This window comes from Zeus faber (genome assembly GCF_960531495.2).
Source record: "Zeus faber genome assembly, chromosome: 2".
In the NCBI taxonomy this organism is placed as follows: domain Eukaryota; kingdom Metazoa; phylum Chordata; class Actinopteri; order Zeiformes; family Zeidae; genus Zeus; species Zeus faber.
This window is the reverse complement of record NC_137189.1, coordinates 17,988,114-18,126,486: the sequence shown is the minus strand read 5'-3', so window position 1 is coordinate 18,126,486 and position 138,373 is coordinate 17,988,114. Positions and strand designations below refer to the sequence as shown.

Genomic DNA, 138,373 nt, shown 5'->3' with positions numbered 1-138,373 from the left:
ATGCGGACCTTGCGGACCTAGTTGTCGGACAGCTTGGCGGCGCCACACCCTTATTACGACGACCTGTTTAAGCAGCCAATCCGTCCTGCACCTGCTTTGCTCTCCTCCCCTGCAGCCACCTGTTGGGCTCTACTCTTCTAATCCAATGGGGGAATTGAAGCTTATCACTGCTTGATTTCTAGTTCACTTTGTCTATGTTTGCTGTACACCTCGCCAGGGGTGATGAGCAGTAGAGCCCCAGTCGCCAAACTCAACTGATGCTAAATAAATAAAGATCATTTTGGAGTAAATCTAGGAGTTGTCTGTCAGAAATGCTGGGATCTTAACTCGTTACATGATGTTCTTGGACGACAATGTATGACCTCAATTTTGACACATACACACACACACACACACACACACACACACACACACACACACACACACCTGTAATTGCCCCTCCGACCAAAGCGAATCCAAGCGACGAGGCCAGGGCAGCAGCTTGCATGGCAGCATCACCGCTGCGAGGGAGTTAAAAACAAAGTATTAGAAAGGGACAATATTTGCGTCCAAATCAATGGTCTATCTTCATGTGTGTACAGGTACTCGTCACTTCACGACAGAGGTCCATTCCTAGGACCAGGTCGTTAAGTGAATTGGTGGATAAGCGAGGACCCGTGTTATTTCACGGTAAGGGGGCGTGGCCATTGCGAACGCTAGTGTAGTGAATACTGACAGACTGTGGGAACGAGACTGAGACTGAGAACGGTGATGAGATGTGATGTATACAGTGCATATAGTATATAAAGTGAATATAGTGTATATAGTATATATAGTATAAACAGTGTATATAGTATATATAGTATATACAGTGCATATAGTATATATAGTGTATGTAGTATATATAGTGTATATAGTGTATATAATATATATAGTGTATACAGTTTTATATAGTATATATAGTATATACAGTATAAATAGTGTATATATACTGTATATAGTTTATATAGTATATACAGTGTATATAGTATATATAGCGTACATAGTATATATAGTATATATAGTGTCTAAAGGGTGATGCATGATGAGACGCTTGACGGTGAGACGCCGGTGTATTGTATGCAGCGTACAATACAGACTGGTCAGAGAGCTGGTCGTAAGTCCTAACGCTCGTTCAACAGGTAGGTTGTAGGTGGTAAAAAAGAACATGTAAAAAGACAGGCCTTACTCTTTCTTTTTCCCCAAAACCACAGCCACAATGCCAGCCAGTCCTCCCAGGATGCCGGGCATGCCGTGCAGATTGTGCACGCCACACGTGTCCTGGATGCCCAATTTCGAGGCCAGGATGGGCTGCGAGGGAGGAGGAAATTGAAGTGTCACGCTGCAGTCCCCATTTCTAATGGAACCTGTGTTCAAGTGTTCTATTTTATAACACCTAAACCTAATTGATCTTTAGAGGATCCTTTATTTCTCCTGCAGTGACTACTAAAATATATCATTCAATTGAAGTAAAAGATATGAAGTTGCACTTAAAATTTTTAATCACTGTTTCAGCTCTAACACTGACTGTCTTTCAACTCACAGTGAGGTATTTGAAGCCCAGGGTTGAGATGATGCCGGCCACTAATCCAATTAGCATCGCTCCAAATGGCCCGATGTCCATATCCGCGCAGGTTCCCACGGCAACGCCGCCAGCCAGGGTGGCGTTTTGAATGTGGACCTACAACACAGACATCAATACCATTAACATCGGAAATGCTAGACACCTTGCTTTGTCCGAGCACTGAACCGCAGAGCCGTTTCGTACCATGTCCAGCTTTCCCCTGTGCTCCACGAGGCTGGAGATGGCGTAGGCCGAGAGCACGCAGGTCGCCAGGGAGAAATAGGTGTTGATCACGGCCGTGAGCTGGGCGATACCGGGTTCGGCGATGGCCGAGTTGAAGCTCGGCCAAAACATCCAAAGGAAGACGGTTCCTGTCAGAAATTTACATTTACATTACATTTACAGTTTACATTGACGTCAAATTCATCTTTGTTTTTGGAAGACTTAGACAAGGAGCTGTATGTGACAAAGTGCCCTTGATTCTACCCCTCGGACTAATACAGCAAGGGGTAGTATTCTAGGCTGCAGGAGATGATTAATGCATTTACATTTTTAAGATTGCAGTTCCTGCTTACCAATCATTGCAAACATATCCGAGTGATAAACAGATCCATCGTTCTCATGTCCGTTCCTTAGGCCCGGACGGTAAAGCACTCGGGCCACGGCCAAGCCAAAGTAGGCTCCATAGGCGTGGATGATCATGGAGGCTCCAACATCATTAGCCTATAAAGGACAGGGAAGGAAAGGAAGGCTCACATCAATAAATAACATTTGGGGGGGGGGGGGGGGGGGGAGGGGGGCTGTATTCATTGGCATTGCAATTGTGCAATTAACACTCCTGTCTTCCAGGAGTTCCGGATGCGTGCGTCCCGTTGTGCCCGTTGTGCGTTCACCTTGAGGACGGTGGCCACCAAGTGCTCGTTGATGGAGAAGATGGAGATCTCCAGCACGGTCATGATGAGGAGCTGGAGGGGGCTGGTTTTACCCAGAACAGCTCCGAAGGAGATCAGAACCGTGGCCGTGCTGAAGTCCGCATTGATTATTCTTTTTTGGTGAGCGATGGAGAAACAGGTTGATGATGGGGGATGGAAAACAGAAGAACATATATTTTAATGTTAAATATAAGTTTACAGTTATGACAATCTTATGATAATTTCAGATGTTGTCTTTCATTGATTGCCCTAATCAATATATTTAATGTCATGACAGCTTGATTAGCTATGCTGGTATTGCTTTACTCCCTACACAAGCATCAATGACGGAAGAAGATGATATAAACCATGAACAAAAATTTGCTGTCTTTCTTGTGACAATACTCCTCAACCACTAGGTGGTAATGTTGCTACCGTTTCATTCAAAATAAGCCATTCCAGACTCATATTTGGAGGAAAAGAGTGTCACACATCAGATCGGCAAGCCAAACTGTTCAGTCCCGTCAAACTAAACCTCTTTAGATTAATTGTACTCTGTGTTAATACATGGTCACAAGACAATTAACACAGGTTGTTGACCAATAGCAGGAGACGTATTTGGGTTCTGCCTTGCAGCTCTAGCCGGCCGATGCATTGATTACATAAGGGGTTCACTCACTTAACAATGTGTTTTCTGGATATACAGCTTGATTATGAACAAAACAGCATCTTGGACATACTTGAAGATGTTGACCTTGATCTTGCCTTCCGTCAGGTGCCAAATGCCCTGCATCAACAAGCCCCACTGCAGGCCGAAGGCGGCCAGGAGCAGGTTGACGCCCACACTGCTGAAGCCGTATCTCTTCAGGAAGGTCATCAGGAACCCGAAGCCAATGAAGATCATGACGTGGACATCCTGGAACACTGGGAAGACAGAAGAGAAAGACGGATCAGGCCCAGCGCCGTTTTCATGACACTGTTGCGAGACATCCCTCTCCTCCCCCCTTTGTAAGTTCAGCTAAATTGAGCCTAATTGACTCCTTATTGGTCTACGGAACACCTAGGAGGGTGCGTATTGTAAATCCTAACTTGTCCATTATGCCCTGAATGGGGCTCTGGGAGAAATAAAAAAAACCCTGCTGATGTTTGTGTGTTTGGATTTGTGGTGCCCGCACTGAATCATTAACTCCACATGATCCCAATAAGTCTAAGTTTATTAAGTCTCGGTGGGAGGAAGCTGCCAACAGATTCTTCCCCCGTTTGTTCCAGCTGAATAGGAGAGGACAGCGGGCGTCTTTGCAGCATGGTCTAGTTTTATAAATACAGAATGGCTTCAAAGCATGGGGCAAATCTCAGTCTTCATCTGTGACACTGAAGATCGGTAATCCATGCCATAGCAAATACTACTGCAGACGTTATTCGCTTTTTTTTACACCAATTCACGTAACATGAGCTATCTTTACACTTGACCCACATACCAAAAGGAGCGCAATTATGAGAGATATAACGTTTCAACGGGGACCATGTTAACTTCTTTGCCGTTTTCGCGACAGCCTTATCAGACCACACCCGACTTGAGATCCATATTGGGCAGCAACACGCTCCTGTCATACCACACCTTAAGTGTTATTTGTTGAGGTATCCTTGTTCTCTATTGAACTGCCTCTGCAAGAAAATCTAGTCGCAGAACGTTTTTGGCAGTGGTATATGCCTTAAAAATGAAGCCGATATAGATAAACCATTCAGAACTAAAGAAAACCCGTGCACGATGTGGTTCCGACCGAATAGAACAGATGAATAACCCAACTGGGTCCAAGACGAGAAACTGGCAGAGAAGTAAAGTAAAGTTTTTTTTTCAAGCTTGTGTAACACAAGAGCACAGTGTAGTTATTGACGGGAGAGGAGGCGCTTTTTTGGACCGCGGCCTCGCTTGATTGGCGCTACGCCCGGACGTTAGGTAACGCCGCGTTCGCTCTCTCCAAAGATTTCTGGGTGAGAGACACGGAGCGGATGCCCCAGCGTCCAGAGCTTAAGTAGAAAAAAAAAAGTGAGGCGAGGTCAAGAAATCTCAGAACGATAGGGCATCAGGACGGCTTTGATGTTATTTTCTTGAGATAACATCTTCGAGGTATCTTGAGGTAAATTTCTTGGAAGTACATAAAATACCTCATGCCTTTTCAAACGTTACCCCCCACCACCCCCCACCCCCACTCCCACTAAATGATCCTTGAGGATGAAGCCATTATCCTCTCCTCCACTCATGGGAGCCACATTCCATTCCTCATTGTCCTGGCTTTGAACTGCTTATTCCAGATGGTGAGGATGGAGAGTGGTATGTTGACTGTGGAGCAGAAAGGTAGACACCTGTAAATTTATTGACAGATTTAATCAGTAAATGTGAGGATTTTTTTCACAACATATCCCGACCATCAGTCTTAATGCTGCCCACTTAGCTAATCTTAAGAGACACACCTGCCACACCCATCCACTGGAGAAGCTGCACGTCTTAATAGAAATACAATGGTGGTGTCTCGATTCAGACAGTAGCACAATATGCAATTCCTCATCGTGTCTCTATTAAATAACAATAACCTGAACAAACAGACCAAAAAAATACCACTCCCCTAATTTTGAACTTGATTTGAAAGAATTCATTGCCTTTACAGAGAGGACTTTCCCAACCATTGCAAAGTGCATTTTTACATGATTCCATTTAAAAAAATATATTTTTTTTTATCGCAGAGAAAACTGACCATGTGCAGCCTCATGACACTGGGCTCTCTGGCTCTTTTTCTAACGGATGAGAATCAACTACCACATGACTGCTCTTATCTCTCCCCAGCAGAATGCAGGTTTTTAGAACCCAGCCTTCAAAAACTATTCTTTGTGCATTGAAAATGAGAAATGTCACCCAGAACTATATCAACAACCACTGCTTGGAGCTAGAAACCAGAGAAAGCGAATTGACTTAAATGTAACATTCTTAAGGCCGGTTGCACCATCGAGGACTAAACTAGCTTGACTTTGAAGTTGATCAAGGATTAGTAGAGGTTCTACAGGGAAAAACGAGGATGCGCGGGTCAAATTTAGAAAGTAAATTGAAAATAAAAGCTTCCTAATATATAGATATTTTTTAGATAGAATTAAAAGTTTAGTGCAGAGGATTAACTGCTCCACCTTGATTTAAACCAGGTTTAGACTTCAATCCAGGTTAGTGCAGCCCACCCATAGAGCCCTGAACCATTTCATTTCGAATGTTGCTCAAATGCGAGGGAAAGTCAACCATAGCCCGCTCACAATGCCCATAGAAGTAGTCTCACAGCCTCCAATGAAGAATTGACGTCTTAATTGGCCCCGGAAGAGGTGTTAGAAGTGTCAGTGAGTGGGTGAGCGTATCCCTGCTCGACAGACTTACTGGGGTAGAGGGTCATGGGATCCTTGGGCTCGTTGTCGTGCGTGGCGTTGTGGGGCCCGTGCTCGTGCCCGTGGTCCTTGCCGTCGTCGTAGACCACGAACACGGCGAACAGGATGATGGTGATAATCTCCAGGGTCAGGGCCACGATGGGAAACTTGAGCCTCATGTTGGTGGCGTACGCAGGCATCCTCGCGAACCAGGTTGTACGTCTTTAACTCTTCGCAGTGCGTCTCTCAACACACTCGCTCTCTCTCTCTCTCTCTCTCTCTCTCTCTCTCTCCCTCTCTTTCGCTCTCTCTCTCTCTCGCTCGCTCTGTGACACACACACACACGCTTGCTCTGTCGTCCTCTCCCTCTCCCTCCCTATCTACGTATCTCTGAGGTCGTTGCACTGGTGTGATAGCAGGGAAGAGGCCGTGGACTGGTTTTAAATTGGTACAGGTTTCGTGGTGGCCAATGATAGTGCAGAGCGGCGGGGCCCCGGGCGGTTAACACCCCCCCTCGCTCACCAGGATGGGTTTCCTCTTCTGGGGGACGCTGCACTAACTCTGTTTTAAAAAAGGGAGGTGGATAGCATAGCGGCGGGGGCCAAAACAAAGACTCATATCCTTAATGAGCCTTTTCCAGCTCATTTCTCTCTGTCAAATTGTGGTTTTTTGATTTGTTCGATAGCCTTTTTTTTGTACTTTTCGTGTGTCAGAGTTTATTTTTATGTCCCTTTAGGGGCTCTGTAATCACAAGCCACACTCTGAATCAGTGGTATTCACCCCCCCCCCCGATATCAAGGCCTTGAAGTACAAATAAAAAATGTGCCATATGCAACATAGTAGTTTATAGTAAACGAGGGCGAGCACATTCTTTTGTGGCTTTTATTGCCTATTCACACAGGCTAAGGGGCAGAAAGGTGCACAACTAAAGAAATAATAATAATAATGATAATAATAATTATAAATAGATTAAAATATGAACAAATTGTATTATTTTCAATTACCTAATGAAAATAACAACCCCTCCTCTCCCCTCATCCCTCTCATTTAACCAAAAATCCAGTGCATCTTTAAAATGTATATAGTTTAATCTTTAATTGTTTCGCTCATTTTCTCTCAAAATTCCTCTGCAACTCCCTTGCAATTCTTCTGTGGACCGAGGCACACCCAACAGTTTTTAAAAACGCTGCTCTAAATGAATAAACCTCAAGTGAAAGCGCTTATTGGATTTAGTGTGTTTACAGTACAAAATAAAAGCATGTGGTTGGTGGATTTAATTCTCATTGATAATTACAAGGTTAGCCTTGTCAATAGGAATGAGTCACTATGTCTCATAACTTCATTTTGGAAACCATCCAAACCGGTGTCTCACAGCGCCAGAAAAAGGTTTGATCCGGTAATTGGCTCCCACGGTGTACGGGGTGACAAAGTGGGGGCCCCCTATCCAAAATTACTCCGGGTCAGAAGTCCTTTAATTGGCCTGAGAGCTTAATGAATGAACGAGAGTCGTGAGATTCAATCGCTGCCAGCCACGGCCCCTTCTCTGTTTGTCTTGGAGCCCGGCTCGGCGGACATGCTTCCAGAACGGTTGGAAATCACTTCCAAATGTTGAGAGATATCACAATCAATCTCTCAATTACACGTTCAAGATACCAGCCAAGCCGGCTATTATTTTAAATAATGTTTAATCATTAAAATCACTATAAACAGTTGCGCTTGTATTAAGAGACCGTGACCTCCCCCTGGGGAAGCCTCTCTCGGCTCCGCTGTCAATCATCTTCCACTACTTTGAGTCAGAGCATGAGAATGGTTTCCACAGCCGGCCTTTTTTCATGCTAGGTCGTCCTATGGGCGCCCTGTCGCTCTTTCGTTTGTCGTTTTGTTTCTTTTCGGAAACATTTCTCTTTCCATTTTCCTGTTCGGTTTCCTTGATGGAGTCTGACCGAACGCCTCTGTAGTCTAATTTAGCCCCGCTGAAGCAACCGCCTTTTTTAAGACACGTTAAAGCTTCAAAATTCACAAGCGGGGCACTCAGGGCGACGGTGGCGCAGGAGGTAGTTGGGTCGTCCAGTAATCAAAGGGATCCTGGTTTGTTCCCCGGTTCCTCCTGGCAGCACGTCGAAGTGTCCTTGATCAAGACACTGAACCCTGAAGTGCACTCGATGAGCTGGTGTGCACCTTGCATGGTTGTCGCTGCCATCGCTGTATGAATGTGTGTGTGACTAGGTGAATGTGAGGCGTATATTGTAAAGTGTTTTGAGTGGTCGCAAGACTGGAAAAGCGCTATATAAAATGCAGTCCATTTACTTACTGAAGTATTTTATGTCATAGAAGAAAACGTGAAAATACCCTAAGACTGTGTTAACCACAGACCTGATTTCAGGCATCGAACCAAAAACCCATTCAAAAAACCCATGGACTTTGAGACGAGGGAACCGGAAGTGCAAAAATGCGAACTCATTTCCGGGTTTTAGGACTCATTCCCGTGGCAATCTACAAGGCGTTTCAATGAGCCAGGCAAGGCCTATTGCGCTCTTTTCTTTCTCTAACCCCCTATTTCAGTCTTGCCCTGCACAATGATTGTTTTGCATTTATATTGGACAGTTCTGGATGACAATAGTGCTTGCGGAACAATAATAATAATGATGAAACGAAAGGGAAGAGTATTCCTCTATCAGCTGCAATCGGTACTGTAATCTGGCCTCCCTGTGAACTTCACATTCCAGGAAAGCCATTAAGGGGTTTATCTGCGCTCACTCACAACGCACCAAGGAGCAAAGATTTTTTGTCTGTTTCCAGAAAAATAAACAAGCCATCAGGCGTAAACGGGCTTCATCTTTGGCCTCCCATTCTCACGTGCCGTTACCCAACGCAGAGTCACAGAGGCTTCATCTGAGCTTTGAAACGAGAGCCATCGCGTAAAACCGGAGACGTGGCTCTTCCAGTGTTTCTATCACAGACATGACGGTCCGGAGTCACGGCCGGATCAAAGAGGAGCAGGAGAGGATGATGGATGATTTTCAGGCGCTCGGGGGGCTGGGAGTCCGGGCATTCCTTAAACTAACGCCATCCACCCCCCTCAGCTGGAGAAGGTTAAATTACTTTTAACTTACACATACTGGACAAGGAATTTAACTCCGGTGGTCAGTGACTCTCATTTTGCACAGAACATACAGTAATATGTCAAAAGATGTAAAACGAAAAAAGAGATATGCAAAATTGAATAGGATAGGATACTCTTCATCTACAATAAAAGACAGTAGAGGGAGAGTTTGTAAAAGCGTAATGATAAATAAATAAATAAATACATAAAGAAATACATAAATAAACAGATGGATGGCTGAATGAATGGACAAATAAATGAATACACAAATAAATAAATAAATAAATAAATAAACAAACAAGTAAATAAATAACTAAATAAATAAACAAATGGATGGCTAAATGAATGGACAAATAAATGAATAAATAAATAAATGAATAAATGAATAAATGAATACATAAATAAATAAACGCCATACGTTATATAAGGTTTCTAGTATTTTTAAAAGTGAATTAATTGACAGAAATCATTCCCCTCAATATCGACAGGGTGTCGGTCTTGAAGGTACATTTGTCCCCCGACACCATTGTCACAGTGTTTTGACGTCCCCGGCCAACCACTTCTCATAACAAGCACTTAATATTTTGGTCTACACATTCCTTGCTCTGACTGTGTTTGTTCAGCCTTTTTTCTTTCTCATGCAATCGTCAGCTCGGCATGCGTTCTTAGTACCCCGACCCCCAGCAGGATAAACTCCTTAATGCTGCTCATGACGACCGCCAGGCTCTTCTGCCCTTCGCACCGTGGGGCCCGGCCCTCTGAACCTCTGCAGGACCTCGTGCCTTTTTGGGTGAAAGTCTGGGGAGTGAGGACCCCAACATTCCACCGTTTGGAAAGAAATTCCTCTAGCGACCTGCGTCTGAGAAGAAACAGAGGCCCCCGGTTGGAATAATGGGGAAAAAACTCAGGTCTCCCTCCGTCTCCCTGAAAAAAACCAAAGAACATCGACGACACAGGTGTCGAGTGAGATTGTGGGATCTCGCAATATAGCGTGCCCTGCTCGCCACTGACTGAGCACAGGCCTGAGCGTGAGAACCCACGGGCCTCAGTCTAAAATAATCCCACATGATTTACAAGGGCCGGTTTCGACGTAGCGAACAGTAAAGGAGTGAGTGATTTGCAAACAGTTGGAGACCCCCACCCGCCTCCCCCACCACTCCCCAAAGAGATATGATTTTGGATCTTGAGGTGGAGGCCTGTGGCAGGGATACACCAAAAGACTGATAAAAGACAGACATCACACATTTGAAGATCCCATCCCAGTAGTGCACACGCTATAGGACATAGCAAAGAATCTGATCACACATGTTGGGATTCTAGCACACACACTACACAACTCAAGACTTAGAGTTAAGACATAAGACTTCAGATAATATCAAACCATACTCTTTCATTTCTTTATGATTGTCTTAAAATCTTGAAGATTTGTCTGGGCCTCGAAAATCCTTCCAAAACGCAAAAAAAAAAATCTTGAGTAAGTACGTAATTACACAGATCTGCCTTATACAAATGAAGCATTACAAGGACATGCCTGTAAGTAACTCCTCCGTCCACATTTCGATGGATGAGTTTGAGCGAAGGATCAGTGAGGAGTAACACCCCCCATGCCCAATCAATGCCACTTTGACATATCCACGTTGGTTCTGGAGGTCTGAACTTTCGAACCTTCCAGCAGTGGCAGCTATGAGTGTGGTGGGGGGAACACGTGGGTTCGGGCGCTATCAGACACGGATCGAAAAAGCACGTCCGCGTGCATTCCATGTTCCTTATCGTTTCCAGATGAAGAGCTTTCCTTTTTGTCCGTTAAAAGCACGTGGGAACGGAGATTTCGAGGTGCATTTCATCTGGATGCTTATAAAGAAATAGAAAGGTGGAGACTGACGTGACAGGGTGGAAGAGTGCAGAATCTATCAGTTGTAAATCTCAGCGGTGTAACAGCAGTTCAGTTATTTATTCATTATAGTTATTTAGAATCTTATTTTCCACCTATAAGTCAATTGGGATGAGCAAAAGACTCTTTTCATTAGTCTATGAGTGGCCTTTTTGATCCCATATGAACTTATTTTCTCCTGTTTCTAGGAAGGCAAATTAAGCCATCCCTCTGCCAGACCGTCGACTTTTATAGTTTTTTCAATATGATTTTATGAGCTTTAATTGCATAACAAAAATGTTTTTTAAATACACAGGCTGACAGAAGAAGAAGAAGAAGAAGTTCAAGAACAATTTCTGATTAAGACAAGTGGATGTACAATGTGCTCTGCTATAAGTGTAATGTTCAATTAATATTGTGCCTTTCAATGCATTTACAACACGAACAATAATAACAGAATGAATACCTCAGCTACGGTAAGACCAATACAACAATAAGCCATTTGTCGAGCACCCATGATGCACCATGACAAGGTACGAGTGGAACGGCCGGAATTGAAAATGACAGAAAGACTCCCAGCCCCTCTCCCCTCTCCGAAACGCACCCCACCCCTGGTTTCCTGAGGCTGGGTGGGTGGGGGTGAGGGGAGTTGCACACCCTGATAAGCGGCCCGGGGAGGAAGGCCCGTGCAGGCGGCTAATCAGCGCATTGGTTTTAGATGTTGGTAATCAGGAACAATCGTGTTTACGTTGCCACGTTATTTATGTGAGCCTGAGGCTGGGTTCCCCATATAGCATCCTATAGTGCTCTGGCATCGGCTTGTCTTGAGTTTGAACCGACTTCGTATTTTCCTATGTCTGTTAAAATGTATATTTTTATGCACTGCATTCATAATAGACAAGTTATCCAAGCATCCATATTTTATAAATAGGATGGGAGGGAGTCACTTTTATTTGCTTTCATGATAATGCCTTTTCATAGATTAATGTTTTTTGTATTTATTTAGCATTTATGTAAACATGTGGTACTTCTAACCCGTTCCCTTCTGTGTCATCTTTTTTTTTTTTAATCTCGACCCAATGTTCCCCCTGCTCTTAGATTTTTCAGTACATCCTAAGCTGTTTATATTTCTGTGAGTAAAAAAATCCCTTGTTGTACCAGCGACTCGTTGTGTCTGATGGCTCAGTCCCTCACAGTGGGCAACTAGAAAGATGAAAGAGGGCGAAAGAGTAAAATCTACACATACACAGACCCATATCACAGCAACAAGATTAAAAAGCACAAAGACGGTCGACTCAGCGTATCTAACTAAATAGTGTACATACGTAAGCAGGAGGATCATCCACAGACATCTCTTTTTGGGGAAATGATTAGTTAAACTATTTGCTTTGTGCCATGTTTCCAGTCCACCCTACACACACACACACACACGCACACGCACGCTCACACACACACACACACACACACACACACACACACACACACACACACACAGACACGTGTGTGCAAGCACACAAGGGCACGTGCGTGTTATGTAGACTGGTCTAGAGTTTTCCAGGCAGGGACATGGTGTGTGGAAGGAGAGTGGAGCGTGATATACAGTGGCGTTTGAAGATGGCTGAGAGCGGCTGCATGTTGAACAGGTGTGTGAGGGATTTGGCCTTCTGTTTTATCATATTACATTGGCGTGCACAACAAACATCAATCACACAGGATGTGGATAGAGGCCTTGTGTGTGTATCACCACACGCAAGGCATCCCATTGCATTGCATTGCATGGGAGCTGACACCTGAAGTCTGGAACAGCTTTCAAAATATTATTCTTATTCAAAAAGCATTTAAAGATTTAAAGATTGTCGTCCTGGGGACCTACTGTTGGACCCCTGGAGTTCCTGAGAACTGGAAATACATACATGAAGTTTTTGGTGCCCTGTGCGTCGATGCAAAGCTTGCGCAGCAAGCGGCACAAAATCAATCTCTCTCGGTGTTGCGAACCACCAAGGTGCCCCCGAGCACCATAGGATGGACAGGAAAGGCAGAGTCGGTCAGCATGGACAACTGTGTAACTATTAATGATTTTCCTGGTGTGCCTCTGGGACCTATTGTTGGACCCCTGGAGTTCCTGTGAACTGTAAATACTTACATGAAGTTATCAGTGCCCTGTGCGTCGATGCAAAGTACATGGAGCGAACGTAATCAGTCGGCGCTATTAGCTGCTTTCCTGTTTAACTTTGGCTCCACGGTGTTTGTAGAAAATAGACTACACATTTTAACCCGTTACTTGTTGTTTACATCAACAGGGGAGCGCCTTGTGTGTAAGAGTCCAGCTGTGGGAAGGCGGTGGGGCGGGTTAATTTGCAGCGTTGTGGGACCGCTTGTGTTTGCTCACACACAGAGATAAAGCGTTTTCTTTACTTTGTAGTTTCCTCAATTACAATGATAACCCAGCAAAAAAGGTCCCTGGCCAATGCTGGCCAAGAAAAGTGTGATCGCATAACATGTTGCTTTTATTTCAAAGACAGCGATCGTTCTTTTTTTCGTGCTAAGGGACACACAGGAAATTAAAAGAGGCGAGGAGGCATGAATATAAATAAGAGGTGTCTGGGTTGGGAAAATCCAGCACCTTAAGCCACATTGCTCCCTTGGCTTTGCAGTCACAGGGTAGTTGTGTGAATCCAAGGGGGTGGAAGTGCTGAAAGCTGAGAGGGAACAAGGGATGCTTTCTGCTCTATAATTGAATTCCTTTCCCTTTGTTCTGAGCCCCGAGACAGTTATCATATTAGTGTTGGATCAAAGATTTTGGAAGTTGCAAGAGGCTCCTGATGTCCTGCCATCCTCTTAAACAGGGGGCCTCCCCTTCAGCGATGCACAATTCGTTTATCTGGCTCGGCTCGCGTCCTTAAATGACGCCCTAATTGAGGCTCCCCACTCCACCCTTTCCTTGCTCGGCTCCACGCGGCAATCAACCTGCTGCTATATCAGCGCCATCTTACTAAAAACTAAAATGATTGGGCCAGTGCCACAACCCAGGACTTCCCAGAGACGGCCAGAGAGAGAGAGAGAGAGAGAGAGAAAAGAACAGTAAAAAAAAAAACATCCTGAGCTGAATGGCGATGGGGAGTGGGCTTCTCATGCACAGGATGTTGGGGGGAGATTGGTTCCTGGGACGATGTCAGTATAGAAGGAAAGCGGGAAGGAAAAAAAAGAAGAGAAAACCAACAGTCACGCACATGGCGGATGACATAATTGGTGATCTTGCTGACATTGACGAATTAAGATATTATAGTTGGCCAATGAAGAGAGAACGCTGGTTTTTTTCCCCTTGCATTTCTCAATTGCGTCATCAGATCAAAGAGCGTGTCGCCCTAGGGGGAAATGGCAGTAATTACAACAAATTCCCTTCTTATATCAAACAATTTTCACCAGTCACATGAGATACTGTTTATGTTCGATCAATGGTTTTATAATTTTCACTGTTGCCATATAGCCACATGTTAGTTATTAGGGGCCAGACTGAGTATTGAAGTCCTATATACAGATGTACTGTATTTCATGTTGTAAATCTTGGACATGGTCGGTTTGATCCCAATTAGGCTTTTCTCATGTTGTTCCGGCTCATGGACATTCTCAAAGCCAACCACAACAGTAATAGTCATAGGAGAAAGGACATGCTCTTTTAAGCTTTTTCTTTTTCTTTGGGCCCTGCAATTCCATTTATACTTGATTATTTGCCTTTGGGTACACACAGATTAGCAATGGAAACAATGAAAAGAATGTTTCAAATTTCGAATGTTGACGTACCATAACCCAAGTACAATTGATTACAAATGCACTTTTGTTGATCAGCAACTCTATCCAAATCTTTTTTTTCCCTTCTTTTTTCACTGTTTGAAACTCGAAACTATTTCAGAGGTAAACAAACATTTCCAAACAGGAAATGAGTATATCAGCGTATCATTGCCATCCCTATATGAAGGTGTGGCCTTCCTTAATTGGAAATGTTAGATTGGAGATGAGTAACAAGAGTTGGTTACGTCACGCCAATTGGCGTACATCATTTAAGAGGTATCAAAACCAGAATCAGAATGTATTCATTTGGCCAGGTACATTTTCATATGCAAGGATTTTTTTTGTGGTAAGAATTGATGCATTGCTGGACAGACAATTGAAAACAAAACAAAACAAAACAAAAAGTAGCCGAAGATACGAAAAAGAAAACACAGAATATACAAAATGTAATTCTATGCACAGGATAAGTGAAGATACCAAAGCTATTTAGGATGATATTCTCGCCATATTGAGGATTTTAAGAATATGGATATTTTTAGAATATAGATAGTATTTTAAATGCTATAGAGAGTCAGAAAAGTCTGGGACCAACACCTCGTGTCTCCATTTAAACTCATTCTCTTAACCTCCAGAGTGGTACCCGTCCTTGCGGCTAAATTTGGGGGTCTCCTCCTCGGACCCTCGGAAACATGAGCAACTGACCCACCCCCCCACCCCACACACACACACAGCCCCACACCCCCATACCCCACCATACCCCACCCCCAAACCACGCCATTCCTGAGTGAAGCATATGGATTTGGTTCCTGCGTGAGCACAACAGTCCTAATAGCAAACAGATTCGACAGAGAAAAAAAAGGGTGGGAATGTCTCTGTCTGGCTGTTAGTTTTTTTTTATTTTTTTATCCCTATTTAAGAAAAAGAAAATTACATGACACGTTCACCACAATGTTTAATCAAGAACTTTTATTTTGGCTTCGCTGACACTAGAGTGACTTCGGCAAAATTTGCATCGAAACCTCAGAGCAAATCGCACACAACTGCTATGACATAAAAATTGAAAGATATGTTTTTATTTTTTAAATAATTGAACAAAAAATATGCATTAAAAACATTAAAAATAAATAAATAAATCATGTAAATTCGATGAAAAAGCCTCATGTAATTAAATGCTGCAATTATCCAGTAACTTCAGCTACTTTTACCATTTTCAAGCTGTAGACTGGACTCCTTCAGGGTGTTTTGCTTTCTTCCCAATCTCCTGCTGGTCCGACAAAGAGACAGAACAATTAAATTCTGTGCCGCTGGTCGATGATCCCCACCCTGTTTTGGACGTAGCTTTTCGCAGCTACACTGTGGCAGACGAGGGGCGTGGTTCAGCCAGGTTTGCAGGGGACAGGGCTTGGCTCCGTGGCGGCGCAGCTTTCCCGGGTCGACCCGATCAGCCTCTTTAGCGCTGATTGGTCGGACCCGGCTGAGAGAGTCTTCATATATGTTGTTTTGTCTTTCAGTGGCGGGGCTGGGGCGCACACAAACGCCTGCGGTCTGCAGCAAGACCACAACAAACAAACTCTGTGAATTCCTTTTAGTTTATCTTCCTGTTGTGCCAGCGAGCATTTGTGTTAACGTTCTGAATAAAATGCTCGCCATGTCGGCGCTCCACTGCCCGAATGACTCCGTCTCCCTCCCTAAACCCATACATGTGGGTAGAGACTCCAACATAGATGATCTATGATGTTCTGTTTTTATTTTTATTTTTTTATATAATGTCCTATAATGTCCTGTTAAGGAGAATCAGCTCCTGGTATGATGGGAGAACATTGGGTTTCTGCTTCTGATCAGGCTGATGGCCGTTGCAATGCAGTTGGGGATTTAAGAGTTTAATCGATCTTACGTAAAACCAGCATTCAATTATAACTGCCAGCCTGCTGTCCAGGCAGAACAATCATTTTTGGAATGAAGAAATGCTTTGCCATATATTGTACCTTAATCTTCGCCTACACACCCAACTTTAATAATTTCCTCCACCCAAGGCACTGGCCTTAGTGTATAAATGTGAGTTTGTTATCACGTCTTTGCTCCCTAAGGGCTGATGATGTGAAACAGGTCTCTTTTTAAGAGCTCCATATTTGGCTGACTTTTGAGCTGCAAGCCGTCACGCTCCACATTAAAACAATAAACCACATTCCCACGTACAGAGGAGGTCACGCAACGTGAAATCGGGGGTTTTAACAGAGTTCTTTCTCGGACAATATATGGAACTACGCGGCTGGTGTAGAACCACTCCCGTCAACTAAAGCTTAGATCTGGAGTGCATCGCTCGTCTTTGTCAATCAACGTCACTGCTTCTGCACAGAATGTGGGAGTGGGAATGTTTTTGCAGCGTGCCTTCTGATAGTATTCCGCGTGTGTGTGATGACAGCTTAAGAGGCCGGGCCGAGCCGCGGTGCCTGTGTTTGCCAGTTCTTGTTATGCCGCGCCTCAACGCTGTGATTGGAAGGAAACCAGCTCCCCCAGGCCCGCGTTGGGCTTTCGCTGCAAACCTAGTACCCTTTGTTAACCCTTTGAAGTACACGCCATGAGAGAGCAATACATAACATTATTTTCATGAACTGATGACCCAAATAAGAATAAGAAAGTTTTGAAATTAGCATTAATATCTTACATCCCCTATGTCAAAATAACTTGTTTGATTTAGCCTCAGCTACACTTTTCCTGTTATATCCCCTAATGTCAGACAAATCATTTCTGCCTCTTGTCCTGTCTTTGAAGGGTCTGAACTGACAGAATGACAGACAATTAGAATGACTCCCACAAAGCAAAGGTTTTTTTTTTAATTATTTTTTTTGTATTTAAAGTCGCCTCTTCTTGGTTGAGATGGACTTACAGTGTGTGTGACGGTTTTATGGCAAGGATTTCAAGAAAAAGTCTCTCCCAGCACCAAATATGTTGGTTGTGTCGATTGCGTCTTATAAACAGTGGTGGAAAAAGTACTTATTAACTTGTAATACTAAAAGATAACTATAAATAACCCAAGAAAACAGTGCTGCAGCAGAACTAATTCTGTGTTCTTGATTCAACATTATATTGAAATAAAGGATTAAAGCACTTAATATCAGATAGATTATAAGCAATATTAATTTAAAAAAAAATAAAGACAATTTGACAATATGCATAAACTTAAAAAAAAAACTTAAAAAAATTGCATTTCACAAACAAATGTGCAATTACAATAAAATCCAAACCTAATAATACTGAATATATGGAATTTGTATCAAAAGCATAAAAGTAAGCAAAAACTCTTGATGTATTAACCTCTATTTAAAAGTGCTGACACTTCTGTTACCGTTTCCTTTTATTACTGGCAATCTCAAACTTAAAGGTTTTTTTTAAGTCTCTGTTGGGTGCGGGGTAGAGATGGACCAGGAGATAGGTGGGATGAATGGCAGCCTTAGCTGGCCATTTATTTAAACCAAAAGGCACAACATTTGTCTTTTCAGACGAGCGTATAAATTATAACTTCTTGTGTGCAGTCTGGAGTGGGAGCCCAGCCTCGCTGTCAGGAGAGCGAGGAAGAGGTGAAATCACAGCAGCTCCTAAACACTCTGCTAATCGTTTCAATCTCCAGCAGCTGCGTCCCTTTCTGGTTGCCAGGGATGGCTCTCTCCACCGGCAGGTGGCAGCAACAGCACCTCCCACTACCACATACCCCCACTGCCCAGCTGAGGGAACTGCCCAGCCAACAGCTAACCCCTCCATTGGTGGCAGGACGCGCACCACTGTCGCACGTCTGTGCGAATTCCCGGCCAATAGAAACGGCCATTATCCGGTTCAGTGTTTTCCCATAATTGAGGTGACCGGCCATACGATTGTGATGAGCCGCCTGGAAAACCATTTCCCATTGGCACGAGCAATTGCCTAACCTTCTCCTCTATTTGAGTGTCACAACTCGCCCTGTATAGTTTATCCTGGAGCATTCAGAAATACGGGTAATGGGAGCTGCCCCAGTTCATTCATCCATTCATCACATGGCTGAGCGCAAGGTGTCGTCACACAAATTTTCAAGGGGGAAATCTGCCATCAGTCTGAGCTTTGGCGCCTGAGTGCTCGCTCTCGGAGGCCGCCCTGGCTCTCTCCTCCCAGATGCATCGGACGGCCCTGCGTCTCCACTGAGCATCCACTCACATGTCTCCGCTGATCATGAACGTGCTGCCACTACCTCCCTAACTAGCATATTAAACCCCGGCCAATCAGTCCCTAATAACGTGAGACGGGAGCTAACCGCAGACTCTATGCTATTTTCGCTGACAGTGAATTTCCACTGGTAGTACTTGGTACTTGAGAATATCCCTATGCACACACCTTATCTCCACCCACGATGCCTCCATGAGGGCCCAGGGGCAAACCAGGCATTGGTGGATTAGGGTCTGCGTATAACCTGAATCCAACAGAGCCTGGTGTGTATCCCCTTGTATCCTTACCAGAATACTATAAGTCCCTTTCAGACCGGGAGAGTGGTCTGGCTTGCCGACGACGTGGATTCCTTGACTCATAAGTGGACATTTCAAGCAGAGGGGTCCGGGCCGATGCAAACGCCAGCACCCCATGTATTGAAAAACAGTGAATTAGGTCCAGGAAAACTGGAACTACAATTGGTCACGTGGCCTCTTCCTGTCATAAATATGGCAGTAAATGAGGGAGGAAAGGAAAGGGTGCTGGGGTGCACTTGAAGCAGGTGTGATGGTATGTGCATGTGTGATGGGACCGCATGTGTGTGTGTGTGTGTGTGTGTGTGTGTGCACGCGTGTGTGTGTGTGTGTGTGTAAGCTGTCCACCGGTGGGTGTACATGACTTATCCCCATTGGTATTGGTGTAGAAGGTCGGTAATATGTCGCGGCGCCTCCACGCAGCGGAGGGGGCCCCGAAGCCCCCCCGAACTCCGCAGCCCTGTGGACACCCTACAGCTACAGTAAACCCCGAGTACCTGCCCTGCGGCCACAGAAGACCCCCGGGCCCCAGAGAAGCCAGAGGGCCATGGAGCAACCCCCACGCGCAGCCCCGAGGAGCATGACCCAGTCCCAGGGAGAACAAGGAGACCCCGCACCCCAGGGGTGCACACATACATCCAATCCCGGCCCCACGGCGATAAACCGACACCCCACCCAAGCCGGCCGCCCCATGGGCCTGCCGGCAGGACCCCCATGCCCACCCATGCCCCGCACAAGGGGGAGGCCCGCCCCACCAGCCGCAGCCAACCAGACACCCCACCCCGCGTGAGTGTCAAGTGCCCATACACGTCGCAGCGTGTGCCCAATGGGCACCTCGATGTTACACCCCCTCCATCATCTGGGATACATCGATCGGAGGCAGACGGTCAGGGCTCAGCCATTGCAGGAGAGCTGATTTTCGTTGTGTTAGTCGAGTCAGCTCCGCCAGGGCCTGTGTCTGCTGTTGTATTGCCAGCAGCTGTTGGCAGTTGAGGGCGGCCTGGCACTCCTGGATCTCCACCAGGCCGTGAAGAGCTTGATTCACCCGGTCCTCATGCAGGTCCATCCATCTATCCTGCCGACTGCGCCACTGTAACAAGCCTCTGTAAGATTGCGGGGAGGAGACATGGAACAAAGGGCAGCCTTAGCTGGGCATTTATCAAAACCAAAAGTGATTTGTCTTTTCAGACAAACATATAGATAATAACAGTGGTGTGCAGTCTGTAGTTGGAGCCCAGCCTTGCTGTCAGGAGCGAAGGAGAGAGAGAGAGAGAGAGAGAGAGAGAGAGAAAGAGAGGTGAAAACACAGCAGCTTTTCACCTTGATCTTCTGTACCTGCATCTGTCTGTAGCAGAGTCAAAAGTGAGATATTTGCTTTGGAATGCAGTGGGGTAAAAGTTTTAGCAAAAATCCCCTAAAACCACTCAACCACTCTAGTAAAGTATAAGTATCTCAAAATTGTACTGAAGTACAGCACTTGGGTTAAAATGCTCACTAACTTCCAAGCTGAAGTGTCCAAATACCAAGAATGATTTTCACATGACACATGCATTCAGTGAATACAGATTAAAAAAATAAAAATACCTAGAACTAAAAATACCAAATAACGACACAGACACGTTGTGTTTGAAAGTTCCTCCACCCCTCTGTCTGGAGTCTGCCCTCAGAACGGCCAAGTTGGCAGATAACGACCTCGGACAAATTGGATCACCCGGGGTCCGGATGGACGGATCAGCAGATAGAGAAAAATGTCTCCCCAATGTCTCATCTCAGACATCTTCTACTCTACTACACTAATAACCCAAAGAATGAACATAACATTAACATTAATAACATAGAAAAATGAGTAGGCGGGGCAAACGTGTCATCTTTATCTTAACCTTCCCTCCCCGTCTAAATCTGTCCCCCGTTGTCAATCAAACAAATTGATCAAACCGTGAAATATGTTTCTGTAACGGACGCTGCTGTTGAGAAGGACAAACTGACGCCCAAACTCAAACTGTAAACACACAATGTTTTTTTTCTGGCCTCTAACCGTTGAAGCTCGCTGGCCGGGCTCGATAAGCCCCCACAGGACGGCATGGCCGGGGCTTATCATGCGTGCCAAGCCCCGCGTCCTCCGCTATCTCCGGCCCCCACCGGCTGGGGAAAAACTCATCTCCCTTATCTCCCCCTTCGGCCGGGGAATATAACACTTAACCCCCCCCCCTCCTTCTTCTTTTCCCTCCAAAAAAAATAAAATCAGGTTTGTCCGGCTGGCTCTCTTATTCTACGCTTTCTCGTTTGACCTCGTGGGCATCGTGCCGACAGCCTCGTTTCTGATGATTCGGGCAGGAATTTCCTTTCCCTTTTTCGTTGAACGTGAGGAGATACTGTATATGGATTTACTATTGTGAGCGATTATATGTCACCTTCTATTCCCAGCTCCCTGAATTTCCCGGTGTTTATTATTAAAGAAAGAGGCTTGCTATCGCCTGGAAAGGGAACTTAATTCCAACACAATAGCGTGCGTGTGTAATTTTGGCAATAGGAAATCTGAGATGAGGTGCGAGCGGAGAATGCGGCGACGGTCAATCAAAACATTGCTCGTGAGCTGTGTGACGTGGAAAACAAAAAGAGAAATCCCAGATTCAGACTGGACTTAATGAAGTCCAGTGGACCCAGCTGTATTTTGACAAACTATCAGACTCCCCCAAACAAAGCCAGGAGCCTACTGTGCAGACAGGAGGAGGGTTTGACCTCGTGATCCAGATGTGGAGAACTGTTGCCAAAAACACTAAAGCACTTGGTATTATAAACCTATATGAATTAGACCACGATTGCTACTTCCAGAAATAACGCAGGACGGGAAAAACCAGGAGGGGCCTGAGCTGAAGCACTGTTTAAAACGCTCCAACAAAACAACTGGTATAATGGCGATACACGGAGGATGCAGGGAGGCGTCGCCGCCCCAGTTGTGGTGTCGGGGAAACTCCATTGTCTCCGCCGAGCGAAACCTTTTCCGCTCCAATGCGGCCAGAGCCGCCTTATCAGGTGGGTCCTCTTCCTCTTTGCATTGACCTTACACCTTCAAATGCACAGCGTGAGGAGGCGCCGCCCCTGTGAGGCATCGGGCGCGGTGCGTCCCCAGAGGTAACCTGCCAAACCTATGCAGGATATGTAATCTTTCCCTGACATAAATGGTTCTGCACGGCGCTCGCGAGAATGAAGCAGGAAAATTCCCTTCCGACAATTTCAATGATACTGTAGCAACAATCCACACATTATTTCTTTATTACCGTTCTACACAAGTGATAACAGCAAACATGAAAGGATAAGGGATGAGATTTTAAACACGCTGATCTTTATTGAGGTATGATGTCATGATTCGCCGGGGTGAAACATTCGAACGGCCGATCAAATAATCTGAGTGGCGCACTTGCAGGTGGCGACGCACCAGGAGCCGACGTCCTTGTTGCTGCAGCCCCACTGCTTGGCCAGGTCGGGGCAGGTGCTGTACTTATCAGCGTAGGGACAGGGGTTGGCTGTGGGGGTGAACGAGGAGAGAGAGGGAGTGGGAGACAGAGAGAGAGAGAGAGAGTCAAAAAGAACAGAAGAAAGACGAGAGACATTCATTCCTCTCCGACTCTTTCCTCTTCACAAAACTTTTGCTTTTGCTCCGTGTGTGTGTGTGCGTGCGTTACTCACTGCACAGTTTGTTATCACAGGCATTGGGACAGTCTCTGCAAGATGGTCCCGCTCTGTAGGGTTGGGTGTACTGGTAGTTCCCACTGCAATGTAGGCCAGAACATCATGCATTAATCATAGAGACGGAGACGTGAGCACAACACGCACTTAGTTGAAGTAGAGCGGTTTGATTCGAGATTGTTAAGGTTGAGCTACGCAGAAAGCTGCACCAGAGACACCCCGCTCTGCGAGAGGGATGACTCGATTTTGATGTCGTCTAATTGATCTTGTCCGGGCTTTAATCAAGAGAGCGCTCCGTCGGTGTCCTCGAACGCCCAAGGCCTCTTCGGATCAGAGACGAAGCCAATAGTCTCAATCGGTGGCGAAGCCCCCGTCTCGACATTGCCGTCACACTGAAATCTTACCCGGCAAACTCCCAGATAAAATTAGGTGCAAAACACTGAAGCAAAAGAGTAGGATGATGGGTTTTGCTTACGGTGGGCATTACTGGCACACATAGAAATACTTGTACATGGAGTTTGGGCAGTAGGCATGGCCAACCTGGTTGGACCTGTACCACACCAACTGCGCACACAGAAGGAGAAAGAACCAGCAGGTTAGGCAGGAGCTTATGGAATTCACATGTTTTTTCCAGCCATTATGTACGAGAATGAGTTTAAAGTGCCTTCGTCGTCACAGAATAGTTGACAGACGATAAATGATCCGTATCTAGCCCGTGTTGCCGCACCTGCGCGAAGTGTCCGATCACTCCTCCGTTGATGGATCCCACTCCGTAGCGCCAGCCCTTGACCTCTTCGTACCAGGACTGGATGGCGTTGCTCCAGGTATTCTTGAAGCTGGCCATGTACAGGTTCTCCCCACAGCCGCTGGCGGCGGTCGGAGAAGATGGTAACGCGAAGCAGTGAGACGATTATTCAGTTTTTTTTATGCCTGGTCATTATACCTGATGGTCAGTGCTCAAAGTGATAAAAAATAAGTGCCGGTACGCCCCTTAATCCAGATGTTAAGGGGGGTTATACATCTACTGTAACGGGTGTGGTTAGGACCCAATTGCAGCACAAAGACAGGCAGGGATATTTGGTAATGTCTTTTATTTGTAGAGCGGACGGAAGACAGGCAGGGAGCAGGCAGGATACATCGTCGGGGACAGGCAGGTTCGATAACGAGGAGTGCAGACAGAAGACGGGGGGCAGGCAGGATACGTGGTCGGAGCGAGGCAGAGTCGGTAGCGGGGGAATCAGTCTGGAGAACGCTGGAGAGTCTGGTGCAAGCATCGAAGACAATCTGGCAATGGGTGACTGGTGAGAGAGGCATATATAGGGGTTAGATTGCAGATCTGGAACAGCTGTGTGCGCAGGTGAATAGAGCTGGGCTAATGGGACAGGTAAGGAGAGGGAGGGGAAAGTAGAAGAAGGCGGAGATCATGACATCTACTTTATAATAAAGAAATATATAAAAGTAAGGGCCCTTTCGCGTGTGTAGAACAGAAAATGCTGTGTTCCACTGAAGTCGGAACTCTGAAAAATCCAACCTCGTACTTGAAAAAGTATAAAGGAACAGCCATTTATATTGGAATTTCAGAGCCGACCGCTCGCGCCTGAGTTTACCAAGACAACAGACCTGACGTCACGGAAACATGGTGGCGCGCACCGACGATGGTGAACAACTTTCCCTTTGTATAGATTTTAAAACATGTCTACTGTCGTTGGAACTACTCTTTAGTGAACACAAGGACCGGTGGGGACCGCCAAATCGAATGACAGATTTATGATATCACTTCCTGCTGCCTCGCGACCTGATGCAAACTTGGAGTTTCTAATCCACCTGAAACAGGGAAGCAGCAGCCTTTCCCAGTGATGGAACCAAACTGGTGGAATAGTGAAACTAGCCGTTTCCACCAAAAAGCTGCGAAATAGAAAACACAAACATGGACGCCCGCGATCTAAAGAAATCCCCTGTGTCCATATATGGTCAATGACGTCAAGGCAACCCGGAGCCAGAGCTTGCAATTTGTCCTTCATGATAATAAAACAAAAAAATCAAACTCAATAAAATATAAATGATTTGTCGACTTGAAAGGGCAGAACAGAGGACTGGCAGCTTGTGAGAAGTGCCGGTGCACAAGAAAAAGTCCCGGTACGCCAAATAGTAAAACGTAGAAGAGTAGCTGCTACAGGCCCACTTCAAGCACTGCTGATGGTCATCTTATCCACATCGCTCAATCAACCTCAACTGAACTCTTGAGTCAAACATTTTTGGATAGCCACCTACTGTAACCCATAAAACACCTCTATAGATCCTGTGTATGAACAATATCAAATGTGTTGTCAATATTGGCTCACTCTTGAGGATGATAAATTAAGTGATAGGTGAGAAACCTACTATATGCACGCATGAGGCACCAGTGTCTCTGAATACACACTTGGTCTTTATTTTGGCTACGAGGCAGAGACTCACTGCTGATCTTTCTGGAGCTGAGCAGGCTGCGCTTCATCGAGCAGGTGTTGGCCCATCGCTGAGCGTTGCCTGCAGCCTCGCTGTTCCAGCTCTGTGGCGAACATGGGGCACAGGGCAGTTGGATCTGCACATATCGCACACAACCGCTATGTAGCCATAGCCTTGTACTGACTAGAAAGAATAGGGACATATTTCCTGTTTAAAACATAAATAAATGATAAAATGAAAAAATAGAAAAATGTTTTACTTTATTAAAATGTGTATATATTTTATTCATATTTGATTCAATATATATATTTAAAAAAATCAAATATATATATACTGTATATATATTTTAAATATCCAAAATAAAAAAAATAAAAAAATAAAAAATCACATAAATTGAATGAAAAAGCCAGAGCTTCAGTAATTATATGCTGCAATGTTCCAATAACTTTAGTTACTGGATTTGTACCATTTTCAAAATGTTACTAGCTGTAGGCTGGACTCCTCTCCTCAGGGTGTTATGCTTGTTCATAATCTCTTGCTGGTCTGACAAAGAAGCCAGGATGGTGCCTGTAAACACAAGTAAGCAAACCAAGAGGTGACATGTGAAACGTCATAAATCATGGTGTCTTGTGTTGAATGATGTAGAATTAGAACTGTATGTCGATGAGTAATAATTTGAAGATATCATCCACTCACCCTCCCTCAGGCATGACGTTCAGACAGACAAGAGAGCCTAGAAGGAAATATTATTCAACATGTCTATATATATATATTGTCATTTGGATGTCTTCTGTGGGACTTAGTGCTGCGGCATCGTCCTCGGCCCAGGTGTCAGGCACCTGCAGCGCTGCCGAGAGGCCCAGGGCGCACAGGAAAGCGAAGGCCTACGTACTGTAGACATGGTTGACTCCAGAACCGTCCGGGAAACCTCCCGAGACGTGTTTTATACCCGCATGACGCCCTCTGTCAGAAAGGAACAGGCACAAGGGCACACTGGATTTCAACGAATGACCAAACTTAAGATAGTTTGCGTGTGTGGCACCTGCCGAACGTACATGCTTTGCAACATGGAAGTTTGAATGAAAAAAGGGGCTGTTTCTTTTTGAATGTTTACAATAATAAGCAAAATTAATAAATAATATCTAATAAAAACAAGAAACATTGATAAGATTAAGTAAAACTAACACTGGGAACAGTGATAAGAGTTCAGAGATTCTGCAAATGTCCATGAGGATTCATGGAACGTCCGTTTTTGTGTTTTTTAACAGAGCAGATTTGTGTGTCTGTAATTAAAGTGTGCTTTTAACAGAGCAAAATATCTCGGTAAAAATGTACCGTTATGAATCTATTAATTCATTTAACAATGAAGACTGAGCAGTCAACGAACTTTGCTTTGATATCCTGTAGGAGACTTGGATGACTGGTTGAGACTGAAAAAGACTCACCTTATGCGGCAGCTCTTTATCTGTCAAATCAAAATAACATAATTGAAATAAAACAGCAGGGCCAGACAACCCGGTCTCAAGATTTTTCGTGCTCATAGTCACGAAAATGTATCCATTGAATCATGTTCCGGAGCACAATTGTCAGGAGGGGGGAGGCAGTGACTGAGAAAGTGTACCCATTACGCACTGTTACACACGGGGCACTTTGTTTCATTCAATTAGAAAACAGATAAATAACAAATAATAAATCGACATTAAAAACACACTGAGCTGCGGATCGCGGCCTCCGCTGCAGAGCGCGATATTCAGTGTATTGGTATGGTCCACTTTAGGGGTGTCTGAAATCGTATTACAAGATTCCTCTAAGGTAGCATTCCAAGGTCCACGTTTCCTGGCGTTATAATGGACTAAAACTTTAAATTAAGCTTGAAAATGTATTGATAACCAACTGTGGTATGGATTGTGTATTCTTAGGCATTATCTGTAATTTTCATCCTACAGTATGGAACTTGAACTTGAACTTGAACTTGATAACCAACTGTGGTATGGATTGTGTATTCTTGTCTGTAATTTTAATTTTCATCCTACAGTATGGTTAACCCTTTCAAATTGTTGTTGTGTTGCTTGCTTGCTGAAAATGTAAAATTTGTTTTGTTGGTTGTAACCAATATATATACAGTATATATATGTATATATATATATATATATATGCTGTGCTTGGTGTTTCTATTCTGTTCTACTGTTTACAAACAGGGAAGATGTTATTTTTTAAACTTTATTGCTGAGATCAAGGCATTTAACCAATCATCAAACACCCGACAAAAGCAGGAACCACGTATTCACGACATCAGAGGGAAAGGTTTCTAATGCCAGTGTCTCCATCATTTTAGATCAATCAGCAGCTAAAGCTGCTGTTTGTTCAATGGACACTCACATTCAGGGACCACTATCACACCATCCACATCTTCTCCATAGCCAGTGTGTTCCACTGCCTAGTGTCCAGTGGACAATTTCAAAGCTACATTAACAGCTTATTTTGGATTCATTATTTACTGCACCAATGTAGGGAGTCGTTAAAAAAAAACCCCCAAAAAATGCCTCAGGATTCTCCGGCCGGTCGATTTGTCGTAGCATTATTCCTTAATGCCAAATCTGCTCGGGAGTTGTGTTACCTTCTGTTCTGAGTGGGTGGTTGTTCCAACCTTCCACAAAAGCCTCCAGGTCTGCCTTCAGTTTGGGTAGGAATGTCAGGTGGACTGCGAAAAGATGTTCTGTAAAGGACAGGGTAGGAGTAGGTCACTGTGTTCACAGGTGAGCTTCGAAAATACACCATAAATTTAAAGGTTAAATATTGAATCGCCTTTTGTAAATACATCTTATTCATTGATGTTTTTCCCAGTATTTTTGAACATTAGACATTTGTTAACCAATCCAATGCTGTTGAAGGGCCAGTGCCTTCCTTGTTTTCCGCCCCAAGGATCCCAAGGACAAGGAACACAGGATCCCCCCAGGGCTGCTTCCTCAGCCCCCTACTGTACTCCCTGTACACACGACTATGTGGCCAGGTCCAGCTCTAACACCATCATCAAGTTTGCTGACGACACCGTTGACGTGAGCCAGATCACCGACGGCGATGAGAAGGCCTACCGCGAGGAGGTGACTGACCTGTCACTCTGGTGCCAAGACAACAGCCTCCTCTTGAATGTCAGCAAAACAAAGGAGCTGATTGTGGACTTTAGGAGGGGATTACAACCGAGGACGCACGCACCCTTGGTGATTAATGGGACTTCTGTCGACAGGGTGAGCAGCTTCAAGTACCTGGGAGTCCACATCACAGAAGATTTAACATGGACTTTACAAACAGACACTCTGGTGAGAAAGGCGAGGCAGCGTCTTTACCACCTCAGGCAGCTGAGGAAAATCTAGGTCTCGGTGAGGATCCTCAAGTTCTTCTACTCTGGAGCAGTGGAGAGCATCCTGACAGGCAACATCACTGCCTGGTTTGGGAGCTGTACTGCACAGTACAGGTGGGCCCTGCAGAGGGTGGTGCGTTCAGCTGAACGTGCCACTGGAACTACCTTCCCCTCCCTGCAGGACTTATACACCAGGAGGTGTAGTAGCAGAGCCCACAGGATCATGAAGGATCCTCACCACCCCAACAACGGACTGTTCCAGCTGCTGCGGTCAGGCAAGTGCCTCCAAAGCCACACGGCGAGAACAGAGAGACTGAGACTGAGTTTTTTCCCACAAGCCATAAGAACTGTCAATGCTGACCTCACCAGGGGTCCTCACTGAACCACACACATAGTCTCCACTACCTACTGTACTGTATGTAGCATACTGTACCACATACTGTGTCACTGTTCTGGGTTGTTCGGTGTTACCATATTGCTGCGCCATACTGTTGTATACTGTGCTGTATATCTCACAAACACTACCTCACTTTATTCACATGCAACTTTAATGCACATATCTGTATATACATAAATAGCCTTTCCCATATACATAAGTCTATCCTATATACATAAGCCTATTCCCTTTATCTATTTTGTACCCTCACCCTGCATTACCCTTGAGTTCTTATTTATTTTATTTTATTTTATTCTGTAGTATTCAACTTACTGCATTACGTTTTAGGAATCAGTACGTTGGTAAAGTAGAAATTCTTAGGTAGCTGCTGTGTTCAGTCTAGAACATATTGTGTGTAATCACCGGGTGTGTTGCATTGACATTTCACTGCATATATGTATGAAAGTGAATGAAAGTGAATGTATGTGACAAATAAACCTCTTGAATCTTGAAGCTTGAAAAAGTCATGAGACCGACCTGTACCTCTGGAGGACACATGGAGTAGATCCATCTTTTGGCTGTGGAGTGTGTTATGCGTAATATTTTGATGTCACACATGTCGTGACATCCCGCCACAAACGTTCAATCCTATGAATATAGCAATAATATATCTCAGTGAAGTACAGCACACAGAACAGAAGTGTTGCATTCTCTGTCAAAGTGTGTCTGTGTGTATGTATCTATACATGTGACATAAAGATGAAATGAATAAACCTTGTTGTGTTCAGTGTAAAGGCTCTGACCACTCGTGATCAGTACAAGCAGGTAATGTAATGGAGGGTATTGAGAGTGTTGGTGTTGGTAAACATTTCAAATTATAAGCCGTGAGTCTATATTTACGTTCTTTCTGAAAATACAACAAACATCCATCATGTTTGTGTCTGTACATTGCAGCTTGCAAATACCTACCCCGAGGGCATGCCATGCCCCTCAAGCTTTTTTGAAGGCAGGAAATGCTGTTGATGCACGATTGTTTGTTGTGGCATCCAAGCACATCACCTGTGTTGAATGACATTTTTCATAAATGTACACTTGCTATTTTTCGATAACTTACATGTACAATTGGATTTGTAATGACCTGGCTCGTAGGGCCATGACAAATGGGGAGACATTTTAAAGATCAAATCAAGTCATTTATTTAACAAAAAATTGGACCGAAACGTAAACACAAGTTTTCTCCATTGTCAACAGGTGCATTTTACAGCAAAGCCTTGCTGTCAAACCTCCTTAAGTATTTTAGTGTTTCTTTTTATTTGTCAACCATATGTTTGCAACATAGAATGAGGGGCATGAACATATGAAGATTTTAAATGCATGGGTTTAAATTCTGTTCTGACTAGCACAAAATAATAGTGGGATAGTGGGTTCGCTTTTTTCTGAATAGTCTAGTAAATTCAAGGTTTGGGCGAGAATAGGGATATAGGGTCATTTCCTCAGTATGAATTTCATTCGTAGATACAATTTAACTGGATATAAATATCAGTGTTTGTGGACCAGCGAGCTCCACCAATCAGAGACATCACTGTTACAGTTAGGATTATGGGTAGTGACATTTCACTGCATATATGTATGACCGTATGTATATGCATGTCACAAATAATCTCTTGAACTTTAACTTGACTCGCAAATAATTTTTTATTACTTAAAACAAGGTTGATATCATACAGACTTGTAGCTTCTACAGGAGCAAAAATAAATTTGTATATACATTGCGAAATATTTACGCAATTTTTATAAATGTTTGAAACTCTAACACTAAAGCCTTAATCCTAGAAACTACAGAAACTACAATTCCGCAACATTTTGTGATGCATCTTGATGGAATTGTCACAAGGGTAAGGTAGTTATATTATTATAAACCTAATAAAGGAAAAGAAGGTATGGATGAAAAATGACATGCATGTGTTATTAGAAGTTAATTTTGTCGGAGAATATATCTGTGTTGTCAGAATTTAAATATGTCATTTGCAAAGCCCTGAATTATAAGTTAAGCCATTTTAAGTGGTGCCCCTATTGACACTACCACCCCCTAAAAGTACATGTACAGAGCTGTCCAAAACTGTTGACCCTATTTTCGCAGGTTTTTAAATTACTGAGATATAGGACTTCTAAAGTGACCTCTGGTCAGGGTTCAAGGGTCAATATCTCAGTTTAGGGTCCACTGAAATCTCTCGAACTTATATATGTTAACCTGCAAAAATGTGTTTGTTTTTTTTCTGCTACAAAGTTAAAATCAAATCGGATTTTAATCCAATTTAGATTATGAATGGTATTTGAATCCACACTTGGCACCCCACTGCGGGTGGCAGGGTTGATTTTCTTTTTTTTTTACATTGTTGTAGAACAAAACCAAACACATTTTTGAAACGCTGTCATCTTGTAGGTTTACATATGTATATAATGTATGTGTATATGTTTATATATATACATATACTGTATCATGTCTGTCATCTGAAAGTACGCTTAGTATATTTGGTATCATTTATTCATAATTAATACAGATGCCATGTTGAATTGAAACCACTTAAGCAGTATTCGCTGTGTTCGAGGTACGTACTTAAGTGTGCTCAAATATATACACTATATTTTTCCACGTATTTTTGGTCATTTCTGAACCACCTCGTTGTCCAGCTGCAGATTTGCTCCCATCGCGCGTCTGAGAAGCGCCGGTGCACCGGGGGTCGCGCATGCGCCGTGGGCAGCCTCCTGAGATTCCGTTTGTTCCCCGACACCAGCCCGAGCGTCTCCCCCCAATAAGGAGATTTTCTCCCGTTTTCTGTACAGCCGCGCTTCGGCGGTGCCACGGTGCGGAGGGGATCAGCGGCCATAAGATGAAGAAACGCCATGTGGACGCCAACAGGCTCCGGAAAATGAAGAAGATCAAGCTGACGGAGCGGCTGTCGGAGAGGTACGGCGAGATGACGCATCGCAGGGCGCAAGTGCTTTTGTTGTTGTGCGCTCTTTGTGCAATGTGGCCATCATCATCACCACCACCACCACCACCATCATCACCACCATCACCATCATCTGCTCTCACCTGCGCTCACATTGTGCTTTTCTCCAAAGTCAGCCTCTTGCATGCATTCGCCCTGCCCTGCAATAGAATGCAGTCTTCCCGATTGTGTCCAGATTAAGGGACTTGGTGACTTAATCGGCGCACATTGTTTATGTAGTGTCATGCATATTGCAGCTGTGCAAGTTAAGATGGGCCTGCTTATTTCCAGGCTGTTGGATATTCAATTCCTCTGTTCTGAGGGGCAATATTGGTCTTATTGAATGCAAAAGTTGGGAAATCACCTTGTTTTCCTTTATTATTATTATTATTATTATTATTATTATTATTGTCATCATCACCATCATGATAGTCATCATCATCATCATCATGGTTATTATTATTTTTCTTTTTTATTAGTAGACCCCCCCCACCCCCAAAAAAGATTTAATTTACGCCCAAAAGATTTTAAACCGCAGACAGCGCGTCTAGACTGAGTCTAGACAGAAAAATGATTTCCCACAGCGCTACTCTTGGATTTTTTTCCCCCTTTCACATTCTCAATACACTCTTCTCTTCAATGTCAACATTTACATTTCTGTTTTTATTCCTGTGGCAGTTGCAGTTCATCTCAAATATACAGCCCTGTTTTTTTTTTATGTTGCCTAGAACAGCAAATTCATAAAACAAAACTTGTCAAAATCGAATGACACTTCTGGCTAAAATCAGCAATAACAAACTATATCATCGTATATCAGGAGATACATTTGAACTTATTTGTTGCCTGAAGGCTCCTGTGACGCGCACTTTCTTGCCCTGGCGGATGAATTATTGCCATGGTTACCAAACAAAGAGGCGGCGATCTGATGATAGTAGCCTATAGATGAACCCAGAACAAAGGAGGAAAACCACAGCTCCTTCGTGGCTCACAGCAGTCTAACAAAATGACTGATGAATCACAGCATTCAATCCATTTGATTCTTTTTACATCAGAAGGCAAACAATATAATCTTAGTTATTGCACAAATGATCAAGCGTATGCATTGTGTGAGCCAAAAATAGAACAGATCTGTTCCCTGCTTACTATTAAACTGGTCGACAATAAACCCAGAATGGTTTCTACCCTGGCGGGGTGGACTTGTGTCTTCTGTGTAATGTTTGAAATGTTTTATTGCACCGCTCACAGGGTTTTTTTTTTAAATTGAACGGAACAATTAAACAGCCAAGACCAATGGAAGGCATGAGAAATGCCGGTTGCTCACACCGTTCTACCGTGTGTTTTGCAGCGCTTACACTTTTCTGAAATTCATGATCATGTGGACGCTGGTGCTCCTGGCCGACTTCGTGCTGGAATTCCGACTGGAATACCTGTGGCCATGCTGGCTATTTTTCGGCAGCGTCTACACCACGTTCCACTGCCACGGACTGGTGAGACTCGAGTGTTTTCATGCCACAGTCACTAGTGACCGTTTTCACCTACAATGATCACCTACAAACGTTCTATTAAAAAATAAATGCTCTCTTTGTTTGCAGGTGATTTGTGTTGTGTTTGTTTGCGCTGCGTTCACGTTGGACATCTTTTGCTTGATTTTCGTACCGTTGCACTGGCTGTTCTTTGTGGCCAGTACGTATGTGTTATTCAATTACATCTGGCACACAGGTGAGTTTCTAGTTTGTTACTTTTGAATACTTGAATTTGAATGTTGTTGAAATGTCAAAATTATGGTAAAAAAACATACTTTACCTTACCTTTTTATCTGTATTAGGCATTCAAATGTTCAGTATATTATCACTCATGCCTCAGTGGAAATGTGATTTCTCTTGAGTATTTTTGTAGCCACTCCTGTCACCTGCGCACACACGGCTATATCAATATTTACCTACAACGTGTTGTTTCTTTTCAGAGAAGGGCATCTGTATATCCACAGTGTCTTTGTGGATTCTGCTTGTATATACAGAGGCTTCACTCAGACTCAAAGACCTGAAAAACTCCAGCGCAAATCTGTCTCACCTTTTCGCCGCACACTGGTGAGTGGAGTGAGCAAAGGTGAATTCTGAATGGACTGTTGTTTTAGTTGTTTTACCTGTAGCACACACACCCAAGCACACAAAATGGGCGATCCATCTAAAGTCTTTTTTTTTTTTTTTTTTAGACATGCAAAGAGGAACTGGTGATTTAAAATGTCCCATCCTGTGTAATTGTCTCTCTGTTTTGCGCTCAGCATTGGGTACCCCGTGGTGTATCTGGGGTTTGACGCCACTTGCTACTTCACCAACATCTTCAAGCTGCGCACACAGAAAGCGGTGCAGAGCGAGAACGACTTCCACATGCACGTCCTCCAACACTCCCTCCCCCTGGGCCTGCAGCTGTACCCCAAAACTGTCACAGATGGCAGCGGAAGTAAGTACAACACAGGCGGCGCAGCCAGTTATTTACCCTTGCCGCTGGTTTGATTAGTGCAGGAAGATAATACGTTGCCATAAGCACAAATTAAACCATTGTTGTGGTTGTTGGCTGCGATTGTGCGAGTGTCTATCCACCATCGTTGGTGCAAATGGAGGGATGGTTGGCCCATCTTGCGTTATATTTTTCGTCAATAAGTCATTTGCGAGAGCTGAGGGGTGAGATTCGATTTATTTTTGGGGACAATCATCTGTGTAAGAGAATAACACTTCATAGTTGAACACGTCACCACAGAGCAAAGTTCTAGGATAAAATAAACATTAAGGGTTCATCCTTTGTGATGATATTAATTTGGTTTGACTTGACTCTGTGTTCATTTGATGGTCATTCACCAACATTGAACTATGTTGGGGGGGGGGGTTATTCCAAAAGACCAGAATGTGCCATGCAGCATTTGGACAGTGTGGGGATTTGTTTGCCTGTTTGCGTCTGCAGACTCCAAATGGAAAAGCAAGCCGGAGTTCAGTCAATACCAGTGTCAGAATGGGGCCCTGGTGGCCCACGACGACTCGCACACAGTGGACTGCCTCCAAATCCACAGCGAGGGGAGACCAGTGGGGGCGGAGAAAGGCGCTCAGGAGGTGCGATCGGTCGAGCCCACCCGGCGGCCTCCCCCGTCCAAGCCCCATACTGGTGAGTCCAGAGAGCGGCCGTGCAGCGGCAGCGGGGGAGTGGCGTTGGCAGCAGCAGGGGCAGAACTCTCAGCGCCCCAGGAGAATCTACCTCTGGAGGAGCAAGGGGGCAAAAATGCACACGTGGCAAAGAGTCCGTCACCAAAAACCCGCAGGCACAACGCCAACCTCCCCTCGCCATCCACGGGCAAGACGGAGAAGAAGCAGAGGTCCAATTCGAGAACAGCAGTCGGTCCGAGCACGGATACAGTGGAAAAGGCTGCCGCCAATCAAAACCATCACCTGGAACAGATGTCAAAGTAGGACCCCGTTTCGGTTTCTGTGCATTTAAACCTTTAAAGACTGTGATTGGCTGGATTGGACAGTGCGGAGGGACCCCATCATTCATAGTTGCCCCCCCCTCTCTCTCTTTTCTCCCTCCTCCACCTCTCTGCTCATCGCTAGGCTGGAGCAGGAGTTCCGGAGGCTGAAGGGGGAGCTGCAGGCCAGCAGGCAGACCGAGCAGGAGCTGCGAAGCCACATCTGCAACTTGACCAACGGAGAAAGGAGTCTGAGACCGGAGGTGTCGCTGCTCAGGCAGTCGAACGTGCTGCTCCAAAGCAAGTGAGTGAGCTTCAAAATAAGAGCCCGTTTTTTTGCTGCCCCTATGGGTCGCAGCCGGCATTGCATCAAGCCATTTAAACAAATTGGGCTCCTTCGTCCTCCTCCTCCTCCTCCTCTTTGCCTCTCTTTCAGGGTCTTGTGTCTGACGAAAACCAAGCAGAGGGACAAGCAGACCAGCGCAGTGCTGGAGAAGAAGACCAGAGCGGAGACGGAGGCGAGACTCTCCACGGAGAAACAACTCGCTGAGCTTCAGGCTCAGAAAGTGGAGGAGGCAGCCAACGCAGCAAAGAATTTCACAAACCGGTAACGCACACTTAGACAGCAGTGGAAGTACTCAGACCTTTAAGTTAGTAAAAAGTACAAATACCCTGTCACAACATTACTCTGGTAAGAGTGAAAGTACCACAATGTCATTTGTAGTTAAGTAAAAATATATATACGCACTTTTTCTTAAATGTACTTAAAGCACTCAAAGTAAAAGTACTTGTGATATAATATATACATTAAAAAAAAAATATATATATATATATATATATAAAAAGGCATAAAGTAATAGTGTATCTTTTTTCCTCATCATTACAATTTAAAAAAATATCATAAATACAGATTATTTTATTTTAAATTATTTTCGATATTTGCTTTGAAATGTTTTAAAGTCTCCAAAACTGAAAACCCTCTTGATGTCCATTACTGAGTATTTCCTCTGAATACTGTATGCTAACACATTTCATTGCAGCTTTTTCAGCCATTGTCATTCACGTGTATCTCGCAGATCAAACCGCTGCCGGTTTCAAGACGCAAATGTTTCTTTCTGTGTGAACTCAAACCAGGGCGCACCCACCTCAGCCCCCCACGCCTCAAATCTGCATTTTCTCCCCCGTCTCCCCCACACCAGGCAGGAACACTGTGAAACCCAAATGTTAAGGAAAAGGGTTAAAGATCTAGAGACAGAGTACAAACAACTGCAGCTGGAGTGTCAAGTGAAAGAGGGTCGAGTGGTAGATCTAGAGAGAGATGTTGAGGTATCTTTTCCTTACTCTACTTGAGAATGGCCTTGTGGAATTGTGTGAATTAGTTGTTATTGTCTGTGAGTTTGGCCGTGGTCCAGTACACTGGTCGTCTGTGTTTTGTTTTTTTTGTTTTGTTTTTTTTGTTTGGTTGTGGTGCGTTTTTCTGTTTGGTTTGGAGTGGTTGGTTATGATTTCTCGTGTGTGTGTGTTCTCTTTGTCAATGTATTGAGCCGGCTTTACACTGAATCCGACAAACGACGGGAACAAACTGGCAGTCCATTCATTCCTATGGAGAGCTGGATTCCTCACTGCGGTGGCCAGATATCGTATCCGAACGAGGCTCTGGGAAGGGTTGAACATTTTCAACTCTTGCAAAAATGTTCAGACCGACACTACGACTGGAAGTCCCCGTTTCTAAGCAACCGCTAGGCAACGTTTAAAGTAATTTAAACTGCAAGTAACATAAGATGTACACAGTATATATAGATCTACTATATATAATTAATGTTGGATGTTGCCTTTAATCAACATTAATAAATCTTCTATTTTATGAATTAATTCTGTGTATAAAAAAAAAAAAAAAAGACAGATGTAAATAATTTTTTTGGAGCTCTTTTCAAACACAAGCACCCTTTCATTCAAAGCCAAGGTTTGGAAAATGAGGGGAAAAAAAAAAAAAAAAAAGTTGCAAGAGAAGAGTACATTGCTGTGGCCGATCTGACAGGAAAGTCGGCTCAATGCGACGCATCTGACGGCCACTAGGGGGAAGGATCCAACTGTCGGGTGTGTTTTTGGATTCGGTGTAAATCCGTCTTTAGAGGTAAAGGGGATTTGATTTGGGGGGAAGGGGGTTGTTTTTGGAAGGTTTGTTTTGATATGATTGATTATTTTGGCCTGAAATCAACATGTGCTTCTTTGTCACCACATTGATATGGTGCTCTACGTGTGTGTGTGTGTGTGTGTGTGTGTGTGTGTATGTGTATATATATATATATATATATATATATATATATATATTTATGGGTGGGGTCATTGTTTTGCATATCGTGTTCAGTTCCATTTTGGTCGCATACACTCCATGATGCATGCCGTAACAGAAGCCAGGTCTTTCATAAAAGCATTGCACAGCTCAAAGCCGATGGGCGCACAGGTCACCTCCCTAAAACGACCAAAGTGCTGACTATGAATTATCGCCGACACAGAAAGAATCATCCCTTTCAAATATTGCGGCAATGCTCAGTTCTCTTTGTTTTTTGAATGGCCGGCGGTTCAATTCACCATCAGTGTGCAAAAATTTTTTTTGAGCAGCGCCTTGGTTCCCTAAGCGGCGGGATGAGAACTGAACCAAATTGTGCGACAAAACAAACGTCACTAAAAACCAAACCACTCAGGAACGCTTAGGAAATCAAAGCGCCGAGCATCTCAAAGTGGTCGCCACAGAAGTTGTAACTTTGTCTCGTCTCGGTTTTTCCCGTTTTTCAGCGTTTGTTCCACTCAACCGGTCTATTGTTCTTAGCACGTGTTTTTTTGGGTTTTTTTTGCATTTGCATTTGTGGTCTCAGGCTCTGCAGACGTACCGCTGTGTGGAGAGAGACATGGAGGCGCTGCTGTCCACGCTCTCTGCCCTGCAGGACAAAGCTCAGCATCTGGAGTACAACCTGAGCGCCGAAACCCGCATCAAATTGGACTTGTTCTCGGCGCTGGGAGACGCCCGCCGACAGCTGGAAATCGCACAAGGTTCAATGCTCACTATGTTTATCATGTGGGCGCTGTGGGATACCCCGTTCTGATTGGTCGATGGCAGCCATCGGCGGTCGTGTTATTTCTGGACTCTCCGCCTGGATTCACGCCCCTCATATATATATATATATATATATATATATATATATATATATATATATATATATATACACACACACACTTGCCGACGATAACATCTTGTGACACTACATAGAAACTACAAAGAAGGACTTGAACAGCTGAATGCGGATATGTCCGATTTCACATCAATATCAGTAAATAGTTATTTAGTCATATATAGGGCAAATTATTTCTTTTTATGGTGAATAATTTGCTGCGTAGCTATGGACTATTTCTCTAGGCATACGAGTTATAAAATAATTTTGAATCAATATTCAGTCTTAATGTCTGGTCATTATTGCAACATAACCCCCTTCAGTGTGATACCAGCCTTGATCACCCTGCCGAGGGTTATTTTTTGCAATAATGATCGGCTGGCTGTGCGTGATGTGAACCGCACCTCCGTCTCTTGTCTGGCAGGTAAAGTGCTGAAGCAGGACCGGGAGATCAGCGGGATGAAGCAGAAGATCGCCGAGGTCATGGCCGTCAGTCCCGGCGTGTCGTACGTGACGCAGCGCCCGCCGGTGCCGCACTATCTCACCAAGCTGATCAACTCGGAGCGCTATGCCCTCAACCCCCGGGCGCTGATGTACCAGTGTCTGAAGAAGTAGAGGACACGCCCGGGCCGTCCTCCCGCGGGTGGGGACCAAGCGTGTACTTCGGGTGGAAACCCTCGCTGGGGAAAAGTAAAAGAACACTTTGCCGGTTATGTCACGAACCTCGACCGCCGTCCTCACGGGCAGCGCCGCCAGAGTGCGGACCATCACAGGCCAACGGCCACCAACGCCCCCGGTGCTAGAATTTCCGTCTTTGACATCCTCAAAGAGTTTCCGATTTTAAAAGGCAGGCATTTTTAGTCATCGAAGGTTTACAAATCCCTGGCCTGCGCGAAAGCGCTGGAAGTCTCTGTTGAATACTATGGGAATTGTTTGTCGTCAGGAGTACACTTACTTACAGAGAAGTAATGTTTTGTAGGACACAATTGTCCCTGTTCCCGAGAAAGATACTGAGCAAAGTGACTATTTTGTATTTTTTTTTTTGGTTTATCCCAACAAATTGAATAAGTAGTGTTTTGGAACGATGGGATTATTGTTCTTAGCGGGAATAATAGCGAGAGATAGGAATTTAGAAGGTAAGGGAGATCATTAAACTGAGGCCATGTTGTGCTCAGTCTCTATCTTAAGCTCCGTGATAAACAGTGTGGTGTATATTTTGTGATGCGGGCCCCAAAAACTGCTTATACCGTCGAGACGGGAGGGCGTGGATAAGCGAGTACTGGACGTATTAGTTGCTATTGTGTTGGTCGGCGGAAATTTTGACTCCGTCCATGAATTAAAAGTGCGGCTGGTGATAACACACGGTGTTGACCAAAAAATAACGGTTGTGAAAGTTTCTCCTAATTTAATTATTGTGCCTCTATACATTACTTTAAAACTGGGAAGTGAAACACTTATTTAATGTGAAAGAGTAATGTGTTTGAATTGAAGTGCTATGTACTGTTTTTGTAGTCCTTTTTTACTCACAATGTAAAGAATACGAAAATACCACGTATTGTTACTTAAACAGCTAAAAAAAAATACACATGAAATGGATGTCGCCACTTTTGGTCAGTTTTTTTTTGTTTAGAGTGTTTTTAGGGTGTTTTATAATATCAAAAAAGTATTTTTTAGTCTCGATGTACTTTTATTATACCGCTGTAATTTTGTACAGCAACGTGTTTGTCAGCATGAAATATGTTTTACCCAATTTCTATGTCTTTGAGCACACATTGTGACAGAAGATATGTAAAATGATTATACTTGTACAAGGGCTACAGTTTCTTAATGATTTTTGATCAAACAATTGAAACAAGGACGCTCCACTTTTTTAAATAAATACATAAAAATAAAAAATTTCTTCACACAAAATTTAACCACGTTTGAACTTATTTCTCAATGTATCCACTGTTGGATAGCACATTCAGTATGTGGCTTATTAGGTCAATTCATTCAAACACAAGGATAATCTTTCAGTCAACTCTACTCTGTTTCCTAAAGATTTACTTTATTTACTTAAAACGTTTTAAGTCCTGTTACGGTTCAAAATAATGTCCCTTTAGGTCAGATATGTTTTATGTAATTACTTTCTGAACATCTTGAGAACTGAAATTCCAACGTTCATCAGCATTTTCAGCTTGATGTTCCATTCAAATCAAGGAAAACAACCTCCAGAAGTTGTAGCTGCACACACAAAAGCACAACCGTATGAAAGTGCTGATGATGTGTATTTTATTTATGTAAGTGGGAAAAAAAAAAGAAAAGAGGGGTCAGGGGGCGAAGGATGCTGTGCAGAAACATAGATAGGCAGTGGTGCGACCCCGGGTGTACGAGATGGGTTTTTTTGGGGCATGCTGAGGTCCCACACACCGGCGTCTCACACAACAACACAACTGTACGACCAACGACATTTTCATTCCAGGGTTAGCGACAACTGGACGTTTCCTAGAGCGGGTAAACTCTTTTTGGAAATCAGAGAAGTGCAAACTAGCAGGGACCTCTTGAGAGTCGACAGATCGAGTCTTACGGTCTGGTCAGTTTTTTTTATGTTTTACCCGCTGAGTTTTTAGTAAGGTTCCTCGCCCACTTAGGAATAACAGTAAAAGTTACATGATGGGAATTTACCTCCACCAATCATGAAATGAGAGCTGATCTAAATTCATTCTGGCTTTGTTAATTATGTTCTCTTGACTTCGAGAACAGGCGTGTGTCTTTGTTCTCAAAAATGTACAGAATGCACAGAAATTTGACAAATTTGGCGACTTGCTAAAATACAAGCAATTGGAATAGTCAGACTAGTCAAGTCAGGATTACCCTTTTCAGAGGAAATTATGTTATGATTGACAGTGAAAGGTGTACATCCCCCAAACAATGACCCGCCCGAGTGCTGAAAGTTAAACACACTACACGGTCGAAATAACACAAATAAATAGTTTATAAACCGTAGTTATTACTCCACAAACTGTATTGGTACTGCAGGTATCAATTCATGAGAGAAAGGTTGGGGGAGGAAAAAAAAAGAAGACATTATTGCATTATAGGCCTCATCGGGGTTCCAGGGGGATTTTTAAATGACTGACACGAGCCAAACAGACCAATAACAACCATACTTCACCTCATACCAATGTAATCAAACGCACGCACGCACGAGAGGTTTGTTTTCATACAGTTAAACAGTTTTAAGTAAAAAATAAGTTGTCAAAATATAGCTTAAATACTGACATAAGAGAAATAATGGTGTCATTCCTTTTTTTTTTTTTGCTCTCCTCTACCATTTTACTTCTACATCAGAGTTAAAAGAAATGAGAATGTTTTTTGTTTTTTTCCCTCAGCTGTGATTCATTCGTTTTTCCTCCTCTTTTGAAGCAGAGCAGCTGATGGCCTGAAAAACTGAGAAGCCGAAACCCACAGGAGGGTGTGGAGGTAGGCGAGGGACCCCTCCCCTGCCCCTCCTTGCTGGGGTCCCTGCGAGGCCTTGACTTGACCGCGACTCTTAAAGAAAGGTGGAGAGACAGCGAGAGTCCTGGGCCGAGAGGATGAGGAGGGCCAGGTGGAAGGGCGCGGCGGCCCCCCACCCCCACCGCTAGGAGGACACCGTGACCGGGTTGAGAGAACCGTTCCGGCTGTAGAACTTTGAGAAGGCCTCTTCGAGAACCGAAGCCAGGCGCGGCTGATCGCCCTGAGCGAGAAAAAAAAAAATAATAATAATAATTAAGAGGCTTTTCTGACAAGATATTTCACCGTATGGGGTATCATTCTTGGACATGCTTAAAAACACTCGCATTCTGACTTGCTGTACTAAATAGTATGCAAGCGTGCAATAATTCTGTTTACCTCGCTGATGAATCCCAGCTGAACGAGCTCCACCGCCAGCTCATGCACATTCTCATCTGTACCAAGAGGAAGACGAGGAAACAATAAGAACACAGTATTTACAGCCAGGTGATTAAAGTGATAATCCGTGAAATATTGCTTAAGAAATCCCATATTTGACACTTTATTAAGCTGGCACTTCATAAGAAACAGCCATGCAATGTATTTGGGTTATGTTTCTGGTCCTCTATAAGCCCTTTTTCCAGCGTTGGTCACGGGATCCACCGGCTTTCCCGGCAAGAATGTGAAAGAACCGGATGTGATAAACCGGAATAGCTAGTTGTGATCAGTAAACTGTCTAAATCTATGAGGATTCGCAAAACAGAACAGAGGTTGAGAGTAAACCCAAGAAAGGTTGCGGTTTTGAATGGAATTGTGGGACTAGCAGTGTGATCCACTCAACACACTTTCAGTGTAAGGCCGGAACCCTCACCTCACTCCTACAAAGTCACTCATATTGCTAAAGAACTAAAGGGCATTGAAAAACATCTACATTACATGAATAGATCCTCTGGTTCCCAAAAGCACAAAAGGATGCTGATCTATTCGAGGGAGCAGGCATACTTACTTGGTAACAAATCGCAGCTCAAGTGCCTGTTCAATTTGTCCTCAAGTTTTAACAGCAATGTGAGCTGCAAGAAAGAAGAAAATAAGTCATTTTACAAACTCCACTTTAACTCATTAAGTGTTTCTAATATTCAGAGGGGACATCGGGCGAACTGGGGAGACTTACATGATGTTTGGCACCCTCATCAACAGGCTCAATGTTGCACTGCATCTGAAGGACCTGAGCGGCGGCAAGAGAAAGTAGAACGGAACCCGGTTATAAGCCCGGTAGGAATTATTCAAAGAAGCAGGGAGGAACACGCATCAAAAACACGCTGCTTGGTTTAACAATGAATACATAAATACACCTGCAGGGCACTCTGAACACTAGCGCCCGTATGGATTGGTGAATGTTCCTAGTGCAGCTGTGTGAACAGGAGTGAATCATCCCACAGACTCCTAAACCCACTGTGGGGGCATATTTCTCCATTCTCAGAATGAACCGGGACACAGAAAATCTTTCTAGCACTCCCACACGCGCTGTGCTTGCACATAACCTGATTTGCTTTTTTCCCCCCCTTGTTCTCTGTACTACTTTCGCTTCCCACTTCTACTGGGACTTTGCATTTAACCGTTTCCTCATCCACAACTGGTGGCGATTGAATAAGATGAAAGCGGAACTAAAGAGATTTGCTCGAGATGCATGTGAAATATCATGAGAAAAGGCACACGAGGATTCGAGGATATCTATTCCAAAATAATGTCTCGTCTAAAAGGATAGCTATTCTAAAAATACGCCTATTTTTAGCATTCCTTTTCTGGTCCCATAGTCAAACATTTAAATTAAACCTTTGAACAGGAATGAGATGGGGCAATAAGGTAAAAACATATCACAACCTTTTGAAAAAATATTCACGATAGGAATAAACATGTTATCACAATTGTTCTAATATAGTCAATAAGTTTTCAGTGATTGCCAAACCAGTACACCCTGAAAAATGTACCCGCACCATGGGATGGGACGTCTGGTGGTGCTCAGCGCTCACCTTCCTGGTCTCCAGCTCCGCAGGCTCAGGAGTGGGAGTCTTCACTAAGGGGGGCACGATGGGGGACTTCACCGCCTCCTGCTGGGGCTGCTGGGGGCAGGGCATGCCGAAAGCCGTCAGAGGGTAGATCCCATTCCTGCAATGCATATACACAATATACACATTATATACTGTACAATATTTACAATATACACTAGAAATACACATTACTCAAGTACACTCAGATGTTTATCTCAGATTAGCAGAATCTCTTAAATCTCATTTCCACAGGAGTTTATTGCTCTTCTTTCTGTATATACATTTCCTATTTTTCCCATCCACATTTCATTGTGGTTTATTTTTTATTTCAAATTATTAATATGCTTAATTTTTAGGGGGAGTCTTGGGGGGGACTCTCCACCCGGCCACTCATATTTCAAACTTGACCCTCTATGCTGTACTTTGTGCTCTAAAGCAACCTTTAGATTACTAGACGACCAGCTCTACCTCCTGAGCTACCACCCCCCTTTGTTTCAAAAGTGTGACATAAATAAAGATTGTTGTAGAGAGACAGAGAGAGGTGAGGGAAGAGGAACATAAAGAAAAAATATTTATATTTTTTTAATGAAGCTTTGCTGTTCTTAAAAGCAAGAGTATCTCAAAGAAAAGCTTTTTCCCCCCTAGGTTTTCTTACCTCACATCTTCAAGGAATTTGTCAAGCTCTAAGGCAGGGAACTGGGAGAGTCTGAATACAAAGAAACAAACATACACAAAACAGTCCTTATTAAAATCAGTGATACAGTGAGTCAAACACACAAGTACTTATATGCATTTTGGCCCTTTACTCAGTTTTTATGTATTCAAAGGCCTTGATATTGTCATGATATTAAACTTTTATTTAATTGTAGAGCTGTGCGCAGTGCATTGATTCGCTCAGCCACTCCTCCGGAATCGGCCGGTTTTCAACTTGATCTGCTGTGACCGGTGACCAGCTGATCAGTGTCACATATATCAGATTCTGTGCTGGTCAAATTGACATGCCCGATATTGTGCTTGTGTGCTCACACTCGTTAAAATGCTCCGATACTGGCTAGCCCAGTCAATTTGATCGTGGACAGGGAAGATTTTGTTTTTGAAGTTGTCTGCTATCTGCGCTGCCTCAGTGTCCGATTCACAAAAGAAAATGTGCTCATGATATACTAGATGGGTTTTTTTTCCTTGCAAAAAACCTGCAGGTGTCATGTAACTGACCTTCTTGCTTCGGATTTTTTTATTTTTTATTATTATTTGGTGCCATGTGGTGGCATTCTTTTTTTGTTTGTAATTGGATATATAGATAGATATACACTAACTGGCCACTTTATTAGGTACACCTGTTTATTTGCTTGTTAACACAAATCACATGGCACATGGCATGTGGATATGGTGAGGATGACTTGCTGAAGTTCAAACCGAGCACCGGAATGGGGAAAAAAAAAAGGGGGATTTTATGGGATTTTCACGCACAACGAAAAACGTTGCCTGGTCTGATGAGTCTGGATTTCAGTTGTGACATTCAGATGGTAGGGTCAGAATTTGGCGTAAACAACATAAAAGCATTGATCCATCCTGCCTTGTATCAAGGGTTCAGGCTGGTGGTGGTGGTGGTGTAATGGTGTGGGGGATATTTTCCTGGCACACTTTGGGCCCCTTAGTACCAATTGAGCATTTTTTAAACGCCACAGCATACCTGAGTATTATTGCTGACCATGTCCATCCCTTTATGACCACAGTGTACCCATCTTCTGATGCCTACTTCCAGCAGGATAATGCACCATGTCAAAGCTCAAGTCATCTAGAACTGGTTTCTCGAACATGACAATGAGTTCACTGTACTCCAATGGCCTCCACAGTCACCAGATCTCAATCCAATAGAGCACCTTTGGGATGTGGTGGAACGGGAGATTCACATCCTGGATGTGCAGCCGATAAATCTGCAGCAACTGCGTGATGCTATCATGTCAATATGGACCAAAATCTGAGGAATGTTTCCAACACCTTGTTGAATCTATGCCACGAAGAATTCAGGCAGTTCTGAAGGCAAAAGGGGGTCCAACCTGAAATGAAAAGGTGTACCTAATAAAGTGGCCGGTGAGTGTATAACTTTAAGAAGACTGAATTAATGTGGAGAAAGTACAATACTGATTGAAAGTACTTGTAGTATTTGTACATTTGAGTTTATTATAGTTTTCATCCATCAATTTTCCTCCGCTTGTCGGGGTCGCGGTGGCAGCAGGCTGAGCAAGGAGTTCCAGGCCCCCTTCTCCCCGGCAACGTTTTCCAGTTCCTCCTGGGGGACCCTGAGGCGTTCCCAGGCCGCTATGTAATCCCGCCAGCGTGTTCTGGGTCTTCCCCGTGGTCTCCTACCAGTTGGACGTGCCCAGAAAACCTCCAAAGGAAGGCGCCCAGGAGGCATCCTGATTAGATGCCCGAACCACCTCAACTGGCTCCTTTTGACGCGAAGGTGCAGCGGCTCTACTCCGAGCTCCCTCCGGATGTCCAAGCTCCTCACCCTATCTCTAAGGCTGAGCCCAGCCACCCTACGGAGGAAACTAATTTCGGCCGCTTGTATTTGCGATCTCATTCTTTCGGTCACTACCCAAAGCTCATGACCATAGGTGAGGGTTGGGACGTAGATGGACTGGTAAATTGAGAGCTTTGCCTTCCGGCTCAGCTCCCTCTTCACCACAACGGTCCGGTACAACGCCCACATCACTGCTGATACCGCACCGATCCACCTGTCCATCTCACGCTCCATTTTCCCCTCACTCATGAACAAGATACCGAGATACTTTAACTCTTTCACTTGGGGCAGCAACTTGCTCGTGACCTGGAGGGAGCAATCCACCATTTTCCAGCAGAGAACCATGGCCTCAAACTTAGGTGCTGACTGTCATCCTGACCGCTTCACACTCGGCTGCAAACGGCCCCAGTGCACGCTGGAGGTCACGGTCTGATGAAGCCAACAAAACCACATAATTTGCAAAACGCAGAGATGCAATTGTGAGGTTCCCAAACCGGACACTCTCCTCATCCCGGCGGCGCCTTGAGATACTGTCCATGATTATCACAAACAGAATCGGGGAAGAGGGGCAACCTTGGCGGAGTCTAACATCCACTTAGAACGTGTTTGACTTTGTGTCAAGAATACGAACACAGCTCTCACTTTGGTTGTACAAGGCCCGGATGGCTCGTACCAATGGCCCTGGTACCCCATACTCCCTCAGTACTCCCCGCAGGATCCCCCAAGGGACATGGTCGAAAGCCTTCTTCAGGTCCACAAAACACATGTAGACTGGATAGGCAAACTCCCACGACCCCACTGTTGGTCCACTGGTCCACCGCATTGCTCCTCTTGAATCTGAGGTTCGACAATCGGCTGGAGCCTCCTTTCCAGCACCCTGGAGTCAACTTTCCCGGGGAGGCTGCGCAGTGTGATACCCCTATAATTGTAGCACACCCTCCAGTCCCCCTTTTTAAAAATGGGAACCACCACTCCGGTCTGCCACTCCACAGGTACTGTACCCGACATCCACGCGACACTGAATAGGCGTGTCAACCAAGACAGCCCAACAATGTCCAGAGCCTTCAAGCATCTCAGGGCAAATCTCATCCACCCCCCGGCGCCTTTCCCCCGAGGAGCTTTTTAACTGCCTCAGAGACCTCTGCCAGGCATATGGACGAGACTTCCCCCAAGTCTTCAGACTCGGCCTCTTCCTCTGAGGACGTATTGAACGGTTCAGGAGTTCAGGAGTCTGCTGACCCGGACCTCAGTACGGGTCAGCAGTTCTCCTCCCCGGCTAAACACAGCCTGAGCCAAGCCCCGCTTTCCCTTTCCCTGAGTCGCCAAACTGTTTGCCAACCGAAAGTCCTTCTCCATAGCCTCCCCGAACTCCTCCCACACACAGGATTATGCTTCAGTGACCGTCGAAGCCCTTCTAGCCTGCCGGTACCTGTCTGCTGCCTCGGGAGACCCCTGGGCCAGCCAAGCCCGAAAGGCCTCCTCCTTCAGCTTGATGGCTTCCTTCACCGCTGGTGTCCACCCACGGGTTCTTGGGTTACCGCCACGACAGGCACCAACTTTTAGCCATAATCGTGTAGCCCTTTCCGATACTCAAACGCGATACCAACGTAATGTAACATTACTGTGTAGTTGACGCTCAAAAAAGGGAGTGAAAGAAAGAAAATGTTGAGTATTTGGAGGTTCTTCAAAGTAAAACAAAGATTAGTTAAATGATTTATCCATCGCCTGACGAATACTCCAATATTGTGAAGACGTATCTATCACTGTCACCACAGCAGAGCGTCTGTTGTGGATGTTCATAGTGCACGAGCTCCGCTCATGTTCAAAGGTTCAACTCTTTTTTGAGACTCGGAAAAACAAGTTATTTGATTTGATTCAGTTGGTTCCATGTAAGTTACTGTATTTTCTATATTAGTGACCGGGGCTTCTATTTACCTCAATTGCAGATGGTACCAGGCCTTTATTGGAAGCAGGCTTATATATCTAATTCGCGCTGCAATTATATTTGATCATATTTTAGTATGAATTTTAAATCAAACTTCCGCCTGGGGGCCATGTCATGCAAACAACACATGTATGGTGAAAAAAGAGAGAGCTAGTAGCTACCCTAAAATCATAGTTGTGGTGGTAGCCGACAGGGGAATTACAGTTTTCCGAGTTTGCGTTAAGCCACCACCTTTTTGCTTGGAACGCTGGAGAGAGAGTGCTCAGAGTGGTGCATTAGCCCCAAGAAGCAATCTGTGATCTGCAATGCAGCAGTAGGAAATGGAGTAAATGAAATACATCTACAATAAAAACACAGTTTATATTTGCTTTGTTCAGAAGCGGAGCACCGCAGCGCCGATGAGTTTTTCCACCGGTCTTTATTTGGAGCAGGCTTGTATTTATCGGCCCCGGCATTTATTAGAGGCCCATTTTTTATTTGACTAACGGTTTATATTTGAGGAAACATGGTATATGTGGAAGGGAGTGATGCTAAGAGTGTCCTCATTACGCAGTGCTTTTTTTGTTTCGTTCAATAAGGAAATTCAATAAAATAAAATAAAATACTTAATTTTGTTTAAAAAATAAATGAATAATACATTTAATTTAGATCGAGGCTATTTTAGAGATTAGGTATGAACTAACCCCATTTGTCCTTCATTACCTTTCATATACTTTTCACATATGAACTGACCATTTGTATGAACCTGACGTAATCTGTAGTGAAAACTTTTACGCCCCTCCTCTTTTATTCAATTGGTTAAGCGACCATTATGTGATATTGACAAGCGCTGCTGCTTGAGAGGATAGCGGCAGTCATACAGAGGATTTCAAGTGGTGCGCTCTAAACGATGTTTTGTGAAGGCACGTGTGGTTTGAGGGCGGATATCAATCGACTCAGAATCGGATCTAATTCTGTGGGAAACACTGCAATAGTTCAGTTGCCATTTTTTGTTCTGGCACAGTGCTTGCAATATTAGTCATCTAAAATATCAGCTTTTGAAATTGTTTAACATTACAGATATTTTTGGAAAAGGGGGCCAACTATATACCCAGAAATTATGTAGTAATCAAAGGGATCATTCCCAAAATAATAATTGCTGTAATTTCCCTGCGTGATCTTTTGCTAGTCTTCCTAATTCAGACAGACTTGTACACTTACTTCAGCTGAACTCCTTCCTTGGCCTCGACTATCACCAAGTTGGGGTCCATGTTCTTGGTCATCTCCTCTAAAGCGTTTTCTGGAATCATGTCTAGAGGTGAGAGGACGGAGAGTTCAGTCATTTCTGATCAAATTCAGTGCCGACGTCCATAGAGTGTATTTGCGATATAATAGGTTTAGTGGAAAATTTGAGGTCTAATAATAATAATAACAATAACAACAACAACAACAACAACAACAACAACAAAGATGACAATAATGATCACAACAATAATAACAATAACAATAATAATAAATAAGGCCCTTGGAGAAAAGTTCTAGCCCTGAAATTATTTTAAATGGTTCTGTCCTGAGTGAGGCGTCTCATGTTGCAAGTGACCTTTACCTTGTATGAATAAATTTAACCTTGTATGTGTTACATTTCATGTTGTGTATTCACTAACATTGTCTGTTGCTTCCTTGGCCCAAAAAACCCAAACTCAAACATTAGAATGTATGTGTATATAGAGGCTTCCTGTACAGAATACAGCTCAGAGGGGTGTGTGTGTGCGTGTGTGTGTGCGCGCGCGCTCACGCTGGTGGCTGACGATGCAATGCGCGGCGAGCAGCTTGAGTAATGGCACCTCGAACAAGGCCTGGTGGAACAGCAGCTCCTTGGCTGTGGGTCTCTTACTCGGGTCGACCTCCAGACACTTCTGGATGAACTCCTTCAAGGCGAGAGACAGTACAATCAAATTAAGGATTAAGGATTATTGTGAATTATTGTACAAGATATGATTGTTTAGCGTCGCTGGGAGGCTCGCATCCCTCACCCGCTGCAGTGGGTCCTCCAGGAACTGGATGGCGCTGTTTATGGCTTCTTGGGACACATACGACGACTCCCCGTTACTCTGAATCTCCAGCACGGCCATCTAGGTTCCAAACAAAGCGGGGGAAATATCGGGGTCAAAAGCAATTCCTACGGGGTGGATTGTTATGTCCTTATAATGTTGATGTTGTGATATGAGACAAGACAGCGTCTGGGATTTTGGGATCGTAACATTGAGATATTGTGAATTGTTGTCTTTAAGGCTGCGTCACAGGAAAGTAATGCCATTTTCATAGCTTGTTGTAGATGTTCTATCAGCTTGGTCATAACATCCACATTACCACGTGTCTTACATATTTCTTGTGTTTAAATATCATATCACAGCACCGATAGTCACGCCCCAAATATCAAATTATCAATATCGCGGTATTCATCAAAGAATATTGCGATACATGACTTTGTCAGTATCACCCATCCCTGCCACCCAGCACGGAAAACACAATTCCCTTGCTCGAAACAGAGGGAAAATAACACATATAACACAATAACGCGTGATGATGGATTGTAGGATTTTTTTTTTGTCTGTTTTAACGACGTGAACAACGTCCTCAGCCCGTACCTCTAAGGCGCACATTCCGAAGGAGTAAATATCAACGGCTGTGGTGACGTCGGCAACCGCTGAAAGTAGAAGAGCACATCAATAACCACACAAATACAAAAGAAGATGCTTTGGTGGTAAGCTCTCCAACTCGTATCAGAGACCAGGGAAGCTGGTTAGTTAGGGGAGAACTCACCTCCGTACTCTGGAGCAAAGAAATGTAAGCTCTTCTGCTCCTCCCGGCATGTCTTCACATGGTTGTTGATGGTGTCTGGGGCCACTGAAAAGGTAGGAAAGAGCAATGAGCCGAAATAAACAAGGAAAGTATTAAGGTGGACGACAAACCAAATGACAGTGAGGAATAAAAAATAAAAATAAAAAAGATACAGTATAAACTAAGGAATACAATAGAGCCAATGAAACAGTGAAATGAGATTCTGGCAAAATGAATAGGAAACCGATATCCAATTGAGTAAAAAACAACACAAACGGTCTCTCCTGAGCCCACCTGAGCCGATCTTGATGAGGCCGTTGTGCTGGATGAAAATTGTGTCGCAGGTGAGGTTGCCATGGATGATGGGAGACTCGCAGGAGTGCAGGTAGCTGCGGACGCACAGGCGTGATCGAAAAAGGTGAATAAAATGGCAACGGACTCAGCTTATCCTCACTTTGATTGTGTTCTTTCCTACTTTTCAGAATCAAATATGCTATATTGTGTTTTTTGGAGAGAAGAACAATGTACCATGGAAGTGGAACTGACCTAAGAGCAGACAGTATCTGCGTGCACCACCGCTTCCATGCCTGGTTGAAACGCAAGGAAACCACCATGTTAACATAAAATGTGCGTTACATACAGGACTAGTTTTAATAGACCAATTTGTTTTGTAGCGTTTGTTTATTCTCCTCCATGGTTTAAATTTAAATTGGTACTAAAAACCCAATGGTAATTTAACTATGGGCAGCACTCAGATATTCAAGGGTTCCCAAAACAAACGCTACCTCTGTACCTTTTCATTCATGGTCTTGTGGTTTTTTTTGGTCTTTTTCAGGAACTGTTTAAGACTTCCTGAGGACATGTATTCAGTGATGAAAATGACCTGCGAACAAGAGACACGCAATAAACTCATCATGACAGTGTTAAAACATCAATACTTTACATAATACTGACATTGCTCTGAGGAAAAGTGAACTTATGTGATGCGATATCTTACCCTAGCTCTGTTCTCCTTCACGTCAGCCCAGTATTTGTGAAACTTCACAATGTTCAAATGCTCCAACTGTATCAAGTTGTCAAAAACCCCTTTGACCTTTTCCTGTGAGTAAGAAAAGTTTTTGTTTAGCCAGCGGAAAACAATCCACTAGTATTTTACCTTCTATAAATGATAAACACAAGTCCAAGTGTGTGCAGGGCCATTTTCAGTAGATTTCCAGACAAATATATTGGCGAGTGGCGGAGTAATTTGGCTATTTTCTTTTTCTTGAGGTTTTTTTTACGCAATTTGTGTCCATTTTGTCCTTTTATTTTGCAAATTTAATAGTCTATCTCCTCAAGAAGTCAACTTTTTCTGTTTTTTTTTGGCATGATGGTTGCAAAGAATTGCCTAAGGCCAAGTGTAGATTTAGATTGGAGACTTTCTACACCATAGCTGGAAATTATTTTTGCAGACAGAGGTGACGAGGAGCAGGATATTTATCCGAGCAGGAACCGCAAGCTTGGAGACTGGACTGGAGGAAAATTGCACCTTGGTCTTGATGTTCCTTCTAGTTTCTGGAGGACTTTATCATTGATGTACAATTACGGTTCCTATCTTGAACATGTGTCCAATTGCTGTGAGAAAGAATCCGGTTTGAATGTTCATAACCTGGGACAACTAAAACCATGGAGGAGTGGAGTTTTTTTTCCCCCTCCTCCAGACAGCGCTGCACAATGCGTGCGTTCCCGTGACAATTTCCCTGTCTTTTTATTTTAGATCTATTTATTTTTGTGTTTCCTAACTTGTAAACAAATATATGAAACATAACACTGTTCTTTTTAGAACCACCCCCCGTGCCTGCCTGTGTGTCCCAAGCCATGTCACACTGTCTTCCAGTTGCTTTGCATTGCTCCTCCAGACAGCGGTGCAACCTGTGGGACAGTGGGGACGCACGTCTCCCCGTTGCTATGGGACTTCATTTAGTAAACACTGGATGTTTGGCGTAAATACTTTACTTGTAAATAATAAACCCTGCACCTCTGTAACAAGGAGACTATTTCCCAACCAGACGTCAATATGACGCAGTTTATTATTTATCAATTTTTTAAATCTATGATCATTTTTTTTTGCATTCATGTCTTTTTTTTGTGTTTGTTTTTTTTACAAAGTTTAGCTTTTTGATTACCTGTGGACATTTTAGGTGATACATTTTATTAAATGAGTGCACTGCAGACAATAACATGTCTAGTGTTAAATAAATGTTCATTTAAGGTCAGCTATTTTGTGTCTCCTTTGTTCTTATTAAATTGCTGTATTTTATCAGATGCAAAAAAAAACAAAAAAAAAAGCATATTGGTCGACCACTAGTCTCATTCATAAACACTGTATGGTATTGCCTCGTTGTGTACCCACCTCCTGGAGCTTGAAGTTCTTCCTTTCAGAGAACATGACCTCATTCCAAACCACTTCCACTCCTTCCTCCGTATCCATGGCCAGGTAGGCATTATCGATGCCGGGAACATTGCGCTGATTCACCTTTTGGGGGGGGGCAATGCAACATGCAGGCGGTGAGATCATCTCATACCTTGAAAGAGACAAAACTGGCCGGTTCGCCACTTAGCATCTAACCTCTTCCCTGCGTTTCTGCCAGCGTCCGCACGGGCTTTCCTCCAGGATCTCTGACTCGTCCTCGCTCTCCTCCTCCTCGTCCTCCGTGGCCGTGGTCGGCGAGGTTACCATGGACACCGGGGGGGACACAGACGACACGCCCTGTCCCGGGGCTGCCAACTCCTGCTTCAGTTCCTCCGGAGCCTGCTTACTCTCTCCCTCAGACATCGTTTTTTTTTATAATTATCTCCTGTCAGGCCCAGGAGCCCACTGTACAACATAAAGAAATGCAGATACATCAAATGTTTATTTCAGGGGATTTCAAATTGACTGGTAACTAGATGCACTGGGTGCCTATGGAACCCGACTCCGAGGCATGCAGTTGTTTTAGACTAGAGCAGTGATTCTCACCCTTCTCTCACATTTATTTGATACTGATTAGGCCACTGACCCACTTTGAGTAGATCTAGTCTAGTCTGATTGTCATTGCTTGATACGGTTAAGTACAAATTCCATACTTGACTAAAGTTAGATAGATAATTATGACCCAGGGTTCATTCTAGCATTACGAAGTTTAATTCAAGGCCATTTAAGTACATTTTTAAGCACTATTTTTTTTCCACTTTCAAGGACTTCACGCAAAAAGTGTCCATGCAGGATGTAATTTACACTTCCCTGGAATAAGCTATGTCGTGAAAGCGAATTGGATTTTTTATTTACTATGTTTGATTTGAATGACAAAACCAGGGGGAGTATCACAGGTTTTCAATGACCGCGCGTTTCTTCCAAGGACTTTTCAAGAACTCCAGCTCAAAAGGCGCTATTTCCAAGGTATTCCTCTTCTTACATTTCTGGGGACAGGATTCAGTCCTCGAACCCCCGGGTTGAGAACCACTGTTTTAGCGTCCAAAAGCAGTGCCCGGGCACAGCATTGAAACGGTTACATACGGCGAAGACTTCGTATCGGTGACGGTGCCAGCTCTGGTCTGGTGGCCGGAACGCTGGCTGCTCGGTCGGTTGGTTGGTTGTTTGTTTGTTTGTTTTGCCGGCTCTCAGTCCTCCTTCCTCGGGCGGCAGCTCCGTAGTGGCCTCGGCGCCTCCTCGGATCCCGGATCCCGGATCCCGGATCCCGGAGCTTCTCCCTCCCCCCCCTGTGCCGCTTCTCAAGGCTCCAGCTTGCTAGTTGTGTCAGAATTAGCCAGGCTGCTGCCAGGGGTGGTGTCCGCTCAAACAATGCCGCACCCGGTTGAGACGCACGTATTGAAAAGACGCATCATTGCATTTCATCGGCTGGAAGTGCGGCTAACGGCTACGGCACCAACGGCGACTGTGTCCCCGCGGCGAACGGTTAGCTTAACCAGGCGCGATGGCGACACGGCGTAGACGGAGAGGGACGCGCACGGAACTGGACGTCGTGACGTCACGCGGCCGGAGCGGAAGCATCGCGAGAAGACGCATCGACGCCCCCTCTCTTAAAAAAAAAATAAAATAAAATAAAAATGCCACAGCTCACGTTCGGACCTCGAACGATCCGTTGAAATCTTTAGTTCATCTTTCAAATTTCTTCGTCGAAAAACATGTCGACGGTGACGTGTGAGTTGCTTTGTTTTTCGTCCCTCCTCAAATCCTCCCGCACAGTTGCAATGCCAAGTGTTGTTCGGCAGGTGGCTGCATTTATACAGTATCAAACGTTTCGACGCAGCCAGAGAGGATTGGCAAATACGTAGAAACGCCCCCTTTATTGTTGTTGTTGTTGTTGTTGTTGTTGTTAATCATTTTTTTCATTTTTCTTTCATTTTACACACACCCATACACACGCACACACACACACACACACAATTGTATTATTACAAAGGATATGTTTCTGAATCTATTGGCGACACAATATCACAGCCCAAATATATATATTTTTGTGAGGTAGTCTCATTGAGATCAAGATACATTTTTCAGGGGAGAAACTGAGGTCAAACTACATATATATAAAAATAAAAGTAATATGTTGCACATCACATCAATGGGGGGCAGGGATCTATCGTAAATATACATGATCAGCTGCAGATATTACAGTGGATTGTTCAGCTGCGTTGTAATGACGTTTACTTTATATCCTTCTGAAAGGTTATAAAGAACAACAGGTCAACCATAGTTTTGGTGTATCAAGTGGTGATAACTTTGTCAGTTTCTGATGCGGATTTGTCCCCTAGGTCACAAGAGGACACAAAATGGTCATTTGTTTCATTTGGTCGGCAACATCAATTGCAATTTGCAATGGAACCATTCTCACAGATCATTTGAGGATGTCAAGGGGGAGCGGAGGAGTTTCTTTTTTAGGATATCTTTATTTTATTTAGTAGTCAGATTTTCTTTTTATCAGCCTGCGTGCAAGTGGTTCTTGCAGTCGACTATATAACCAGTCAACATATAATCTGTGGAAAAGACTTTCAGACAGTCTTAAAAGAGATGTGTGCGTTTAGATGTGTGCACCACGGAGATAGAGAGAGAGAGAGTAATTATTTGAAACCCACCCCCTTCCCCACACACACACACACACACACACACACACACACACACACACACACACACACACACACACACACACACACACACACACACACACTCTTCAAGAAGGCTATATTTAGAGCAGGCAGGCACAGCAAATGTATGTGCTGGTGTGTAAGGTTGGCTTGTGGTGTGTGTGCGTGCACTGTCAGTGGCCACGACAAATTAAGGAACTAAAAGAGCACAGGAAGTTTCTGTGGGCCGTGTCGCAAGTCCATAAACTGCTTCTGAAAATTAGGACCAACGCCTCCATTTGAAACGTTGACCCCCTGGAACCAGGATGCTCAAGGCCGTGGCGGCAGAAAAGAGTCACCCGGAGAAGATGGCCATCGTGGAAGAAGACACCGAGGTGAAGATAGTGCTGGAAACCGAGGCATTGCTCGGACCGGACGATAAAGTCAACTACCCTACCGCCGGCAGCAATTCCATTTACACAGCCATCCTGAGCAGGAATGAGGCCGTCAAAGACGCCAAGCGCCTCAAGACCTTTTTGGAGCTGCGAGAGAAATACGTACACAAGAAGGTGCTGTTCGAAGACCCCCTGTTCCCCGCCGACGACTCCTCTCTCTATTACAGCCGCAAGTTCCCCATGAAGTTTGAATGGAAACGTCCATCGGTGAGCGGAAGTGTGTATATATAAGCAATTGACTCAACTCTACATGATGCAAATTTCATACTATATATTTCTGCTGGTTTTCCTTCTTGGTGCGGTCCATCACTTCCAGGCCAAGTGCGCAAGGGGGGGCGTGTGAAGTTGCGTGGGTTAAGTGGGTATATATGTCCGTATTAGTGCAGGTGGGCTCTGACATGTAGAACGGGGAATCATGGGGGGATTTAGCATGACTGACTTCTACATTAGGTCTTCCAACAGGGAAAGAGGGAGAGAGAGAGCGAGAGAAAGAGAGAGAGAGAAACTTTCAGCCTCGAGCAGAATTATTTTAGGGTTATTTTTTAAATTGCACTTTACAATCTGAATCAGAATCAGTTTGTCTGCCCGCTACATTTACATATCCTCGGAATTTATCATGACGAGGTTGGTGCGTTTCACTATAGACAATTATCATGAATAAAAATCTCTAAATAGTCTAAAGAAATAGAGAATAAAAACAATTATAAAATAAAAGTGAATAAAAATGAAGTAAAAAAACAAAAAATTAAAATGAAAAAATATATAGACAAATATACAGTACAAATAGCCCCAAAAAAATCTAAATGGAATATACAGTTTTATAAAAAATATAAAGAATATACAAAATTAGACACTATGCAGAGGATAAATTATTGCAATTGGTATATAGGGTATCAATTATATATATGAATTATTACAGTCACTATTAATTTCCACCCATCATTAGTAAACATTAACAACTCTAAATCGCAGGTAGCACACTTATACATACACAACATATGTTCATATCTACACATGAGCACGGACAAGTTAAACTTGAACAAGCAGACATAAACAACACACACTCACATGTGCATTTGTGTTTTTTATGTCTGTTGTTTCGTCTGTTGAATTCCAATTCTTATACAATTGTAATACTTTCAAATTCAATTTTTTATGAAAATAAAATGAGAAAATATAAATATATGTAAAAATATAATATAATTCAAGATTCAAGAGGTTTATATTATATTTTTACATTTATTTATATTTACTTATTTTATTTTCATAATAATAAAATATAAATCTTATATATAAATATAAAATAAATGATGTGGAAAAAATGCAGTCATTTTCATAATTCCAATATGTTCAAATATATATACATGTGTATATATATATATATATATGTTTCTTTATTAAATATATATACATAAATCTAATTTATTAAATATATATTTATTTTTTTGCTCTCTATCCTTATGTTGTACAGATCCTCCCTATTAAAAGTCATCAGCAGGGCTTGTTCTAAATTTGGACTATGAAGTTCGATATTCAGCTCGTGGGCTTTCACGTGTGAGGAAGGAGCTGCCAGCGAAAGTCGCTATTAATGGAAATAAACAAATCCACTGATCTCTGACCAAACAGCAGAAGTGACCCCGAATTCACTTAAAGTGTGTTTTGTTCGAGGTGTGTGAAATGAATCAAGCAATGGAGCAAAACGGTATTCCTCTTGATTGTGTGGCACTTTGCAGCACTTTACAAAGACACTATACAATACATTCGTTATTATAGCATTATCTTAACAACATGAACCAATTAAAAACATGTAAGTATAGCAAGGTCTAAATTATTTATAGTAATTTATAACCATAACCGTAAATATCCAGCCGACTTTAGTACTTGTAATCAACCTCACAGTAAAACCCAATACTTTACAGGGCACGCGTTAAACAGTTTAAACGGACCAAGATCCAGTAAATGATGTGCTGATGGCAGAGAAAGCTATGAGGCAACGACGGACTGTCAGCACCGAACACAACATTATTGCTTGTCTTGAGAACTCTGGGATTCCTGACCCTGTGGGACCTGCGACAGCTGTTCCCTACATATAGAGCGAGGGGTGGTTCACGGGAACCATCTCTCCAGTATTTCTCAACCCGGCCAGAGAACACAATCCAACCTGACCCCCAGCCTCTCTCAGCTGAGTGGTCAAGTCTGCAGGTTGTAATCCCTGGTGCAAACGGGGACACATAGAGGGATTCTAAGACAAAGAAAAGAGCAACATTTCCAACAAGAAGTTCTTCCCAATTGGCCAAGTAGAAAATATTGAAAAAACAGCGCTCTGCACACTGAGATTGGTTGCCTTTATAAAGTGCCATTCTGGGGTTGTGGATGTGATAGCGATCGCTGATAATGAATGCACTTTGATCAGCTATTTTCAAATGCTTAAGACTGTCAATGAGCTTGAAACCCACGATTTAACTAAATATGTACCAATAGCTGATTGATTGACTGGAACTATTTTTTAAACATGATTTGATATGTTGAGGCTTTTAATTATGCCGTTGATGTTATAAAACTGTAGTGATGGTCTTGTGTAATAAAACCCTCAAGAATCTTTTTTTTTTTTTCCAACAGGAAATCTGTGAGAACCCCGAGTTCATCATAGATGGAGCCAACAGGACAGACATCTGCCAAGGAGAATTGGGTAACATTTATTTATAGAACAGGATTCATAAATGACGCCTATTAATAAGATCCTTTCATTTATGACAGATGGAAATATCTTAGTTTTGCCTCAATGTTTAAGAGGCTTTGCCATGCCTACAATGAAGCAAGCATGTTGCCAGTACAGTACTCTGTACATGACTTCTATATCAGATGGCTTTGATTGCAGAAAACTTGGCAGATGAAGTCGAACAGAAACAATTCAGTTGGTTGATAGGGCAAGATAGTTCATCCCATACTGCCAACACATGTGCGGTAAAACCTGCATGAGTCTATTAGAGCTTAGAATAGAACTGGCAAACTGAGGAATGAAGAAAGCAAATGAAAGCGTCCTTAGTCGTCTTTTTCCTTGTAGATGAGCAATAAATATACAGTATAAACCTATGAACCTACGGCCTGATATGCTGAGACCCAGCCTTGCATATCTCCCTGAATCTGCTGTTGGTAGGCGATTGCTGGCTGTTGGCTGCCATTGCATGTCTGACTCTGAATGAGAAGCTGTTGTACAGAGTGATCCCCCCAGACCAGCACTTTACAGAGGACTACGCCGGCATCTTCCATTTCCAGGTAAAGCCATCTCTTTACCTCGAATACCTCCCCTGTCTCCGCCCCACCTTCCCCCTACGACTTGTCACTTATTTTCCTGTATTCACTCGTCTCTTTTTCGGTGACCAGTTTTGGCGATACGGCGAGTGGATCGACGTGGTTGTGGACGACCGTATCCCCACCTTCAACAACCAGCTAGTATTTACCAAATCTTTCAGAAAGAATGAGTTCTGGAGTGCCCTCTTGGAAAAGGCCTACGCCAAGTAAGCACGATGAATACACCTTAAGCGTTAAGATTAATAGCAACCAATACTAATAAGGGAAACTAAATGAGGAAGGACTTAGGAGGGAGGGAACGAAAATACCACCAGCTTCGGAATCACTCGGCTTCCATTGCCTGTTACCATGGCACAGCACTGGAGAGCTTTGCCTCCACTAGCAATGTCTGGTGGGTTAACACTCACATTTGAGACCGCACTTTGGTAGCCTTGGTTGCTCGGTTCGGCTCACTTATTAGTTCAACCCATGTCAAGGTGATGATCCACACAAATGTACAGAGAGGAAGGGTACCGCATAGTGTTACTGCTCAGGAGGCCATTTTGATTACAGGATATTAACACCCCTTGCAAAGCAGAGATGTGAAAATGAGCAAGATTCAAGTGTTGCTGAAAACACATCTAACATGGTTCAAATTTCCATAACCCCTTGTTTGATTACCTCAGTCACACAGAATTGGCGTATCCCATCAGGTGTCTCGAAAAATTTGACGACGCCGTAAGATAAACCCGACCGTGAATATAAACAAAAATGACACCTTTCTCAGGTTGCACGGTTCCTACGAGGCTCTGAAAGGGGGCAACACCTTGGAGGCCATGGAGGACTTCACAGGAGGCGTGACGGAGTACTTTGAGTTGTCGGAGGCACCAAAGGACCTTTACAACATCATGAGGAAAGCCCTGGAAAGAGGCTCTCTCATGGGATGCTCAATAGATGTGAGTGTTGAGAATGAAGTCTTATGGCATTCATTAAAAACAGCAAGAAACTGAAAAGAAAACAAAAGAGCTGACCAACAATGTATATCTCCTATACATCATCACTCAGGTGTCTTCAGCCGCCGATATTGAGAGTCGGACTCAGCAGGGCCTGGTCAGAGGCCATGCCTACTCCATTATAGGTCTGGAGGAGGTACAGTTAAGTGTGAACCCTTTTTTGGGGGGAGGGGGGGGCAGGGGGGTTCTTTGTACCTAAAAGGTATTTACAAAGAATTGTGCCTAATGCTAATTTGGTGTTGTCTTCCAGTGTGACGAGAGAACAAAGAACACCAAGATACGCTTGATCCGTATGCGCAATCCCTGGGGTTGGGTGCTGTGGAAAGGACCGTGGAGTACAGAGTAAAATTTGACCTGATCCCTGAACATCTTTCACCAACATTGCCAACAGACTTTGGGTCGATAATATTTGCCAATCATTTTTCCTCCGTTTAACCCTGGTAATGGTTAATGCTGTTCTGTAGACTAATGGTATGATAGCAAAAACACAGTCATAGTACAATCATTTCCACATAGTACAACTATTTGGCTCAGGCTGGGGTGATCAAGGCTAATGTATGTTGTATGATTGAGGGGATTGTGATCTCTCGTCAGTTCACAGGAATGGTCCACCCTTTCCATTGCGGACAAGGAGAACCTAAAGAAACAGACCGTGCAAGAAAGTGAGTTCTGGTGAGTAAGAGTCTTGAACAGTTTTCTTTTGATCATTCCGTGTATACCTTTTTCATGTCGCTGTCCCCCCCTTTTTGCCCTCTTCCCTACAGGATGTCCTTTGACGATTTCATGAAGAACTTCACCAAGCTCGAGATCTGTAACCTGACCCCAGACACGCTGCAAGGTGATGAAAGACAAAGCTGGACGGTGGCTGTCAATGAGGGCCGCTGGGTGAGAGGCAGCTCTGCTGGGGGCTGCAGGAACTCCCCAGGTAGGCACAGAGTATAGAATGATTAATCCAGCTATGATCTCTATGAGCTTTACCATGATCTAAGCCCATCGCATTCCAGTGTTGGACCAAAAAGTCAGTGTCAGACACCTCTGATTCACAGAGACATTCTGGACCAACCCTCAGTACCGGCTGCGCTTGTATGAGGAGGACGACGACCCCGAGGACGGGCAGGAGGCGTGCACCGTGGTGGTGGCTCTGATGCAGAAAGGTCGTAGGAAGGAGCGCAGTAAGGGCGCCAACCTCTTTACGATCGGATTTTCAATCTACGAGGTACAAATGACGTGAATATGCTTTAAAGCCGAGGTGAACTATCGATTTGCCCAGAGGGCAGAGAGTATTCATCCCTTCATCTTTGAGTCTCTACAATCCGATTCCCCTGATTATAAGGTGTAATCAGTCAACAAACTGGGATGAAAAAACATTTCCCATGCATACTCTCAGTCCTCCGTGGGACCGCACCGCCCATCCTCGCTTGACACTGTTCAGCTAATCTTTCAGGTTTTCTCCATTAGGTGGGTTCACAATAACATGGTTTATCTGTCTGCCTTGTCTTTCTAGGTGCCAAAGGAGGTATGATCACCAGAGAGAAGGACCTTTATGTGAGAAAGTCAGAGCTGTTCCCATTGTGCTCCGTATCCTATGAGTGTTTCTAATGTGTGTGTGTGTGTGTGTGCCAGCTTCTGAACATCTAAAACCCTTTTGAAGTATTTCTCTACAGCCACGGCAGTTTTCTGCCGTTGCATAAAGTCTTCTCAATTCTCTGCGACCCGTTTCCTGTCTCCATTCCCAGATGCTTGGGTGCAACAAGCATCTGCAGAAAGACTTCTTCCTGTACACAGCCTCAAAGGCAAAATGCAAGGCCTACATCAACCTGCGGGAGATCACAGAGCGCTTCCGTCTGCCTCCCGGGGAGTACGTCATCATTCCCTCGACCTTTAAGCCCCATCAGGAGGGAGAGTTCATCCTCAGGGTCTTTTCTGAGAAGAGCAGCACCTCGGAGTAAGGATCAATACAGGCAGTGCCGGGAGGGGGCATATTTGGTGATCTGGCAGGTGTTATTTTGGGGTATTGCTGATGACAAATTGGATCCAGGACAGAGCAGGGCTGTTAAAGGAAGCTCCTAAAAAGAATTACAAGGGAACCTTCCCTGCTTCCAAAATGGCACTACTTACAGTACATGTATGCATACCATACAATGGTCCAGTGTACGTTTCGGACGCAGTACCTGATATGACCTCTGTCTGTTCCACTCTTAGGGAGGTGGCGACAACTATTGGGTCTGACCAACTCCAGGTATGTAAGCCAAGACGTCTTCCCCTGCTGACCAATCCCATACAGTGATATACTGAATATTATCTGAAATAAGGTTCATACTGTACGTCTGCCATTGCCTCATGCTATTCCTTCCTGCTATTTCACCTATTCATTATGTGTGTCGGAAAAAGGCAATTTTTTTGTGACATATTTCTTAGATACGGTAAACATTCACACCATTATCAAAATCTAATTTGCTACCCTTTTTCCACAAAATAACCAAATTTCTACTGTCGACTAATTTCTGCTGTCCATGGTTTTCATCCCTATTGAATGTTTTTTTCCACCTTGAATAACAACTAAATTAAGGTGTTCATTTGACATCTGTCCTTCCATTTCATCCCATCTCATTGGGTGTCCGTCCTTGTATTTTTTCCGGCCATCAGCAAGGCAAGAAAAGGGAAGAAAAGGTAACGCATGGAGGCCATATTCTGAGCTTGGTTTTAACCTCTTCCCAATGGCTGCACTCTTTCTAACGTCTGTCAGTTCAGATCAGTTCAGTTGTAATGAGTTCCCCACTGACCAAAACATGGTGTTGTGCTCTTCTCCGACCGACCATCCCGCCATCCCCATTTGACCTACCACAGCCTATCGTGTTTGTGTCGGACAGAGCAGGGGCCAACAAGGAGATCGAGCACGACAGCATTCCGGGGGAGAAGAAGAAGAAGAAATCCAAGGTAACCCCAAGGCCCCGTGGAACAGTTTTCAGACCAAAACACAGACGCCGCCAACTCTTCCCTCCCACGTATCCCCGCTGGCTCGGCGTGACCTTTGCCTCGTCAAACTTCCCTCGGACTGACAAAGCTGAAATTCAATCATTACTAGGTCATATGTCACAGCCGGGAATAAAACTTGTCCTGCCGAACTACAATCGAGCTTTAAAGGCCAACACGTCTCAAGTGGCATCATTGCATCTGTTCTCCTCTGAGGCTTGCGTGTATGTTTATTTATATATTCCTATATCTAATTATTCTTATGTGCTGCATAAGGCAATGACCAGGAAAATCTTCCAAATCAAAAAGCTTAATATTCTATTGTCCTTCAACACATCCATAAACAAAGACATGTGTATGCAGCATGATAAAATGCTGCAATAGAATTCTTATTACTTGCAAGTTACCGTCTTGTTTACCATCGGTTCCTATCCTTCCATCAGCCAAAAGTGCTTCAACCGGAGGAGAGCGAAGAAGACAAACAGTTCAAGGCCATTTACCAGCAGATCGCAGGCGAGGTGAGTTACTCCCTGCGACCAAAATCAGGAGGTAGAAAAACGGGCACAAAGGGGCAAAACAAACACCCGTGACCTCTCGCCCCCATCAGGACATGCAGATCTGCGCCAACGAGCTGATGGTGGTCATGAAGAGGGTCCTCAACAAGCGTGAGTAGTGAGCCGGAACGGCGGCGTGATGCGGCCATGGTGTCGGGGGTGCCGCAGGGACCCAGCAGTCTGCTCCTTTCCCACAGATAACCGGAACGAGACAGACGGATTCAGCCTGGAGACGTGTCGCAGCATGATCGCTCTGATGGACGTATCCTTCCCTACAGTACCACCTCCCCCTCGCCTCTAAATTCCTCAGTGATAAGGACACCTCAGACAAACTCAGATTAAACACAACCACAGCTATCCAACGAGCCCTCATTCATCCTTCTGTGACAAATTAGGGAAGAGATGTTAAAAAATATGAGTGCATTTGTTGTGAAACCCCATTTTTTCTATCTCCACCTAAGTCTGTGTTTATGACTGTATATTCAACATACATCAAGATATTCACATCTACTTTATTATGTACACCGATCATACACAACATTAAAACCATGACTAATAACCACTAATATTGTGTAGCTCCCCTCGTGCTGCCAAAACAGCTCTGACCCATCGAGGCATGGACTCCACAAGACCTCTGAAGGTGTCCTGTGGTATCTGGCACCAAGACGTTAGCAGCAGATCCTTTCAGTCCTGGAAGTTGTGAGGTGGGGCCTCCATGGATCGGGCTTGTTGTTCCAGCACATCCCACTGATGCTCCATCGAATCGGACCCTAACCTCGGCCATCCACATGATGTAGAAGAAAACATGATTCATCAGACCAGGCCACCTTCTTCCATTGCTCCATGGTCCAGTTCTTATGGTCACATGCCCATTGTTGGCGCTTTTGGCGGTGGACAGGGATCAGCATGGGCACTCTGACCGGTCTGCGGCGACACAGCCTCATATGCAGGAAGCTGTGATGCTCTGTGTGTTCTGACACCTTTCTATCATAGCAGCATTAACTTTTTCAGCAATTTGTGCTACAGTAGCTCTTCTTTGGGATCGGACCAGACGGAACGGTGAATTGTGTCCAAAACACAATTCACATTCCATCACAATTTGGCCTTTGTCTAAGTGGCTCAGATCCTTACACTTGCCTATTTTTCCTGCTTCCAACACATCAACTTCAACAACTGACTGTTTATTTGCTGCATAATATATCCAACCCCTTGACAAGTGCCATCGTTATGAGATGATTCATGTTATTCACTTCACCTGTCAGTGGTTTTTATGTTGTGGCTGATCGGTGTCTGTGGAGATACATCCAGACAACAAGGATGGCAAGTTTGAGAGCGCTCTGACCTTCTGATATCAATCTACATTTAGCAGTACAATATTTTCATACAAGAATCAATTTCATTTATGGTAGACAAAAAAAACAAACGTGTTTTGTTCCAGCTCCATTAGCGGTATCTCAGAAAACGAAAGCACTTTTTGAGGCTCACCTACTAGCCTATAAACTGCGTCCTGGACCAATGTTTTAACGTGTTTTCACATCATTGGGACGAGCGATGCCTTTTCTGAGCAAATGTCAGAAGAAAAACTCCCATAACCCAAATTTTCCCAGACGGACGGCACGGGGAAGCTGAATCTGCAGGAGTTCAAACACTTGTGGAATAAGATCAAGCAGTGGCAGGTGGGAGACTTTAAAAACATGGTGTCAGTTATTTTCCAGACTACTGCCCGACCATATTTAAATAGATCTGTATGTGTAATTGCAGCTCATCTTCAAACGCTACGACCAAGACAAATCCTGTGCCATCAGCAGCTTCGAGATGAGGAACGCCGTTAATGACGCCGGTGAAATGGACATTTAAGAACGGGAAATTTTTTAAACCAAAATTGCGAATAGTTTCGACATTGTTACGCCGGAGGTGCATCATTAACGTCCTCTCTGCCTCTTTTTCATGCCAAGGGTTTCACCTCAACAACCAGCTGTACGACATCCTAGCCATGCGTTATGCGGACGAACGCCTCAATGTCGACTTCGACAGTTTCATCTGTTGTTTTGTGAGGCTGGAAGGAATGTTTAGTAAGTACAAACCACATTTGGAATTTGTGATAAGTGTGAAACGTTGATTACGTACTAACTTTACCAGTTAATAAGTAAGGGATCACCCTGATCTAACTTATTGTGGGATGACCGGCTGGCTGCACGTTATCCCGCCTCTTATACGGATACTTACTAAATAAATACATTGAATACAGAATATTGAATATTTGAAATCAGTTTAATGACTAGTATGTCGAGTTTAAAATCTTTTTTCTTTCCATATTAAAAATTCAGCAATCATTCAGAAATAACTGACCGCTTAGTGGTGCTATTTACTAATCAGAATCAAGTATTCTACAGAGCTGTGTGATAATGTTCTATAATTCATTGTGATGGCATCTAATGCGTTTGGTCTCTGCAGGGGCCTTTAACGCCTTTGACAAAGATGGAGACGGAATAATCAAGCTCAATGTTTTAGAGGTAGGTCAATTACTCAACCTCCCATTTTCCACATGAATATAAAATAATTTTGAAAAAGTGAACAGTCCTTTTTTCTGTTTCCTTCTTTTTAGTGGCTTCAGTTGACCATGTATTCCTAGTCGGCTCCTGTCGCTGGTCACATTTTGTACTTATTTCACTTAAAAGGCTTTGATACAACTACGTGTTTACAATCAGTTGTCTAAATATTTCAAAAGCGATGTACGAGAAGCTAGTTCTCTCTGCCATGGAACAGAAATTGGTGTGAATTATGTGTTTTTATATTTTAAGAACAAATCTTTTAGGCCAGGTCAACTGTTGTTAATGTGACAGTTTACAGTACATTAGTCTAGAATGTTTTTGGCATGGAACAATGAAAAATTATACAAGCTGGTGTTTAATTCAATAAAAGTAATGATCTTTGGATAATTCTACTGCAGTAGCTTAGTTCCCCTATTTCCACTGGCAAAAAGAGTGGAGGTGTCCCTTAGCAAGGCACTAACTGCCTAGTGAGCTGGTTTGTTGATTTCAGAATTGACGTGGCAGTGTTTGAGTTGTTGAATGTGAGGTGTCAATTAGAAGGAATATTTATTCAAACACAACTGGCTGATGAATATCACCAGCCTCCAGATCAGCATGTTCCCCTGCTGTAGAACTTTTCCATAGCTTCAGTTAAGAAACAAAACATCAAAAAGTATTTTCTTCCCATGTATTTTATTCATATGCTTTCTGAAAGGTCTCCAAAACTTTTGTTTACAGATATCTGTATGCAATCAGTCTGTGTGGGGAATACTGGAAATGGTTTAATGCAAAAAAAGTGTGAAACTATTTGCCAAACAGTGCCCAGTCCTTCTAAAATTAAACTGTGTGTAGGTCAAAGTTCAGGGAATCTACAGGAATTTCACACGTGCTGTGTAGAGCATCTTGCTGCAACCCTGTGTTTAACATTTTGGACTGTTTTCACATTACAGAACATTCCATTAAAAGATGCTTGATCTTAAAACGAAATAAAGCAAAACGTTACGAAGAAATCATACCAAATGTACAAATGGACAAATTAACAATGGACAAATCATGGGAAATAAACATTTATATAAAGCTCACATCATCCAAAAACCTAAAAAAATAAATTTAACAAAATAAGATGACATTTGTGGAGAGTATTTCCACAGAAATAACCACAACAAATGTACAGCTGTTGAGGGTCCTGGAACTTGATCAGCTTAACCATCAAGCTGCACACTGGTTAGGAGTAAAGGGGTCATGAGGCTGGTGTGAGTCATTTGTTTAGAGACATTTTCATGTGAAATAATCATTTGTGCATTGGATTTGTAGAATTTTTATCATCTGTTTAAAAAAAAAAAAAAAAAAAAAGTCAATCTCCACACATTGGTTTTGGTCTCTGAAGATATGAGATTCAACTAAAATTAGATGCTGTTTGCAGTCTGTGTTTCAAAAACAAAAAAAAGGGGAAAAAAAACCCTTGTTCTTTTGCATACGACAAAAAGTGGGAAAATTTGAACTTTTGATTACTGTATGTTACCACTTTAAATACAACATTTAACGAATTGCTCTGCTGTTGTTTTGTCTTGTGTCTGGTGGGGAAATGGCCTCCATTACAATTAAGAAAAAGAAATAGACGCCCCATTATTTTTTTATTTATATTAAAAGCGCTTACTCACTTTCGCCACCAGGTATCGCTATAGCAGCTGGTTCAGTAGGGAAACGTGCAGCCCAAGCTCATTAGATTCCACTTCCCTCTTCTAGTCCTGTTTCTTTACTAGTCCACAAACACCTAAATAGGTTCAAATTAACTGAATTTGAGTTTAACCGAAAACCCTAGATACGCTATGAATTTGGAAGAGAAATAAATGTTTGTTGTTTTGAGTTTTAATTCTCTATCTAATTCATAAATGAGATGACAATAAATGTGTCATAGCAAAGAACTTCTCAACTACGTCTGGGTTTGGTTAAAGCTTCTGCTCGCTGTCCGTCTCCACATGGCTCTGCAGGTGCTCTGACATCTCCTGTGAAAGCAGGAGATGTTTGGTGAAACGTGACGACCTGTCCAGGATCGATTATCAATTCAAAACAAACTTAAGAGAACTAGGAAATGATCTCATCCTTTAGTCAAAACAGTATCCTAGTCAAACATAGTGTTCATTCTGGCATTACAAAATTAACTTTCAAGGAGTTAAGAACTTTTTATAGTCAGTATTCTTTCCCATTTTCAAGGACTTCACGTAAAACAAATGACATAATACATTTTCAACGTATTTTTTAAATTCAAATATATCTTAGTCTCATTGTCTATTATTTACAGTGGAGGAAATCATTATTTGATCCCTCACTGATTTTTTAAAGTTTGCCCACTGACAAAGATATGAACAGTCTCTAATTTTAGTGGTAATTTTTGGAATGTTTATTATAACAGTGAGACGGAAAATCAAAAAGAAAATCCAGAAAATCACATTAAATAAATTATATAAATTATTTTGCATTTCATTGAGTGAAATAAGTATTTGATCCCCTATCAAAACATGACTTAGTACTTGGTGGAGAAACCCTTGTTGGCGAGTACAGAGGTCAGAGGTTTCTTGTAGTTGATTACCAGGTGTGCACACATCTCAGGAGGAATTTTAGACCACTCCTCTTTGCAGATCCTCTCCAAATCTTTGAGGTTTCGAGGCTGCCGCTTGGCAACTCCAAGCTTCAGCTCCCGCCACAGATTTTCTATAGGATTAAGGTCCAGAGACTGGCCAGGCCACTCCATGACCTTAATGTGCTTCTTCAGCCACTCCTTTGTTGCCTTGGCTGTATGCTTTGGGTCATCGTCGTGCTGGAAGACCCATCCACGACCCATTTTTAGTGTCCTGGCTGAGAGAAGGAGGTTGTCACCCAGGATTTCACGGTACATGGCCCCATCCATCTTTCCCTCGATGCGGTGACGTCGACCTGTCCCCTTAGCAGAGAAACCCCCCCAAAACATAATGCTTCCACCTTCATGCTTGACGGTGGGGATGGTGTTCTTGGGGTCATAGTCAGAATTCCTCTTCCTCCAAACACGGCGAGTCACATTGATACCAAAGAGCTTGATTTTGGTCTCATGTGACCACATCACCTTCTCCCAAGCATTCTCTGAATCATTCAGGTGTTCATTGGCAAACTTCAGACGGGCCTGTACATGTCCAACAGTTGTCTCCTTCTCAACCAGCTTCTTGCCAATGGTCTTGTAGCCCATTCCAGCCTTGTGCAGGTCTACAATCTTGTCCCTGATGTCCTTAGACAGCTCTTTGGTCTTGCCCATGATGGAGAGGTTGGAGTCTGATTGATTGATTAATTCTGTGGACAGGTGTCTTTTATACAGGTAACAAGTTGAGACAGATGTCTTTTATACAGGTAACGTGTTGAGATTAGGAGTACTTTCTTACAGCCAGAGGAGTAATCTGTGGGAGCCAGAATTCTTTATGGTTGGTAGGGGATCAAATACTTATTTACTCAATGAAATGCAAAATAATTTATATATTTTTTTTTTCATGTGATTTTCTTTTTGATATTCTGTTACAAATCACTGTTATAATAAACCTACCAAAAATTACCATTAAAATTATAGACCGTTCATTTCTTTGTCAGTGGGCAAACTTACAAAATCAGTGAGGGATCAAATAATTATTTCCTCCACTGTATATAGGGGCCATCCATTACAGTTAAAAGTTAATGTCAATTCATTTGATTTTCCATATTGCCACAATAAGCCATTATATTTTAGAAATAAATATTTATTTACCAAGTACTACACAAAACAAATATCCTGGCCTATAAAGGTTGGGTGGATCATAAGATGGAGTTTAAATGATCTGATGGTGGTCATTTAGTCAGAAGTCTGCTGTGGTTTTTTTTACCTGTTCCACGGAGTCCTGAGTGGGGAACAGGGCCTGGCAGTCTCTCCAGCAGCATCTGGGTGTCTCCAGCTGAGTGCCGCTGTGGTCGCTCAGCAGGTGCTGTGTCAGATGCTTGGCCACACCGAAGACCAAAGAGCAGCCGGTCCACTGAGACAGAAAGGTAAATGTAGAAACCGTGACGAAAGGTTAGACTCCGAGATTCGGTTTGTGACGGGTTGCGCGGTAAAAACAGTCGTTCCATTGGCGGTGTGAAGTCGGTGTAAAAACCGTGAGTGAGGAGTGATTTCCCGAGTGATGAAGGAGTCAGAAGAGTCCCGTCTGTGAATGGAATTCTCCCAAGAATCATTTCATTCTGTCAAAACGTTTTTTTGGGGGTGGAATGTGAAAGTGTTACTCAGTCACATTCAACATCAACTACGCCAAATGCCTTGGCCTTTTTGTTTGGCTTGGACTTTAATTTGTTTGTCGGTAAATTGAGGGGAAGACTCTCTCGCTTGCCCACTCCTTTGCCGGAGTGACTCCCGACCCCTGAGTCATTTAAAAGATTTGTTTGCAAAGAAGGAATAGTTTGCGAGTCTTGCATCACTAAGTAGAAACATAAGACATAGGACTTTAATACGGATAACTGACGATGCCAAAGAGAAACCAAATTCTCCACTTATGTAAAAAAAAAAATAAAAATAAAAAAATACAAAAAAAAGGACGTCTGTAAATCATACTGAGACACAGGTGTTTAAATGTTTCCAGGAGAAGCCCATTGTGGTTGTTTTTTTAAGTCAGTGTGAGCGAAGACAGGACACCTCGTCCTACAGCTCTACATCCCCCGGATCCAAAATGTCTGCCCATAGTGCAGCTCTTACCCAGCAGCGGTAGTTCTTCATCAGGTCGAGCTTCACTGCTTGAACGCTGCCGTCGTAACAGCCAGTGTAGATCTGTGAGGGAGAAACTGTATTAAGACATGCACTGAACGAAGCCCGACAATCCTTATGGCCGTCATCGTTGGAGGCGTAGAGCAGACATACCACGCTCTTGCTGACGGCCATGCACATCACCATGTCGGTGTGGCCCCCGTAAATCTGCAGGCACTCACGTGTCTGTAGGGGAAGAACCGGGTTGTTTTTGAGAGAAGCGCTGATGTCAGATGTCTTGTTTTAAAGAACGTTGTTCTATCCCTGAATCGTATAGCCCAGTGACGGGAGACAAGTCGAGATCCAAGAGTCGTACCCACCTGCAGCTCGTAGACACGCACCAGTTTGTCCAGACAGGCAGTCACCATCACCTTCCCAAAGATGACTATTGATGTGACGGCTTGGCCGTGACCCTCATAGTTACGTACCAACTCTCCAGACTAAAGATCCATGATCAGAGAAAGAAAAACAATGCTTAAATGACAGGTGGGGAGGGCAGAGAGAGACGGGAAAGAAAAAATAAGACTTACGTGAATGTTATGGGCGTGAACCGATGTGTCACTGGAGCTACTGAAGACCAGGTCATTCAGAACCTGAGGATGCAGAGAGCATTTCAGCTCATTGAGAGGAACGCACGACGGGTTACTTGTTTGACTAAACAGGTGTGTTCTAAAAAGTTTTAACTGCAAATGTCTGACAAATGTTTTTAGGGGGCCAGTGATTTTCAACCTGTGAGACACAAGCCCCATGGTGGTCTGGTCTGGTAGGGCATTGCACATAGACCAAATCATTGGCAAAGCAAAGATTAAAAAAAAAAAGTTAATGGTATTCTTACCCGGTCTTCTGTGTTTCCACAAAAAAATTGGAATGCAATATATAAACATTATATAATGTTAAAGTATAATAGTTATATAGTTACTAGGACTGCTGTTTTACTGGGATACCAATTTATTGTTAATTCTAGATGCCATATTTCACTCCTGTTACTATGGTATGCCACTCTTATTAGTAATGCTGAAATACTGTAACTTGTACTTACCATAGAATAACTGTACACAGTTGACTAGTGAGCTCAATATGGGCAAGTGGCAGAGAAAGTGTGCATATTTGTTACTTCTCATCTCATTTAAATTTGTATCCCTTTCTCTATTGTACTGCTTTTTGCTGCTTTAACACCTGATATTCCCTCAGGAGATTAATAAAGCGTTATTTTGTCTATAAACTCCAGCCAAAAAAATGCTGGTAAAGAATGTATAGGGGCAGCGCCTTAAAAGAAGGGGCCCCCTACTTTATTAAGAGTCTAGCACGCTTGAAAAAAAAATAATGTTAGGTACGCTGCCGTCCACCTATCGCACCTTCATGCAGAGAACTGTCTCGGTGTGACCCTCCAGCGTGCGCAGCAGCAGGCCGCTCCAGGCGTCGCGTATGCCTATGGCGCCGTCGTAGGAGCCGACCAGGAGCGTCCGCCCGGTCCCGTCCTGAGACGAGGCCAGGCAGCTCACCCCATGTGGGCTATGGCAATCCAACACGTCTTGCTGCTTCAGCGTCTAAATGGAGAAAATGTGAGACAACACGTCCAAGAGACAGGTTTCAGAGTTAATGTTCAAACACATAAGACTCATGGTTCATTCTGTCTTTACAAAATGAAATTCAAGGACTTTTTAAAGCACTATTCTTTTGTTTTGAAGGACTTTGCACAAAAAAAGTAAATTTTCAATGTAATCTTTATTAATTAACATAATCTCATTGTCATATATAGTTCAAGTTCAAGTTCAAGTTCATATATATATATATATATATATATATATATACACACACACACACACACACACACACACGTATATACACGTATGACATACACATATATATACTGTACATACACACACATAGACATATATAAATATATGCACTGTACATATACACGCATACACATACACACGCACGCACCAAAGTATGAAAGAAAATCTGTAAATTTTTATTTACAAAGTACTTGAATTTAATAAAATGTTATAATATTCACATTCATATTATATACACAATAGCTTTGTGAGGTGTAATTACATAAAATTAAAAAGATGTGTATTTGTCACATCGAGACCCTTTACATAATGCCTTTTGGTCACAGCTCTTATTTGAACTGAAGCTACGTTGCACTTTTGCACAAACAGTTTTTGGTAAAAAATAAGAAATAAAATATATATATAAATAATAAGAATAAATATAGCTGCAAGCAGCGATACACAGGGTCCAGTTTGTTGATTTAGTTACGTATCACAATTTTTTGGTTTCTGTGAAACGCATCACAAGTTACAAAGACAAACATTGTGGACTTACGTCTGGTGTTCAGTTTTAATATTCCTGAGGAACGGTGTTTTAAGAATTATAATCATTCCTGCGTCACCCAGTAATTTTAGTGGTGACTTTTTTTCCTTGAATTTCATTTTCAGTAAGTTATGTTTCCATTAAATATGAAAAACGTTGTGGTATTTCTGTGAGTAATTAGCATTGCACGCATCACTCAGTCGCACATTCTACCAATATCAATAGCTAATAAGGAGCACTGATGAGAGGATTAAGTTACCTTGTGTCAGGGCATTCATTTTGACAGGAAATCTAATTCTAAAGGAAATCTAAACAGAAAGTGCAGCAATCCAATCTCGCTGTGTAGCAACACTGTGTATCAGTGAGTGTCACTTGACACAAGACAGAGTCCTGCATCGGAGTAAAAAACTTGCGGGTGCCCAACTGGTGACCTGCAAGAAAGGTGATTCAGGGCGTTTTTTTGTCTTCATTTTATTTCTTGGTTCGGTTCTGGATAAAACAAAGCATGGGGGCGGATCGCGGGGTACGATAAATAATATATAAAAATAAAATAATTCAATATATTAATGTTTTTAATCCCTTTGACCACTGTACAGCATCAATTCGCCCGGTGCACAAGAGGGTGTCTCTAAACATCCAGGTTATGCATAGTGTGCACATGACCATTCACATCCACTAGGCATGCTTGTGCCAATGTAAACAGGAAGCAGATTGTCTACTCCACAGTTGGTTGCTTAATTCCAGAATATACTACTGAGGAAGAACACCTACAGCGGGGGTCACTAACAGTTGGACAGCGGTCCGGGTCCGGACCCACACACCGTCCTATAAAGGACCCGGACCTATAGTCAATAAATTATTCAAGTATTTAAATTTTGACGGGGCGCTTCTATTTTGACCGGCGCAGCGTTTCTAGACTTTACGGTACTGGTTTAGCGAATCAGGAAATCCACTGACCAATTGCATCCGAGTTAAGCCATCCCACGTGATGCTACTCAGCCAATCGAATCTGTGCATTCCCGGCACAGGCTGCCTGGCTCACAGACAGTGAGCGATCATGCGAGAGATGACAGAGAGAAGTGCGAGAATTACAGAGAAAGAAGTCAGATAAGAGTGAGAGACAGCGGGAGAAGAGTGAGAAAGACAGCGGCAGAAGGGTGAGAAAGACAGCGGCAGAAGGGTGAGAAAGACAGCGGCAGAAGGGTGAGAAAGACAGCGGGAGAAGAGTGAGAAAGACAGCGGGGGAAGAGTGAGAAAGACAGCGGCAGGAGAGTGAGAAAGACAGCAGGAGAAGAGTGATTAATACAGCAGGAGAAGAGTGAGAAAGACAGCGGCAGAGGGGTGAGAAAGACAGCGGGAGAACAGTGAGAAATACAGCGAGACAGAAAAGAGACAGACAGAGTGAGCCGGAGACAGAAAAAGAACTACACATGGCGCCCTCTAAGATGAGAAAAGTGGACAGCGAAAACAGAGCTTTCAACCCAGAATGGACAGACTCATTCATGTTCATTCTTCCCACTGGAAACACAAAACCAGTCTGTCTCATATGCTCAAGGACAGTGGCACTCATAAAAAGTGCCAACGTGAAACGCCACTATGAGACAAAGCACAAAGTTTTTCACCAAACATACCCACTCAAGTCTGAACTGCGGTCACAGAAAATAAGCAGTCTCAGAGCCCAATATGAACAATTCACCCGGATCCTGACCCATTCATTTACTGCCCAACAACGTGCTAATGAATGTTCCCTCAGAGTCACTTGGATTTTGGGTCAACACAAAAAGCCATTTACTGATGGAGGGGTTGTCAAGGAGTGCATGAGTGCAGTAGCTGAAACCTTACTTGAGGGGAAACAAGCTTTGTGACAAAATAAAGCAAATACCCATGTCAGCATCATCAGCCACAAAGAAAAGTGAAATGTTAACCCAGGATGTGCTAGCCCAGCTGGATGAAGCCATTCATAAGGTACCATGTGTAGGCTTAGCTGTAGATGAGTCCACTGATGTGTCTGACAATGCTCAGCTGTTAATTTATGTAAGGTTCTTCAACCAAGAAAAGAAAGAGTTCTGTGAAGATGTGTTAGGTGTTACTCCCCTTAAGACCAGTACAAGAGGAGAGGACATCTACCTGGCCATTAAGGAGATGTTAACAAAGCGAGGAATAGAGCCCAAACAAGTGGTTTCAAAAACCACAGATGGAGCCCCTGCCATGGAGAGAGATAGGAGCTGTGGCAAGAATGAAAGAGGACAATCCTGAGCTCATCTCTTACCACTGTATAATACATCAATCTGTCCTGTGCTCCACCCAGTCAGATGAGCATGCTGAAGTGATGAACACAATAATGAAGATGATCAATTTTCTCAGGGCATCCTCTTCCTATCAGCATCGCATGCTCAGGGAATTCCTCAGAGAAGTTGATGCAAACGCTGATGATCTGTTGCTGCACAACAACGTGAGATGGCTTAGCAAAGGCAGGGTGTTAGAGCGCTTTTGGTCCTTCGGAAGGGAAGTGTGACGTGTTGAGATATCTGTTTTTGATATTGGTTGAGACTGTTAAAACATTCACAAAGAAAAAGGGGAAAATCAAGCTGCTGCTATACTTTATTTTATTTTTCAAAAATTAAGTATATATTTTATCTTTATTTTAAGATTATTATTATATTTATTTTCACCATTTTAAATGCAGCCCTTCTTTTCCTTGAAGAGATTATTTTTAGTTGAGTCAGTTGAACCTCCTTAAATAATACATATCTTCAGTATTATCTGTATAATTGTATAAAAGTGACAATAAATATTGTTGAAATGTTTTTGAATTGTTCTTCCTATATTGATCTGACAGTCAGTTGTTGATTACATGCAGACGTTGATACAACTACTAGGCTACTTCAATATATTTCACACAATCATAACGCGAGTTAGACATTATGATGCTCCGGACCTTTGCTTGAGGACATTTTCTCTGACTGGACCTATTTGAATTTTAGTTGAATACCCCTAACCTACAGCAATGGGGAAAAGTAAGACGAGAGATTTCTTTCCCTCCTTTGACCAGACTGTCCGGTCATTCCACAGATGTAGCAATGAAAGTGGGAAATAAACCAGACCACCAGATCACAGGAGCGATCTGCTCCAAATCGGAGTGGCAGTAGAAAACGGAGTAAATTAAATACATCTAGAGTTTCTAGTTGCTTTGTTTGGAGAAAATATTGCGCTAATCCGAGCTGCGGAACTGTGCGTAATGTGTAACACCCCCTTCAGCACTAACTTCGAGTATTAAAAATTTAAAAATTAAAAATAATAAAGCATGTAAATTTGAATGGTATTATAGAGGAATATCTGCCGCCCTAAACAACAATAATAAGAAAAAAGAGCACTGGTATCTGAATCAGTATCAGCACATTTGTATTCAAATCGGATTGGAACTGAAAAACAGTGGATCCACAAATTGTAATATATATTTGAATATATTGGAACTTGTGTTTTTTATCGAAGGAATATTCGAACACACCAATTCTCATGATGATGATGAAAAAAATGTTGGTTATTTGTAAGTTGCGCTGGTGCTCCAAGTTATAACATTTAGTTGCAAACATTTAGTCTCCAAAAGTGGTCATAAAATGCGACTAAATGGTCGCAGTCTGGAGCCCTGCTCCGCAGGAACCCTGTATTAATCTCATTGTCATCTATTGCTCTAAATGTCTACTTGCTCACCGTTAGGTCAAAGCTCGCCACAGATCCGTCGGAAAGACCAACGTACAGAACGTTCCAGGCTGTGTGCAAACACAGCACTTTTTCCGGCAGAGCAATCTGCTCCAGGCACTTCTTTGACTGGGAACAAAGAGGTGAGAGGAGAGAGGTGTGAAAATGGAAGGACACTGGATCCAAGGATTAGAATCTGTGTCTAAAATGGCAACGAAAAAAACAAAAAGGTGACGTGCAGTACCTTGATGTTGTAGCAGCGGACCGTCTGGTCGCTGGATCCGGTGTAGAGGAGCGCTGGCGAGTCGCGGCCAGACGCCTCCACCAGCAGACAATTGACGTTGTTGGTGTGACCGTCAAACACAGCCCGGCATTCCTTGCTCTTGAAAAAAAAACAGATGAAGGAGGGAAGCTTTTATGGCATACAGCTTTAGATTCCTGAACAAACGACATAAATCAAAATGAACAGATCGTTGCTCATGATGTGGTAGGTAAAGGAGGCGCTGACCCGCAGACAGTGGGCTCTTGCCGTGTTGTCCCCTGAGCAGGTAAATAGCTGGCCCTCGTGAATGTGCAGGGCTTGGACGGGGCCTGCGTGGCTCTCAAATGTCCCCAGGGATGGCTCCTCTTCATCGGCCACATCAGCAGGCGCTAAGGCAGCAGGAGAGCCCGTTTGCATAGATGTTTGGTCACATTTAAAATGTGTTGTTGCTCGGGTGTTTTTCACGATTAGTTGACAATCGTGTGTGTGGCGGGGATTGATCATTATGTTTTGCAGAGCTCTCTGTCAAATTCCACTCACTCAAAGATGATTTTTGTGCCAATTCAACAACCCATGTGCGATTATTAGGGTTCTAACTGCAAAGGGGTAGAACCCTATTGTTTTTTCGCTGCTTTTTTATTTATAGAGCAATCCTGGTTAAACTCAGACATCCCACACTATATCCTGAACGTACACCCCAAATTTCATAAAAATCCAATAACGGGGGGCAAATGGCAAAACTTTGAATGCACAATTATTGAAATGCCGCATAGATTGTAATGATACAATAAGTGTATGATTGGTCTCACTCCTTCATTAAACATAATTAAACTAGCTGAAGTGACTTTGCTCGGCTTTGTGAAGCCCAAACCAGCTAATTTCTGCTCACGGCTTTAATTTTAAGCAATTGAGCTGCTTCCTTCTGTTGAGTTCGAAAAGGTTTGAACCTGTGAATTGCCACTTGCGGTTATATTTTTCTAATTATATTTGAATCTTAATCATGGCTTAAGCACAGATTCTAAGTTGTTATGCATTTTGCCCATACAATTTAAAGTTGGGAGCAGATAACTCACCTGGGACTATACTAGGAACTCTCTGTGAATCAGCCGGAACCAGAAATTTCCTGAAGGGATAAACGGAAGTTTATTTTATGCATCAGATTAAGGGAACTTGGGTAGTGAAACAAACGTCTGATGGAAACCATACCTGCTTATGTCATCCTCATTGGGCTCCACTGAATCGACCCTGGGAGAAACAGAGTGTTGGGAAGGATCATCTGAGGTTGCCAGATGTATGGCTTCGCTGTCTGACTCCTCAAGGCCAGGGGCTTCCTGGTTAGATGGCGCAGGGGACTCCATTAGCACTGAAGAGCCACCACTCTCATAACCTTGCCCGGCGTCCTGCATCACGCAGTGCTCTTCCTCCTCGTCGCTTTTGGAGACCAACAAGTGGGCCGTGCAGTCTCCAGGTTCCTCCTCACAGAGGCTACCTCTTTCAGGATCCTGTCCGGAATTCCTGTCGGCCAGGTGCATCTCTGCGGTCGCCGGCATCTTCACGCTCGACACCAATGTGGCACTCAACCCTCTGCCCCTGGTCTCCGGGTTAAAGCACTCCCTGGGAGCATCAGAGGAGGGTGGCGCAGAGGCTATGAGATGTAAACGGAAGGAAAATTACAAATGGTTTTTTTTACTGCCCATTTATTTCATTATATTGCATAATTTCCATGAGAGTGAACTCTACCTTGCATGCCCTGCAGGATCTGGATGCGCTTGGCTCTTAGACGGTTTACCTCAGCAGTGAACTAAAACATAACGGGGAAAAAAGACGAAACTGACAGCTGAAGACCAGAGATGCATAAAAACATTTTTTTCAACTATTTTCTATCAGTAATTATTTAATAAATAGCAGAGTGGGCACCTTTTGCTTGAGCACCAGCAGTCTTTGGACCTCTGAGTAGGCTGCCTGCAAGGCATTTCGTGCCTGAATCAGTGAGTTGTCCAAGTCATCCATTGACTTGCTCACCTCCTCCTCCCGAAGAGACACGTCCAACAGCCCATCTACTTTGTCATGTTCTACAAGAAAGGGGCAGATTCACAAAGTTTTAGAATTTGTGATTTATTTTTTATTTTTTTTTCCCCTCCACTTATTGATTAACCAACATGTGAGATCAATTTACACTCACCCCAGTTTGACCTTAGTTTCCTCTTTTTGTCACTTGGCTCTATATTAAAAACACAATCCTAAGGAAAATGAAAGAAAGTACACTAAATGACATCCCTCCAAAATAAAATGTATGGAGGACACGTGATAGCAACAACTGCCACAGTATGTTTTTTCTCATACAGATTTATGCTTCTTCCTTTGCTCAGTGTTGCCGTTCCCTCCCTGCTTTCCACTGCCCATCCGCCCCGACCATTCTGCCAGCGCTGGCCTGCCAGGAGTTAAATCCTGGGGTGGCAGGGAACTGGATGCGATCAAAAGATTGTTGGTTAGTACCGACTATCACTGCTCCATCCATCCTTAAGCCTAACAGAATAAACACTTGAATATCTATTATTCAAATGGATCAAAAACAGAACATAATAACGCCAGCATGTTTGTTAGGATTGCTAACCTGGGCTTGCTGCTGCCTTCCCCCGGTTTCATTCTGTTGACCTTCGTCTGGAACCACGGCATTGGCCGGTTCAAGCTGGTGTCCTGTGCGTGGTGGATCATGCGTGCAGTACTTGGGCCAGACTCAGTGATCGCAGTCATTCCCGCACGCTGGTTAAGTGCGTTCGCCAGCCCCACGGTGGCAGGCAGGGTCGCTGCCTCCAGCGATCCCCTCACCCTGCGGTATGACTGACCGGCCGAGTCGCTGCGAGCGTCCGAAGTTTGTCTGCTTAGTAAGTTGCCCAATCGTCGCTCAGTCTCGGTGAGGGCCAGGAGCGCAGTGCTGTCGAAAAGGTGTCCAATGCCTTCGTTGTTGGGTCGCCTTAGACTTCGTGCAGCAAGGTCTGCTCGGCGCGGTTCCATCACCCCAAGCGCCTGTCGGATTTGCCAAAGCATGGCATTCACATCGGACTCGCGTATGGGTCCTGCATCAATGGATCTCTCTAGACCCGTTGATGCAGCACAAAATTGTGGGTCTCGTCCTGCACTTGGTTGAGAAGATGCTGATCTTTTCTCGTAAATAATGGCTCCGACCTCGGGAAGATCATCGCTGGTGAAGTCCATGTTTACTGAACTGTCGTACTGACTCTCGTAACAGGCCCCATAGTCGGCGGACCATTCGGAATGTTCTGGAGTGTCGTCACCACTTCCCTTAGTATCCTCCGCTCTTTTCTCAAGCGTGTCATGTTTACACAAGCCATCTCGCCCTCTACTGTACAGCTCATCATAATCGGTTGTGTAATAGTTGTCCGCAGGGCCGTGTGCTGGCTGACCGGACAGGGTCTGACGGTAAGGGAGATATGTCGCTCCACCTGGAGGTTCCCTCGGCCTGGAAGCATCTGCTCCAATTTGATTATGTTGTGCAGTGGACTGACTTGGGACTGGCCATCCCAGTCTGCCAAGTAGTCTGGTCTTATTCTGAACAATGGCGGTTCCCTTTCTACCGTGTTTGGGAAGCTCCGGCTGGTGTGGCATTTTTATCTTCCCTTTGTCCCAACTTGTTTCTTTTGCTTGTTTTGTTTGCATTGGTTTCGATTTTTCATTTTGTGACTGGGCAGATGTTGCATTAAGTTCCTGTACCTTTTTCTTTTTCTTTTTTTTATATGCCTTCTTCCTATTGGGTGTGGGATGACAATTTCAGTGACAACCTCAACCTCAAAATCAAAACGTATATTGAAATGTTGCAATGTAGACAATTTCACAAACAGTCTTACTCTTCTTTCTTTATCGCCTTGTTTCTCTCGAAGATTTTCTGGAGGCTCTCAGGGCTAAGATACTTGACCAGGGAAATAGCCTTTACAGACTTGTCGTTTAGCATAATATTAAACTTGGCTTTGTGGTGAGAAGTGTAGATGTGCTGGGCATACTGGTTCAAATCCTGGAAGGATACCTTGCATGCATGGCATTCATGGAATGAATCCCTGTTTGTGGAAAGACAAAAAAGGAAATAAACATTACAAAAAAAAATGTAAGTTCATGATTTGAGTTGCCATCTAAGCCTGCTTAATACCTAAGATTACGATTTATTTATTTATTTGGTGCAATGAATATATGTTTACACAGTACAGGAGAAACTGTTTAAGGTCCAGGCGTTTTGTCAAATGAATAAATGCATCACAACACAACTGTTACTCACCTGCCCAAAACAGACTGCATCTCTTCGTGATGTGACAAACTATGAAGATGTGAATGCTCTTCCTACAAGACAGACAGATAAATAAGATACATAGATACATAAATAGCCAGATAGACTTGTTAGTCGTTAATAACTATCTAACCCAGTCCAAAATGAATGAATCCAGTTCAGGGAGCATCACATCCACCTACTTCTTTCAGGTAATCCCCGCGACACAAGATACAGTATACGTGTTTTTTCCTCTTCGCGGCCAAATTTGGATCCATCTGGACAGGGGCTTCACCCCCGGTCTCATTTAAGGTGTCATAAGCGTCCATGTCTGAAAAACAAAACAAACAAAAACATTGGGACACAAGGTAACCCTTTGTCACGGGTCTTCACATGCGACATGAACGCAATAGCATAACTGTTTCACACTCAACGTCAAGACCACGGAGTGCAATTCGAACAATTTATTAAGGTATCATCTACTGAACGACGTCGTGGTGAGTCTCACCTCCGTTTTGAGATGTACAGACTCGAATGGAATGTTGCACCACAAATGTTTGTTTCACTACATCATTTCTCACAAGGAAACAAGATGGTGCTTCAGAGAGCCGCCATGCTTGGTGTGTTTGACGGCACTGCACGACACACTTTCTCGATTTACGGCACGCCGACGACTTGTGTGGAGCGGTGACAGCACCCGGAAGTGTCCTGTTTGTTTTGAACGGTGCGGGTGGGCGGGTCGACACCGAAATGATCGATACACACCGCGCAAGTTCAAGTCGCGGTAAAAGAAATGCATGACGAGTAACAAGTACAATTTTTGAACAGAGCAGAAACATTTTTGTTTCATGTCATACCAACCACACAAATTAAATTAGAATACAAGTGTCTGTTTACAGTTGTGTAATTATTGGTTAACCATACCATTTCATTAGCTGTGTTTAACAAAAATAACACAGCTTATGACGGAAAATGTAAAAAATGTTGGTTTACATAATTTAAGGTATTCTGCAAATGATAAGGTTTAGTATAATTCAGTTGAATAATTGAAGTGATATATGTGCACACGTTCCAATTATCGGTCAAAACATTGCTAAATTTGGCTGAATTGTGAAAGCCAGACATAGTAGTAAATGAAGAGCCGTTGGGAGCCGAACGAGCCGGCTCTTATTGCTGAGCTGAGCCAAATGATCTCACGAAAAAGGACCGGAATTCCCATCACTAGCGCGGCGTCCCGCATGGCAACTTAAACCCCCCCACCGGTATCGGTATCGATATCAGATGATTCTGCCTTGGTATTACTTGGTATCAGATCAAAACCACATTTTGCGGTATCGCCCACCACCACTGAACGGAAGCGGGAAAAACGTCAATTGCTCATCGTCATATTGCTAAAAAAGAGCAGCATGGTGGTGCAGTGGTTAGCTCCGTCGCCTCACAACAAGAAGGTTCTCGGTTTGGGGCCTTTTCTGTGTGTAGTTTGCGTGTTCTCCCTGTGCCTGCGTGGGTTTTCTCCGGGTACTCCGGTTCCCTCCTACATTCCAAAGACATGCAGGTTAGGTTAATCGAGGACTCTAAAATTGACCGTAGGTGTGAATGTGAGCGTGCATGGTTGTTTGTCTCTGTATGTCGGCCCTGTGACAGACTGGCGACCTGTCCAGGGTGTACCCCGCCTCTCGCCCAATGACAGCTGAGAGTGGCTCCAGCCTCCCCGTGACCCCACGAGGATAACCAGTATAGATTATGGATGGATGGATGGATCAATAAAAAATACAATAATCAAAATGTGCCAAAAAGAAAATACCCTGACAGGGTATGTTGTTGACACAATTCTGGTACTTTATTGATTCCCCCATAGGAGAGATTGAGGCTTTTAAGCACCTTAGAACAGAGTGAGATTAGCAGGATGTACACGCAATTCACAATATAAACATTCTCATAAGCAGTCCAACTGTAAAAAATGTAATTAGAAATGAACTACTGAAAGTAATAAACTGCAGAAGGAGCATTGTAGATGGGTATAGATAAAAGAACGCGACTTTACAGAATCCTGTGCAGATAGAGGTAGATTACAGCGTCCTCCACACCGATGTGTGTCTGATAAGCAAAGTGCAGGGGGGTCCAGGGAGTCGCTCACCAGGGGCCTGAGGTGTTTGAGGGCCAGCCTCTCGAATATCTTCATGACATTGCAAGGTCAGTGCCACTGGCCTGTAGTCATCAGGAGTCCTGGGCCGTCCTTTTTTAGACACGAGTGCCTTTACATTCTAACATTATGATTTATGACGTATTTCATGAACAGTGATTGCTAAAAAAGAAAAAGCCTACCCAAATGAGTGATTAGTCTTTAATAGTCTTCACAGCCTACATATTATTATCAGCAGCATCATCGTGCTGGGGAGGGTAAAGGCTCTACATGCTCATGGTTGCTTTGTAGTGAATACTATTTTTTCCCTAATTGTACGTATCTTCATTTGATTACATCTCTCAATTATACAGTAAATACCTTTTTTATAAGCTTATATGGAGGCAATCACAAAGTTTTGAAACGTGTCTGTTTCAACTGCAACACGTTGAGTCCTTGGAGAGACACATCCACCCAATGAATAACTAAATACGTTTATTATACAATTTTTATTACAGACAGTACATTCCCTCGGGTAAATTCAATATTCACACATGCTTTTAAAATTAAAGACTGGACACGTGGCAAGGTCTCCCTCCTCAGTTAACACTGTCGAGATTTTGCGTCTCCGCATCGAAGTCGGCGGCGTCGATGGCTGTCGCGGCAATGGACCTCCCCCCATGTTCTGTTTGGCATTGTGGTTAGTTGGGAGCAGAGGTCCAGAAGCAAGAATGGAGATTTCTTAGATCCAAGTCCAAATATCTTAGAGGGAGGATCTAGAACCGATGTGCCTCATGCCACACGGTTAATACCGTCGGTATTCGGCTTCTCCACCTCAAAGTCGGCAGAGTCACTGGCTGTCGTGGCCGAGGACCCTCCCCCCACTGGGGCTCTGGGCGGATCCCCACAGGCTTGGCCCGGTGGATCTGTCCTGCATGTGGGTGGGCTGAGGGTGGGGGCAGCCGCAGAAGGCCGGCAAGTGGCTGCCGGGCTCCTGGCAATTAAAGACAATTCATTTTTAATTGCAATTATTTGTATGATAGTTAATCACTTTAGAAATAGAAGAATAAAAGGATAGAAAACAAATAACAATGTGATGAAATTGAGATCCAAACCTATTCAGCTCTTACCTGTTGTCCATGGGAGGGCGTGTAGGCGGTTTCCCGGGAGGCGGTCGGGGCACAAACCCTTTCTGTTCGTGGAGGAGCGGGGAGTTCAGGGCCCGAGGGATCTTGCTCCTGTTGCTGGACAACGAGGACAGTGAGAGGGGGTCTTCCTGCCAGTCGGACCAGGACCCCTGCTCCGAGGAGAGGCTGTCCCTGGGCGAGGCACAGAGCAGGTCGTCGCAGGAGAGCGAGTGGGTGGGCGAGCAGTGCACGGGGCTGCTCCAGCGGTGACGCGGCTCCGCCACGGGGGGAGTCTGGGTGGAGTCCGGGGGGGTGGTGGGTACGGGCAGCCTCGGCGAGGAGGACGAGTCCCAACGTCTGAGAGGCGGCGACAGGGACGAGGACACGGTGGTCTCCACGGCTTCCTGTCCCGCCACAACGTCCTGGGGCTGCTGGTGGGGCTTGGAGGGTTTATCCAGTTTGCTGGTCTGAGCTTCCAGCGGGGTTGTGTCGCTCTTGTCCTGCACATGAGAGCGAGCAAGGGAAAGAGAGAGAGAGAGAGAGAGAGAGAGAGAGAGAGTCGACGAGTGGTCCGTTCAACTGGAGTGTGATGGAAAATTATCGATTACGACTGCTTAACTGAATCTTACAAGATACTTTGTCTTGCTTATACAAGAGTTAAAAGGATATAACCGTGTGGCGTCTGGCATTGATGTACATTGTCTCTTTCTTGAGTGGGCCGGGGATGTGATTTCTGGTGCAGGGGTGGAGCTTGGAGTGGCTGCTGCCGAGTGTTCACGCTGTCCTTTTAAGAGGGACTGTCCCTAAATGTCAGTGAGACCCTGGAAGTCAGGTATCCTGTCCGTGTGGCAACCCACTCTCCTAACAGTATGTACATTATCAGATGCCTTGATATAAAAAACGTATGATGCTTTGCTGAAACTGCAGGACTCCTTTGATGGGTTGAGTCCTGAACTCTTTAAAAAGCCACCGTGGACAAAGATGTTAGAACTCCTCTGGCATGCTCCCGAGTGTGTCAGACACCTTTTCTTGAACTTAATAAAGAAGAATCAGTTTTCCGTCCCAAGCGGAATTTCCATAGAAGGACTTCTGGTGAGTTGTCGTTTGTAAGATTCAGTGTAAAGCCACTTTAACAGGAAACAGCCCGGATGGGAAGGAACCCTGATTGGACGATCGATGAATTAAGATGCTTGTACACGGTTGGCGTCAGAATGCTCATCACCACATCAAACCATTCATTCCCTGCGGAGGGAGCGTTGAAGCCCAACATGGCAGCAACTGCCCCTGACCTGGCAGCAACTGCCCCAGAGGAGGCCCTAAAGTTCAAAGAGTTTGATCGTTACTTGATAATTATTAACTTGAAGCAATTCCAATGCATTATGGGCCAGCAGCCATCAAAAACAAATCTCTTTATAAGACTTGTAATGTTGAATGAGATATTAGTTCTAATCGTATATAGTAATTTTTAATGAGTTTGAGCTAATATCTAAACGATTTGGATAGCCTATATTTCTTCGTTCTACCTTGACAGCTTGATTCAGGTGTAGTCGTGTGTCAACTGCTTTAGTTGGGGCTCAACTAAATTTGAACCGCTATCTCTGATCAGTCTAATTAGTGGAGTTATAGATATGCACAATATAATTGACTATAGTTAACCTTTTAACACAATTCAACTTCTAAAAGCTTCCTGCATGCCTCGGTTGCTCTTGCCTGGTTCATTTGGGATCTGTTCAGGGGTAGGACTGAGGGCATCCGTCCCAGCATCCCTGGCAGCCTCCTTCGGCCCAGCAGCCACGTACCGGGCGTGGCCATGTGCGACAACACCAGGCTGCTGGGAACCGAGGTCGGCTGCTCTCTAGCGGTATTGGGCGACTGTCCGTCATTTTGTACGGCCGCATGGACCGCCGGCTTCGCGTCCCCGTGGTGAGCTTTCTCCCGCTTCTGCGAGAGCACGGGCCACGGTTTCCCCCTGAAACCAGAGCAGAGTTTTCAGTGTGAGGTCTGTACACAAATGATGATGACCTCTAGGGTGGTTGTGTGATTCGGTTGAGTTATTCTTTTTTTGGCTCACTAGGCTACATGCAGAGCTGGTAATCAGACAGGTCGATTTGGTAGAAGAGGCATATTTGAATCATTTGATCAGTTTTTCATAAAGGTAATCTTGTAAAGGTCAGTATTTGTTTTTTGTTCATAAAGCACTTTGTATTGTAAATGAATAGATTTGAGGAGTCCCGTTCTGGTAAATGGTATAACGGCTGGTCCAGGTCTGGAGATTCAATGGAAACAATGGTAAACAGAAGGCGCAGTTCAATTTCATCAACTTAGGCTTCAAAATCGACAGAAAAATAAAATAAGCAATAAAGCAGCTACTGTAAGTGTGTGAATCTCATGTGCATGTTTTTGCCACCAAATCCACACAAACGAAACTTATTGATGGAATTAGCAACAAGGGGCAGGGCAAGGTACTAAAAGTAGTAATTTTCAGGCACACAAAATACAATGTAATCTAAACACATTAAGCCCCAAGTGGCTTAATATGGTGCTTGTTCCAGTTATTCTGTCGCTGTGTGTTGGCCACTGCAGGTGACTGACCAGGCCTTCAGGAAGCGTTCGATGGTTGGTTTGGGGCGGGGTATCAGTATCTTCCTGAACGTCGGGATCCGCCTCATCCGTCGCAGCAGCGGCGGGACCTGGTCCAAAGACATCGTCCCAGAGAGAGCGCCCCAGAGAGCCCTGCACCGAGCATGTGTTGAAGGAGGGATGAAGAGGAGAGGTGGATGAAGACAAAATAAAAGTGAGCTGTGTCTCGAAACATTTCAAGGATGTTATCCGTTGACGACAGACATGTAGCATTGCAGGTGGAACGTTACAGATTTTCATTTGAATGTCATACATAACTTTTATTTTAACTGACCTTCCTGATGGCCGGCTCCCTGCTTGTGGTTCCGGTTGCGATCGAGCTTGTCCCACACGTCGATGTTGTGGGTGGTCTGCATGGGGATCGGGGGGTAGTTGACGCACCCCCCCTTCAGGACCAAAATAATGTGTTAATATAAAGAGTGTTATATTACAATAAAACAAACACTAAACAAAAGGCTGAACATCCCTCGTTCTTCTACAGTAGCTCCACTGACCCCATGCACGGTGATGTGATGCAGGTCAGCTGCCGTGCTGTGAGCACCTCCAGTGAGTGGCGTTTCTCCCAGTCGTACGGGTCGTTCTCCAGCACGTTGTGGCTCTTCATGGCGTTTTCAAAGCTTTGACAGGAAAGTGAGACACAAGAAACCAAAGTAATCAATCCACAAGAAAACGGAGCATATGATATGAGCCAATATTCTCGCAGTCTGCATGGCCTACCCAATAGTCTAGATAGACTGCCTAACATATTCAACTGAAGCATATCGTACAGTCCCTGTGAAGCCCGCCACAGGACCAGGCTGAGAAATAACAGATTGTTATTAAACCAAAACAAAGGAAGTGCCATCTGACAGACAAAACTGGTTGAAACAGAATCAGTGCGCATGAATGACATCATAAAGAATAATGTCATAAAGCATGACATCATAAAGCATAGAACTTTAAACTATAGATAATAATAAGAGTCTACATTTCATCTTCAAAGGGACGTTGCAGCATCTTTCCTAGTAAAAGTCACGAGTGGCTTTCTCTTATGTTGTTTTTTTTACCTTGGGGTCAAAGTATTGTTTTTGTTATTTGTTTTCCCTGAGGACTTTGTACATTATATCAAGTTTTATTTTTCATCAGCCTTTGGTTCTTCTCTGCGCTTGGCTCCAGGAAACCACATCCTTATAGTAGCAGTCACATCCGTCACAAAGTTAGACTGTTGTTTCAAAGCAAAAATACAGAAACAATGTTCTAGTGCAAAATCTTTAAACGACACATGGTAGCAAATAAAATACACAATGAAATAAAGATAAAACGCACACATCTTTCGACCAATCCAGCACTATAGATTGCTATTGATTATAGCTAGACTTGAAGTGACACTTAACTGTTTATGTGGACATTGATATTCTTGTCATTATTTAATACACAATCTGTGCAAAATATGGATCTTGGCCTCAAAATAACTTCTTAGCAGCTGGGATGCTGTAAACCTTTTTAATGTGCTGCATGCTTTTCACAGTCTGTCGTATAGGAGGTTTATTGTGAATATGAGTGTGACCGCGCCGCTCATCCTGAAACTACTTTCATCTCCCTCTTGGGTCCAGCATTCCAGTTTCACTGTCAAGATTCAACAAGGAGCCCCTGTGATATGTCTGTCTGCCCCCCCCCCCCCCCCCGGTGACTCAGTGACTCTCAGTTGAACCGCCACTCAGACACCAGCAACCCATTGAGATCGCCTAAACAATCGTCAAGAAAACAATCATACTCAATTGGAAGAGATTTAAAGATTCAAAAGATTACTTGTCACATACATATTACATGGCGTACAGAATGTAGTAGTGAAATGCTTTTTAGACAAACTCCAGAGACTGCCAGGCAGAGTATTACAAATAGAAAAATAAAGATAGGAATAAAAATAAAAAATGGGAATAAAATAAAAATTTATATACAGGATTTAAAATATAGCAACCACAGAAACTACATGTATATATTTATATATGTTGTGCAATGTTTGCATTGCTGTGTTTGAGAACTGAGAATAATAAATATCAAGGAATACTGTCCAGATGGGTGGTTGAGGGTACTTGAGCAGATGTAATCCTTAAATATAGCTTCAGGCAGCAATACACCGGGTCCAGTTTAGTCGTGTTAGGTACATATTTTTCATATTTTCATTGTTTTCCGGGTTCTCTGAAACGCAGCATGAGTTACAATTTTCCGAGTTTACATTGAATGCTGCATTGGCTCCTCCAGTATGCGGTGTACACAGCCGGTAGATACTGATCGTATAGGAACCGGTGCCCAACCCAACTGGCTCAAATGCCGCAAAAAATGGCGGGACACGACACTGGGTTGGGTGCGAACAAAATGTGTTTATTCATAAAAGGGGAGAAAATATCAAACAAAAATCTTGGTGTTGTGTCAGGTTGTCTCAACCGAGCGCATACTCCCCAGGGAACCCACTGCAGACTGATGGAGTCTACGCCACTAAATTGGATGATGTCACAAAGCGCCCCGCTTCACAAACCGCCCTCGCTCCATCACCCGAATGGAAGTTTTAGAACCTTGGTGTATTGGCGATGCACGAACATAACATGCATTGAATGCATTAACATATTTCCTGTTCCAAATATAGATAGATATGGATCAAACTTGAACCACAAGCTGTCTGAGACTTCTCAAATCGAATAAGACCTCAACCATATCCATGGACTCAGCGATGGTTGTGGGCAAGTCACTTTTAGCCTGAAAAATGCAAAGGAAAAAATAAAAAGTCGAGCGAATACAATAGGGTTCCAGACTTGCGGGCTGGACCCCTAATTAGTCTCTCAAAGCACTTCATGACCACCGTGGTGAGAGCGACAGGATTGTAGTCATTGAGGTGGGCTGGCTCGGCAGTCTTGGGCACAAAAGTGGACCTCTTGAAGCAAGTGGGCTAGGGCTGCAACTAACAACTATTTTGATATTCAAACAATCTATTGATTATTTCAATGAAAAATCGACTATCCAGATTATGAATCGTACAATTACGCAATGATCTTGAAAATGTAGCTTGACTTTCAAGGACTTTTCAAGCACTTCAGCACAAAGGGGCCTATTTTCATGGTTTTCCAGTACTTAAATCTCTGAGGATGAAACTCAAGCACCTCAAGGACCTGGTAATAACCCCGCTTTAATGAAATATGGGCTACTTTTATTAATCACACAACTCTGTCTATCAATACCCGAGTCTTCCGCAGTCGTTTCGGGGCATGTGGGGTTTCTCAGGTCCTATGTGGTTGGATGGGTGCTTTGCAGCAGTTGGATGGCGTCCTGGAAGCCGGGTGATGTATTCTTGGGGGGAACCCTGGGTTTGTCAAGGGGGGAGGGTACCAGTTGGGTCGCGGGGCCCGGCTCGAGGCCTGTGGTCTGTACTTGCAGTCTACGACCCACGTTCTGCCCTTGCAGGTGCGTCTTCTTGCTTCTTAGGAGCCGTCTTTCCCGCCATTGTACAGCTCATCATGATCCGTTGTATAATAGTTGCATGTGCTGGCTGACTGACTGGACTGGGTCTGACAATAAGAAAGGTACAAGCCTGGGTGTGGAAAGACAAAAACATGACATAGTAATAGTAGTAGTACAGTAATAGAAGTTTGACAAATAACCTCTTGAATTTGGAATCTTGACTCTTGATGAGGAGTTGCCGTCTAAGCCTCAACTTTATACCCGAGACGACTGATGTTTTCAATTGATGCAACAAGAATGTTTACGCTGTACAGAAGAAAACGTGTTATGTCGAGAAGTTTTGTCAAATTCATAAATGTATCACAACACAACTGTTACTCACCTGCCCAAAACAGACAGACCCAAACTTCTTTCAGGTAATCCCCGCGACACAAGAGCGTTTTTTCCACTTTGTGGTTGAGTTTGAGTCCATCTGCACAGGGGCTTCACCCCCTGTCTCATTTAAGGTGTCATAAACTTCCATGTCTGGAAAAACAAAACAAAAAAAACATTGGGAAACACGATAACACCCCAATTGTAAAACCCGTTCATTAATTTAACTCAAAGTCTTCAAATATGATCTTAACAGCACGCAGCCTGTTTGTTCATTTGAACAAGTTATTTCAGTATAATCTACTGAACGACGTCGTGGCGACCCTCCCCACCGTTTCAAGATGTACTGACGCGAATGTCGAATGGAATGTGGCACCAGAAAAGTTTGCATTCTGGTTTCTGGTACCTTATTATTTCTCAAAACAAAACAAAACAGTGCTTTAGAAAGTCGCCTTGCTCGGTGCATTTGACGACAGTGTACGACACACTTCCTGGATTTACGACATGCCAACGATCGATAGGCGTCTGGTGAAAGAACCCGGAAGTGTGTCCTGTTTGTTGGTCCGGAAACAGGGAAACCGTCAATAAGCCGTTTGGGTTGCTTTTGTTTTTGCATCGCATTTAGTTGCTCGTGTTCAGACTCGTAATAGAATAAGCACAATGTGCAACGGATGTATGAAAAAGGAATATCCTGACAGGGTAAGTTGTTGACACAACTCTACTTTTAGTGTGTGTGCGTGAGAGAGATTTGCCTTTCAAACAGAAAAATGGCCACAACAACAATAACAATTGACACACTGGCCCCGAATACATTCTGTTTTACTTTGCTCGATAAGCAACAAGGCTCACTGTTTCTTCCACAGGGGAACACCTGTCTGGAGAATGGATCCTACCTGATGAATTATGTGGCCTGTGCCCTCTGCCACCAGAGGGACTTTGTGTTGATCAGGAATAAGTCCACGGAAGATGAGGATGGAGAGGAGCTCGTCACATATGACCGTAAACTGAACCTTAATTATGCATCACTTCTTCCTGGATTTACAGAGAAAACTATTATTAGTAGTATTCACAGTGAATGTCACGTGATGCTTTTAGAAGCATATATATCAATACTGCTCGCATGCCATAACTTCAATTCCAACATGATTTAACGAAGGTCTACATTTATGTTTTGTTCTGTTGATCTACTCTGTATCGACCTGTACCCAAGAATAAACAGAACTCATCTGGGGGGTGGTATCAGTGCATCTCTAAAGATTGTACTAAAAATATCCCTTTGTCGTTTTACCTTTCAGATGTTTGTAAAAACTGTGACCATGTCATCGCCAGGCATGAATATACGTTTTCTGTTGTGGATGAATATCAAGTAAGTAAGGGTTCAAGTCTCTTTATTGTTGTATTTCTTTCATAACTCTGTGAAATATAGCCATTTTTTTACGTGAGGACTGGAATCATTCAAGGAGAATAGTGTTAAAAGAAAGTGTTTAAAAAGAATACTGAGTGAGATTTTCTTTTACAGAGATTTGTTGTCTCAATTATCTTCAGTAACAGCCTGTTTGCATTGTCCAGGAATACACAATGCTATGCATGCTGTGTGGAAAGGCGGAGGACTCCATCAGCGTGCTGCCAGACGACCCCAGGCAGTCTGCCCCTCTCTTCTAGCTCTGAGGCTCCACGAACATTGAACTGTCACAAGGATGCTGCGGTCTGCCCACTTCCATTTTCATTTTTAATCCCACGCTTGTCCCAGTGTTGCTTACACATACTTGTGGACTAGGGCGACTAAACTGTTCAATATTTTGCATGCCGCAAACAGGATGACCATGTGGCTTTTAGTCATACTGGTCCTGCATTGAAACAGGAAATATGATATAAAATGCATAGTTCTATGTGTTCACCTTAAAATATTTTTTATTTTACTATCCAACATGCTTTGCAACAGCAGAGGGAGTATTGAGTGGACATTGAGTGTATCATAGCCAAGATACTATGGTGATGTCAGAACAAGCAAACCTGACAGTATAGCAACCTTTTTTTTATCAAGTATGTCACATTTAAATACACTCACTGAGCACTTTATTAGGAACACCTGTACACCTACTTATTCATGCAGTTATCTAATCAGCCAATCGTGTGGCAGCGGTGCAATGCATAAAATCCTGGAGATACAGGTCAGCAGCTTCAGTTAATGTTCATATCACCCATCAGAATGGGGAAAAATGTGATCTCAGTGTTTTCCACTGTGGCATGATTGTTGGTGCCAGAGGGTTTGAGTATTTCTCTAACTGCTGATCTCCTGGAGTTTTCACACACAACAGTCTCTAGAGTTTACTCAGAATGGTGCGAAAAAAATAAAAAAGAAACATCCAGTGAGCGGCAGTTGTCCGGACATAAACGCCTTGTTGATGGGAGAGTTCAACAGAATAGCCAGACTGGTTTGAGCTGACAGAAAGGCTACGGTAACTCAGAAAACCACTCTGTACAACTGTGGTGAGCAGAAAAAAAAAAATCTCAGAATGCACAACACATTGAACCTTGCGTCGGATGGGCTACAACAGCAGAAGACCACGTCAGGTTCCACTTCTGTCAGCCCAGAACAAATAGCTGAGGGTGCAGCAGGCACAGGCTCACCAAAACTGGACAGCTGAAGACTGGAAAACGTACCATGGTCTGATGCATCTCCATTTCTGCTGAGGCACACAGATGGTAGGGTCAGAATTTGTTGCCAACAGCATAAATCCATGGACACAACATGCCTTGTGTCAACAGTCCAGGTTGGTGGCAGTGCTGTAATGGTGTGGGGATTTTTACTTTGGCACACTTTGGGCCTGTTAATACCAATCAATCATCATCATGCAACAGCCTATTTGAGTATTGTTGCTGACCATGTGCATCCCTTCATGGCTACTTCCAGTATGATAATGCACCATGTGACAAAGCATGGTGTCTCAAACTGGATTCATGAACGTGACAATGAGTTCAATGTTGTCCAGTTTCCTTTCCAGTCACTGGATCTGAATCCAATAAAACAACTTTGGATTGGGATAGAACGAGAGTCGCAGCATGAATGTGCAGCTGACAAATCGGCAGGAATTGCGTGATACAATCATGTCAACATGGATCAGAATCTCAAAAGAAAGTTTCCAACATCTTGTGGAATCCATGCCAAGAATTTAGACTGTTTTGAGAGCAAAGGGAGGCCCTACTCAGTATTAGTGTAGTGTTCCTAATAAATTGCTCAGTGATTGTATGTACATGGGCTGATAGAACATTCACATAATTGTTATACCGTATGTGACACCAGCAGTTTTATTGGTAAATATTTTTTGTAGGTATCTTTGCAGTTGCTCCAAATGTAGTCTATTCCATGACTGAATTTTGCATATTCTCAATATGAATTTTTTTTTTTCTGCCTATTATGAGGAATCAAATTATTTTAAAATGTTAATAAATCCAAATGACTCTCAAATGAAAAGCATGTGCGATTGCTATTTTCTTTTCCATTTCTGTTTTTTAAAAGCTGTTTGCATAAATACATTTCCATTTAGTTGCCGCTGGTATGAATTCATCTTTTATCTATAACTCTTGGAATCTCTATCTGTATGTCCTTCGATTATCTTGCGGCCATTCGTCAGATCTACTTCGCACTTGGCAGGTGCATTGCTGGGGACCCAAGAACATGCAATGTCAAATATGGTGCAACACAAGACAAGATGTTATGTTAATAAACTTTGAATAAACAAGTGAACAGCTAGCCGCTCTGTGCAGCTGGGGTGCTTTGACATCATCCAATTCCTCTAAGCGGGGCGGTTTGTGACATCATCCAATATGTTGAGCACGAGATGCATGCCTGGCAAGCAACACTGCGCGCATTGCTAACATGAGGGCAGAGGAAGCACTTGAGATGCGAGCCGAGCGCGTGACCTTTAACGGCACAGGCAAGGAGACTTCTACCCGGCGAGCGGAGCGCCTGGCAGTCCACATAAACGACACTAAATCATTGCAGAAACCTGGACCTGAATGATCCTCCAGAAGATCTAATACGCCTGTTTTTTCACATTTGGTGCTATTTTTTATTGCAAAGTTGTCCGTACATGTTGTTAAACTGCCATCTTGAATGGGCATGCACGAGAATGAATCTGTATGCTGTATGCATGTCCTATTATTTCAACCGATCTACGTCACACTTGGCAGGTGTATTGCTGGGGACACAAGGACATGCAGCATCAAATTTAGTGAATTTGGACACATGACATGTAATATTAATAAACTCTTTGTGACTGAGTCACAGAGTATCCTTCCCCGGTGTATGACTTTAACTGGCAGTTTCATCTTCCACTGTGAAACACAGGACTAAATTGACATTTTATTAAACTGACATTAAAATGTCTTAAAAGTCTTGAATTTCGAATGGGCATGTACTAGTAAATGACAATGGAAAAGAAGTTGGCATAGAAGTGATTAAGTGGTGCAACGGGGCAGGGGAGTGTCAAGGATAATGTATGTATGCGTCTATAAATACAGAATTTTCAACGACGATTCAATATCTGGAATGGTCCCAAAAAACATTGCACATACAGACATTTGTTATGCTCCCACTTCACAAATGAGACTCACTAGTTTTGTTCAGTCACTGTTTATTAGTTCTAACGTGAATCGGCATATGGTAAGCAAAGCTTGCTTTTTCATTGTCAATGTAAGAAATACTACTGGACAAAATGTTGCTGGTTTACATGATCATGTATGCTGATCAGAAACATGGCTCAGTAAAAAAAAATAAAAAAAATAAAATAAAAAAATAAGCTTAAGCTGACAATACAAATGAAAAAAAATAAAAAGGTATTTGGTAATGACATCCATGCACCTTAACAATAACCAAGTATGAGTGGATTTACATTCCAACATGAGTTTTTCGCGAACAAAGTTGTTTCTGACAAACAAAAAGCCTACCCAAATGAATGATTGGTGTTCACATCCTACATCTTATTAGCAGCATCATGATGCTGGGGAGGGTAAAGGCTCTACATGCCCTGGCTCTGTTTAGCGATGCTGATGTGGTACTAATCGCAGTGTTATTTAAAGAGTACACTGTTGCTTTGTAGTGAATACTATTTTTTTTCCTCATAGTACATATCTACATTTAATTGCATTTTTTGCACCCCTCAATTATACAGTACATATATTTTTGGTCATGATCATTATAGGCCTATATGGAGTGTTAAAGAGGAAAATGGGAGGTAAGTGTTAGCAATCTCAAAGTTTTGAAACATCTCCGTTTCAACTGTAAATATCCAGTCACAACGTCCAGTTCTGAGAGACATCCACCGAATGAATGAATAAATAAATAAATACATTTTATCATACAACTTATATTACATACAGTACATTCCCTTGGGTTAATACCATATTTACACATGCTTTTAAAATTTCAAGACCGCAATACGTGGCGAGGTCTCATGCCCCACGGTTAACACCATCAGGATTCCATTTCTCCGATTCTGAGTCGGCGGAGTCACCGGCTCGCTTTTCCAGACACTCTCACGTTGTGGCCGAGGATCCTCGCACCCCTGGGGCTCTGGGCGGACCCCCACGGGCTCGGCCCGCCAGACCTGTCCTGCGCTTGGGCGGGCCGAGGGTGGGTGTAGCCGCCGAAGGCAGACGGCGAGTGGCTGCGAGGCTCCTGGCGTGACGGGGAGGAGCTGAGCGAGCGCTGCAGCGACGAGGAAGAGCTGCGCGGGTGGGGGAGCGGGAGAGCTCCCCCGCGGTCCTGCATCAGCTGGGTCAGGCTGGCCAGGAAGTCTGCGTCACTGGTGCTGCTGGCACGGACCCTGAACCGCCGGCGTCTGGGGAACAGATTGGATTGCTTGGTCAGTGCTATCGTATTGGCGGAAAATACATCATGCTAAAAAAAGAAACTGTTAGTGGGAAAAATAAATGATGACGACCGATCATGCTTGGCATTATAGTAGAATGTAAAGAACCTCTGGGATTCTTTGATATGGCGTTTTGAATTCATGTAGATGGAAATAAATAATCCCCACGACTATCAATGATAATAAATTGATGCTTTAGAGCTATCGCAATTATTACACAATCCCCTAATAACAATTATCTGAACTGGTTGCAATTCTTTTACAAAAATCATTTGAGATTCCATAACTATGTTCTCATGCAAATGTCAGCAGAATTTTACGTTATTGTGTTCGGCTGTGGCGACTCCTAACAGGAGACGCATATATAAGACGCATAAGAAATATTAGACACATGGGGTATGGTGGCACAGTGCATTGCACTGCTTCTTCATACCAAGAAGGACCTGGGTTTCGATCCTCCCCGTGCTCACATAGGGTTTCCTCCTTGTAAAATCAATAAGGAGCCCCACCAAAAACATGCAGAACATCATTGTCAGGTCCCTGTTACTGGTCTCCGGGCGCATCGCTGTATGCGGCCTGCTGCCCCGCCGGAGGAAGGACAGGCCAGGATGGGTTAAAAGCAGAGAACTCATTACACCAGCCACCATTTGAAGCGTGTGTGTGTGTGTGTGTGTGTGTTGGTCACTGCCGTCGCCGCATGAGTGCATATGTTGTGGTGTGTGTGTGCCATGTGACGAATAAAGATTCTTCTTCTACACTTCCATCTGTTGAGTGAAATTAATTTGGCCAAAAGAGTGTGGACACCTGAACACCACACCCATGTCTGCTTCTCAAACACTTAATTTCAAAACCATGGGCATTAATATTAAGTTTCAGCTACAACAGCCTCCACTCTTCTGGGAAGGCTTTCCACTAGATTTTGGAACATGGCCCAAGACACAAGAGTGAGGTCAGGCACCGATGTTGGGCGATGGGGCCTGGCTCGCAGTCACGGTCCAATTCCTCTCAAATCTGTTCAATGGGGTTCAGGTCTCTGTGCAGGCCAGTCAAGTTCTTCAACCAGTCAGTAAATCATTTCTTTATGGAACTGGCCCTTTGTGCGAAGGGACATCATCATGCTGAACCAGAAAAGGGCCCTCGACAAACCATTCTCCAGATTGTCATTGCATGCTGTAGCATTAGATGGGTTGACAGAGGCAAAACCATGAGAAATGACCCAGAACATTATTTCTCCCCCACCGAACTTTACAGTTGGCACTATACATTCAGGCAGGTAGGGTTCTCCTGGCAGCCGTCAAACCCAGATTCCTCCGTCAGACAGCCAGATGGTGAAGCATCATCATTCCAGAGAAACACTCCACAGTCCAAAGGCAGCGTGCTTTACATCACTCCAGCCGATGCTTGGCCATAGAAACCCAGTTTATGAAGCTCATGACGAACAGTTATTGTGCAGACGTTGCTTCCAGAGGCAGTTTGGAACTGGGTAGTGAGTGTTACCGAGGACAGACCATTTCTACGCGCAACCCGCGTCAGCACTTGGCGGTCCCGTTCTGTGAGTTTGTGTACCGTACCGCTTCGTGGTTGAACAGTTGTTGCTCCTGGATGTTTCCACTTCATTAGGCTGTCGTCACAATAACACAACTTAGGGTTGACCGGGGCAGGTCTAGCAGGGCAGAAATTGACAAACTGATTTGATGGAAAGGTGGCATCCTTTTGACAGTAGGGCTGCTCGATTCTGGCAAAAGTTCTAATCACGATTATTTTGGTCAATATTGATATCAGGATTATTTAACATGATTACTCATTGACTTTGTAAACATCATGCATTTATTGAACTAAAAATAAATAAATCAAATCCTGATTTTGACAGTTTGTTATTGTTCATTATTCACTATGGAACAAAAATAGAAGATGAAACTCTCCCTGAGTTCCTGTACTCGAGTACGAATAAGAGTACATGAGCACAGTATCGGGCCCGTTCCCTAAGCTGAACTAAACATGCCACATGGTACAGTCAGCACATGTGCTACAACAGCCTGCTGAGTGACTTTGGGGAGGGGCGAAAGCGCACCACTGTAAAGGAAACGGGAGAGCTGGATTTATAACACAAGACAAAACCAAAGCGTCATTGCAAAACTGGCCCGTAATTGCTTTATCTCGATAAACTTGTTTTCTTTAGGGCTGCCCCCAAATAGTCGACCAAACGTTCGTCAACAAGAAGAGTCTAAGTCGACCAAGTTCTTCATTGGTTGGTTGGTCGCAGAAAAAACAAAAAAACAACTCCATTCAGGAAGTCAAAATTAACCTTATAACCTATATGGCTGGACCCGTGTATGAAACGCTAGAAGGCTTTTAATTTGAAACAAATTTAAACAAAAATAAATGTTCAGTCTCCTTGCTGGTTAATCCGACACATTCAGATGAATAATTAGCGGCTTATGCCGGAAATTAACTGGCGGCTTGGTTCATGTGTGTGCACCACATGAAGTCAACTAGTCTAAAAGTCTAAAAATAATGCATATTGTAAAAAATACTGCGTATATTATAAGAGCCATTGGAAACCATTAATCACATTATTCCAATGTGGTTAATGCCAATTACCAAATTGTATTTTGAATGGCCCGATGGCAGCGATGATTTACAGGCGAGGATCTGTGGACCTGGAAAATGCACCCCATGAGTCCGATACTGGGAAAACGATCTTCTGTACGCCACATTTCAGTGCAAATTATGTCAATATGTAATTTAAGTGTGTATATTGCTAAAATTATAATTGGGCCTAATAACTTTAACCAATGTAATTTTTTACCCGTGTAATTAACAGGCAGCTCGCTTCATACATGCGTACCGCACAGCACTTGTGAATGAATTGATTATTAGGTTTTGTATTTATCTGTAATGTAGCACAGTGTTTGCTATAACATTCTTTCTCAGCTCTGGAACTCAAACCATTTTCTGATGGCCAAAAATCATATTTAAAAAATGTAATTCATATTGTAAACGTGGAACAGTTTGTCGAGTAATAGCTTGAACTGACGACTAAATGTGAACTAGGAGAATCTTTAGTTGGGGGCAGCACCTAGTTTTCATGATCGTTGAAAGCCAAAATCGTGATTGAAAATAAAGTTTGATTAATCGCCCAGCCCTATTTGAGTCAGAGAAGTCAGAGCTCTTTAGTACAACCCATTCTGCTGCAAATGTTTGTCTAAGGAGATTGCATGGCTGTACACTTGGTTTTATGCACCTGTCAGTAATAGGTGAGGCTGAAATAGCCTTAATTAGAAAGGGTGTACTTTTGGCTATGTAATGTACTGTAACTGTCTACCCACATTTTTATATTCCAATGTCCAATGGCTCTTCTTCATAAGGTCTTAAATTTAAATGAAGCAAAAAACAAAAGACAATTACATTTGAATAACTACTAAAAAAAAAGCACAAAAAATAAAACAATATTCTGTCAATGTATAACTGTGACAAATTTGAGACCCATACCTATTCAGCTCATACCTGTTGTCCACGGTTGGGCGCGCCGGCGGTTTCCCGGGAGGCGGTCGGGGCACAAACCCTTTCTGTTCAGGGAGGAGCGGGGAGCTCAGGGGACGAGGGATCTTGCTCCTGCTGCCGGACGACGAGGACAGCGAGAGGGGGTCTTCCTGCCAGTCAGATCGGGATCCCCGCTCCGAGGAGAGCCTGTCCCGGGGGGAGGCACAGGGCAGGTTGTCGCAGGAGAGCGACGGTGAGGGCGAGTGGGTGGGTGAGCCATGTATGGGGCTGCTCCAGCGGTGACGCCGCTCAGCCATGGGGTCCCAGCCAGGAGAGTCCGGGGGTGCAGCGGGGTCGCGCACAGGGATCCGGCTCAGCTTTGGCGAGGAGGACGAGTCCCGTCGTCTGATGAGAGGTGGAGGCAAGGACGAGGACACTGCGCCTGCTACTGCTGCATCTGCCTCGGGCTGCTGATGGGGCTCGGAAGAGCGGTCGGGCAGCCCGGAGTCGCTCTCAGGGTCGTTGGTCAGCGCAACAGCGGGGCCTTTGATCGGGTTGGGTGTCAGACTGGGACCCGAGCCCAACTTCTCCTTGTCCTTCAGGCTTTCCTCGGAGGGTTCGTCCAGTTTGCTGGTCGGAGCCTCCAGAGGGATGGCGTCACTCTTCTCCTGCACGGGAGACTGAAGACTGGAAGACTATGGAGAGGGGGGGGGGGGTGTTTCCATTAGTAGTCCATTTATCGTTTTTTCGAGGCATTGAGAGAGTAGCGACAGGGACAGCATACACTTAACCCAAAACAGATCAGACTGTAGGACCCTCTTCTCTGGTGGCCATTGTAGTGCATGTGTATAAATTTAGGTGAGCACAGTCCTCTCCAGCACAACAGTGCGTAGTTTGGTCTGTTGGATTGCAGTGTGGGGGTGGTGTGGTTTAAGCAGCAACACCTGTCTTGGGTCTAGGTAATTGGGACCAGGACCAGGGTGGCTGTATGGCTGTTGCTTGTTAGAACAATCAACAAGCAACAGGTAAACCCCAACCCCCAGCAGGCAGGCCACCCCTCCAAACAGCCCCCAGCCTCTACCAGCCAGCACAGCATGAGGCCCCACGCTCCGGAAGGGAGTAGGGGGATAGTCTGCTTCGTCACCCTGAATGAGGGTCGCCTATGGACTGAGCTGTTCCGAGGACCCAGGTCTCTCGGGAAGGGTGAGGGCCCTAAAAACGCCACATAGCGTTTGGCGTGGCGTGTGGCAGGCGGAACTAAAACATGGACACAGGCCGTTTTCCATTAATGAGTTGAAAAACTTCCTTTATAGAGTGTTTGCAAAGCACTGCGGGCAAGCAGCAATCAAAAACAAATCTCTTTTTGAGACTTGTAATGTTGAATTCCATATTGGTGAACCATCACTACCAAAAATAGCTATGTTTAATGAGTTTGAACTGATATTTCACACAAGTAAACAATTTGGATAACCTAGATTTCACCTTGACAACTTGATTCAGGTGTAGCTGTGTTGTCAGTTACTCTAGTTGAGGCTCAACTAAATTTTAACCGCTATATCTGAACAGTCTGATTACAGATATGCCCAAAATATTTTTCTGTAGATCACTTTTGAACACAATTCAACGTCCAAAAGCTTCCTGCATGCCTCCGTTGTCCTTACCTGGTCCAGTTGAGATCTTGTCAGGGGTAGGACTGAGGGCATCTGTCCCAGCATCCCGGGCAGCCTCCTGTGGCCCAGCAGCCACGTACCGGGCAAGGCCATGTGCGACAACACTGGGCTACTGGGAACCGAGGTTGGCTGTCCATCGCTAGGTTCGGGCGACTGTCGATCATTTTCTTGGGGCGCGTGGATTTCTGGCTTTGTATTCCCGTAGTGAGCCTCCACCGGAGGTTTGGTCCCCGCTGAGCCGCTGCCTTGCTCCAGCTCCAGCATCACCCACTCCTGGGAGTCGCCCTCCTGGGGCACAGGGCTGAGGTTGACAGCCACAAAGCCGCTGCTTGCCGCCCCCTCCTCCTGGTCGGGGGTGGCGGTGCCAGTGCACTCCTCCTCGCAGGAGACCCTCTGCTCGCCCTGCACCCGCACCGCGGATGCCTTCTCCCCCACCTGCGAGAGCACGGGCCTTGGTTTCCCCAGGCTGAAACCAGAGATTTCATTGTGAGGTTGTGTACACAAAAAAAAAATTGTAAAATTACAATTCGTGGAGACTTTACATGTTTACAAGTGCAATTTATCACTTATCACATGACAACTTGTATGGTAGTTGTAGTCTAGTCCTAGTTTGAATTCTTATTTTAGCTCACTAGGCTAAAGAAAGAGAGGCTAAGGAGAAGCTTGTTGCTTTTGAGGCACACAAAATACATTCTAATCTAGAAACATCAAGCCCTAAAGTAGCTTGTATGGTATTTGTTTCCTGAATTAAACTACGCAGTTATTATTCTGTATGAGGGACGTAACTCACTAGGCCTCCAGGAAGCGTTCAATGGTGGGTTTGGGTTCGGGGACAAGTCTCTTCTCGAAAGCAAGGCTCTGGCTGTGTCTCATCCGTCGCAGCAGTGGTGCGGCTCGGTCCAGGAACATGGTCTCTGAGCGCACGCGCCGCGGAGAGCTCTGCACTGAGCACGTGTTGGGGCTCTGGTTCCCTTGGTTCTGACTATTCTCCTCCTCACTAACCACCTGGGGGGAACGGACCAAGAGGAGAGGATGAAGACGAGAGAAGAAAGTAAAAAAGGGGCAATATCACCCCACCGCTCTGATACCCAAGTTTCTAGTTGTCATTCTACAGGTTTTTCCAACCACTGTGCCTGCTAGGTGTGCTGTAAAAATGTTCAAATTCCACTTAAAATTAATAAATAATAGAAATTTGGTGTTGTGCTATAGATCAGAATTGAAAGGTGGTACAACTTAATCTAATTTGAAAATGTTGTGCATGATTTAGTGATCATTTTGCATCCTCTTGGATTTTGGTGAGGGTCCATCACTACTGACAGAAAAGATGGAAAGAAATAAGCTGATGGTTAAAAATGGATGGAATTATTGTTCAAGTGTCCTTGGCTCACCTGGCAAGCCAAACATGTCAGAAAATATATTTCCTCCTTGAAGATTAACGTAAAGCAACCTAGCGAGGAAGCACCATCACTGTGTGATGGAACATCCAGATGTACAGCTGTAAACGTTATGTCTCAGTCCTAAAGCCAACAAGCATTCTATGCACAGAGCGTGCTCTTAGATGTAGGTTCATGTCTGAATTAACATTTCATATACAACTTCATTTTGCCCCCCCCTGACCTTCCTGATGGCCGGCTGGGCCTGCTTGTGGTTCCGGTTACGATCGATCTTCTCCCACACTTCGGCACTCTGGGTGGTCTGCATGGGGATCGGGGGGCAGTTGTCTGCGTCGCTGAGACGCTCCCCTTGCAGGACGTCCTCTGTGTTCTCCTTCTGCAGCTCGGCAGGCAGCATGGAGGCGTTGGCCATGCTAGAAAAACAAGAAGAGCGAAACATTGCTTAATTTTTAAGGCCACCAAGGTTAAAGCTGCATAGAGATTTGCGCTGTACCAAAACACATCAACTACAATAACAAGTGTCAAATATTATCCCTAATGGAAAAGTCTGACATCCCTCTCACTCCTCCTTTGAGCTTTATTTACCCCATGCATGCCGGTGTGAAGCGGGTCAGCTGCTGGGCCGTGGTTGACGTGGTGGTCGGCGTGAGCAGCTCCTCCGAGTCGCGTTTCTCCCAGTCGTAGGGGTCATTCTCCAGCACATTGTGGCTCTTCATGGCGTTCTCAAAGACTGACATCAGTAGCTTTGACAGAAATGTGAGTTACTTAAAAGTACAAAAGTAATTAAAGAAAGCGGCGCATATGATATCAGCCTGTATTAGCCCAGTCTGCATGACCTACCTGATAGTCAGGCTTAGTGAAGTAATCCAAGATCAAGATATGGTCCAAGAAGATGGCAAACTCTGAAGGAAGGTGCTTGAGTAGGAGTCGATGGTTGTATGTGTCTTTAAGATTTCCTACTTGTTCCTACGAGCGGGCGGAAGAGAAGGACGTGTTCAAGTAGATACATATTCTAGGTGACACAATGTAAAGACGAAACAATGCAAGTACTCGGGTGGCCCTGAAGATTTTCCTTCTTGACTATTAGTCGGCAGTTCAAGCTATTTGTCAACTAATTGTTGTAGGTTTACGATTTTCCTTTAATCATTTAAATATACGCTTTTGGGGCTCCAGAAAATGGTTTAGGTTGCAGGGCTGAGAAAGAATATTTTAACTTACACTGTTAACACTGTGCTACATTACAGATAAATACAGAACCTAATAACCAGGATTTAAAATATACATTTAATTTACAAGCGCTGCGCGGTGCACACATGCGAAAGCAATCCGCCTGTTAATTACACCGGTTAAACTTATTTGGCCCTATTATTATTTTATTAATGTACACATTTAAATGACATAATTTACACTGAAATGTGGGCGTACGGAAGATCCTTTTCCCCTCAGTCGGCACCGATTCATTAGGGACCCCTTGTCGGGCACATTTCCCGGGGCCATGGATCCCGCCTGTAAATCCCCGCTCCCTGTTGTAAAGCCAGCGGCCGTCTATGGATCCTTTACAGCGACTCTCTGTGCAAACCCTGCTGCTTTCCAGGTCCGCTGACTTGCTCAGGTAGAGGTACACTCGTGACTCGCTGTGCCTTCTCAGTCCACGGCCCGTTGGGGCTTGGGCGCACTGCCGCCGGGCCATTTAAAATACGATTTGGTTATTGAAGAATGTGATTAACGATTTCAAATGGCTCTTATAATATACGCAATATTTTTTATAATTTACATAATATGTATTCAGACTTTTAGACTAATCGACTTCATGCTGCGGCATGAAGCAAGCCGTCTGTTAATTACCGGCAAAAACCGCTCGTCGAGCTGTAATTATTGTTCCCAATGTGTCGGAACAATCAGCAAGGAGACTGAAAATTTGTTTTTGTTAAAATTTGTTTAAAATGAAAAACCCTCTCACGTTTCATACACGGGTCCAGCCATATAGGTTTTAAGGTTAACTGGATTTATTTTATTTTTTCCTGCAACCAACCAACCAACCAACCAATGAAGAACTTGGATGACTAAGACTCTTGGACTAACGTTTGATCAACTATTTGGGGGCAGCCCTATACAGTACGTACTTTGTCTTTGACTTTCCTCCAGGGCAGCTGACCGACCATAAATTCCACCAGCATGTAGAACAGAGACCAGAGGTCATCGTGACGACCCATTTCCTGCAGATTTCCGATACATAAGGGTTGGAAAACGTTGAAATGATGGATGACACACCGGCTAATGTGTATTCAAATTGAACTCACCTTGTTCTTGTGTGCGTTGACTGAAGCATATCGCACAGTCCCTCTGAAGCCTGCCACAGGACGAGGCTGAGAAATAACAGAGATAACAGAGAGAGAAATGCCGTCTGAAAGTTAAAACAGACTCAATTCAGGTTTTATGGATCTATGTTTTATTCTTTCCAAAGTAGAAAATAAAATCCTATTAGCACGCCAACAGCATAACTTCACATATCACATAAAGAGGTATAACTTTCCTGAATTCGATAATTAGGGCTCCATATTGTAATTGTACAGTTATTTTGATATGAAAAATAATCATTTTGTAATACTAATGGTCAGAAACAAGTATTGGCTGAAAGATAATGCGTGAAATAGGTATATTTAATTAATTAAAACACAATTTTTACAGTATTTATAACGAATAAACTGGACCGTGTGTATTGCTGCCTGCAGCTATATTTTTTATTTCTATGTTCATTTTTAGGTTAACTGTGTATTGGCAAATTTCCCTAGCGTCTAGCCTTCTAGTTTACTGTTTAAACTTTTGGTTTATTTATAGTTATTTTGTCAATTTATAGGTTTAGAATTAACGTTTATTGTTAGGTCTAGTGTACATTACCAAATTTCTAGTGTTCAGTATTTACATGTTGTTCTGTTTAGTGGTGAGGTTAATTGTACATTGCAAATGTATCCAGTTCTACTTTTCTACTGGTGAATGAGGCTGATGCGGAGTACTCACTGGACGGACTTCCTGGCAGGAGTTGGTGAACTGCCGGGCCAGGCCAAAGTCCAGCATGTAGCAGCATCTACACGTACTGGCAAGTCGCCCCATCGCAAAGTTAGACTGTAGTTTCCAAACACAAATATGGAAACGATGTTCACACAATTGCAGAAAAATACACATGACGGCTCTTCCTGCATTATCCACCTTCTGTCTAAAACCCAGGTTCATTCTGGCATTACAAAATGAAATTCAAGGACTTTCACATACTTTTTTAAGCACATTTTTTTCTTTTTCAAGGACTTCACACAAAACATATATGTATTAATATATATTATATAATAATATATATACAAATATTAGTATATATATATATATATCTTAAATTAATATTATTAATTTCATTATCATCTACTATTAAAAGTGTCTATTTCCAAGCATATTGGATTCAATTTACATTTCCTTGGTATCTTTGGCGTAAAAGCGTTTCTGGAAAAAAATAATTACATTAAAAATTGAATAACAAAATCAGGAGGAATATCAAAGGTTTTCAATGACTGCATTTTTTTCAAGGAGTTGTCAAGCACTTATTCCAGAACTTCAATTTCTGAGGACAAAATTCAAGCACCTCAAGGAACCGGTTAAAACCCTGTTAAACGCAGACTTACCGGCTTGATGTCGCGGTGCAGGAAGCCAACTGAGTGGATGCTCTCGATGGCCTCTAGGATCTGCCGGCCGAGCCTCAACGTGGTGGAGACGGAAAAGGTGGCACGGGACATAGTTCTGCGTAGATCTGCCAAATTCCTCCCCTTGTTGGAGACGGAAATCATCATGACACATTGCCAATTAAGTGTCATGAAAATATGTGTTCTCAGAAAACAATAATTAAAACACAATTATTAAACAAAAAAACAAGAATTGTCGTCGGTTTCCCACCTGGAGTTCCATGACCACATAATTGAAGCGATCGTTTCGGCCACAGCCCACAAAGCGACACACGTGATCTTTACCTGCCCAGAAAAATCCACAAAAACACTCTTAACCGTGTTTTGTAAAACCTTTTAATGTGCTGTATGTTTGGTTTTTTTCCCCCACAGTCTTCCTACAGAAGATATATTTTAGGAGATACAGTATATTTAGAGTTTTACCCTGGAGCTTCTTCAGCACAGCTACTTCCATCTTCAGAACCTGTTTGGGTTGTTGGGCCGACTCCACCTTCAAAGCCACATTGGCTTGGCTCAACTGATCCAAGACCTCGTAGATCTCGCCAAATCCTCCCCCGCCGATCTTCTTCACCTACAGGCACACGGGAGTGTAGCGCACGTGTCAAAAGTGCAATGTTAAAAGTCCTAATACCAACAACTTTTGTGGAAAGGTTGTATGCTATGCCAGTGTTGTAAAAGTTGATAGAAAGGATTTTTTTTTTTCCCCCCTCGGGGTGACTTACCACTTGCCATCTCTCCCTGACTACATCTGACACTGACAGTATGTCTGTCTGGTCAGTAGTCCCACTCATCCTGAGCGCTCTCAACGGGAGCCTGCACCTGGCATCAGTGACACAGGCCACTTACTAAAAGAGAATAAATAATTAAATAAGTAATTTACATTGGATGTCAATTTGGTTCAAACTTTAGTGCACATGTATAAAAGCATCAGCAGTGTTAATGGAACCGTAAATCCTGTGGTTTGCAAGCTAGCAAATGTTAGAAAAGAAACCACAGTAAAGTCAGTTTCATATTGATCATCAGCCATTCAACTTGATATTCACCCTTAAACATTCAACATCCTTCTATCCATGCAATAATTCAATATCAAATTAACTGCATTAATAAGTGGAGTGCCCCCTTGCATCAACAGTGCTTCTTTTTTTGAGCTTCATGTGGAGAAAATTCTCAACAACTCCCCCCCCCCCATTTTTGACCCATGTTTTTATCATTTCTATGATGTGTTAACTACACATTCATTTCAATAGCTCCACCACCGTGCACCTTTAGATGACTCAAGATTTTGTCGAGAAGGCAGCTTTATTCATAAATGTTGAAATGTAGTAGCAGATCGAGTCAGCAAGTTATTGGCGATGATATTTATGATCAGCTGCGTAAAGGTTTATAGATGGCTGACCAATTGATAAAAGTTTAGTGTTGATACTAAGTATTAACACTCAATCAATTGTACAGCAGTGCATAAATAAAATAATGCAGATACAGGTCAGCAGCTTCAGTTAATGTTCACAACAACCATCAAAATGGGGGAAAAAATGGGACCAATAATCCCACGTTTGTCCCAGTGTTGCTAAAACATACTTGTGGACTCGGGCGACTAAACTGTTCAATATTTTGCATGCAGCAAACAGGATGGCAATGTGGCTTTTAACTTAGTCGTACTGGTCCTGCATTGAAACAGGAAATATGATATAAAATGCATAGTTTATGTGTTTACCTAAAATGTTTTTTATTTTACTATCCAACATGCTTTGCAACAGCAGAGGGAGTATTGAGTGGACATTGAGTGTATCATAGCCAAGATACTATGGTGATGTCAGAACGAGCAAACCTGACAGTATAGCAACCTTTTTATGAAGTATGTCACATTTAAATACACTCACTGAGCACTTTATTAGGAACACCTGTACACCTACTTATTCATGCAGTTATCTAATCAGCCAATCGTGTGGCAGCGGTGCAATGCATAAAATCCTGGAGATACAGGTCAGCAGCTTCAGTTAATGTTCATATCACCCATCAGAATGGGGAAAAATGTGATCTCAGTGTTTCCACCGTGGCATGATTGTTGGTGCCAGAGGGTTTGAGTATTTCTCTAACTGCTGATCTCCTGGAGTTTTCACACACAACAGTCTCTAGAGTTTACTCAGAATGGTGCGAAAAAAATAAAAAAGAAACATCCAGTGAGCGACAGTTGTCCGGACATAAACGCTTGTTGATGGGAGAGTTCAACAGAATAGCCAGACTGGTTTGAGCTGACAGAAAGGCTACGGTAACTCAGAAAACCACTCTGTACAACTGTGGTGAGCAGAAAAAAAAAAAATCTCAGAATGCACAACACATTGAACCTTGCGGCGGATGGGCTACAACAGCAGAAGACCACGTCAGGTTCCACTTCTGTCAGCCAAGAACAAATAGCTGAGGGTGCAGCAGGCACAGGCTCACCAAAACTGGACAGCTGACGACTGGAAAGAGAGCCTGGGGTCTGATGAATCTCTATTTCTGCTGAGGTACACAGATGGTAGTAGGATCATAATTTGGCGCCAAAAGCATGAATCAATTTGTATCAAGAGCCCAGGCCGGTGGCAGTGGTGTAATGTTGTGGTGATATTTTCCTTGGCACACTTTGTGCCTGTTAATACCAATCAATCAAAGCTTGAATTCCACAGCCTCTTTGAATATTGTTGCTGACCATGTGTATCCCTTCATGGCAACAATTGATTTCTTATGGGTACTTCCAGCATGATAATACACCATGTGACAAAGCAAAAGTTGTCTCAAACTGGCTTCATGAACATGACAATTAGTTCAATGTTCTTCAGTGGTATTCCCAGTCACCAGATCTGATTCCAATAGAACGCCTTCGGGATGTAACAGAAGGAGATTGGCATCATTAATGTGCAGCTGACAAATCTGCATTAATTGGGTGATGCAATCATGTCAACATGGACCAGAATCTCCAAGGAATGTTTCCAACATCTTGTGGAATCTAAAATTGCGGCATTTTTGAGGGCAAACGGAGGCCCTACAGAGTACAGGCACTCCTCACTTAACGAACGAGTTCCGTTCCTAGGACCAGGTCATTATCGAATTGGACGATAAGCGAGGACACATGTTATTTTACGGTAAGGGGACATGGTGATTGCGAACACTAGTGTAGTGAATGCTGATAGACTGCAGGAACAAGACTGAGACTGAGAACGGTGATGCACAATGAGTTGCTTGACGCTGAGACACCGCAGCTCACAATACAAAATGGTCAGAGAGCTGGTTGTAAGTCCAAATGATCGTTAGGGGAGGAGTACCTGTATTGGTGCTCAGTGAGTCCACGCACGCACGCACCATTAAAACCACCTGCCTAATATTGTGCAGGTCACCCTTGTGCAGTGAAGACTCCACAAGATTTCTCAAGGTGTCCTGTGGTATCTGGCACCAAGACATTAGCAGCAGATCCTTTAAGTCCTGTAAGTTGCGAATTGGGGCCCTTATGGATCGGGCTTATTGTTCCAGCACATCCCACTGATGCTCGATCGGATCAGATCCTAAGTCTGGCCATCCACATGAAGTAGAAGAAAACGTGATTCATCAGACCAGGCCACCTTCTTCCATACCTCCATGGTCCAGTTCTGACACCCACGTGCCCAATGTAGGCCATTGTACGCTTTCGGTGGTGGACAGGGGTCAGCACGGGCACTCTTGACCAGTCTGCAGCTATACAGTCATATACGCAACAAGCAGCGATGCACAGTGTGTTCTGACACCTTTCTATCATAGCCAGCATGAACTTTTTCCAGTAATTTGAACTACAGTAATGTAGATCTTGTGGGGGACTGGACCAGACAGGTTAGACTTCATTCCCCATTCCCCACATGCATCAATGAGCGTTGGGCGCCCCTGAGCCTGCCACCGGCTCACCGGTCCTTCCTTGGACTACTTATGGTAGGTACTAACCACTGCATACTGGGAGTGCCCCACAAGACCTGCCATTTTGGAGATTCACTGACCCAGTTGTCCAGCCATCACAATTTGGCCCGTGTGCTCAGAACATTATGCCTACCCATTTTTCCTGCTTCCAACACATCAACTTCAAGAACTGACTGTTCACTTGCTGCCTAATATATCCCACCCCTTGATAAGTGCCATTGTAATAAGATGAGCAAAGTTATTCATTTTACCTTTCAGTAGTTTTAATGTTGTGGCCGATTAGTGTGTGTGTGCGCGCGCGTGTGTGTATATATATATATATATATATATATATATATATATATATATATATATATATATAGTTGTTTTATTGCTTATTGTATATTGCCATCTATGAATTGTTGGTTTATTTCTCATTGAATATTGCAGTCAATGCATTTATTCAAGCTTAGATTGACAATCTTGAAATTGTTGAACGTCTTTGGGTTTGTTTAGCATACCTGTCAACGACTGAATGGCCAGAGAAACTTGCATTCATAAGGTCCCAAGTTCTGTTGTTTTACCACGAGTGGTGCATCCACACTACTCTGCACCAAAGGTGCATGAATGGCAAATGAAACGCGACAAGTAAACGTCAGAACTTTTGACATCTACACCGCTGTGACATCGTAATGCCACAGTATCCAAGGCAATGGTAGAATTTTCTAAAGCTGTTGGGAGATGAGGACCGTCAGGAGGAAGAGTCAGAGCACCATGTTATAGTCAGAAGTCAAAGACATTGGAAGGGCCGGGAATAAATGAAGGGGAATCCAGGTGAGAAACACACAGGGACTTTGATTTGGGTTTGATTCCTAGCATTTAGTCTAGGGTACGATGTGGAATCCTGATGAGATTCTGGTAGAGGACAGGGTTGCACCATAGAGTGTGAAGTTACAGCTCAAATAACAAGTAAGGAGAGTAAGGAGATTAAGAAGAAGGAACCCATAAAAGAAGAGACCAGGTGCTGAGCAGGATCTCATGTGCAGAAGCAGTGAGAAGAGGGGGGAGGTCATGCAACGCTACAGGATGCACACGCCATAAAAACCCAAGAACTAAGTAAGGGCCAAAACATGCGCCTGGCCTCATCACTACAAACACATACACTCTGGTTGTGCATGCTGAACATGCGCTACTACGAGTGACGAAAAGTTTGGCTCTTTTTTGAGACTGCTCTTCCATCAAAACTTAAGGAACTTGTTGGGCTGCTTGAAGAGTAACTCGCAGCTCTCTGCTATTTGTTCTCGAATAGACTCAGTGAACACCTGTGTGTCTGTCTGCAGTTACTGAGTCAAAAACAAAACTAACGAACGACTCTTTGGACGGAGTGACTGAGTCAAAAGATTTGCTCACATTGAATGAATCGTTTACAACTCTTGCGTCACGAGCTCCCACGTTCCTGAGGAGGTAATAAACCAGACTGCTCAAGGGGACAGTAACAGGCACATCTTTAGAATGACATGGGCAACAGCCAAACAAACACAAGAATCACAAGCAAACATGGTAACTGTTGAGGAATGTGTCATCGTGTAGCAAAGAAAATGTAAATAATATAAAGAGGACAGAGTGTGTGGCCAGAGTGTGTGTACTTTGCCAGGGTAATCCCCGACTCCTGAATTGTTTGTTTTGATTCGTTCACTCTGAATACATTTCCAGGTGAAACATCTCCCGAACACAATCATGCCTGAAAGCAACCGATTGCTGTAAGTAAGGTATGATATTGATTTCAGACATCGGAAGAACATGTGGTGAATCTTTTGAAACCAATGTGTAATTAAAACAAAATAACATTTGTTATATACATTTTTTGTTGTTGATGGCATGGCAGGTGTCAACTAAGGTAACGACTTGGTTTCACATATCTGAAGTACATGGTGGCAAAGTTATTGAAATTAATGTGTATTTAAAACAAAGAATTGTGCAATAAACCTAAAAATAAACTAAAAGAGAATGTTAAGCTGGCTGTGACATAAACATTGGGGGAAATAATTATTTGATCCCTCTGTGATTTTGTAAGTTTGCCCACTGACAAAGAAATGAACTGTCTATATTTTAGTGGTAATTTTTGGTAGGTTTATTATAACAGTGAGAGACAGAATATCAAAAAGAAAATCCAGAAAATCACATAAAAAATATGTATAAATTATTTTGCATTTCATTGAGTGAAATAAATATTTGATCCCCTACCAACCATAAAGAATTCTGGCTCCCACAGATTAGTCCTCTAGCTTTAAGAAAGTACTCCTAATCTCAACTCGTTACCTGTTTAAAAGACACCTGTCTCAACTAGTTACCTGTATAAAAGACACCTGTCCACAGAATCAATCAATCAGACTCTAACCTCTCCATCATGGGCAAGACCAAAGAGCTGTCTAAGGACATCAGGGACAAGATTGTAGGCAGCTGGACCACAGTCACCAAGAAAACCATTGGTAACACACTACACCGTAATGGATTAAATCCTGCAGCGCCCGTAAGGTACCCTGCTCAAGAAGGGACATGTACAGGCCCGTCTGAAGTTTGCCAATGAACACCTGAATGATTCAGAGAATGCTTGGGAGAGGTGATGTGGTCAGATGAGACCAAAATCAAGCTCTTTGGTATCAATGCAACTCACCGTGTTTGGAGGAAGAGGAATTCTGACTACGACCCAAAGAACACTATCCCCACCGTCAAGCATGGAGTTGGAAGCATTATGCTTTGGGGGGGGTTTCTCTGCTAAGGGGACAGGTCGACTTCAACACATCGAGGGAAAGATGGATGGGGCCATGTACCGTAAAATCCTGGTTGACAACCTCCTTCTCTCAGCCAGGACACTAAAAATGGGTCGTGGATGGGTCTTCCAGCACGACGATGACCCAAAACATACAGCCATGGCAACAAAGGAGTGGCTGAAGAAGCACATTAAGGTCATGGAGTGGCCTGGCCAGTCTCTGGACCTTAATCCTATAGAAAATCTGTGGCGGGAGCTGAAGCTTGGAGTTGCCAAGCGACAGCCTCGAAACCTTAAAGATTTGGAGAGGATCTGCAAAGAGGAGTGGTCCAAAATTCCTCCTGAGATGTGTGCACACCTGGTAATCAACTACAAGAAACATCTGACCTCTGTACTTGCCAACAAGGGTTTCTCCACCAAGTACTAAGTCATGTTTTGATAGGGGATCAAATACTTATTTCACTCACTGAAATGCAAAATAATTTATATATTTTATTTAATGTGATTTTCTTGATTTTCTTTTTGATATTCTGTCTCTCACTGTTATAATAAACCTTCCAAAAATTACAACTACAATTATAGACCGTTCATTTCTTTGTCAGTGGGCAAACTTTAAAAAATCAGTGAGGGATCAAATAATTATTTCCTCCACTGTCACTGGCTTAATACTGTGACAAATAGAAGTGGTTTTGGAGAAAAGCGTCTGCTAAATTAAATCATGTAATGCAAATATGGCAATATCAAACACACCTAAGATAACAATAAACCTCTATATCAGCAATTCAGTCATAATAGGAATTTTTCCAAGTTTGCCTAAGTATTGGGGTTCGACCAATATCGGATTTGGATATATCGGGCCCATACCGGTGTTTTATTACAATATCGGCCTGTCAATGTCATAAACCTCAATATGAAAAATAATGGAAAGAGTCCCTCAGTAGGGCTGGGTGGTATAGAGACTTTTTACGGTATATCAATATATTATCAATCGAGATATAGTATGAGACAATACCGTTCATATTTTGTTCCAGAAAGCTGTGTCAGTGTCCCTCTCTCTGGTCGTTGTTTTTCTGGCTTGATTTTAAAAATATATACGGTTGCTTACTACGAAAATCTGACAAATGACTTTTTTCACATTGATGGTTGCTATTTTCCCCAATTCAGAGGTTCCAAACCACCAAGGCCTGGACCAGGGGCATTTGCCACTAGGCCGCTTGAAGGCGGATAGGAATTTTTTCAGAAGTCATCTCAGCTTCACGGAGCCGCTCTTTTGTCTTTCTCAGGAAAGTAAAAAGAAAAGTGTAAAAAGGATAGAGATTGATTGGTCTGATTACAGCTGTCATGCACTTTTATTTTGCAAATACAATTTTATTTTCTTTGCACATTCTATCCATAAAAATGGAGAAAAAAAAAAAAAAAAAAAAAAAAAGTGAATTCTTCATTTAAAGGCAATAATATCCTGGAATATGACATCCATGACATTTCGCTGCATATTATGACATTTCACTGCATATATGTACTGTATGCTTGTATGCATAAATATATGTGACATAACATATGTGATAAACATCTTGAATCTTCAATAGTATCCTGGAAATATTATTAAGACTTTTTTTTGGTGTAAAGACCTCTGAAGGTGTCCTGTGGTATCTGGCACCAAGACGTTAGCAGCAGATCCTTTAAGTCCTGCAAGCTGCAAGGTGGGGCCGCACCTAAACGACACACACGCACCCAGCCAGCCAAATGATGTAAAAGAAAACGTGATTCATCAGACCAGGCCACCTTCTTCCATTGCTCCATGGTCCAATACTGACGCTCACGTGCCAATTGTAGGCGTTTTCAGCGGTGGACAGGAGTCAGCATGGGCACTCTGACCAGTCTGCGGCTACACAGCAAGCTGCAACGCACTGTGTGTTCTGACACTAGAGTTGTCGTGATTACTGGTGTTACACGATGGTCGGGCATACACCGGTTACAATACTTGCCCACTGCCCCACCATCGTTTTCACGTACGCGTGCGCACACACACACACACACACACACACACACACACACACACACACACACACACACACACACACACACACACACACACACACACACACACACACACACACACACACACACACACACACACCTTTCTATCATAGCAGCATTAACTCTTTCGGCAATTTGTACTACAGTAGCTCTTCTGTGGAATCGGACCAGACCGGCTAGACTTCGCTCCCCACGCGCATCAATGAGCCTTGGGCGCCCATGACCCTGTCGCTGGTTCACCGGTTGTCCTTCCTTGGACCACTTTTGGTAGGTACTAACCACTGCATACCAGGAACACCGCACAAAACCTGCCGTTTTGGAGATGCTCTGACCCAGTTACCTAGCCATCACAATTTGGCACTTTTCAAAGTGGTAAAGATCTCTAGGCTTGCCCATTTTTCCTGCTTGCAACACATCAAATTCAAGAACAGTTCACTTGTATGTATGTACCTTGACAGGTGCCGTTGTAGCGAGATGATCAAGATATTCACTTCACCTCCATCTGTGGTTTTAATGTTGTGGCTGATCTGTATACATATCTGTACATATTGTCTGTATTGTTATTAGATTAGATTTAAATTTAAAATTCAAAGAAACATTTGAAAATTTGAAATGAAATTAAAATGATGAAATGTTGATGAGTTCATTTGGGATAGATATAATGCATGCATTTAAAAGTTATACAATTTTTAAGAGAAAAGAGCTCAATTGTGATACGGTTTTACACAAATTTATAGATAAAACCCGGTTAACCCCGCTAAAATAGGCGATTGACACCTTTCATATTGCCAGGAGAAATGCTGTTCCTTTTTTTTTTTTTCACCCCAGGTGACGTCTTAAACAATGACAGAAAACTGTAAAACTTGAAAAAAAAAAATGGCTCATCACCCAGCGAGACTCGGTTCCATTCGCTACTACAAAGCCTAACTCCTAGAGAGCCGTTCAAAAGAATCGGCTCGTTCGTATAACTTTACTGGGGATCGCCAAGGAAGGTATATATATTAATGCGGCAACATCCAAAACATCAATGCGTGTTGCATCGTGCGGGTAAAGGGGCCAAAATTAGTGCATAAACCCGGGTGTTTGTGTTTAAATCAAAGCCGATCGGAACTGGAGTCGATAAAACCTGTGTCTATTGCAGGGTCATTTGACCCGGGATTGAAACCCGGTTCCCACTAATGACAAATGCCGGATGTGACCGGGTTTCTGGCGCAGTGGGAAAAAGGGTATGAGTTTCCAGAAGTGAAAATCCCATTCATATTCTGAATCGAGGGTTTTGGTTATCGTCGGGGATGGCCCCTCAGGAGGTAGAGCTGGTCGTCTAGTAATCTAAAGGTTGGTTAGGCTGGTTCGATCCCAGGCTCCTCCTGCTAGCATGCTGTAGTGTCCTTGAGCAAGACACTTAACCTTTAATTGCTCCTGATGGCTGCGTCCGTCGGTGTTTGAATAATTGTAAGTCGCTCTGGATAAAAGCGTCTGCTAAATGTAACGTAATTATGAGCCATAATGTCGTAACCATCCAAGGTAGATTTGCGACGAGATATGAGATCGTGAACCAATGGTATATGCTTCTGTATGATATCAACCTTGTTTTAACTAAAACATTTTATTTGCAATGTCATGGAGAAGTACCACACTACCCACAATCCTAAAGAGTAACAGCGACGTATCTGATTGGTGGAGCTGGCTGTTACCATGGAAATGTTTACCGCACCCGCAGGGACTTTTGACGTGGTTGCACGACAGTTTTAAGTTACTGTCGGCTAGTGAGTTACTACTACCACAGAACTCTATGATCATTTACGTCACCACTGAGCACCCGTGATTTCAACACTATTAACAATACAAACACTACGATAATGACGGAGGTTAAATTCAAGAAGAAGAAGAAGCTAAACTATCGTTAGGTCGTTCGGTTGGGGAAGGTATAATTTGCAGTGGTTTACGGAATAAATGTTTCCTTCAGTCTTAAAAGAACTATGTATGCAGCCTTGAACTTTTGCCCCCCCGCCCCCTTTCGATGTTTTTTGCTCCGAATTAAATGTTTTTATGGTCACGATTCATCTAGTAGTTGGTTTGCTTGGTCCCAGACCTAAAACTCTTTATACAAAAGGCATTTCTGAAACGTCAACGGGGTAAATAAACGAGAGATTCACTTCCGGAAACGGGGCCGTTCTAAAAGTGGGCGGTCACTGCTGAGCGCTACGTCGAAGTGCTTCGCCACCCTCCGATGTGAGACTGACTTCGCGCTGGAAGAAAATAACCAGAGGACAGCAAAGTACCTCTGGTGGGCTTCAGTGATTGAATAACAAAAAAATAAAATAAAGCGAGGGTTTCTATCGCCGCGGCTAACACGCCCTATAAAGCCGCATGGACTCGTTTAATCATTGCATTATCACAGTTCCCCAGGTCGCCATGTATCACTTATTAAAATGTATGATGTGCACTGCGGCGACTGGTGGTGCAGTTAGCCGGCTAAGTAGCATGTTTGCGTTAGCTTGTCCTCCCTGCCTTACTTACCACGCGAAAACCAGACATTCAGCTGGCGAGGCTGTCCATTTCATCCACACGACTCCCGCTCGTTCGACATTCACGCATTATCTGCAAAATAACGGTGGGTCATGGCTGACGTTAGCGGGTTAAAAAGGATGCTCCGTTCATTCTCACAGCACAGCAGCGCCGATGGCGTCACTGGTGTGTGTCAGCGCGTCGTGCCGCGTTTGGTCGCAGCTCGGAAATGGGCATTTCCGATTCTGCAAATCCTCGCTCCCGAGTTAAACGCGTTCAGTCGCTTTTGTTGGAATAAAAAAACGTGGTCGCCCGCAGTAAATATGTATTGGTTTTGCAAGCTCGTGAATTCTACACGTTTAAAAAAAAAAAACGTATGTTATCATACGATAAAAAATAAATAAATAAAGACTGGTTAGATGAAAGTTAGACGTGCTTTCAAATAATAAACAAACCCACATAAAGGGAACTTTCCTCACCGCATGGACCGCCGTGTGGCCGCGTACACCGGTACTCTCGGACTAGAGCGATCTGCCCCGAAATTCCGATTGAAACGGTCGTTCCCTTGCGCTTTTCCAAGCGGGACGTTGGATCGTCCGAGTTCCGATGTCCAGTGGAGTGCAGCCTCATTCCGCGCACACCAGCATCCCAGCCCGCGGTGCGGCGCAGTCAAATCCCGGACGAATGTCGAATTGTGCTTAATGCTGAAGAAAAAAAAACACGCAACACTCTCGCAGCGCTGGTACGTTTATTTTGAGTAAAAGTGTTTAATTCACACGTTTACCTAATGAACAGCCACAGGTCAATAAACTATTTGTCCACGTGTGGGAGCCATCAGCGCTCAGTCAGTTACAAAACGTACGTAAAATGACGACGTAGCGCGTGTTTTCTATAAATAGATGTTAATATAGGCGCGCGCCTCTGCGGTAGACAAGAGACCCCGCTCTACGGGGCCACCGCGTCATGGAAAACAAACGCACACGGACGTGGTGGTGGTGGGCGCGGCCAAACGCCGGGATTGGTGACAGTGCGCGTTAGTGCAGGAAAGGTTCGACTCTTTTTTTCAGATTCGGTTCTGGACGAGTCACTTTGTGGTGGGGGGGGGGGAGTCCTTCCATCTCCGTCTCTCCGTTCGTCTGATTCGGTCGGCGTAACGGACTTGTGGTGACCGACGAACGGGTCAGAAGAGTCCGTCGGCTCTGATCTCCGAACGGAACTCTCTGGAATCCGTTCATTCTGTCTACTTTGTTTATTTTGGTGGGATGCAGAGTGTAATTCAGTCACATTCTAAATGAATTTTGCCAAATCCCTGTGCCCTTCCTTTGCCCCGGACTGTATAATTCAGTCTTTGGTGATTTTTTTGGGGGGGGGTTTGTGAGTCGAAGAATCACTCTCGACCCTCGGCGACTCTCGGCTGAGTCATTCCTACGATTCTTTCGATACGATCGAATCGTTCGCGAGTCTTGCATCACTAATGTGTGTGTTGAGCTGTTTTTGGGTGAGGCGATGCGTTCGATTAAGCAGAGCTATGTGTGTTTGCGCAGTTTCTTCTCCAATATTATGATTAATTTTTGAATAAATGACAAATTCGCCGCCGCGGGTCGAAACCCTCCCCTCTATGACATCTTAAATAACGAGTGTTGTTGGCGACATGGAGCATTTCTACTTGCCCAGTGTCACTGCGTGGCGCCGATGGGGGTGAAAGTTGCGGACTTGTTTTCCTGGAAGCGGTCGGTGTTTTTTTGTTTTTTTTTGACGGATACAGTGTTGAATGCGCGTTTTAACCGCCCCGGAGCCGAATTATGTTTCCCCTGGCCGTTGATGCGTGTGGCGGACGATCCGATCGACTCAACGAAAAGTTGTGCAAGTATGACAGTCGTTGCGCAGAATCAGCGTCGTGAAATTGCGCGCTGTCGACTTTGATCGAAACCAAAGCGGTTCCGTTGTGCAACACCGAGAAGGTATTCATGTTGTCGTAAATTACAATTTATTAAGTAGCGGGGTTCGCCTTGCAAAAAAACAAAAAACAACAAAAAAAAACGACCTTAGTGTGCGAACAAAACTTGTTGACTGTTGCTGGATCCCTGGGTTTCCTGTATTTCTTGTTGCGCCAAACAGCCGCTCTGCGCAGCGAGCGCCTCGTTGTCTGCTGTGTAAAATGCAAAAGTTAAACCGCTAATTGTCAATACAACTTTATGCATGTGCATGGATCTGAATGAAACGGTGAAATACCGTGTAGATGTGGTGTTGCAGCATTGTAGCAATGCAAAACTCTCGACTTGATCTGTCCTTTCTTATCTTTCTTGAGCATGCCTGCCATTTCCTCGTTGCGGTTGACAACTCCAGGCCAACTTTTGTGTCCTCACACAGAGGGGGAAATCTAATTCTCTTTTATTATTTTTTTTGAAGGTCCTGCATCTAAACTAGGAACGCTCAAGCATGGACAGTATGGCTCAAATGGTGTTTTGAGAGGAGGGGTGTGTGCTCCCCACCCTCTGCTGTTTCCTTTGGGACTTATGTTTCCTCGGTTCACACAATTAAACAAAGAAAGGCAGAATTTCTCAACCATTCCATCAGGTTGCTGCAGGCGCTCGGTACAGACCATTAACCCTATAATCCACTCTGCAAAGGTATTATTTTGAGACCTACACATCTGTTTTTTAAACGCATAACATTACTATGAGCCTTCCTCCTCAACATAAAGATAATACCGACAAGAGTGGCAAGCAGAGGGCTGCCATGAAAGAGGCTGTCCAGCACTCTGGAGAGGTTTACTATGGCGTGGGACCTCCTGCTTTGGAGTCAAATCATACAGATTCTGGCAGCGGCTCTGTAGTTTACAACCAAGAGAAAGGCCCCCAAAGTCGAGTGCATTATCAGCAGGCAGCCCCAGTTAAATGGATGTACCAGGACACTGGCTGGTCTCAAGAGGCTCCCGTTCCACCCTGGGGACAGAACTTTGGACCCTATGGGGGTGGGGTCAGGGGTCAGATGGTGTTCCATAAAGGAGCCCATGATGTCGGTGGTGTGCAGATGGGGGGAGACGGCCAGTCGTCAGGATCTGTGGAGGTTTACAGAGAAGCCACCCAGGCACCTATGCAGGCCCAGGCGAGGGGCCTCGAATGGGAGCAGCGCTCTGCCGCTGCCTTGCATCAGCCTCAGCTCCAGGTCTATCAACAGGGCCATAAAGGAGTAGACATTCAGGGTCAGCCGCATGCCCCTTCACACACTGTGCCAAGCTCTGTGCTGCAGCCCTTCCAAACAACGTTTAGACCTGCCAAACAACAGTTTCCCCCTGGTTACTACCCTGTTTTCCAGGGCAACAAGGGGATGCCCGGCCTGGGCTACAGTGAGCAGCCCAAAAGTCAACATCAACTGCTCCATCAGATGCAGCAGCAGCACCAATTGCACCAACAACAACAGCAGCAACAGTTGCAGCAACACCAACTGCAACAACAGCAGCAGCAGCATTTGCAGCAACAACAACACCAACAACAGCACCAAATGCAACAGCACCAAATCCAACAGCAACAGCTGCAGCAAATCCAACAGCAGTATCACCAACAGCAGCTTCAGGAGCGCAGGAATCAAATGCGCCAACTGCAGCAGCTACAGTCACAGGGTGTAGCACAGCAAGATATTACACAAATGCAGGTTCTTCAAAAACCACAGGTCTCGAACCTCTCGTATCCGCACACTGAACACTGTCCGTCGGACGCCAGCCCTCAAAAGGAAAACGTTCAGTCGGTGAGCGCCGACAAACAGCGACGGGAAGCGGAGATCCAGTCCAGCGACTCCTCCGCCACACTGGAACTGTCGCCTGAGAAGGGCCTGAGTAGTCCCACGGATTCTGTCGACGCTCCGACGTTTACCCCCCGGCGCTCTCGCCGCCTCTCCAAAGATGGACTGTCTCCGGTGATTGCCCCATCCACGAACCCCTGGTCTCAGCAAGCCTTCTCGTCCAAAAATGGACACGATGCGGTCGGAGAGGTGGGGGCAGGCGCAGAGGCTGTGAGAGCGGAGGAAGCCCAGGTAACAACAGGAGGGGTGATCCAGAGCACCCGGCGGAGGAGGAGGGCATCAAAAGAAATCAACCTGGAGACTCTAGCGTTGCAGGCGTCAGAGATGAAGTCGCTGCCTGCTAAAGTCATCAAGGTAATACAAACACAGATTTTTGTTATTGTGCTATTATTTTAGCTGGATCAACTTCCACTTTAAATGACACCACTTCATCGCTAAGGCTTTGCAATCAATGAACCAAATGTCTAGGCGGGTTCAGCTGCCATCTGGCCTAGATGGCAGCCATTTCCCCCAGAAAGAGGAAGAGCTCTGATTTAAATGCAGAACTTTCCTGTGGTTCACAAAAGGTTTAGTGCTTAGTGTAACAATTAATCTATTACAGTGGTCTAGCTCTTATCTGTCCTTTTTTGTCAGGCCGTTCAATGTGTGAACACTGACTATTCCTTTATAGATCGCCATACTAGTTTCTGTGCAGCTTGAAACACTGCAGAAGAAGCATCGTCAACTAGTCGGCCACTGAACACGGAAGCGGGCTAGATTTCCATCTACTTCTTTCCCACAAGTCCGCTTTATACCCACAGTTTATCTTTGCAGTTGCCTACACTCGGGGAGTTGAAGTGCACCGATACTTGTCATGCGTCGTCCTTGCGTGCGCCGTTGCAGAGGCTGCATGTCCGCACACCTCCACATTCCACACCTCCACAGGGAGGGGCTGCATGCTGTCACACATGCCGCTCCCACTCCTTACTTTCCCTGGCTGACACCAAACAGGTTTCATGTGGACTTTTGACAAACTGAAACAGTACCGTTGATGACATTTCCTTTTATCACAACCCAGCAAATCGTTGTCAGAGCATCTGTAGGAACGCTGGGAATGATTCATTCGCAGTTGGACAAAACCAAAAGAAACTGTGGTGTGCGTTGGTCAATCTTTTGCGGCATGCGTTGTGTGCTGCATTTGGAACAGTTTTCCTGATGCATGGTTTAAATCACTTTTTGAAGCCATACAGGGTTTGATAACCTCAACACTAGTTATTAGCTGTTGGCACTGCAAACGATTAAGACTCATTTAATCCATCTTCCTCTTTTGGTCGCTCTCCTCTGCATGATTTCGGTTTCGCTTTGAGTTCCATCACCCCTTCTTTTGTGTCACAGCAGGAGGGGGGTCCTCATGGCAGACAGGCGGGCATGATGCCCCTGGTCTTCCCCGTGTCCGTGCCTGTGTGCGGGAGCCAAATGGAGCCGGCGGGTGCTTGGCCCGGGATGCCTGGCCAGAGCGAGCACCTCGCCGCCCAGCCCGACCACAAGCCTTCCGTTATCGTGGCTCGCCGCCGCTCGCTCAGGAACTCCCTGTCCGAGAGCATCGTTCAGGTGGGTTGGTGTGAGAAGAAAACGCTTCAGATGTTTTGCTTCACCGATTTTAACGGGGTTTCAGATACTGGTGGCCTTTAGAGTTTCAGTCATCGTCATCAGTGAGAGAAGTGTTGAGATAGTGTTTAACCTAACCCAGTGTTTCCCAACCTTCTTTCTGCCATAACGCACTTTTTGACAATGAAATAACCCCACGGCACACTACTACCTCTGAAGAAGAAGTAGAAGAAGAAGAACACTGTTATTTTAACCACTAAAAACGTCACAAACACGTAGAACTTTGTTCTTATTATGGCCTACTAATAGTTAGTGCTGCAAGACTCACAAATGAGTTGCTCAAAGCGAACAGATATCTTAAATGACTCAGGACTCTGGAGTCACTTGGGTGACAACCTGAAAATAATTACTGAGGTCCAAGGTAAAAAGGTTCTTTGCTCACGGGAAGGCCTCCCTCTCTCGCCGTGCTTTAGAGCAACTGAATGAAATTAACATGGAGTCAGAAAAGTTAACAAATCTTTTTACTGAGTCACTCGTTAAGAAACAAATTAAAAATATAGGTCAAATCTTCATCTCTACTCATAGTTCTCACTTTCAGAGTGAAATTTGTCTTGATCAATACGGAGCTGCTGTTCTGTCTGGAACTAATGAATTAAAGGATAAGTGCAGTTTTGATCTTGCAACACAAGAGCTAATTTCCATTATTTATCTTAAGTAGAATGTTAATATTTTCAGAGCACACTTGACAAACTCTCAACCAACCTATTCTCAATCCGGAAAAGTTTTGAGGCGTTATTTTTTGCCTCCTCCTCCCCCCTTAGCAGGAAGGGGAGAACTGCCCGGGACAGGACAAAGAAGAGGGCAAGTCCAAGTCCAAGCGGCGGCCGCGCCCCGAGCCTCTCTTCATCCCGCCGCCCAAACCGTCCACCTTCATCGCTCCATCGGTCTACTCCAGCATCACGCCCTACCAGAGCCACCTGCGCTCCCCGCTGCGCCTGCCTGACCACCACCTCACCCTGCCGCCGTACACGCCACCGCCCATCCTGTCTCCGGTGCGCGAGGGCTCGGGGCTCTATTTCTCCACTTTCCTGTCCAGCATTGCCGCCGGCACCCAGAGCCTGCCGCCACCCATCACGCCCAAGTCTGCCGCCCGCAGCCTCCTGCGCTCCAGTAAGTGTGTCCAGCACATGTTGAGCAGGGGAAAAGGTTCCTGTCCACTCCTGCATCTAAAACTGTGATCCGGTCTTGTGCTTTTCAGCCAGTTCAGACATCACCAGTCCCCCAGTCCTGCCCATAATTACAGATGCCACACCCGTTAGCTTCGAACCGTGAGTATTTAGTATAGCAAGTTAGCATGTGACCGAATTAACAGTATCTGAAACCATATTTTGCATTAAATATTATGTAAAAAGTAGCAGGATGACCTATTACATTTAGAGGAAATATCGTTATATACAAACAACTGGACACTACGCTGCAAAATGTCCCATAATGCCCCCCTATCACAATGCATTACCCTGCATAACCCTATGTAGAATAATGATTTTTATATGCATGTATATTTACTAGGGCTGTCAAATGATTTAAAATAATTGCGATTAATCGCATATTTGTGTAAAATCGCAATTAATTGCATTTTTTAAATTTGACCCTAAAGAAAGACCTTTCTATTTAAGCAGTGCATTGAGTTGTAGCCACACTAAATATCTTAGTATGCAAACACTGGATACTACACTGCAGCGTGTATCTTAAAATGCATCTAACCCAATGTGTATTATTAATTGGTATATTTACTAAGGCTGTCAAACAATTAAAATAAACAATCACGACTAATCGCAATAACATTTGGGTAATTAATCGCAATAACATTTGCGTAGCTAATCACAATTAATCAAATTTTTTTTAAGTTACATAAATTTGACACAGACCCTATGTTTATGATTAATAAATTTACTATGGCTGTCAAACAATTCAAATAATCAGTTGTGCATTATATTTGTGTAGTTAGTCACGATTAATCAGCTATTTTTTTGCAGTTTTTTTTTTTATTACATTTTTTTCATTGTAGAGAACAGTGGAGAGAGATAGGAAATGTGGGGTAGAGTGAGCGGGAGACACGCAGCAAATGACTGCAGGCTGGATTCAAACCGAGCAGCTGCAGATGTTTTGCCTGCACGTTCTTATCTGGTTCAGCCACCAGGACGCTGGGCTTTTTCTGTGGAAAAATTGGATTGCAATATGGATTGCATTAGACGCAATCACTGGACACTACACTGGAAAGCGTATCCCACAATGCATTGTGATGTGAAAACCATAACCCTATGGACATTTTACCCTGGTTTTGCATCACTCCAGGCGTATCAACATTGGCCCACAGTACCAGGCGGAGGTTCCAGAGCTGATGGAGCGCTCCGCCTCCCAGTCCGACTGTCACAAAGCCGACTTGGTGTGGGTCCCCATGCCCGACTCCAATAACCAACACCTAGAGCACAGTACGTACCTCACATTTCATAAATCCATTTCCATTCTCTATTGCTTTTAATGAACAATTTCCTTTTTAATATACACCTTTCTCATCTCCGTCTCTCCCAAACCACTTATCCACTCTACTCAGTGGAGAATATCATGAACTTGGCCTGTTCCAGCGTATTCTGTGGCGGAGGCACCAACCAGGAGCTGGTTCTACACTGTTTACACCAATGCGGGGGCGATGTCCTTGTGAGTAGAAAAACAACATAAAATATATTATCAGCTATTCTTTGTTCCATCTGTCGATTTGCTCACTGGGATGTTTCGGTTTTGTTGTTTTTTGGGTTTTTTTCAAGGAGACTCTGAGACTTTTGATGCTCGAGCCCCCAGTCTTCCCCAAAGGCCACCACTTGGCAGATTACCACTACTCAGGTGCGGACGTCAAGTATTGACTGTATGGGAGCGAGGGATCACATTAAGAAAACAAAGCATTTACCTCCCTCTTTATCTCCGAACGACCTCTCTGCACACTTCCAACTATTGACCGTCTGCCTCTGACTCACTCTTAGGATCGGACACTTGGACCGCCGCAGAGAAGCGCTACTTCAACAAAGGCATCACCGCCTACAGGAAGGATTTCTTCATGGTGCAGAAATTGGTATGCTCACCACGGCCTGTAGAGGGGAAAAAAAAAATATCAAGAGATGGGTGAAGTGGAGCCAAATGAATTTGTTTCAAGGGGCAGCACGAGTTATTAGGATTTCTAATGAATACAATAAGTAAGGGATAAGTTAGTGATACAAGACCATGTCCTGATAACTCTGTCATGGGTTAATTTGCTATAATGACCGGCTGGTTGTACTTTATCGCCCGTTATTACACAGCTACTTACTAAATAAAAGTATGCATTGAGACAGGATATTGATTTTATAATTGTTATGCCTAGTTTCATAACTAGTATGACTTGTGCGGCGGCGCACATGGCCACTGCAAAGCTATTATTCAGAAATAACTGACCGCCGCCAATTGCTGCTACCTACCAATCAGAATAGATTATTCCACGGAGCCGTGTAATAAAGAGATCTAATGTTTGCGCTTTTCAAGATTCAGAGCAAGAGCGTGTGCCAGTGCGTGGAGTTCTACTACACCCACAAGAAGCAGATGAAGATCGGTCGGAACGGAGCCTTGACGTTCGGCCCCGCGGATTCACCGCCCGACAAGAGCACGGAGGCTGTAGTGGACATTAAGGTGGGCTGGGACTTTTTATTTTTATTTTTTTTGAGATACATGTTTACCATAATATTATAACAGTCACCATTATTTTGATCATTAGGGAGTTGTGCTTGAAAAGACTGAGCAAGTCCAGGTTCCCTCTTTTTGGTGTTTATAGCCTACATCTGCTGTTCTATACTTGACCTGTTGCTTTTATCTTTTTCACGTCAACTTTCGCAGCATCTTTTATATAAAGAGAAGGCTACAAACATCCCAAAATGTGTAATGGAGGCAGAGTAGTGAAGAATTGCTGCCTCATCAAATAGAAAAGGGATATTCTGAACAATATACATTTTTAATGTGTTGCATATAAAAAAAATGGAAGGGTAACAGCTTGATGAAGTGGGGAAAATAAATAATTTGATTGGCATCAGTGGATTCAAAATAAAATAAAATAAATCCCCAAAAAATGTTCATCTTCATCTCCACTTTTACAATAAGGAAACCTACAAAATATAGGTTTTACTTTATTTATTTTTTTAAACTGTACTTGGAAAGTCATCTTCCGCAATAATGCTGTTTTAATTTCCGCACGTCTTTCCAGAGTTCTCAGCAACCCAAATTACCACCAGCAGAGCCGGAAGGAAGCATAAAGATGGAGCCGGAGTCCTACAGTCTGACCCAAGATGGCAACCTGGCCAGGGTCACCCAGTCGCTCCAGGCTCACGACTATGTGAGTAGATGCCTGCGTAGCGTCTCATGTTTATCAAGGTTTTCTGTCAAAATATCCAAAGTACCCACACACCTCAAACATTCTTACATATAGAATACCATTTTCACAATAATGATTTGTTTTATTTGTCAGGGACCGCGCAAAAATTTACTTTGCCGTAGGTTCCTTATTATTATTATTATTATTATTATTTTTTTTTTATCACACCGTCAATGGAGTGGAGCTAAATTCTGAAAATGTTTTTGCAGGCAAATCTTATTATAATAATGTTTCCACTTAAAAGTTTCCCCAATAACATTAATTCGGTAGATGGCAGTGCAACTACAGCATGTAAGATAAGCCCGTCTGTGAAATCGTTGCCCCCTTTAAACAATATATGGCCACAATTAAAGAAGGAAAATTTTGACCGTGGCCCCATTTGCTAAAGAACCCAATTAGCAATTAGCCTAGTGAGACAGTTATTTAGCATGGTGCTGTGCTGTTTCAACATAATGGCATTAATCAGGAATACATGATTTATTTTGATTGTGGATCCATTTATTCTTATTAAGCTGTCAACCAACATTTACAGCTTAAATATGACTGCATTTACGAAGTTAGCTGTTGAAAAGTGTGTGTGCATACGTACGTGTGTGTGTTCTTTTGAATTGTTCCCTTCTCGGAGTGTACTCTGAAACATGTTTGCCTCTGCAGGCCGGAGTGGTGGTGGTGCTCAGGGAGCTGGACGGCGCACATCTGGAGGCTCGTCCCCAGCCGGCAGCTCCGCCCACGCCCCGCCGGCCTCCACCCGAGACCGGGGGACGGAAAAGCAGAGCACCGCCCAAACCCCGTCAGGACCCAGAGGGAGTGTTTCCCTGCAAGAAGTGTGGCAGGTGAGTGAGTGAGTGAGTGATATAAACTCCTTACTCCTTGTAGCTGAGCAGCTATTAAAGAAATCTATTATAGAAATTAATACTATATAAATTATACTCAGTTACAGGCGGACAACTTTCAGGATACATTCCCTTAAAAACGAAATATATAATAAATGTATATTTATATTCGTATAACGAGTTGCTAAGACAAACAAGTTATCAATGTTACATGGTATCAGCATGTTATTAAGGCGTTGTTAATGCTTTAACTTACAGACCTGATATTTACAATTATATTTAAGCAGCAGAAGAACTTTTGCAAGACACATCTCCCACCCCTGCCCTTCTTGCATCTTTCCCTCCCGGTCCTCAGGGTGTTCACCAAGGTGAAGAGCCGCAGCGCCCACATGAAAAGCCACGCTGACCAGGCCAAGAAGGCCGTGGCACTGCGCCAGAGAGAGGAGGAGGAGGAGCGGGCGGCGGCCCAGGCCAGGAAAACGGCAGCGGCGGCGGCGGCAGCGGCAGCTGCTGCTGCCGCTGCTGCTGTCGGGAATGAAGGGACGGAGCAAGCTGAGAACAGCAGCAGGGAAGAGTCATCTGAGACGACGGAGGATGAGGACGACGAGGACTGGCGCTGAGAGAGACAAAGTGAAATAAATGATGACGTCATAATAATAATTATAATAATGACAAAAAGTCAGGTGATAGGTTGATGTAAGGAGGGGAAAAAGGGAGAAAAACAAATGGCAGAAGAGCAAAATGAGATCCTAAAATACGACCACATGGTGCCTTAACTTGTACAGCTCGCGATTGCACACGCCACAGAATCACACTCCACATATTTACGACAGATTTGTATCTTTTAACTTTTAAAAAGAGCATATACATAAAAAACAAAGATTAATTGCTTTGTTATTTTTTATTTAATTGAATTTGATCAAAATATACATTTTTATTGTACGGACGCACTTCAGTGGTTTCTTTTCTAAGGACACGTAATCGGGGATGTCTGTTTTGTAGTATTGCATTGAGATCAAAGCAGCTTTTCACTTTATACCAGAAATCGTTCTATATTAATAGAGATAGTGTAGAACAGACTATAGAACAATTTGTATCAGAATTTTTATTTTCTAAAGGAAATACTGTGGTGTGATTTTTATTTTTTATTTTGTTTTATAAAAAACATGGGTTTCACGCTTATCCTAATATTGAAGGGACCCTAAAATGAATGTTTTATGTATAAAAATATATGTATTAAATTGCTTATATTTATGATTTTTCACTTTGCAATGATTTTGGGTTATAATCATTTTGACCTGTGGCGTGCTAAAAGGAAAAAACAGTTCCAGTCCAGTAGGCGGCGACAGAGTTATACTCAGAATTCCTATGTGAAGGGGCCGCAGTGGCAATAGGTCAAACAGGATAAATCCGGTGGTCTGCTGAGCGTATTAGAAAGACTGCTTTCCAGAGGTGACATTGAGATCCAAGTGTGCAGAGGTTTTCATTTTACTGGAATACAATACCTGCTTCTCCTTACACACACACACACCAATGTTTGTACTTTATCTTTAGCCAAGTTCCTAGTTACTGTACATTTTGAATTTTCGCATGTAAACAGTAAACTATTCAGTATGCGAGCTGTGAGCCTGCTCATTATGTGCTCTTCCAATAATGAAACTCCATTTCTCCAACGTGTGAGTGTGAGTGGGAAATCATACTTTGATAAAGTGGGAAAAGCCCGCTCTCCCTGCGCCTGCCAGGTGTGGTTCATCCTGGCAGTGATCAACAGTGACATAACGTGCAGAGAGCTTGTCACACTAACCGGATGAAATACAGCTCGTATGGCCCTGAGATCCCTGAGATCACTGCGAGTGCAAAGTGGCTTCGACTTTGTTCTGTGCTCCTCGTCGCAGGAGGGTCGACAGCTCTCCTTTGTTTTCCTTCCATCAGCAGAAAGAATCTTGGAAGGAAAGGAGGAATTAAACCTAGTATGCACCATCCCTGGACTGTGCATAGAGTAAATCAAGAGTTGGTCTCTGGCTTTTCATTGTCAATTAAAGGTTTTAGGGTTGTTGGTACAAATATAAATCCAGCTTTCCTAGGAGGGACATGGAGAGCTTAAGTGGGGATTTACTCAAAAGGCTGAAAAGAACTTCATGTACGTCTGCCCTTTAACCGGCAAGCCTGGGATCTAAAGTCCATTTAAGACAATAATCTCGCTTGGGTTTGCCGTTTTAATGGGATCCCCATTTTTTTGGTATTCATGGCTCTGGACCTCATTGTGTGAAAACCCACTCTCTGTCCCTCTGTGTTGTAACTTAAAGTTAAGCGATTATATACTGTATATATGAGCCTCAAGAAACTATATTTCAAATTTACTGTCATTGTCAACTTCATACAATTGGTCCTTGAGAAAAGGTGATGCCAACATTATGGCTTCTGTTTGACGAGGAGGGGGGCAGAATGTGTCCTGCTCCTCTGCGTTCAAGGCCAAGGCGGTGGGCTTTTAAGTGAAGATCAGATGTCATCCCCGAGTACGGCGTCGTGCTAATAAGACCATTAGGAACGTGACCACTCAGACTGCAAAACGGTTTAGGGATGGAGCGGAGCATGGAGACATTATGGTGTGGATATATAGTACAGGGTGGGGTGGGGGGGACAAGGGAAGCACATTGGATCAATGTCACTAAATGTCTGCCAGATGGATGAAGTGATCACTGGTTCTCATTCAGCAGGTTGTGGAGGTCAAAAACCCCATGCAAAGTAGAAGTCAGTACGATTAACGTCCGGGCACTTTATGGAGCCGTGACGTTTTTTAATCAACCGTGAACCTTAGATCATCTTCCAGATCTGACCCTGCGGGTACCTTGTGTCAATGTCATCTGTGGTGTCGTGGAAAACACGGCGTGCACACCACGGGTCTGTGGCTGAATGTGTTGTATGGGATGCACATAATCTCTGTTGTAATGCAAATGTTCACCTGCCCTTGCCGCCGGTGCCAGAAGCGCTGATGTGATGGGTCCGGCGGCCATATAATTGAAAAATCGCTGTGTTCAATTTCCAACATGTAGTCGATGGCCTTGAGGCATCTAATCAGCCCGGCCGACCCCTTGACCCGTCAAACCCCTCACTTTGATTGGTTGCCTCGTCCACCATCTGATCGTCCACACCTCACACCCCACAGCCCACAACAGACTCATCTCACATGGACCAGCTTGTCCTTGGTGCTTTGGCTGCACGAAGCCCTGAACCGGTCCGCGCTGTAGATCCTCCTGTGACTGCTTCCCTATCTATACGACCGTGTTCACTTAGCGGAATGAATCCCATCCGTCAGTATTTTTAGCCGATGTCAGCTCGGCATCGCTCTGGAACGTTCGCGCAAGTGCCACCTTGTCTGACTGCGAGGCGCCCCTGTGAAATAATGTATCAATATGATGTATGTATAAAAAAAAGAGGACAGGGTGGTGGTGTCTCTGCGCCCACAACACTTTAATGTCTCTTCAGTCTTGGCCTTCACAGCATCAAGTGTCGGAGTCTTTTCTATGTACTCTGCAGAAAGACAAGATTTTTGCCGTTCCCCCGCTTACCTCGCCACCCCTTCCTCCACCTTGTTTTATAGGACAAATGCAACGGAAAAAATGATGATGTGGTTTCAAAAGGGATTTGTGGGATAATAGGACATGTCTGGCAAGGGAGCTGCTGTTTGACACTTCAATTCAACCAAGAGGTGCGGAGGGTAATAGGACGATATGCTCATCTAGACTAAATAATTGGGAAAAGCCCCACATAAAGTGATGGATTTACCTGGAGCCCACATAAAAAGACAGCGATGCCACGGTGCCTTTTTGCTTCTGCTTTTATTCATTGAAAGAAGTGTTTTCTCACATGCCGACTCTGCAAAATCAGCCGCCTCTCTGATACTTAAAGAGAGATATCAAAGAATGGAATGATTAAAAATAGTTTACTATTTGAGTGTGTCACACTCAAAGATCAATTCCCAAGCATCCCAGATCAATCATCCCATATATACATATATATATATATATATATATATATATATATATATATATATTAACTGTATAAACTCTATATACTGTATATATATATATACGCAAGCAAAGACTTTTCATCCGATCTTCCCAAGTCGCCGTTTTGACAAAAAAAATATGTTCTAAATAACATAGTTTTGAGATGCAGACATTTTGACAGAATGGCCTCTACCCAGATAAAAATGAAAAAGGGCGTGTTCAGCCGAGTCAGGATAGTTTGACTGATCAGACAGGATTATCAGTCAATTATACAGTACAAGCTATACTTGAATGGGCTGTGAAGGTACGGGTGTTTCTGAAATGTAGACTTCCTTCTTCTCCAATTTATTTGTCATCTCAATATGAATGAGCACCCTCATCACACTATCCCCATTCTGTCACGCAAATTCTCCAAATAGCATGTCGATGAACCTGACGTCGAGAACCTCATCTGCAAGAGAACAGTTGCTCCAAACCCCTGAGCCAACAGTTTTAACCCGATTAGCATCCGGCCTCGCCCTGATACATGGGCAGGTCTGATGCACTCTGAATTGGCCATCCATCATACAGTCGTCAGCATGCGGCCTTCTCCCCTCCAAAGGGGAAGCAATGTGGTGGCCTAGCTGCTCCAAATCCATCCCTGTGATTCACTGTCTTGATTCACAATTTTCCCTGTTCGCTGCACGTCGCCTGTCTGTCCGTTCCACCTGCCCCGCATCCCCCCACCGGGGGCGTGATTGGGCTGTCATTGTGCTGCGCATCCAGGTGTGATGGAGTGTTGGCCTCCACGGGACTCCTGATTTGTTGAAATTGAGGATTCTTCAGCATTATAGCCCTATTGATAGATCCAGATCCGGGCGTGTAGCCAGCACTCCATTAGGGATATGAAGATGTACTAAGAGGGGGCACGGAGGGGCTTCAGCGATGTCCTGCCACCGCTTCTTCGATGCAGCGAGATTTGCTGCGGACTTGAACGCTAAGGTAGCAACTGAATAAGTGCCTGCCGGTACCGAGTGACCTACCACTGTTTCATTTTGCTATGCAGCTTACCTCACTGCCTGTCTCGAGGACAAAACGGATGGATGAAACAGAAAAGCGGCCTTATTAGGACTTCACGCCGGATTCAATTATCTCCCTTGTAATCGATCTCGTCTGATATCGGGGACATGCAACTGAGAAACGTATCTGAGCGTCAACCTCCACCTTACTGCGTGGCCTTTGGGTGGGTCTGGAGTGGGAACAGTGGCTGAAATGAGTTGCAGCTTCAAGCGATTGGTCATCACATCTAATTTTCTTCCTGTCCGATTCCAGTGAGGCCATTGTCGGTTTTCCTTAGAAAAATGCAAACAAAACCAGGGCTGAGGAGGGTCAGCGCCTCTTTGTCTTTATAGCTGGACGACTGCAATGCAACCTTCATGGGAATCCTTAATGGGAGCGTCCAAACGCCCAAACTAAATGGAAAGTGTGTCCTTAATGTTTTATTGTTGTTCTTGCAATAATGAAAGAAGACAAAGTCTACAGTCTGCTGTCATCCCGCCAATCCAGCCGCTGCTGATTGAAAATTCAAACTGCTGAGATGATTCCGTCAGCACGGAGGTCCTACAGCTGCTTTAAATGTTATTGAGATCACACTGTGTCAAAACTGATTACTGTCTGGGCCGTTGAGAGCGACCTTGTGCGATAAACAATAGGGCGGAACAAGCCGGCGTCAGCACAAGAGCAATCGAATGAAAAAATATGATTGGCAGGGAAAGCCAAGGCCCTTTCACACTCCTTCGCCTTCCTCTGCACGCGGCATAAGAGTTTGCTTCTCATCCCCGAGCAGATTGACATAGGAACGCCCCATTTCACGTGCCCAGTTAAAAAAATGAATTCCACAGAAATCGCATCTCAACCGAGCAATTTAGCCCTCACAGTTTGCTCAATTGTTCTGCTCCTGGTCCAGTGAGAGGGGTAGCGTCTCAGCGTTTCTGGAAACCCCTCCTGTGTCTCCCTAGGGCTTCCTATTTCAGCCCACCTCGCTTGTTGTGACTGGGTCGGCGTCTTGACTCCGTGGGTCTGATTGCAGAAAAACACGCTAGGCTTCTTTGACAGGGCAACATGATCCCAGCTCAGACCTGCGGCGAACAGGGCTCTTTTCAATTTTGTCGCACACGAGCCTGTATTTACCACAACAAGGCTGCGTTAAGCCGAAACGCCAATCAAAGTCCTCGGCTCAGGATCCAATGACGGAGCAACCTTGACTCTTAGCTCTGTGAATGTTTGGCTTTGGGGTGGGATTTTCCAATATTTCCAAACTGTCCTTCCTGGGCCTTAAGAATAACACGTAATGCAATGGCGTCTTTCCTTCACCTTGAAGGTCAGCGTACACTTTATGCAATCTGATTTTATTTCCAACCGCACTAATGGGACTGCATAAAAATCTTCTTTTAGCCGTGCTTTATTGTCCATTAGATCACCAGGAGCATTGTCCCCTGGTACCCTGGACACTGTGTAAATCAGGCCGGTGTTATTGTGTCCGAATGACTCCATATCCAGTCTATTATTTTAGCCTGTGCCGGACGGTTAAATTTGCGAGTCCCTCTGTGTGTTGTTAGAAAGCACGACGGCTCTGCAAATAGTTTCCTGTTTCTGCGCTGTCACTGTCTATTACACAGAGGAATTCCATCTCATCTCTGTGGATTGTTATTCTAAATCGAAATGCCTAGTCACGTCACTGCCTTCTTTTGAACATTCAGATACAATGTGTCCGCTTACGTTGTTTTGGCTTATGTTTACCACATAAATCTTTGCTGATAACGGTTATAAATAGGGCTGGAGTGCTACAGTATGTGCTGCTCTGAAAACACAATCTTCCAATCAAATTCCATCAAGTTTCTCTTCTCTAGTTTGAGTATAAAGTTTAAGTTTTATTTATTATTTCTTTCCTCGGGACACAATTCAAGGATGATTCCATTCCATTTTAATTATAACTGATTTATTTATGTTCATAACGTGCAGTGTAATGTATGAAGAGACTGCTTTTCATTGAAATTTAATTTTGCATTTTACATATTTAAAAAAAAGATTAAGGTTAAACTTACTTAAGCTTCAGTAGATGTAACTATTTAAAACAACGTACAACTTTTTTGTACAAAAGGATTTTTTGTGTTACAACTTAAGGAGCCCAATTGATATATTTCATAGTATATTGGTGGAAATATTACAAAGTGGGAAGAGATGTGGTTTAAAAGGGTTAAGTGTTGTGCCCCAGTTGCCAGTGACTCTCACTTCTATACATAACACACATAATATACAGCAAATGGTTAAGAAAAACACAACAGAGAAGCCAAGCCAAAAAGTATACATTCACTAAATAAGATATATAATATACAGTATTTACAATAGTAATACATACTATGTAGTTATAAGCTGTGCTTGAAGTGGTAAAAAAGCACAGGCACTCTTCAAAAAGACACACACACACACACACACACACACACACACACACACACACACACACACACACACACACACACACACACACACACACACACACACACACACACAGATAGACTGTAGCAATACAGTCTTTGTTTATTTATGTCAGTGTTGCAATATTAAATCAGAGCTGCTTTAGAAAGATTTTATGTGAAAATTTCACATGCCAATAAAACATGTGGAATTTAACATATACACCTTTTTTTTTATTATACAGGATATTAACCACAAATAACATTCAAACCTTCTCAGCAGTTAAGAGGCATGGTGTAGTAGTTTGCTTTGCCATGTTTTCACGTTACAGCACATGGGATCTTATCCATGAAACAAAGTCCCATTCCTGTACGATGCCAAATATATAGTGTCAAGTTCACAAACATAACACTATGACATCAATACAACACAATGAAATATTCTTCTTCTTTAATGAACAAGTGATGCATTTAAAGAGCT

General features: G+C 43.8%; 9 protein-coding genes and 1 long non-coding RNA gene across 16 annotated transcripts in view; 4 read left to right on the top strand and 6 right to left on the bottom strand.

Moving 5' to 3' along the window:
- Nucleotides 1-6,280, bottom strand: part of rhag (Rh associated glycoprotein) — a 7,895-nt gene extending 1,615 nt beyond the window's left edge. The window contains exons 1-8 of the mRNA XM_079996933.1: nucleotides 5,909-6,280; nucleotides 3,234-3,417; nucleotides 2,476-2,626; nucleotides 2,158-2,305; nucleotides 1,787-1,953; nucleotides 1,562-1,699; nucleotides 1,208-1,329; nucleotides 427-500 (exon numbers count right to left, since the gene is read on the bottom strand). Of these exons, the coding sequence (XP_079853059.1) occupies nucleotides 427-500; nucleotides 1,208-1,329; nucleotides 1,562-1,699; nucleotides 1,787-1,953; nucleotides 2,158-2,305; nucleotides 2,476-2,626; nucleotides 3,234-3,417; nucleotides 5,909-6,095 (1,171 nt within the window). The 5' untranslated portion in view covers nucleotides 6,096-6,280. The remainder of the gene's footprint in view (nucleotides 1-426; nucleotides 501-1,207; nucleotides 1,330-1,561; nucleotides 1,700-1,786; nucleotides 1,954-2,157; nucleotides 2,306-2,475; nucleotides 2,627-3,233; nucleotides 3,418-5,908) is intronic.
- A 16,260-nt stretch (nucleotides 6,281-22,540) lies between these two features.
- Nucleotides 22,541-29,581, bottom strand: LOC307247250 (cysteine-rich venom protein-like; the record flags this gene model as incomplete). Its single annotated transcript, XM_080023357.1, is given in 9 exon segments — nucleotides 22,541-22,668; nucleotides 22,832-22,914; nucleotides 23,307-23,314; nucleotides 23,318-23,395; nucleotides 23,559-23,697; nucleotides 25,285-25,379; nucleotides 25,743-25,843; nucleotides 27,924-27,992; nucleotides 29,554-29,581. Coding segments are annotated over 9 exon segments (729 nt in total).
- Nucleotides 29,582-31,901: 2,320 nt separating this feature from the next.
- LOC307227434 (macoilin-1) lies at nucleotides 31,902-39,242 on the top strand (the record flags this gene model as incomplete). The annotated part of the gene is made up of 11 exons (XM_079996745.1): nucleotides 31,902-31,978; nucleotides 33,349-33,490; nucleotides 33,596-33,722; nucleotides 33,967-34,090; nucleotides 34,285-34,463; nucleotides 34,962-35,457; nucleotides 35,603-35,761; nucleotides 35,894-36,064; nucleotides 36,657-36,783; nucleotides 38,334-38,508; nucleotides 39,052-39,242. The coding sequence occupies 11 exons, from the start codon at nucleotides 31,902-31,904 to the stop codon at nucleotides 39,240-39,242; spliced, it is 1,968 nt and encodes a 655-aa protein (XP_079852871.1).
- Nucleotides 39,243-40,901: 1,659 nt separating this feature from the next.
- Nucleotides 40,902-55,391, bottom strand: nrbp1 (nuclear receptor binding protein 1). Its single transcript, XM_080024013.1, has 18 exons — nucleotides 54,974-55,391; nucleotides 54,047-54,295; nucleotides 53,831-53,953; nucleotides 52,436-52,537; nucleotides 52,232-52,321; nucleotides 51,985-52,025; nucleotides 51,733-51,827; nucleotides 51,421-51,504; nucleotides 51,246-51,304; nucleotides 50,631-50,729; nucleotides 50,393-50,525; nucleotides 49,819-49,909; nucleotides 44,805-44,855; nucleotides 44,132-44,267; nucleotides 43,273-43,326; nucleotides 43,108-43,171; nucleotides 42,501-42,556; nucleotides 40,902-42,345 (listed from the first exon to the last, which is right to left on the bottom strand). Exons 2-18 carry the CDS (start codon nucleotides 54,251-54,253, stop codon nucleotides 42,250-42,252), a joined length of 1,581 nt encoding a protein of 526 aa, XP_079880139.1. The 5' UTR covers nucleotides 54,254-54,295; nucleotides 54,974-55,391; the 3' UTR covers nucleotides 40,902-42,249.
- Nucleotides 55,392-56,689: 1,298 nt separating this feature from the next.
- On the top strand, nucleotides 56,690-68,904 carry capn3b (calpain 3b). 5 transcript variants are annotated; one of them, XM_080024127.1, is made up of 23 exons: nucleotides 56,690-57,200; nucleotides 59,613-59,682; nucleotides 60,151-60,269; nucleotides 60,378-60,511; nucleotides 61,072-61,240; nucleotides 61,350-61,433; nucleotides 61,548-61,639; nucleotides 61,892-61,969; nucleotides 62,062-62,222; nucleotides 62,344-62,469; nucleotides 62,802-62,842; nucleotides 63,034-63,242; nucleotides 63,500-63,536; nucleotides 63,944-63,967; nucleotides 64,145-64,234; nucleotides 64,714-64,788; nucleotides 64,878-64,935; nucleotides 65,022-65,086; nucleotides 66,432-66,500; nucleotides 66,586-66,664; nucleotides 66,780-66,896; nucleotides 67,279-67,337; nucleotides 67,430-68,904. In XM_080024127.1, exons 1-23 carry the CDS (start codon nucleotides 56,865-56,867, stop codon nucleotides 67,454-67,456), a joined length of 2,319 nt encoding a protein of 772 aa, XP_079880253.1. In that variant the 5' UTR covers nucleotides 56,690-56,864; the 3' UTR covers nucleotides 67,457-68,904. The 5 variants fall into 5 exon arrangements, with proteins under 5 accessions (XP_079880253.1, XP_079880252.1, XP_079880254.1 ...); XM_080024126.1 differs by having other exon boundaries at nucleotides 62,344-62,513; nucleotides 62,802-62,813; XM_080024128.1 differs by lacking the exon at nucleotides 63,944-63,967 and having other exon boundaries at nucleotides 62,344-62,513; nucleotides 62,802-62,813.
- Nucleotides 68,905-69,038: 134 nt separating this feature from the next.
- znf106b (zinc finger protein 106b) lies at nucleotides 69,039-83,303 on the bottom strand. The gene is made up of 21 exons (XM_080023345.1): nucleotides 83,212-83,303; nucleotides 82,907-83,034; nucleotides 82,716-82,777; nucleotides 82,294-82,500; nucleotides 81,042-82,193; nucleotides 80,771-80,891; nucleotides 80,610-80,667; nucleotides 80,345-80,499; nucleotides 80,168-80,228; nucleotides 79,634-80,072; nucleotides 79,501-79,550; nucleotides 78,674-78,816; nucleotides 78,410-78,547; nucleotides 78,178-78,294; nucleotides 73,500-73,691; nucleotides 72,675-72,737; nucleotides 72,465-72,584; nucleotides 72,259-72,330; nucleotides 72,097-72,168; nucleotides 71,237-71,383; nucleotides 69,039-69,361 (listed from the first exon to the last, which is right to left on the bottom strand). The coding sequence occupies exons 2-21, from the start codon at nucleotides 83,030-83,032 to the stop codon at nucleotides 69,305-69,307; spliced, it is 3,552 nt and encodes a 1,183-aa protein (XP_079879471.1). The 5' UTR covers nucleotides 83,033-83,034; nucleotides 83,212-83,303; the 3' UTR covers nucleotides 69,039-69,304.
- Nucleotides 83,304-90,999: 7,696 nt separating this feature from the next.
- Nucleotides 91,000-92,858, bottom strand: LOC307246067. Its single transcript, XR_013844693.1, has 3 exons — nucleotides 92,803-92,858; nucleotides 92,407-92,549; nucleotides 91,000-92,154 (listed from the first exon to the last, which is right to left on the bottom strand). It is a non-coding gene; the product is annotated as an uncharacterized lncRNA (long non-coding RNA).
- An 82-nt stretch (nucleotides 92,859-92,940) lies between these two features.
- Nucleotides 92,941-96,013, top strand: churc1 (churchill domain containing 1). Its single transcript, XM_079996852.1, has 4 exons — nucleotides 92,941-93,095; nucleotides 93,260-93,395; nucleotides 93,692-93,762; nucleotides 93,966-96,013. Exons 1-4 carry the CDS (start codon nucleotides 93,057-93,059, stop codon nucleotides 94,056-94,058), a joined length of 339 nt encoding a protein of 112 aa, XP_079852978.1. The 5' UTR covers nucleotides 92,941-93,056; the 3' UTR covers nucleotides 94,059-96,013.
- A 1,895-nt stretch (nucleotides 96,014-97,908) lies between these two features.
- Nucleotides 97,909-119,858, bottom strand: ttbk2b (tau tubulin kinase 2b; the record flags this gene model as incomplete). Its single annotated transcript, XM_080023333.1, has 15 exons — nucleotides 119,769-119,858; nucleotides 109,264-109,386; nucleotides 108,965-109,112; nucleotides 108,753-108,826; nucleotides 108,485-108,625; nucleotides 107,835-107,939; nucleotides 107,117-107,182; nucleotides 106,940-107,032; nucleotides 105,657-105,782; nucleotides 105,402-105,559; nucleotides 105,040-105,229; nucleotides 104,213-104,427; nucleotides 103,414-103,888; nucleotides 101,777-102,447; nucleotides 97,909-98,239 (listed from the first exon to the last, which is right to left on the bottom strand). The coding sequence occupies exons 2-15, from the start codon at nucleotides 109,330-109,332 to the stop codon at nucleotides 97,909-97,911; spliced, it is 2,862 nt and encodes a 953-aa protein (XP_079879459.1). The 5' UTR covers nucleotides 109,333-109,386; nucleotides 119,769-119,858.
- Nucleotides 119,859-121,282: 1,424 nt separating this feature from the next.
- On the top strand, nucleotides 121,283-131,684 carry mideasa (mitotic deacetylase associated SANT domain protein a). Of its 3 annotated transcripts, XM_079996874.1 has the most exons (13): nucleotides 121,283-121,623; nucleotides 122,166-123,911; nucleotides 124,932-125,147; nucleotides 125,966-126,314; nucleotides 126,403-126,472; nucleotides 127,500-127,636; nucleotides 127,759-127,862; nucleotides 127,970-128,045; nucleotides 128,183-128,271; nucleotides 128,718-128,861; nucleotides 129,430-129,558; nucleotides 130,252-130,430; nucleotides 130,786-131,684. In XM_079996874.1, the coding sequence occupies exons 2-13, from the start codon at nucleotides 122,436-122,438 to the stop codon at nucleotides 131,048-131,050; spliced, it is 3,234 nt and encodes a 1,077-aa protein (XP_079853000.1). In that variant the 5' UTR covers nucleotides 121,283-121,623; nucleotides 122,166-122,435; the 3' UTR covers nucleotides 131,051-131,684. The 3 variants fall into 3 exon arrangements, with proteins under 3 accessions (XP_079853000.1, XP_079853002.1, XP_079853001.1); XM_079996876.1 differs by lacking the exon at nucleotides 121,283-121,623 and having other exon boundaries at nucleotides 122,017-123,911; nucleotides 124,935-125,147; XM_079996875.1 differs by lacking the exon at nucleotides 121,283-121,623 and having other exon boundaries at nucleotides 122,019-123,911; nucleotides 125,969-126,314.
- The last annotated feature ends 6,689 nt before the right edge of the window (nucleotides 131,685-138,373 follow it).

What these genes read in the sequence shown, in the direction of transcription:
- nrbp1 (XM_080024013.1), bottom strand. Translation starts at nt 54,253, where the DNA reads ATGTCTGAGGGAGAGAGTAAGCAGGCTCCGGAGGAACTGAAGCAGGAG. An exon ending in ACAAGACCATGAATGAAAAG is followed by an intron (nt 52,026 to 52,231) that starts GTACAGAGGTAG and finishes CGTTTCAACCAG; the next exon opens with GCATGGAAGCGGTGGTGCAC. An exon ending in AAATTCCTTGAAGATGTGAG is followed by an intron (nt 44,268 to 44,804) that starts GTAAGAAAACCT and finishes TATGCATTGCAG; the next exon opens with GAATGGGATCTACCCTCTGA.
- capn3b (XM_080024126.1), top strand. Translation starts at nt 56,865, where the DNA reads ATGCTCAAGGCCGTGGCGGCAGAAAAGAGTCACCCGGAGAAGATGGCC. An exon ending in TTGGAAAAGGCCTACGCCAA is followed by an intron (nt 60,512 to 61,071) that starts GTAAGCACGATG and finishes CACCTTTCTCAG; the next exon opens with GTTGCACGGTTCCTACGAGG. An exon ending in TTGGGTCTGACCAACTCCAG is followed by an intron (nt 63,537 to 63,943) that starts GTATGTAAGCCA and finishes TCCGGCCATCAG; the next exon opens with CAAGGCAAGAAAAGGGAAGA.
- znf106b (XM_080023345.1), bottom strand. Translation starts at nt 83,032, where the DNA reads ATGGACGCTTATGACACCTTAAATGAGACCGGGGGTGAAGCCCCTGTC. An exon ending in GATCCTGCAGGGCATGCAAG is followed by an intron (nt 80,073 to 80,167) that starts GTAGAGTTCACT and finishes TACATCTCATAG; the next exon opens with CCTCTGCGCCACCCTCCTCT. An exon ending in TGGCCGTCAGCAAGAGCGTG is followed by an intron (nt 72,169 to 72,258) that starts GTATGTCTGCTC and finishes TCTCCCTCACAG; the next exon opens with ATCTACACTGGCTGTTACGA.
- churc1 (XM_079996852.1), top strand. Translation starts at nt 93,057, where the DNA reads ATGTGCAACGGATGTATGAAAAAGGAATATCCTGACAGG. An exon ending in AAAAGGAATATCCTGACAGG is followed by an intron (nt 93,096 to 93,259) that starts GTAAGTTGTTGA and finishes TTTCTTCCACAG; the next exon opens with GGGAACACCTGTCTGGAGAA. An exon ending in CTGTTGTGGATGAATATCAA is followed by an intron (nt 93,763 to 93,965) that starts GTAAGTAAGGGT and finishes TGCATTGTCCAG; the next exon opens with GAATACACAATGCTATGCAT.
- mideasa (XM_079996874.1), top strand. Translation starts at nt 122,436, where the DNA reads ATGAGCCTTCCTCCTCAACATAAAGATAATACCGACAAGAGTGGCAAG. An exon ending in CCGCAGCCTCCTGCGCTCCA is followed by an intron (nt 126,315 to 126,402) that starts GTAAGTGTGTCC and finishes TGTGCTTTTCAG; the next exon opens with CCAGTTCAGACATCACCAGT. An exon ending in GGCAGATTACCACTACTCAG is followed by an intron (nt 128,046 to 128,182) that starts GTGCGGACGTCA and finishes ACTCACTCTTAG; the next exon opens with GATCGGACACTTGGACCGCC.